The 131,885-nt window shown below is 38.6% G+C and overlaps 2 protein-coding genes and 3 long non-coding RNA genes across 8 annotated transcripts in view; 1 reads left to right on the top strand and 4 right to left on the bottom strand.

Moving 5' to 3' along the window:
* Positions 1-13,699: 13,699 nt before the first annotated feature.
* On the bottom strand, positions 13,700-19,321 carry LOC134316443 (uncharacterized). 2 transcript variants are annotated; one of them, XR_010013099.1, is made up of 6 exons: positions 19,271-19,321; positions 18,620-18,664; positions 17,728-17,888; positions 15,247-15,404; positions 14,590-14,721; positions 13,700-14,026 (listed from the first exon to the last, which is right to left on the bottom strand). It is a non-coding gene; the product is annotated as an uncharacterized LOC134316443 (long non-coding RNA). The 2 variants fall into 2 exon arrangements; XR_010013100.1 differs by having other exon boundaries at positions 17,728-17,863.
* On the top strand, positions 18,865-21,709 carry LOC134316444 (uncharacterized). The gene is made up of 4 exons (XR_010013101.1): positions 18,865-18,926; positions 19,253-19,361; positions 19,619-19,695; positions 21,104-21,709. It is a non-coding gene; the product is annotated as an uncharacterized LOC134316444 (long non-coding RNA).
* Positions 21,710-23,797: 2,088 nt separating this feature from the next.
* Positions 23,798-25,212, bottom strand: LOC134316442 (uncharacterized). The gene is made up of 3 exons (XR_010013098.1): positions 24,977-25,212; positions 24,239-24,372; positions 23,798-24,083 (listed from the first exon to the last, which is right to left on the bottom strand). It is a non-coding gene; the product is annotated as an uncharacterized LOC134316442 (long non-coding RNA).
* Positions 25,213-33,035: 7,823 nt separating this feature from the next.
* Positions 33,036-111,564, bottom strand: lrrfip1b (leucine rich repeat (in FLII) interacting protein 1b). Of its 3 annotated transcripts, XM_062997659.1 has the most exons (16): positions 111,183-111,564; positions 75,898-75,984; positions 69,553-69,597; positions 68,046-68,096; positions 61,827-61,856; positions 61,591-61,716; positions 59,558-59,728; positions 57,641-57,733; positions 51,696-51,788; positions 49,001-49,093; positions 48,789-48,912; positions 38,530-38,579; positions 38,342-38,459; positions 35,815-35,894; positions 35,610-35,714; positions 33,036-33,746 (listed from the first exon to the last, which is right to left on the bottom strand). In XM_062997659.1, exons 1-16 carry the CDS (start codon positions 111,270-111,272, stop codon positions 33,636-33,638), a joined length of 1,467 nt encoding a protein of 488 aa, XP_062853729.1. In that variant the 5' UTR covers positions 111,273-111,564; the 3' UTR covers positions 33,036-33,635. The 3 variants fall into 3 exon arrangements, with proteins under 3 accessions (XP_062853729.1, XP_062853730.1, XP_062853731.1); XM_062997660.1 differs by lacking the exon at positions 49,001-49,093; XM_062997661.1 differs by lacking the exons at positions 75,898-75,984; positions 111,183-111,564 and adding an exon at positions 70,088-70,130.
* Positions 111,565-117,424: 5,860 nt separating this feature from the next.
* mlpha (melanophilin a) overlaps positions 117,425-131,885 on the bottom strand; it is a 22,816-nt gene continuing 8,355 nt past the window's right edge. The window contains exons 8-13 of the mRNA XM_062996805.1: positions 125,744-125,934; positions 123,630-123,713; positions 122,143-122,367; positions 120,017-120,181; positions 117,648-117,719; positions 117,425-117,534 (exon numbers count right to left, since the gene is read on the bottom strand). Coding sequence (XP_062852875.1) covers positions 117,466-117,534; positions 117,648-117,719; positions 120,017-120,181; positions 122,143-122,367; positions 123,630-123,713; positions 125,744-125,934 — 806 coding nt within the window. The 3' untranslated portion in view covers positions 117,425-117,465. The remainder of the gene's footprint in view (positions 117,535-117,647; positions 117,720-120,016; positions 120,182-122,142; positions 122,368-123,629; positions 123,714-125,743; positions 125,935-131,885) is intronic.

Here is a 131,885-nt window from a genome sequence, read left to right as displayed (position 1 = left end):
TTTAGTTAGCTTTGTGTATATTATGTATGTATTTTAACGACTCTAGCAGTTGCTAGTTTGGGTTCGGTCTTCGTGGCGGGTTTTCCTTTTTTGGTCCTCCCCCAAAACCCCCCTTATTGGCTGAAAGCCAATATGTGTATATATACATGTACACGCACATTTTTTAACTCCGCCATTGCCGGTCCCAAGCCCGGATGAGAAAGGAGGAGGGTTGGGCGCAGGGATAGCAATCCGCCCTGTAAAACCAAACTGCTACATGAATTACACATCGTTGATTGGAAATCAAAATGGGGAAGCGGATATATATTCATTATAGTTTGTATGTAATTAATTTTATATCCATCCATCCATATATTTTATGTACGTATATCTATACATTGGTGTATATATGTACGTATTTTATTAGATAATATTCATATTTGTATGTTATGTATTATGACCCTAGAGGTCGTTGGTTTGGGTTCGTTTTTGTGTTCTTCCTCCCCACCTTCTCTCTAGGTTTAGGTTTTCATGAAGAAGATTTGGAAGTCGTCACCGGCTGCTAAACCTTGCAGCAGAAGATGGAGGCTCAAAGTTATCATGAGTGCATCATGATGGACAAGCTGATGAGTAAGCGAGGTTGTGAGTAAATGCAGTATTCGGTGTGCGAAGATTTTATTTTTGTCTATTTTAGTTTGTATTTATTTTTATATCCATCCATCCATATATTTTATGTATGTATATATATACATTGGTGTATATATGTACGTATTTCATTAGATAATATTCATATTTGTATGTTATGTATTATGACCCTAGAGGTCGTTGGTTTGGGTTCGTTTTTGTGTTCTTCCTCCCCACCTTCTCTCTAGGTTTAGGTTTTCATGAAGAAGATTTGGAAGACGTCACCGGCTGCTAAACCTTGCAGCAGAAGATGGAGGCTCAAAGTTATCATGAGTGCATCATGATGGACAAGCTGATGAGTAAGCGAGGTTGTGAGTAAATGCAGTATTCGGTATGTGAAGATTTATTTTTTGTCTATTTTAGTTTGTATTTATTTTTATATCCATCCATCCATATATTTTATGTACGTATATCTTTACATTGGTGTATATATGTACGTATTTAATTAGATAATATTCATATTTGTATGTTATGTATTATGACCCTAGAGGTCGTTGGTTTGGGTTCGTTTTTGTGTTCTTCCTCCCCACCTTCTCTCTAGGTTTAGGTTTTCATGAAGAAGATTTGGAAGTCGTCACCGGCTGCTAAACCTTGCAGCAGAAGAGGAAGCCTCAAAGTTATGAGTGCATCATGATGCACAAGCTGATGAGTAAGCGAGGTTGTGAGTAAATGCAGTATTCGGTATGTGAAGATTTATTTTTTGTCTTTTTTAGATTGTATTAATTTTTATATCCATCCATCCATATATTATATGTACGTATATCTATACGTTTTTGTATATATGTACGTATTTTATTAGATAATATTCATATTTGTATGTTATGTATTATGACCCTAGAGGTCGTTGGTTTGGGTTCGTTTTTGTGTTCTTCCTCCCCACCTTCTCTCTAGGTTTAGGTTTTCATGAAGAAGATTTGGAAGTCGTCACCGGCTGCTAAACCTTGCAGCAGAAGAGGAAGCCTCAAAGTTATGAGTGCATCATGATGCACAAGCTGATTGAATTTGTGAGTAAATGCAGTATTCGGTATGTGAAGATTTATTTTCGTCTATATATTTTAGTTTGTATTTATTTTCATATCCATCCATCCATATATTTTATGTATGTATATATATATACATTGGTGTATATATGTACGTATTTCATTAGATAATATTCATATTTGTATGTTATGTATTATGACCCTAGAGGTCGTTGGTTTGGGTTCGTTTTTGTGTTCTTCCTCCCCACCTTCTCTCTAGGTTTAGGTTTTCATGAAGAAGATTTGGAAGACGTCACCGGCTGCTAAACCTTGCAGCAGAAGATGGAGGCTCAAAGTTATCATGAGTGCATCATGATGGACAAGCTGATGAGTAAGCGAGGTTGTGAGTAAATGCAGTATTCGGTATGTGAAGATTTATTTTTTGTCTTTTTTAGATTGTATTAATTTTTATATCCATCCATCCATATATTATATGTACGTATATCTATACGTTTTTGTATATATGTACGTATTTTATTAGATAATATTCATATTTGTATGTTATGTATTATGACCCTAGAGGTCGTTGGTTTGGGTTCGTTTTTGTGTTCTTCCTCCCCACCTTCTCTCTAGGTTTAGGTTTTCATGAAGAACATTTGCAAGACGTCACCGGCTGCTAAACCTTGCAGCAGAGAAGGAAGCCTCAAAGTTATGAGTGTATCATGATGTACAAGCTGATTGAGTTTGTGAGTAAATGCAGTATTCGGTATGTTAATTTTTTTTTAATATAAATATATATATATATATATATATATATATATATATTTACATACATGGATGGATGGATTTATTTAGTTAGTTTTGCATATTATGTATTAACGACTAGCGGTTGTTAGTTTGGGTTTGGTCGTGTTTTCCTTTGCTTCCCTCTCTTAGGTTTAGGTTTTCATGAAGATTTGGAAGACTACGCTGACTTCTACGCTGACTACTCTGGTTCCCATTTAATATGCATGGTATTATTTTATGTATTTTTTCATATAATTTTATATATATATATATGGATGGATGGATTTATTTAGTTAGTTTTGCATATTATGTATTAACGACTCTAGCGGTCGTTAGTTTGGGTTTGGTCGTGTTTTCCTTTGCTTCCCTCTCTTAGGTTTAGGTTTTCATGAAGATTTGGAAGACTACGCTGACTTCTACGCTGACTACTCTGGTTCCCATTTAATATGCATGGTATTATTTTATGTATTTTTTCATATAATTATATATATTTATGGATGGATGGATTTATTTAGTTAGCTTTGTGTATATTATGTATGTATTTTAACGACTCTAGCAGTTGCTAGTTTGGGTTCGGTCTTCGTGGCGGGTGTTCCTTTTTTGGTCCTCCCCCAAAACCCCCCTTATTGGCTGAAAGCCAATATGTGTATATATACATGTACACGCACATTTTTTAACTCCGCCATTGCCGGTCCCAAGCCCGGATGAGAAAGGAGGAGGGTTGGGCGCAGGGATAGCAATCCGCCCTGTAAAACCAAACTGCTACATGAATTACACATCGTTGATTGGAAATCAAAATGGATATATATTCATTATAGTTTGTATGTAATTAATTTTATATCCATCCATCCATATATTTTATGTATGTATATCTATACATTGGTGTATATATGTACGTATTTTATTAGATAATATTCATATTTGTATGTTATGTATTATGACCCTAGAGGTCGTTGGTTTGGGTTCGTTTTTGTGTTCTTCCTCCCCACCTTCTCTCTAGGTTTAGGTTTTCATGAAGAAGATTTGGAAGAAGTCACCGGCTGCTAAACCTTGCAGCAGAAGATGGAGGCTCAAAGTTATCATGAGTGCATCATGATGGACAAGCTGATGAGTAAGCGAGGTTGTGAGTAAATGCAGTATTCGGTATGTGAAGATTTTATTTTTGTCTATTTTAGTTTGTATTTATTTTTATATCCATCCATCCATATATTTTATGTACATATATCTATACGTTTTTGTATATATGTACGTATTTCATTAGATAATATTCATATTTGTATGTTATGTATTATGACCCTAGAGGTCGTTGGTTTGGGTTCGTTTTTGTGTTCTTCCTCCCCACCTTCTCTCTAGGTTTAGGTTTTCATGAAGAAGATTTGGAAGAAGTCACCGGCTGCTAAACCTTGCAGCAGAAGAGGAAGCCTCAAAGTTATGAGTGCATCATGATGCACAAGCTGATTGAATTTGTGAGTAAATGCAGTATTCGGTATGTGAAGATTTATTTTTGTCTATTTTAGTTTGTATTTATTTTTCCATCCATCCATATATTTTATGTACGTATATCTATACATTGGTGTATATATGTACGTATTTCATTAGATAATATTCATATTTGTATGTTATGTATTATGACCCTAGAGGTCGTTGGTTTGGGTTCGTTTTTGTGTTCTTCCTCCCCACCTCCTCTCTAGGTTTAGGTTTTCATGAAGAAGATTTGGAAGTCGTCACCGGCTGCTAAACTTTGCAGCAGAAGATGGAGGCTCAAAGTTATCATGAGTGCATCATGATGGACAAGCTGATGAGTAAGCGAGGTTGTGAGTAATGCAGTATTCGGTATGTGAAGATTTTATTTTTGTCTATTTTAGTTTGTATTTATTTTTATATCCATCCATCCATATATTTTATGTACGTATATCTATACATTGGTGTATATATGTACGTATTTCATTAGATAATATTCATATTTGTATGTTATGTATTATGACCCTAGAGGTCGTTGGTTTGGGTTAGTTTTTGTGTTCTTCCTCCCCACCTTCTCTCTAGGTTTAGGTTTTCATGAAGAAGATTTGGAAGACGTCACCGGCTGCTAAACCTTGCAGCAGAAGAGGAAGCCTCAAAGTTATGAGTGCATCATGATGCACAAGCTGATTGAATTTGTGAGTAAATGCAGTATTCGGTATGTGAAGATTTATTTCCGTCTATATATTTTAGTTTGTATTTATTTTCATATCCATCCATCCATATATTTTATGTATGTATATATATACATTGGTGTATATATGTACGTATTTTATTAGATAATATTCATATTTGTATGTTATGTATTATGACCCTAGAGGTCGTTGGTTTGGGTTCGTTTTTGTGTTCTTCCTCCCCACCTTCTCTCTAGGTTTAGGTTTTCATGAAGAAGATTTGGAAGACGTCACCGGCTGCTAAACCTTGCAGCAGAGAAGGAAGCCTCAAAGTTATGAGTGTATCATCATGTACAAGCTGATTAAGTTTGTGAGTAAATGCAGTATTCGGTATGTTAATTTTTTTTAAATATAAATATATATATATATATATATATTTACATACATGGATGGATGGATTTATTTAGTTAGTTTTGCATATTATGTATTAACGACTAGCGGTTGTTAGTTTGGGTTTGGTCGTGTTTTCCTTTGCTTCCCTCTCTTAGGTTTAGGTTTTCATGAAGATTTGGAAGACTACGCTGACTTCTACGCTGACTACTCTGGTTCCCATTTAATATGCATGGTATTATTTTATGTATTTTTTCATATAATTTTATATTTATATATATGGATGGATGGATTTATTTAGTTAGTTTTGCATATTATGTATTAACGACTCTAGCGGTCGTTAGTTTGGGTTTGGTCGTGTTTTCCTTTGCTTCCCTCTCTTAGGTTTAGGTTTTCATGAAGATTTGGAAGACTACGCTGACTTCTACGCTGACTACTCTGGTTCCCATTTAATATGCATGGTATTATTTTATGTATTTTTTCATATAATTTTATATTTATATATATGGATGGATGGATTTATTTAGTTAGTTTTGCATATTATGTATTAACGACTCTAGCGGTCGTTAGTTTGGGTTTGGTCGTGTTTTCCTTTGCTTCCCTCTCTTAGGTTTAGGTTTTCATGAAGATTTGGAAGACTACGCTGACTTCTACGCTGACTACTCTGGTTCCCATTTAATATGCATGGTATTATTTTATGTATTTTTTCATATAATTATATATATTTATGGATGGATGGATTTATTTAGTTAGCTTTGTGTATATTATGTATGTATTTTAACGACTCTAGCAGTTGCTAGTTTGGGTTCGGTCTTCGTGGCGGGTGTTCCTTTTTTGGTCCTCCCCCAAAACCCCCCTTATTGGCTGGAAGCCAATATGTGTATATATACATGTACACGCACATTTTTTAACTCCGCCATTGCCGGTCCCAAGCCCGGATGAGAAAGGAGGAGGGTTGGGCGCAGGGATAGCAATCCGCCCTGTAAAACCAAACTGCTACATGAATTACACATCGTTGATTGGAAATCAAAATGGATATATATTCATTATAGTTTGTATGTAATTAATTTTATATCCATCCATCCATATATTTTATGTATGTATATCTATACATTGGTGTATATATGTACGTATTTTATTAGATAATATTCATATTTGTATGTTATGTATTATGACCCTAGAGGTCGTTGGTTTGGGTTCGTTTTTGTGTTCTTCCTCCCCACCTTCTCTCTAGGTTTAGGTTTTCATGAAGAAGATTTGGAAGTCGTCACCGGCTGCTAAACCTTGCAGCAGAAGATGGAGGCTCAAAGTTATCATGAGTGCATCATGATGGACAAGCTGATGAGTAAGCGAGGTTGTGAGTAATGCAGTATTCGGTGTGCGAAGATTTTATTTTTGTCTATTTTAGTTTGTATTTATTTTTATATCCATCCATCCATATATTTTATGTACGTATATCTATAAGTTTTTGTATATATGTACGTATTTCATTAGATAATATTCATATTTGTATGTTATGTATTATGACCCTAGAGGTCGTTGGTTTGGGTTCGTTTTTGTGTTCTTCCTCCCCACCTTCTCTCTAGGTTTAGGTTTTCATGAAGAAGATTTGGAAGTCGTCACCGGCTGCTAAACCTTGCAGCAGAAGATGGAGGCTCAAAGTTATGAGTGCATCATGATGCACAAGCTGATTGAATTTGTGAGTAAATGCAGTATTCGGTATGTGAAGATTTATTTTTGTCTATTTTAGTTTGTATTTATTTTTCCATCCATCCATATATTTTATGTTCGTATATCTATACATTGGTGTATATATGTACGTATTTCATTAGATAATATTCATATTTGTATGTTATGTATTATGACCCTAGAGGTCGTTGGTTTGGGTTCGTTTTTGTGTTCTTCCTCCCCACCTTCTCTCTAGGTTTAGGTTTTCATGAAGAAGATTTGGAAGACGTCACCGGCTGCTAAACCTTGCAGCAGAAGATGGAGGCTCAAAGTTATCATGAGTGCATCATGATGGACAAGCTGATGAGTAAGCGAGGTTGTGAGTAAATGCAGTATTCGGTATGTGAAGATTTATTTTTGTCTATTTTAGTTTGTATTTATTTTTATATCCATCCATCCATATATTTTATGTACGTATATCTATAAGTTTTTGTATATATGTACGTATTTCATTAGATAATATTCATATTTGTATGTTATGTATTATGACCCTAGAGGTCGTTGGTTTGGGTTCGTTTTTGTGTTCTTCCTCCCCACCTTCTCTCTAGGTTTAGGTTTTCATGAAGAAGATTTGGAAGTCGTCACCGGCTGCTAAACCTTGCAGCAGAAGAGGAAGCCTCAAAGTTATGAGTGCATCATGATGCACAAGCTGATTGAATTTGTGAGTAAATGCAGTATTCGGTATGTGAAGATTTATTTTTGTCTATTTTAGTTTGTATTTATTTTTCCATCCATCCATATATTTTATGTTCGTATATCTATACATTGGTGTATATATGTACGTATTTCATTAGATAATATTCATATTTGTATGTTATGTATTATGATCCTAGAGGTCGTTGGTTTGGGTTCGTTTTTGTGTTCTTCCTCCCCACCTTCTCTCTAGGTTTAGGTTTTCATGAAGAAGATTTGGAAGAAGTCACCGGCTGCTAAACTTTGCAGCAGAAGAGGAAGCCTCAAAGTTATGAGTGCATCATGATGCACAAGCTGATTGAATTTGTGAGTAAATGCAGTATTCGGTATGTGAAGATTTATTTTTGTCTATTTTAGTTTGTATTTATTTTTCCATCCATCCATATATTTTATGTTCGTATATCTATACATTGGTGTATATATGTACGTATTTCATTAGATAATATTCATATTTGTATGTTATGTATTATGACCCTAGAGGTCGTTGGTTTGGGTTCGTTTTTGTGTTCTTCCTCCCCACCTTCTCTCTAGGTTTAGGTTTTCATGAAGAAGATTTGGAAGACGTCACCGGCTGCTAAACTTTGCAGCAGAAGATGGAGGCTCAAAGTTATCATGAGTGCATCATGATGGACAAGCTGATGAGTAAGCGAGGTTGTGAGTAAATGCAGTATTCGGTATGTGAAGATTTATTTTTTGTCTTTTTTAGATTGTATTCATTTTTATATCCATCCATCCATATATTTTATGTACGTATATCTATATGTTTTTGTATATATGTACCTATTTTATTAGATAATATTCATATTTGTATGTTATGTATTATGACCCTAGAGGTCGTTGGTTTGGGTTCGTTTTTGTGTTCTTCCTCCCCACCTTCTCTCTAGGTTTAGGTTTTCATGAAGAAGATGTCACCGGCTGCTAAACCTTGCAGCAGAAGATGGAGGCTCAAAGTTATCATGAGTGCATCATGATGGACAAGCTGATTGAATTTGTGAGTAAATGCAGTATTCGGTATGTTAATTTTTTTTTTATATAAATATATATATATATATTTATTTACATATATGGATGGATGGATTTATTTTGTTAGTTTAGCATATGTATTAACGACTAGCGGTTGTTAGTTTGGGTTTGGTCATGTTTTCCTTTGCTTCCCTCTCTTAGGTTTAGGTTTTCATGAAGATTTGGAAGACTACGCTGACTACTCTGGTTCCCATTTAATATGCATGGTATTATTTTATGTATTTTTTCATATAATTATATATATTTATGGATGGATGGATTTATTTAGTTAGCTTTGTGTATATTATGTATGTATTTTAACGACTAGCAGTTGTTGTTAGCTTGGGTTCGGTCTTCGTGGCGGGTGTTCCTTTTTTGGTCCTCCCCCAAAACCCCCCTTATTGGCTGGAAGCCAATATGTGTATATATTAGGGCTGTCGAAGTTAACGCGATAATAACGCATTAATGCGACCTCAATTTAACGCGATTAAAAAAATTAGTGCCATTAACGCAAATTCTAGTTCATGTTGACACTTGACTGGTAGAACAAACATTTTAATGTCGGACTTGCCACCGTTTTTCATTTGCGGTTTGTTAACATAATGTAACCGATCGTGGTAGTGATGCACTTGCATAATAAAGAAATAAATACACGCTATATTCACAAGTTGTCGGGAGCAGAACACTTTATTACACTTAATTAACTTCTTCTTCTGTACTGAATACCGGAAAGCTGAGTCGAGCACGTTAGTTCATGAACTATGGAAGCCCCAAAGGGTCAAAACACACTCACTTCGTGTAGAAACGTCCATCAAACCATCGTCACGATACAACCACAGACAAGTCTGATACAATAACTACGCCTTATCCCACCTAAAGCACCGCTGATCTACAATGTTTGCTGATGGAGAAATTCTAACCTACAATCTGACATTTACTGCCTAGTATGTGAGTGAATAAACTCCCTTACAGTTTTCTCTTGTCCCAGCAGTTTTTAACATCAGTACATTTAGCATAAAATGTGTTCACCATTTTAATTGTAACATTTCACTTAAAAATCCTTGTTTTCTATAACATTTACACAGATTTTTTTTAATGCGATTAATCGCGATTAACTATATGAAATTCTGAGATTAATCGCGATTAAAAATTTTAATCGTTTGACAGCCCTAGTATATATACATGTACACGCACATTTTTTTAACTCCGCCATTGCCGGTCCCAAGCCCGGATGAGAAAGGAGGAGGGCTTCATTAGAAGTGTTTAAATGTGTCTTGTTAGTTTGGTCTTCAATCAAAATATGCACTACTAAGAAGCTGTTAAGCTTTTAAATGACACTGAGAAGCCATTATGTGCTCCGTGTTCAATAAACAATTGCAGATAAACCCCTGTCTGTTGTGAATTCTTTTTCCAGTCTATTTAGCATTGACAAGATGCATGTAACATGCAGTACTTTTTTTTTTTTTTTTTTTGTGTTGGTCAGTGGATGAAAGTACTGTACATTTGTCAAATAAATTACTAGGGTAAATGGGTAAGATGGATCATAGTCTTTTTTGCATTATCATACAGAAAAACGAGGCCCTTAGTGATGCATTTCAAGTTATCTTTGATTCCTACTCTGCACTTAGACTTGTGTACACAAAGTTTTAGATCTGAGGTAAGTATACTGAACAAAAATATAAACACAACACTTTTTTTGTTTTTGCTCCCATTTTTCGTCGTCCTCATCGGGGTCTCCACCTGACTGCAGTTTGTCGTCGTAACCGACTTGAGTGGGCAAATGCTCACATTCGATGGCGTCTGGCACGTTGCAGAGTGACCTGCCTGAGACCCATCACTGCATCCAAAGTAAGCTAAAAAAAAATGTGTTCACAGCAACAGTTTTATTTATTATACAAAACAGGATCTGTCTATTTCTAAAGCTTATCTCCACTTTTCTCTCAGATTACAGACGGCTGGTGGCATCGGACCCAGTTCCTTTTCCAGACGGACGATCCTAACCTGCTTCCAATAGTGGATGTTGTGAACCGGGATTCTCTTCACGGATGAATCCCGGTTTTCACTGTACAGGGCAGATGGCAGACTGCGTGTATGGCGTCGTGTGGGTGAGCGGTTCACTGATGTCGGCGTTGTAAATCGAGTGGCCCATGGTGGTGGTGGGGTTATGGTATGGGCAGGCGTATGTTATGGACAACGAACACAGGTGCATTTTATTGATGGCATTTTGAATGCACAGACATACCGTGACGAGATCCTGAGGCCCATTGTTGTGCCATTCATCCACGACCATCACCTCACGTTGCAGCGTGATAACGCACGGCCCCATGTCGCAAGGATCTGTACACAATTCCTGGAAGCTGAAAACATCCCAGTTCTTGCATGGCCAGCATACTCACCGGACATGTCACCCACTGAGCATGTTTGGGATGCTCCGGATCGGCGTGTACGACAGCGTGTTCCAGTTCCTGCCAATATCCAGCAATAGTTTTTTTTTTCCCCATTCTTGACCAACAATGGAAAAGAACATGCAGCCCGAGTAATATTATATTAATCTGATTGTTAACATTTTACAAATTAGTTTTTTGTGTGTATCCATATACTTTTAATAATAAACTCAAAAGCATCTTTGTGCTGACTGTTTAGTTATTATTATTGTTAGAAGTAGTAGTAATAGTAGCAGTATTATTAATTTCATATTAGTATTGGAGTCAACAACCCAACATTCATGGTGAAATTAACCCAGCGTTGTGGAAACGACCCAGCACAGTGGTTCAATTGCATAACCCAGCAAGTTGGGTTAAAATAACTCAGTGTGTGTTCTGTCCAATATTTACCCAGGGCTGGGTTACCAAATAACCCAAGTTGGGGTTTTTTCAGCCCAGCATTTTTCAGTGTACCACCAAACCATCTCATCCCCAGTTCTTGCTTGATATAACATTTTAGCTGCTCCACAGTTGGGCCTCTCTGTTGATGTAGATTTTTGCAGGCAGAATACTCTCAAACTTGGAAGCCACGCAGAAAGTGTCTTGCCAAAGCTGGGATGCTCACTAGATGGCAGCATTTGTTACTTAAAATGTGTTTCACACAGACGCAAGCTGGACCTGGATGTAACTGCTGCATTACATTGTGCTACTGCATTATAGTGTATTATAATCTCTTGTCTTGTTCTTTGAGTGACGACCAAATTAGTACTGCATTCAGGTGTCTTTGGCGTACTGAAAATGTGTCTAATACAAGAAGTATGCTATTTTAAACGGTCACTTTGCCGCCCTGCATATGTATAAAGTAAATTACAAATATTTAACATCTTTTTGATGTATTTCTTGTATGTAGTCGTACACGGACACGGACCTTCCAATGCTGGACCAGGGAACCGACATCTTTAAGACCCTTCACTACCTCAGTAATCTGATCTACAGCATGAAGAACCCTCTGGGCACACAGGAGAACCCAGCTAGAATGTGCAGGGACCTGCTGGACTGTGAGCACAGGTTAAACCATGGTGAGAAATTACAGCATAAATGGTATTAATGGAAGAATGTAACACTGTAAACTCCAGTCAATGTAATCAATCAGGATTTGTAGAGCTGCATAGTAATTTCATCAATTTTCAGCTAATGGTAGTTTAAAGGCTGTTAATGTAAAAAAAAAAATAATAATAATAATTAACTGTCCCTTAATCTTTTTTTTAATGTAACTTAAAAGGCTCGTGTTGGATTGACCTGCACTTCTGGAATTGAGGTCACCTGCAACTTTACCGGAGGAGGACAGATCTGCCTGAGACCCATCACTGCATCCAAAGTAAGCTCAATTTAATTCAACTTTATTGTCATTATACAATACAGGGTTGTACAGTATAACGAAACATCTACATCTACGTCTCCAGCGCAGACAACAAAAGACAATAGTGCAAAGACGATGGGGGAGGTTACCAAGAATGTCCATACATAAGGTGCATAGACAGATTTGATGTAGCAGCTAGGTTTAGGTAAACAAAGTCCAGTAAAGTGAGTGCAATGAAAGTACAGTCTTATGAGTTATTGTGCAGGGTTGGGTAGTGACAGTCAGAAAGGTATGTTATGTCCTGGTAGATGTTGACCAGCTTAACCGCTCATGGGTAGAAACTGTTAAGTCTGGTGGTTCTGGCTCGAATGTTCCGGTACCTCTTTCCAGGTGGCAGTGGCTGGAACAGGAAGTGGCTGGGGTGTGTGGGGTCAGAGGAAATGTTCCTGGCTTTCCTCAGACAGCTTTTACTTGTAGATGTCCAGTATGGGTGGGAGTGCGGTTGCAGTAATGTGCTGGGCAGTTTTCACCACCCTCTGAAGAACCTCGCGTTCAGCAGCAGTGGCACTGCCGTACCAGACGCTGTTGAGCTTTTTTGACGACATGTGATGTGTTGAGTGACCAGGTGAGATCCTCAGCTATGTGGACGTCGAGGAACTTGAAGTTGCTCACTCTTTCCACAGTTGTCCCCTCGATGCTCAGTGGTGTGTGCACTCTGCTTCCCCGTCTGAAGTCGATCTCCTTGGTCTTGCTAACATTGAGGGACAGGTTGTTAGCAGTGCTCTACTCTGTGAGCATCCTCACTTCCTCGTTGTACAGTCTCTCGTCATCATTGGCGATTCTGCGATTATTGTGATGTCGTCGGCAAACTTGATGATGGTGTTGGAGCTGTGTTTTGTGATGCAGTCGTGTGTGTACAGCACGGGTGAGAGGACGCAACCTTGTGGGCATCCTGTGCTGAGTGTGAGGACAGGGGAGGTTGTGTGACTAATCCCAAGTGTGCTCAGTTTGGAGACCAGTCTGGATGGAATGATGGTATTAAAGGCTGAACTGAAGTCAACAAACAACATCCTGACGTATGTGTTAACTCCATCCAGGTGTCTGAGTGCGGTGTGCATTGCCAGGGAAACTGCGTCATCACCAGATCTATTGGTGCGGTAGGCAAACTGATGAGTGTCCAGGGTGCTAGGAAGACTGCTCTTTATATGAGCTATGATCAGTCTCTCAAAGCACTTCATCACTATGGGTGTGAGAGCGATGGGGCGCTAGTCATTCATACATGTGATGCTGGACTTCTTTGGGACTGGTATGCTGGTGGTGGTGGTCTTGAAACAGACAGGGACAGTAGACTGTGCCAGGGAAAGCTTGAAGATGTCTGTAAAAGTGGCAGCCAGCTGGTTGGCACATGTCCACCTCAACAGTTTTATATATATATAATATACATATACGTATATACAGTGGTGTTCAAAAAAATAGCAGTGATTTTTAAAAAAGCGAATAAAGCACAAAATCATTATAATAACTTTTATTTCCATAAATGCAAATGCACTGAAAATACTACACTTAATTCTAAATCAAAACATTAACAAAATGTAGCCAGTTTGTGTTCATCCTTTACAGAAAGTTAAGAAAAATGAATATTAGGCTGTTCAAAAAAATAGCAGTGCCAGCATTTTTCTATAAAAACTCAAAAAAATTGTCTATAAACTGAAAAAAATGTTTGAGGTTTCACTTCACTTTAAATTACTGAACTAATATTTAGTGGCATAACAATTGTTTCCGAGATCTGTGTTGCATGGAGTCGACCAACTTCTGGCACCTCTGAACAGGTATTCCAGTCCAGGATGATTAGACTACATTCCACAGTTCTTCTGCAATTTTGGGTTTTGCCTTAAAAAAAAAAAAAAAAAAAACATGTTTCAGATGTCAGAACACAAGTTCTCTATGGGATTGAGGTCAGGGGATTGTGCTGGCCACTCTATTACCTCAATCTTGTTGGTCTGTAACCAAGATGTTTTGGGTCATTGTCATGTTCAAACACCCATTTTAAGGACATTTCTTCTTCGACATAGGGCAACATGATCTAAAGTATTCTGATACATTTAAACTGATCCATGATCCCTCGTATGTGATAAATAGACGTAACACCACGGTATGAAAAATATCCCCATATCATAATTTTGTACCACCATGCTTTACTGTCTTCACAGTGAACTTTGGCTTGAATTCAGTGCTCGGGGGTCGTCTGACATACTGTCTACGGCCACTAGACCCAAAAAGAACAATTTTGCTTTCATCAGTCCACAAAATGTTGAGCCATTTCTCTTTGGACCAGTCAATGTGTTCCTTGGCAAATTTTAACCCATTCAGGACGTGTATTTTTCATAACAACGGGACTTTGCAAGGAGTTCTTGCTGGTAAATTGGCTTCACTTAATCATCTTCTGTACTCACTGGTAACTGCAGATGTTCCTTGATCTTTCTGGAGGTGATCACTGGCTGAACCTTTGCCATTCTGGCTATTCTTCGATCCTTTCGAACAGTAGTTCCACGCTTCCTTCTGCGTCTTTCAGGTTTTGGTCGTCACTGCAAGGCATTTGAGATCATTTTAGCTGAGCAGCCAATAATTCGCTGCACTTCTCTGTATGTTTTTCCCTCTACAATCAACTTTTTAATCAAAGTACGCTGTTCATCAGAACAATGTCTGGAACAACCCATTTTACCCAGTATTTCAGAAGGAAATGCACTATGACCAACCTGTGCAACATTTGCCCCCTTCCTACCTTAAATAAGAACCAAAATTGACACCCGTTCTTCTGCAGAATGAATGACTTCACCAATTGAACTCCTCACTGAAAGGGGCTTGTTCAAAATAACAGCAATCAATGCTTCGATTACTCAGAATGAGCGGCATGCATGTCCTAATGGTTGGGTTTGTTTTGTTTTTAATACTCTACTACACTTTAAAGTAAATTTTTTGCTATGTAGAATTAGCATTTCTACTAAAAACAGTGATTTATCAGGTTAATGGTGTTGGACTGCTATTTTTTTTAACACCACTGTATATATACAGTATATATGAAACAAAATCTGTCTATTTCTAAAGCTTACCTCCACTTTTTTCTCAGATTACAGACGGCTGGTGGCATCAGACCCAGTTCCTTTTCCAGATGGACGATCCTAACCTGCTTCCAATAGTGGATGTTGTGAACCTCCCAAGCAAGAATCCTGGCTCTAATCATCACCTAGAGGTTGGACCTGTGTGTTTTCTATAAAGAAATGGAGATGAGAACTACAGCTTATTGTCTCAGAATGTTTCATCTCGTACTGCTCAGACTTGGACTGCAGATTCTTCATGAAGGAACCCCACAGCATTTTTGGAGAAAAACAAAACACAAGAGTCTTAATGCTAGAAGCTCCGGTGACGAACAGCTCGTGTTAAAGGGCTTTTTCTCATTTGACTTTGATGAGGATTGGGTGACACTTCAAACTGAATTTATTTTCATATTGGTGCTTTCTGCACATGATTTTCTGTTTTAGCGTGAGAGGAAATGGAAGTTGAATATGTATAACAAAACAAGTACTGTAAATGCAAATACATTTTGTATTTATATGTATTTTTGTAAAGTGCAATGTGAGATCTCGTATAAAGATAAATAGTATATTTGATTTTTTGTAAGAAATTAAGGTTTACTGTCACTTGTATGGGTGTTTTCAGGTTTGATGCGTGTGTCATCGCACTGTGTGTGTGTGTGTGATATGATCTGTAGTTCTTGTTCAGAACAAACTTGGTGGATTTTAAATTGTATAAATACACACACTCAAAAGTGTAACATCAGGTTTAGTTCACATTGATGGAGGTGGATTTATTCAGACTTGAAAGTGTCATTCAGTGTCTACCTCCAATCTCATGATTTATGGTGCTTTTGGGAGCTTCTAAAATATACAATAATGTGTCTCCTGTGGTTAAGCTGTCATTCAATGCCAGTTACTTACTTTTAACAAATGTCTATACATGAAGTTTGTTGTACTAAAGGAAATATTTTGTATGAACTGAAAAATAAAAAATTCTAGAATATTTGTTGTTGTTTTTTTTTATACATAATTTAGTTTGAATGCCACCATCCTTTAGGTGGTGGATCATTCTCAGCACTGCAGTGACACTGACATGGTGGTGGTGTGTGGCTGATGGAGTTTTTAAATACCATGTCCCCTCACTGTCCACTCTTAGACACTCCTACCTAGTTGGTCCACCTTGTAGATGTAAAGTCAGAGACGATTGCTTATCTATTGCTGAGTAGGTCATCTTCTAGACCATCAGTGGTCACAGGATGCTGCCCACGGGGTGCTGTTGGCTGGATATTTTTGGTTGGTGGACTATTCTCAGTCCAGCAGTGACGGTGAGGTGTTTAAAAACTCCATTAGCGCTGCTGTGTCTGATCCACTCTTACCAGCACAACACACACGAACACACCACCATCATGTCAGCGTCACTGCAGTGCTGAGTGATTACAGGCAGTATTCAAACGATTATTATTTGGGTGATTAGTGTTTGAACTGAATAAAAATACATTTTTGTATTTTAAGTACCTGTACTTTCAACCTTGTAAATACAGTATGATGGTTAAATACAAATATAGTTATATTTTTACATCAACATTCAGCATAATGGAACACTGACTAGAGTCTCTAGTTCATGTGCAGCTTATTGATTTCTGCTAATAGCCCTGATTAAATATTGCTTACTGTGAAAATCTATATTTGCAAAGATCATACAAATATGGCAGAAATGGGAAGTACAGTATATTTTTTATGGGCAGCAGACACATTGATCCATGCTAAAAAGATTTACCCTGTGTTATAAAAACCTAGCGTTTTTAACACACTCTCTATTTACCATATCTGTTACATACTGGTCATTTTTACAAGCAATTTTTGCCATGGAGATGGCTCATTTAAGATTGCTCATTTAAAAAGTTTGAAAAAGGCTAAAGGTTATGGATGAACAAATTTCAGCCCCACGAACAGCCTTGGAATGAACCGGAACATCAATTGAGGCTCAAATCAGTGCCACATCCTCCAGTGCCACATCCTTTAGACATTTACCGTGCGCCATCCGAGTGCCCCGATGCAAATGTTTTTGGTGGTGCGTTTGCAGTGAAACTGTTTCTCCTGACAGCAGCTAAAACATATTGGAAAACATACATAGTATACAAAAAGAACACAGTGTATCAGGTATATCTACACTGTGGCTACATTGTATTAAAACAACACCATCATTGACCATTTTGTCAGGTACACAGAAGGTGGATGAGTGAACTAGACTCAGGAGTGATAAACAATTATAGTCTAAAGCTCATTTGTTCCTGCACAATTTATCAGCCCCTCACATTCTGCTGTAACGTTTATAACATCTATGGTAGGGGTATATGATAAAATGAAATGAAAAATATAAATATTCTTTTAGTGCTCATTTTGTACTGTATATGTTCCAGTATGTATAAATATGTAAAATATTCTGTCTTTTACCCTGCCAAAACAAAGTCTTTTAAAACTTTTAAATTATGAATATTAATTAAAAAAAAAACCTACCCAAGATTATATCTTTCAGTTTGGTCGATTTAAATGGAATTTTTTCATTTGCTCCTGTCCAGTTGATTTTTTTTTGCCAGGTCATTTGTTACTGTTTTTTGCATAATTCTCCAAACAGTTTCCTTCACAGTCATACCTCCAGAAAAACCAAAACACTCAATCTGTAAAAGAAAAAAAAAACATTATTTTTTTATTTCAATAAACTGAAATTAAGAATGCGTAAATTTGACAAGTTTCTAAGATCGCCAAATATAATCCAAATTATCCCTAATTAACCCAAATGTAATCCATACTGCACATTCACTGAGCTAAACTGCACACAGAAATGGGTGATTGTCTGTTACTGCACCACAGTCAGTATACAGTATACATACATACATACACCACACACTACACACACACACACACACACACACACTTTGACAAACACCCAGGACACAAAAGCAACAGTCTAATGGCACTTTAGCAACCATTTTAACATTATTAGCTGCATATTATAATTATTTCTTATAATGCAAAACATTTTACAGCTTTTATAGAAATATAAACAAATGCAATGTTTTACATTTTCTAATGTTGTGCTCACTAATAAAAGTCAAGAAGTTTTAAGTAAAAACAAAGTTATCTGCTCTTAAACATAGTAGAGGGTCACTTAAGAACACACCATGGTTAAGTAAATTGTCAAATTGTATCTTTTAAAGGTACTATAACAAAGTACATACATAACACGTAAAATTTAACATAGAAAGCACTTACTAGTCTCTTCTGAAGATCAGAGTCTGCCTTGAGGTTAATGTCAAATTGGGTGCAATATTTTTATGGTGATGGGTGTTATTTCTAAGTAGAAAACTTATTTTAGAAATAATAATGTATGTTTTTGTAAACATCTTACCAAGGTCAGTGTTGGTCAAATGACTCCGGAGTGCACAAAGAGTAACTGCAAAAATGTAAACACTTAATTAGTTCAATCACTCAGTCAAGGAAATCCATAAAGACGTGTACATATAGGCTTTAGACATGATACTGTGCTTTGTCTTATGCCAGCCAATGACTGTAAAAAGTTTTTGTAATATTGTCTACTGCCAAAAAGAGGGCGCTAAATCCAGCCTTTTAAATACATCACACCCCTTACTCAAAAGAGAAGGATCACCAGCTCCATACAGCTGTAGCTGTGACGTCTTCCCTTAACGCCGGCACAGGTAACTAATGTAATCGTTGTGAAATCGTGTGTTTGTAATTTAACTTAGCTATGTTGTTAGATGGTTTATATCGTATTCATAATAATAATGTTACCTTTAGATGTATGTTTTAAGTTATTTCTGATAGCCTTTTGCTAAGTATTGCTGGCTATACAGTTAGCTTAACGTACCTACCAAGTTAGCCTTTTTGGCTAACGTTAAAACATAACTATAATTAAATTGTTAATGATAAAAAACACAAAATAATTTGATTATATCTATTGTTCTGTTACTACAATATATCAGTATTATTAATATAATGTTTTGGTATGTTTTTTGTCCTAAAGAGCAGCTGTTAACGTTACCTTGAAATCTTCAGTGAATAACTGAAAAAGATAACGGTTTTTTATTTAAACTCTACTACATGCGCGAGGAGCTCCTCACACTTGCCTTCAGGTACCTTTTATATTGAAGAAGTGAAGTGATTTTGTGTGACACCACCATGTATTAACGTTAGAGAAAAAGTTCAAAATCACTTGCCAGTACGTACACCTGGTTCAAGTCAAACAAGCTTATCAATCGACTGTAAAATACTTTTACACATACATTAACAACTATTAAATTGTATTTAAAAATTGAGAATACTGACTTTTGTTTGTCTAATAGTTTACATGTTTATGTATTTTGTAATAGTGAATATGAATTTATTACAGTTCACATCTGCGCTGAGGTTGCATGGTCCAGGTTTTCAAGAATGAGTTCACTACGGATGAGCTGCACACGTCTCCAGGTAATCTATAAAGAGCTTTTTTGGTGATTTTTGTGGAACAGTTTAATTAAGCATCGATAAAATAAGAAAAAGCCAACTTTTAACTGAAGTAAATTTTTTCTGAGGTGTGAAAGGCCCTTATCATGAGAAATAAACAACATTTGAAGTGATGAAAAGTAACTTCAAAAATTCACACACAGCGAGTTGACATGATTAGTACATGACATGGCTTTTAATGCACTTAAAGGGTCAGGTATGTGGATGATCCATGAGTAAAGATTAAAAGCAGTGAATGAGTTCTATGTAAGTGTTAAGGAGGCTCTGGGACATCACCCGTTCCCAGCTGGGTTAAAACTGTTCCTTGGTGCTTGATGGAAAAAGCAGTGTGGTGGAACTCTTCCTGTCAGAAAGCAAACTCAGACAATTATTTTTCAATCACAAACATCAGTGATAAAGTTTTACAATAATCTCAGGGATAGTTTATATAATGCTCAAAACATGTTACTTTGGCTTGTTCTTTTACTGCGTCTGTGCAGATATCCACATCAAGGGGTCTTTTTCTTAGCATGTTGACCCTTCTCCACTTGCGGCGTAAACAGCAAACTGATTGGTTGTTTATGCTAAAGGGCGGACACATGTATACATGCACACAATTCTGAGCTACAGTTTGTAAACTATAGTTTGTTACGATCCCACCTTGTATCTAGGGGTATGTGGGACCAATAACGTGGCAATTTGCTAAAACCAAAAGTCAGAGAAAATAATAAAAGTTTTTTATTTACAAAAGAGCCATTAAAAACAGTCACAAATGCTAAAATTGTTGTTCTCTAGTACCAAACTGGACGGCACCAAATAAATCAACAGAACATAACACTGTTCTACTCTAAGTAACAAGACAGATAGCTACAAAATAAATGAAAGAAACAAACAAACCCTAAGCTTCCCTGTAGATGCAGGTAAAATACCCAAACTGAAGTATTTCCTAGCAGAAGAGATTAAAACAGCTACAACTAAAAACACAGTGCATGGGTTGACACCAATCCCCCCCCCCTCTCTCTCTCTCTCTCCATCTATCAGCCATCTTGATTTCCTGCTTTTAAATGGTTGCCTCCCCAATTACTCCAACCAGGACTCTCAGTGGGCAGCTGATTCCACCTGATTTGGCTGGGGTAAAGAAAAAAAAAACAGAACAGTTGTACATACAAACATATAGATGCATTTAAAATAACACTCAAGTTTGAAAATCAAAAACTGAACTGTTGGGCCTCTGAACAGTACTGATCATGTTCCTTTTGTAGTGTGTGTGCTTAGTTCTTAACCTGCTGTAATTTCAAGATCTGTGTCTTTTGCCTCAGATGTGACAAGTTGATTTGGGGTACTGTTTAACATTGCTTTTTTGTCTAATGTTTTATGTTTGTTTTTTTTTCAGTGAATTTTGAATTTTACATGGTGATCAGCTGCATCCTATTATCATCAGCTTTCCTGCTACTGCCATGGGGATTACTCTTAAAGTTTCAAACTAAGTATGATATAGTTGTGTTCATTGAACTAAGAGTTTATAGCAAACAATTATATTGTGCCCATATCAATATATAAATACATATGTGTACTTTGTAGCTGTACACTTTTAAAGATTATGGCTTACAAATTAAACTGTCCATCATTATCAATTACCAGATATTATTTTCCAACAAGAGAGCCACTGTTGGCTGAACCTTTTTTTTTTGATAGACTAGTATTCTGAACCTATATACCTATATAATATTCTCTCTCCTTCCACCATGTCAAAAACTGTATATAAACAGTAAATTCCGATGTCGACAGTGTGTATGTATGTAGTGTGTGTTGGGGCAACAAATATGTGAAAATGCCCAGCAGTGCGTCCTCAGAAGCAAGATAAGTAAGCATGTTAATTAAATTTAATTGAGTTGGGTTTATTTATTCATAATACATAAACAATTTTGTTTTTGCACACATTAAACTTATGGTGTCAAAATATATAATGCATGTCCTATAATAAAATAATTTATCCATATTTCTTAAATGTTTTGTGGTCTTTTGCATAGTTCAGCTTGCCAAAATGTGCACAACTGCTGTGTGTTTAATCATTTTATGTTTACATGGTTTTAATATGGATCATAAGAAAGGAACATGGATTGAAGGAAAAACTTCAAATTCATGAAAAAAGTTCTGGAAAAACTGAAACTCATAAAGTGCATGTAAAAGCTTTTTTAGTTTATCAAAACAAAAAAAAGCTATCAATGCCATTTTCATACCTCATTTCCTAAATGACTATGTGCATCGAATAGCCAAGACCAATGCAAGAGGTTCCCGTAAGCCATTTATTTATTAAAATTGTATTTAGTTATATAAACATATATGGTTTGTTAAGCACCTAGAAACTTTGTCAGTGTGAGCCATGATGATTGCAAAAGACAGCGAGTAAAAGGTTCTTTTACATTTATTCCAGTGTTAAAGGGAAGTTGCAAGCTTGCTAAATAACTTATTCTTCAATTTAAAAACAATCTCTGATCAGTGCATGGTGCTAAAACTTGGCAATAGCATCGCCTCAGTCAGCCGACTATGCCGACATGCAGCCGTAATCGGGCCAGATGCGGAGTGCCGCAATGTAGCCGAGTATCAGTCAGCCGACAGTTATGAGAGGCCGTGTAGGCCATAATTCTAAGTTGAATTCTCTCACACACACCATCATACTCTCTCACACACACTATCATACTCTCTCACACACACCATCATACTCTCTCACACACACCATCATACTCTCTCACACACACCATCATACTCTCTCACACACTATCATACTCTCACACACACCATCATACTCTCTCACACACACCATCATACTCTCTCACACACACCATCATACTCTCTCACACACACCATCATACTCTCTCACACACACTATCATACTCTCTCACACACACCATCATACTCTCTCACACACACTATCATACTCTCTCACACACACTATCATACTCTCTCACACACACCATCATACTCTCTCTCACACACACCATCATACTCTCTCACACACACCATCATACTCTCTCACACACCATCAAGGTGTTAAAAGGAGGCCAGGAAGGAGGACAGGAAGTCAGATTGGCTTACAGCTGTAAGAACAGAGCCTGCACATAAATTGGTCTACAAAAAACATTTAAATCTGGCAGCAGACCTTTTAACAATGACTACACTTTTGTTGAGCTTTGTTGAACTAGCCATGATATTTCTACTTTCTACCTTTTTTACAAGGTCACTTTGGTTTGTGGAAATAAATGGTAATGAGGAGGACATGTTTTACTATTTTTGTCCATCACAATGAGATGCATTTAGAACATTGAAAGGAAAACTGACAGCATGGGACATACCAGCATGATTCTGGAAATATTATTTTGTGAGCTTAATGGATAAACACGGACAACTTTTTACTTTCTTTTAATTAGCCCGCAGTTAGAAGGAGGTGACAGTCAATGAAGTTTGGGTGCACTGGAGGCACATTATGCATGTTTTTGTTCCCTAAAAAATTTATAGGAAAACTCAAGATCAGTAGAAATTAGACATAGGGATATATTTTCTCCAAGATTACCTCCAACAATCAGAACTGGTCATCCTACATAAACAAATTACCTTCGGTTTGTCTCTTGAAATTCGTTGCTAAAGAATAGCTGTATGCTTTGGAATCATCAGGAGGAAATTATACAGGCACAAATAGCAACTTCAAATTGGTTAACTGACGTGTGTGTGTGTGTGAGAGAGAGAGCATACAGCAATGTCTGCGACTTTGGCTGACATTGTTAATAAGATTCTTCAAATCACCCCAAATGCAGATGAAAGGTACGTGCTAGGAGGACAACAGTCTTGCAACATCAGAAAACAGCGCTGGCATGCGCTGCAGGTGCTGGACCCAAATGGACATGCCTTCCATCACGGGTGTGCAACTGGCCAAAGAATTTACAATGTTCAAATTCCAAATTAGTTATGGTTATTAGAGTTATTTGTGATAGTAATTAAAACGTCATAATGTATTTCTGATAAATGAAACAATGCAGTAATGTTAAAAAAAAAAAAAAAAAAAAAAAAAAAAAAACGAGGACACCCCATATAATATTTAGATATTTATTATCAAGTTATGGACAGGTCAGGAAATCACTATTATACTGGTTAACAAAGATCTTGTCCCAAGCAAACAAATGTTTCTTATTTATTGTTGCATGCAGAAACCAAATATTTCAGAACAGTCTCAACAGCAAATAATCTGTCACTCAGGTGGATTAAGGTATCCTTAGTCCTTGTAGTCATACAATGACTGGTGTGGTACTTCTGTGGTCACTAGATGCTGTTGTCGTGTCAACCTCCACACCACCGTCCTCTAAATCTGTGGTGACAAACTAAAAACAAACAAAACAAACACACACAATGCATTTAGAAAATGTTGGGGGTTAGCCTATTGCCAAACCATGAAATCTAAATGCTACAAATGACTTATTATTATTAATAATATGCAATATAAACATACTGCTTACATTATTTTTAAATAACTTACCGTAAATGTGTCATTGTCTAATGTACACTGCCTTTGATGTAAATGTATTGTCAATCATGAAGCCATTTAGTTTCTGGCCCTCGTGCAACTTTGGTGAAACCAGTTTGTTTCCTCATGCCATCAAAAGTTCAATACTGAAATCACAAAAATTGAATTTAGTTTCAAAACCAGTCTATAGCAATTCACCCAATACAATCAAATATTTAGAGAACAGTTACTCAAGAGAGCTTGGTCTCAATCTATAATGAATTACATTTTCTGTAATAAAAGAAAGATAACAAACTTTAATAGTACAAGTGACTAAGTTAGAATGAGCACTGAGACAGATTTTGAAATGTTAGACTGTAAGTCTGTAGCTTTCCATGTGCAGCAGCTTGTTTATGATTGTGTATACAAAATGAATCTATATTTTATTTTACTTATTAAGACCTACATAGGGAAGAGTCCAAAAGTTCCATGTAATTCGACTCGAATGTAGTGACACATTAATGTGGAGCAACTATAGCCATTAAAACGATAAAGTAAATTTATTTATTGTTCTTTAAGAAAGCTTCCAAAACAAAGTTTCTTATAAATTTGCTATATGAGAACTCACTTACTTAGTTTGGCATTACTAGAACGTTTAAAACGTGTAATTTGCAGACGGTCCCTTACAAAGACGAATATTTATAAAATATCCCAATCTAAACCCGACTCTATCAGAAGCTAAATGAGTTTAATCATGTTTAGTGAACTCACCTGTCCCTGACTCTGGAGCCTCTGCTCTCTGTGGTTGAGGCTGATATGGAGCTCGCAGCACTCGGCTGATGGTTCGGATATAAAGCTTCACCGCATCTCTTCCTCCGTGGCCGCGTTTAGACTCCTGTCGGGCTGTCGGGTTTAAATCCACATTTCTGACATGGATGTGGCAGCGGTGGAAAAGTTTAAAATGTTAACAGGCCGATGCTCCATTGATTCTCTCTCGGTCCACTATCCTCTCCTATCAGTAATAATGAGGAAGGCGGGACATGTCTGTGAAATCCCGCGTCTTCCACCAATCAGGTACTGAGAATGTAATATTACTTCCGTTTCAATCAAACTCGTTTCCGTATCAATCAAACTCTCTCACACACTATCATACTCTCACACACACACCATCAAACTCTCTCACACATACAACTATTCTTATTCACATGCACTATCATTCTGTCTTACATTCACTATCATTCTGTTCCATAAACATGATTATTTGCATTCACATACACTATTTATTACGCTTACATATAATAATATTCTCTTACACATACAGTAGATCTTTGTTTTACATAGCTATAGTTATATGTGCACGAGAGAATAGTGCTGTGTGTATGAGAGTATAATAGTAAATAAAAGAAAGTGTGATTATAGTTGTAAGTGGGTATTGTAGTATATGTGAAAGAGTATAGTAAACCATGTATGAGAGTATGATGGTGTGTGTGTGAGAGTATGATGGTGTGTGTGAGAGAGTATGATGGTGTGTGTGTGAGAGTATGATGGTGTGTGTGAGAGAGTATGATGGTGTGTGTGTGAGAGTATGATGGTGTGTGTGTGTGAGAGTATGATGGTGTGTGTGTGAGAGTATGATGGTGTGTGTGTGAGAGTATGATGGTGTGTGTGTGAGAGTATGATGGTGTGTGTGAGAGAGTATGATGGTGTGTGTGAGAGAGTATGATGGTGTGTGTGTGAGAGTATGATGGTGTGTGTGTGAGAGTATGATGGTGTGTGTGAGAGAATTCAACTTAGAATTATGGCCTACACGGCCTCTCATAGGAAACTGCTGCTACCATGGGAATTAGAAAGCGTTAGGTTATTATATTAAGTAGTGTTCGCTTTTATTCTTAGTAACGCGGTGTTTATCAGGTTTATCAGCATAACAATCTGTTTAATACACCGCTGTATGAGTAGCGCAGTGGGCAGAGTGTGTTGTTTTGCCTAAAATATTATAAAGAATGAAAATAATAAACACCCTAAATAAAACATTTTGATAATGTTCTCATGACGGTGTAAGACATGTTATATTTTTTATAGGTGCAACCCTAACCACCCCCCTCCTCCCCCGCTCAGGTATTTTCAGCACAATCAGGAAAAAGCTTCAAAGCCTTTAATGTGGCTTCATCTGCACATCACTATTGTTTAGCGTTACCACCACAAACTCCGTTCACTTCTCCCCTGAGAAACAGTTTGATTGACAGCAGGTAAGCAACAAGCACTTCCTGTGTATTGTACCTACCCTTTCCGTCAGATCGGCCGTTTGTAAATTTGTTTCGGCATTGGTAAAAGTGTTTCAGCTCTTGAAAAGTTGTTTCGGCGTTGGTAAAAGTGTTTCAGCTCTTGAAAAGTTGTTTCAGCATTGGTAAAAGTGTTTCAGCTCTTGTAAATTTGTTTTTGTTGTAAAATTTTTTTTTTTTATTTTTTTTATTTTGTTTTCTAAAATGTTAATTTGTTTTGCACTTCTCGGCCACCGTATCTGGCCCTTTAAGAGTGTTAAGTGCACTATAGGGCGCAGGGAGCAAATGTGTAGGGAAGATATTAGAAATGTTTCTGGCTGTGTTTTTGTTCTTCTGTTGTTTTGCACTGAGCTTGTGTGATATTAAAAGTAGCGTTCTCGTTAAACCCCCACTCACATGTTTGGACTTTACATTTTTTTACCGTATAGAACTATTACGACATTTAATGCATTTTAATCAGCGTTCTGCTTCATGCACTTTATTGTTATTTAACAGCTTTATTTGTTGTTTAATTGCTGTTTGCTCCGTGTTTACTGCAGTTAGTTCATGCAATTTTAAAAATTTTTGGATGTTTATTGGTCGACAACAAGAAATACTATAATACAAGATAAATAAATAAATGACGTGTCAGACGTCGGGAGATCATCCAGTATAAACTAACATGACTACGTACAACATCCAGTACAGAAATCACTTCCCATAATGTTTGTTTTTTTATAGCAAATATATGCACATCACATACAAACACACAAGTCAGAACAACAGGAGACGCACCGTTACGTTATTATTACTTTCTCAACACTTGCTTAATTTACACTCTCTATATATGAAGTAAATACGTGCATGTCAGCGCGTGCATGCGCTTGTATGTTTATTTCCGTTTTCCAATATTGGTTTTTGAAACGAATAACGACTCGTTTTCTTGTTTTTAAACTTTGGGATTTGAAGTGAAAAACGAATGAGCAAAGGTACACGGAGCTGGAACCTTTTGTCTGGACTTGTTTTCGGCATTCTCTACAGAATACATTATTCTGCTGCTCATCTGACACTTCTCCATCATTGAATCCGAACCATCTCCAAATAACTGAGCCATTATTATTCTTTTTACTAACCAGCTCCTCAAACCTCTCCATGCTATCATGGGAGTTTTACTTACAGAAATGTGTTCTGAGGGCAGAAAGAATTGGCGGTGGAGAGGGCGAGTTGTGTTCAGTGAGGGAGAGAGGCGGGGCAGGTGAACATGTGCAGAGACAAACTGGGAGAAGAGAAAGACGAACTGTCGGATCTAATTGGAACGCAACATCTGTATCGATATAAACGATATTGTCTTATCTTATATCGTGTATGAAAATATATTGATATTTTATAAAATCTTGATATATCGCCCAGCCCTAGTTCAAATCAGCAAAGTTACCAGCAGATCAGACTGATTCTGTAGTTGCTACAATAGAAAAGCATTTTAGTATTATTAACATTAATATTCTTGAACACAGATCACAGAACTGAACACATATGGTCTTATGTGATCTTCGGCTGAACGCAGTATTTCAAAGGCTAAACACTGTTTTTATTAAACAATTAAAATATTTTCACAAACATACATTATGAATGTACTGTAAACCTTTTTCCTGTCATGTGCAGTCACTGTAGAGAAGATATTCTATATTGCCTACATTCTTATTTATATGTTTAAAATGATAATTCCTTTCTTAACCATTAAGCGACTGTATTGAATTAGGTATACTGACTAAATTAGCAACAGGCTACACACTGGGTAATGACAGGGTAATAGATACTGTAATGTGGTTAAGAATAAAAAATTGGTCTCATAACTTACTGTATTTGTATGACTTTGTAAATGTACTTTTCTGCCTACACCACCAGTACTAAGCATATACAATCACTCACTCACTTTCTTAAATGCTTATCCAATTAGGGTCACATGTGGGGGGGTGGGGGTGGGGGTTTCAATGGGCGTAAGGCACACAGTAACACCCTGGACGGGGCGCCAGTCCATCGCAGGGCAGACACACATACACACACATACACACACCTATTCAACTATAGGGCAATTCAGTGTCTCCACTTATGCATGTTTTTGGACTGTTGGAGGAAACCAGAACTCTCGGAGGAAACCCATGCAGACACAGGGAGAACATGCAAACTCCGCACAGAAAGGACCCGGACCACACCGCCTGGGGATCGCACCCAGGACCTTCTTGCTGTGAGGTTGTTGGTAAAACAACACTACTGCATCTACAAATGCAAGTTAAGGCTTTACTATGTAGAAAACATATATAAAACAAGTGGAAAACAAATATCAACGACAACACGATTTATAAATGCATGTTTATTATTCTCTGGGTTCAAGATTGACTGACGCAAAGTGAAAATGTATGCTGTGGTCTGACAAGTCCACCATTATTTTTTGGAAATAATGGATTTTGTGCTTCCAAGCCGGAAAGAAGTAAACTGTTACCAGCACAAAGTTCCAAAGCCAGCTTCTGTCATGGAGACAATGACGAAAATGTAGAATGTAGAGTGACTGTTGAGCAGCTGGATATCAGAATGTTAAGCAGTCAGTGTTATATCAAGCAGAATTCTGAACAGGTGTCACAACCACCACAACTGACGTCCTTCCACATAGATCTCAACATATTCCAGGAGGAAACCACAACAAAATAAGGTAACACAGAAGTAAACACAAAATTATAAAATAGCACAGAAGTAAAAATATGCCATCGTCCCACCTTTTAAAAAAAATGTTGCAGCCATCAAAGTTAAAATGAGAATATATACACTATATGGACAAAAATATCAAGACACCTCTTTTAATTATTAAACTTGTGCATTTCAGCCACAACAAATTCTAACAGATGTAACAGAGCTGGGCGGTATGACAGTTCATTTGGTATGCTGACTTTGATACCGTACCACAGTTAATACAACACCTGTAAGCTTCAATAGGATGCAAATCATATAATATTGTTCACCACTAAAAGCGCTATGGAGCATTGTGCAGATTACAGCTCACTAGTTAGCCAGTTAGTGGTAGCATAACAGTGGTAATGGATGAGAAAGGTTTTCTCAATATGGTGAAAAAAATAAACAAAAACAGCAAAGAAATGAGCTGTGTCAGCAGTTTAGAAGTTTTATTTTGTTCCGACACAGATTAAAATACTATATACTGTACAGTTTGTCGGGGCACGGTTGTTGCAAAAAAGCAAATGGGTAAGCAACGTTACTACTAGGTAGGAGTGTCTAATAGAGTAGACAGTGAGTGGACACAGTATTTAAGTCCAGCAGTGCTGCTGTGTCTGATCCACTCATACCAGCACAACACACACTAACACATCACCACCATGTCATTGTCACTGCAGTGCTGAGAATGATCCATCACCTAAATAATACCTGCTCTGTGGTGGTCTTGTGGGGGTTCTGACCATTGAAGAACAGGGTGAAAGCAGGATAAAAATGTATGTAGAAAAACCGATGGACTACAGACAGTAATTGTAAAACTACAAAGTGCTTCTATATGATACAGTGTATCACAAAAGTGAGTACACCCCTCACATTTCTGCAAATATTTCATTATATCTTTTCATGGGACAACACTATAGACATGAAACTTGGATATAATTTAGAGTAGTCAGTGTACAGCTTGTATAGCAGTGTAGATTTACTGTCTTCTGAAAATAACTCAACACACAGCCATTAATGTCTAAATAGCTGGCAACATAAGTGAGTACACCCCACAGTGAACATGTCCAAATTGTGCCCAAATGTGTCGTTGTCCCTCCCTGGTGTCATGTGTCAAAATCCCAGGTGTAAATGGGGAGCAGGGCTGTTAAATTTGGTGTTTTGGGTACAATTCTCTCATACTGGCCACTGGATATTCAACATGGCACCTCATGGCTAAGAACTCTCTGAGGATGTGAGAAATAGAATTGTTGCTCTCCACAAAGATGGCCTGGGCTTTAAGAAGATTGCTAACACCCTGAAACTGAGCTACAGCATGGTGGCCAAGGTCATACAGCAGTTTTCCAGGACAGGTTCCATTCAGAACAGGCTTCGCCAGGGTCGACCAAAGAAGTTGAGTCCACGTGTTTGGCGTCATATCCAGAGGTTGGCTTTAAAAAATAGACACATGAGTGCTGCCAGCATTGCTGCAGAGGTTGAAGACGTGGGAGGTCAGCCTGTCAGTGCTCAGACCATACGCCGCACACTGCATCAACTTGGTCTGCATGGTCGTCATCCCAGAAGGAAGCTGACGCACAAGAAAGCCAGCAAACAGTTTGCTGAAGACAAGCAGTCCAAGAACATGGATTACTGGAATGCCCTGTGGTCTGACGAGACCAAGATAAACTTGTTTGGCTCAGATGGTGTCCAGCATGTGTGGCGGCGCCCTGGTGAGAAGTACCAAGACAACTGTATCTTGCCTACAGTCAAGCATGGTGGTGGTAGCATCATGGTCTTGGGCTGCATGAGTGTTGCTGGCCCTGGGGAGCTGCGGTTCATTGAGGGAAACATGAATTCCAACATGTACTGTGACATTCTGAAACAGAGCATGATCCCCTCCCTTCGAAAACTGGGCCTCATGGCAGTTTTCCAACAGGATAACGACCCCAAACACAACCTCCAAGATGACAACTGCCTTGCTGAGGAAGCTGAAGGTAAAGGTGATGGACTAAACCCAATTGAGCACCTGTGGCGCATCCTCAAGTGGAAGGTGGAGGAGTTCAAGGTGTCTAACATCCACCAGCTCCGTGATGTCATCATGGAGGAGTGGAAGAGGATTCCAGTAGCAACCTGTGCAGCTCTGGTGAATTCCATGCCCAGGAGGGTTAAGGCAGTGATAATAATGGTGGTCACACAAAATATTGACACTTTGGGCACAATTTGGACATGTTCACTGTGGGGTGTACTCACTTATGTTGCCAGCCATTTAGACATTAATGGCTGTGTGTTGAGTTATTTTCAGAAGACAGTAAATATACACTGCTATACAAGTTGTACACTAACTACTCTAAATTATATCCAAGTTTCATGTCTATAGTGTCGTCCCATGAAAAGATATAATAAAATATTTGCAGAAATGTGAGGGGTGTACTCACTTTTGTGATACACTGTAGGTGGAGCTGATAAAATGGACAGTGAGTGTATACATATATATATATATATATATATATATATATATATATATATATATATACACTGCCTGGCCAAAAAAAAGGTCACCACCTGGATTTAACTAAGCAAATAGGTAAGAGCCTCCCATTGGATAATTACTGCATAGGTGATTATGTTTCAGCTGGCAACAAGTTATTTAACCCTAACTGATGCAGTAAGTAGCTTCTCATTTGTTAAACAACCATGTCGAATGACACATCCTGTGGTCGTGGAAAAGATCTCTTTTAGAAGGGTCAAATTGTTGGCATGCATCAAACAGAGAAAACATCTAAGGACATTGCTGAAACTACTAAAATCGGGTTAAGAACTGTCCAACGCATTATTTATTAAAAAGTGGAAGGACAGTGGGGAAACATCATCTTCGAGGAAGGAATGTGGTCGGAAAACAAACTTCAATGATCGATCACTTAAACGTTTGGTGAAATCAAATGGTACAAAAACTCCAGTAGAACTCAGGGAAATGTTTAATAGTGAAAGTAAGAGCATTTCCACACGCACAATGCGAAGGGAACTCAAGGGATTGGGACTGAACAGCTGTGTAGCCTTAAGAAAACCACTCGTCAGTGAGGCTAACTGGCAAAAACGGCTTCAATTTGCTAGGGAGCATAAAGATTGGACTCTGGAGCAATGGAAGAAGGTCATGTGGTCTGATGAGTCCAGATTTACCCTGTTCCAGAGTGATGGGCGCATCAGGGTAAGAAGAGAGGCGGCTGAAGTGATGCACCCATCATGCCTAGTGCCTACTGTACAATACAATCATCAATACAAGATCTTGGGGAAAAGTTAATGCAACTCTGGACAGAAATAAATGTTGTGACATTGCAGAAGCTCGTGGAGACTATGCCACAGCAAATGCGTGCTGTAATCAAAGCTAAAGGCGCTCCAACAAAATATTAGAGTGTGTGGCCTTTTTTTGGCCAGGCAGTGTTTATATTGCACCTGTTTCACACGTACTGATTCATCATATATTGTGTCATTTTGTGGGGCCAAGCAAATCCTATAGTACTTAAAACCTTCATTATATACATGGTGAAATGAAAATGTTTTGTATTCTATGTACTTATGACAATAAAATCAGCCACAGACATGTACAAATCCCAGTCATACAAAAAAAAAGAAACCATACTGTGATATACTGTGAAAACATCACAATCTTAGAAAAATACTGTGCTACAAATTTTTGGTCATACCGCCCAGCCCTAAGGTGTAATTATACAAAGGAAAAAATATGCTTCAAATAGTTTAGGGAAGACCCTATCCAGTTCCAACATGACTGTGCACCACATTATTGTCATTTTTAGAAATGTTGATATTGCTAAGAGATGTTATTATTATTATTATTTTATTACTTAACTCTTGCTTTAAAATGAAACCAAGTTATGCCAAGCAGTAAACAGAACATTAGGGTTTAACCAGATACTATATTTACTTCAATAAAAACCTGTACATGTGTGGTCAAATCTGCAGATACTCTACATTTCTCTCTCCCAGCCTCACAGTTGACTCTTCTCACCACCAGAGGGTTTCTTCTGTAATAAAGTGCATGATCCAGTAGGTGGCACCGAAGGCTGCATACATAATGCTTCAATGCCACACTAGTCATTGTGCTCAATAGTCAGTCCAGGCATTTCTGTACATTTACGTGAACACTGTGGAAGCTACAGCATAGCCGATAGTAAAAAGCCATTAAGATTGTCCAGTTTGTCCAGTGCTTATTTAGAGTGCGCTTAAAAAGTCCTGCTACTTCATCACATGGAACATCAATAGTCTTTATTGGGGTACTGTACTGGATTCACTGAGTGTGCTCCCACTTGACTTCACAAATCTGCAGGACATTATTATTGTTAAAATGGAATGCGTCGCATGTTACAGACTCCGGGATAAATGGGCTGATATGTGCAGATGCTACAGAGATGTCAAGGAAAGCGGCTTTCAGGTTGGCAGCGCAGCTTGGTCGGGTATCACTGCTGGGCAAGCATGGCACTGCGATTGGCCTTCATCTTTTCCAGTCTCTTGGAAAGGTGGCTGTTGCTGTTTTGTAATTCATCAATACGATCCAGAGCTGATCTTAGCTGAAAACAGAAGTAAAATAGACATTTGTACTATATATAGTAGTTGTATTTTTAAGAGGCGTAAAGGACTGCAAAAATGTCTTCAAATATATAGCACGATTTGTTTAATAAACTGGTACAACACAGTATATGGTCAAATGTATGTGGACACCTAATCATAAGTTTGCTGGACATTTCATTCCAAAAAGTTGCTTACCACCCACAGCCATTTTTAGGGAAGACTTTTCACAAGACTGTCTGTGCCCATTTGTGACCATTTACTTAAAAGCCCACATGTGAGGTCAGGCACTGATGCTGGATAAAAAACCCTTCCTCGTAAATCAGCATTCCAATTCCTCCCAAGGTGTTTAATGAGGTTGTTGAGTCAGCGCTCTGTGCAGGCCACTGGAGCTCTTCTAAACAAACTGGTCAAACCATATCTTTATAGACCTTGCTTTATGTATGGGGAACCATCATGGCCTTCACACACTGTTTCCACAATTTTGGAAGCATATCACTTTTATATGTAATTTAAGTGTGTGAAACATCTAAACTCATAAGAGTACAGTGGTGTCCACACACTTTGTGCCATTCAGGTGAAGAGATTTGAGGAGGATGTTGATTAAGTAGAGAGAGTGGACCTCTGTAAAGGCTATAGCTTTCTATAAACACTAAGTAGATGTATCATTAGGAGCTAATACTAATAATACTTGGTAGGACCCCCTGTGCTCCCAGAACAGCCTGAATTATTGTAGAATAAAAAGTTAGAACACATCTTTTAAAGATATGGTATATATAAATAAAACCGCATCATATAATCATTAAAACATTGCTGCAGGTCTCTTGTTCTACCACATCATAAAAATGCTATAGAATTCAGATCCATTGACTGGGAAGGTCATTGAAGTATACTGAATACATCTTCATGTTTATGGAACATAAGATTATTTGTTCTTTGTGAAATGGTACACCACCATGCTGGAATAACTATGGAATAAGACAACTAAATTTGGACACACAGGGATCTTCCAGTGTCCTGGTTCAATAAACCTGTTTCCTTGGTAGATTCAGATTACTGTTGGCAGATAGGAACAATGTGGTCTTCTACTCCTGTAGCCCATCTGACTCAAGGTACATTCTTATAGGCTCTTGTGCTAATCACAGTAAGCTTGAATCAGTTAGCTTGTCAGCTTGATCCAGTTTGTTGATCCAGTTCATCAACAGCCATTCCTATCCACAGAACGGCCACTCATTGGATGTTTTTTTCCTCTATTCTGTGTAAAATCTACAGACTTTTCTGATTTGTTACCATACTAATTCAGACTCTTGAGTCATTACACAGAGTATATTTAGTTTACTGTACATAGTCTGTGACAGTTTAGTCTTGTTGTCGGGTAGCACGGTGGCTAAGTGGGTAGCACTGTCGCCTCACAGCAAGAAGGTCCTGGGTTCGATGCCCAGGTGTGGTGGTCCGGGTCCTTTCTGTGTGGAGTTTGCATGTTCTCTCCGTGTCCGCGTGGGTTTCCTCCGGGTGCTCCGGGTTTCTTCCCACAGTCCAAAGACATGCAAGTGAGGTGAATTGGAGATACTAAATTGTCCATGACTGTGTTCGACATAACCTTGTGAACTGATGAACCTTGTGTAATGAGTAACTACCGTTCCTGTCATGAATGTAACCAAAAGTGTAAAACATGACGTTAAAATCATAATTAACAAACAAACAATAGCCTTGTTGTCACTTCAAGTGTCCACTAGATGGGGATTGATTTTCACTAAGCAACATATACATGTTTGTCGGTGTGGCAGAGATATCCATCCATCCATCCATCCATCCATCCATCCATCCATCCACCCACCCACCCATCCATCCATCTGACTCCGTACCTCTCTTTGCAGTTTACGTTTCTCCGCTTTCAGCTCATCCTCCACCTTTTCAGCTGCTTCAGAGGCTGTTTTGTAGCGAGTCACCTGACTCTCTAGACGAATAATCTAAAAAACAGTTAAAAAAGAGCCAATAAATCACATTTACATTCTAATAGTAATGTTAAGATGTCTTTAACAATTAATAAAAAAAAAATTTAATACTCACATTTTGCTCAAGTGCTGTAACCTCTTGGTCTGACTTTACCAGTTTAAATTTCAGGTCACTGATTTGCCTGTTAGCATCTCCTGCAATGATGAAAGAGGAAAATATGGATTTAGACTAGAACCTGTCATAAAACACAGAACATTACAGACTAGTGCCGTTCCCTGATTAAATGAGAACAAACCTGAGCTTGTTTACAGTCCTGTGATTCTTTTGCCATTATTTTCTAGATTTCAGCATTTTTGTGTGTGGATGAGTGTACGACTGTGAAATAGTAACCAAGCTGCATTAAAAATCAAGAACACTGCTTGTGCTGGTCAGGATGCAGTGATGAGGCAACATTTTGTCTGAACAAGGAGAGTGGTAACACCAAAACCCCATTTCCAGACATTGCAGTAAAAACAAGGATCTCTGGTGCCAAGGTGGTGCAGCAGGATATTCTGCTAGCTCACCAGCGCCGAGATTCTGAACTCCTCAGTTCTAAACTTGGTTCTAAGCTAGGGCGGGACGACTGGACTATGTGCTGGTGGAATCTTTATACACTGTGTAAGGACCCTGATTGGCAGAAGAGATGCCTGTGCATAGTGCAGGGGCGAGAAGAGAGCTGTGCACGTGTCGGAAGAGGCGTGAGCAGCAATATGCTCTCCTCGGATGCAGTTGGGTATCCCTCAGCAGCGAAAAACAAAATTGACTGCACTAAATCGGGGTGTGCAGACTTTCCATCTTGACTGTATATGGTAGGTGAAGCTGATAAAATGGACAGTGAGTGTAGAAACAAGGAGGTGGTTTTAATGTTATGGCTGATCAGTGTATATGACAATATATGAAAAACTGTCATATTGCTGTGGTAAAAATAGTAACATTGACTCTGGAGTACTTTGGAAAACAGTTGTCACTTAACACAGTTTACCGCTGCAACAAGAAATTCAACTTTATGATACAAAGAGAAAGCCATACATCGATTCTATAGAGAAAAGTTCTTTGGGTCAGATCTCATCTTAGATGGATCCAAAGACACAGTGCTATGGTTGGATGAGGTCCATGTTTTAGCTTGATTTTAAGAAAAAAAGAATGCGTTCTTTGTGCCAAAGATGAAAAAGATCATTAAGACTAACATCAGCAAAAGGTGCAAAAGCAAACATCTGTCACGGTATGTGGTGCATTAGTGCCCACAGCTTGGGTAACTTGCTTGGGTATATCTGTGAAGGTACCATTGTCAAAGGAAGCATATATTTTGGAATTTTAGATAGACTCTATATTCTGCCATCTAGGTCATTCTTTGGTGGTTATTACATTAAGACAGTGCCATGCCTCATTCTGCACACAGTACAACAGTGTTGCTTTGTATACACAGAGTGCATGTGCTTGACTAGCCTCTGCCTGTGGTTCAGATCTGTTTCCTATTGAAAATGTATGGCACCCCATAAAGAGAAGAATCAGACAATAGTGTCCATGGACTGTTGAGCAGCTAAAGTCTTGTTTTAAACAAAAATGGGAAAAAAGTCGGCTTGCAAAACTGCAACAATTGTCCTTAGTCAAATAATTAAAAAGTCTAACTCATAGAAAATTTGATGTAACACAGTGGTAAACGTGCTTCTGTCATCTTTTGTGTGTTGCAGGCATCAAATTCTACATATTGTTTATATTTACAAAATACAATTAAGTTGCTAAATAAAAACATCGGAAATCATTTCTTGTACTTTTGTCTGTTAAACTATAACATTAGAAGTGCCCAATATGTCAGTTGCGATCGACAGCGCACGCTGGTAGATCGTGCCTCATTTAACCAGGTCAACGTGATTGAAAACCTTCTAGATTTGCAGTGTTTTAGGTGGTCTGAGGTGTAGCTATGGTAACAAACAGCAAATTATAAAAACAGTGGCCACATTTCATGTCAATCACCAGTAGCCAGAATGTGATAGCAGACTTTAAACAGCGATTTTAGTTTGCTTGATCCGACTGCAACATTCATGTGCTTTCCATTCGGTGGTACAGCTAAAGCTGATGTGCTGGCTTCAAAACTGTGTTGTTGTTCCACGTGGACCCATCCACTTATGAAGATGAAATTTTAACCCTACAATTTGACGTTCATATCAAGTTAACGGCCTCTGCTGGACAATTTTGGAACTTGCTGGCTGAGGAACAATATCCAAACATAAAAATGTGCCACATATTTGACAGCATTTTTGGATCAACCTGCTTATGTGAATCAGCCCTATCGGTCTAAATATCGGTCCACTCTTACTAATGAACACTTAGAAGCCTGCTTGAGAATTGGCATTAGCAGTTATTGACTACACAAATCTGGCTGACACCATTCAGTGCAAATCATCAGATTAAGTCCAGTGTGATTTTTCAGTTGCTTGCCCTGTAATGCTGAATATCAAAATAGGCACCTGAAGTGCATTTAAATGAGCTTCAAAGCTTTTTAAAAAGCAGATTGTGATAACAGGTCTACTGAAAATAGTAGACAAATTTAACGTGCACACAAATTTGATTAAATAGTTGTTTTTGGATATATGTGTCTTACTCTGTAAGTCGAGAATATGAGGGTCTTTATTGCTTTGAAGGTCATCGTCACCTGGGCTTACATCTTCATGTGTGCCATTCCTCTGCTTCTGGTCAGCGACTAATTTAAGCTTTCTGACCTGCACACATAGAGACACAGAAACTTACGGGTATAAACTATGCACATTTGAATACAGTGATGCGACATACCTGCTCAAGCAAACTGTCTCTTTCATCAACCAGCTTTCTCATACGGATCTCTAAAAGAAAACAGAAACAAATAGCTATTTGTGAATCTTGATAAAGTTTCACATTTTGTCTACAATGTAAGTTGATGTTTAATTAAAACATGATACATATTGATACAATTGGTGAAAACTAATATTTAACTATTTTTATATATTTTTTAGGGCTGTCAAACGATTAAAAATTTTAATCGCGATTAATCTCAGAATTTCATATAGTTAATCGCGATTAATCACATTAAATAAAATCTGTGTAAATGTTATAGAAAACAAGGTTTTTTAAGTGAAATGTGAAAAGTGGACGTTTCTACACGAAGTGAGTGTGTTTTGACCCTTTTGGGGCTTCCATAGTTCATGGATCAGCGTGCTTGACTCCGGTATTCAGTGCCGTAACAGATTAAGTTAATAAAGTGTTTTGCTCCCGACAACTTGTGAATATACCGTGTATTTATTTCTTTATTATGCAAGTGCATCCCTACGACGCTCAGTTATATTATTTTAACAAACCGCAAATGAACAACGGTGGCAAGTCCGACATTAAAATGTTTGTTCTACCAGTCAAGTCTCAACATGAACTAGAATCTGCGTTAACGGCACTATTTTTTTAAATCGCGTTAAATTGAGATTGCGTTAATGCGTTATTATCGCGTTAACTTCGACAGCCCTAATTTTTTTATATACTTCCATCATTTATCTACTTCAAATGTACACCCACAATGTTCAACACCCACACCATTACCATCACTTTGTGTATCAGGATAGGCTACTGGAACAAGATGTGAAACCCTGCAGCTGTAAGAAATGAAAATAAAACTAGCTACTAACAAAAAAGGGATAAAAGCAAATAAAAGTGGTGGCCAAAATAACACAAACAAAAAGTACCTGTTAAAAAGGGATAACACAGAACTGAGAACTGGTTGTCACAATATAACAGGCTGCTCTGGCTGTCTGCAACAACCCAGTTCTTGGAAAAAAAGTAAAGGCAGGGAACCCTTGGAATAAGCCGGGAACAGCAACCAACCACAATCCCAATAACTATCAGAGCCCAAGCATGAATTTATGTAGATGTGGTGCCATCTTTTGGGCAATTCGATCTCCCAGGGTGGTTCCACGGTAAGGGCAAAAAACGCTGCAACAACGGCCAGAATAATTGTTTTAGAGAAAAGACAGGTTGCCCGACAGAGGAGCTTGCAAATCTGTAAGGGAAAAAACCATGATATATAGAAACACCTCCACTTGGAATGAATTAACAAGGTGCAAGGGATTGTCAGTTGAACGGACCTCATCATCTTTGCCTCCTTGCCCCATCTCGGAGCCAAATTTGGAAAGGCAGAAGAACATGATTCCATAACTGAGGCAAACACCGATCTTCAAGGCAGGTGGGCTTATTACTGAGATTGCTTTTTGTCAGAAAGGTTTAAGGATCATACAGCTGCTTTTTTTTGTCAGACAAGCAATGATATTTACGTTTTGCACTGGTTTTCTTCTTGATTTCTCTCTATGAATTCACTTTTCGTCTAGTTTCTCTTGTATAATAAAGTCATAAACAATAATATTAAATACATTCATGTCTTATCATCTTTGTTCAATCTAAAATTCTGACAAAAGTTAGACATATCGGCAGAGGGGAATTATTTTTCACACCACATGTTTTATATGAAACGATTAAACTAATTTTTAAAAAGCTGGGACAGTATGCAAACTGCTAATAGAACAGAAAGTAGTGATTTGTTGATGTTAATTGTTTGAGCCTGTATTAAATTGAAAGCAGTACATAATCTTATTTTGTAAACCCATTTTTAATAGCAAATGCTTATTTTAAATGCAACACATTTTCAAAAAGCTGGAAAAGCATCATGCCTACCACTGTTACATCATATTTTTTTAAGCAATGATTGAGAGAAAATTTGAGGACCAAGGGAATATTGCTTATTGCTTAAGTCTTCAGATGTTGCAGTTGTATTTTGTGCTTCAGAAAGCAAAACATTTGTTACATTAGACAATTTAATAGGATACAGGTCTGGAGTACAAGCTGTCTGTCGGTATAGCCTGTGGATTCCTGGACTATGCAGCCTTGTTGTTGTAACACATACAGAATATGGCTGAATTGTCATGACAAACAGAGTTGTGTCGCTCCAAAATGTGAGGATATCTTTTAATTTTTATGATGCCATCAATGATGTGCAAGCTATCCAGGTCAAGGGCATTTGTGCCCCTCCACACTATGACAGACCCTGGCCTTCGAACTTAAGTATGGGCCAAAAGTCTAAGACCATTAGTAAAAATGTTTCTATATAGAATTTATCTTAAATATCTGTTCTTACAAATAATCAGTGTCATTACAAATTGTCATCAGGATAAGATTTTGAGTAAAAGATTCAATCAAAAGTCACAAATATTGGGACCCCCATCTCATTACTGAGCTCACAAATTTAAACATGCCTATTTCTATCAGATGTATAAAATCAACTATGTAAAATACACTGTAAGCCTCCAAATATGTAGCAACAGTTTGGGAAATTTCCAAAGGCACACTCCAAAATATTGTGGATATTGCCTTAGGAAAAAGGGTGGTGATGCCACCATATAAATGCCAATGATTTTGGAATGGGGTTCCCAACAAGCTCATTGTAAAATGTCTTTATACTTTTAGCCATATAGTGTATTTGGCAGGAGGCATGGTGGGAATGATTAATTATCTTCCTTTCTGTGTAATGTTTGCATCGTTTGGTCATTTTCAACTTTGGCACTGATAAATTAATTTTTTCTCTGAATAAATTTATTTCACTTACATATAAAAATCTGTTATATAAAATTAAATATTTATGAGCTTTGTGATAGATTACCCTGTCTAGATTATTCTTGTCTTGAGTGTTCCTAGTGTTTGCCAATGGAGCCTGACCTGCTGTGACCCTGATCATGATAAAGTATAAATAAGCTGACGTATTCTGGCCTAAATGTACAACAGTTAGGGCACATTTCATATTTTATTTTAGAAATATGTGAAATTCAGCAAATAAAAAAAAAATCTGGCACTAAAATGGCATATTTAGATTTGTTTACTACAGAAGTGCTTTTTTTCCATGCAAAAAATCAACAAAATCTTGACCTTTTGAATAATACCTTTGCATAGCACCAAATATGATCAGGTGATTAAGCAACCTGGTATTTTCAGATAAGGATGCAAAATGTCTAAAAATGTATTGCTTTAAAATGTTTATATAAAGGATGTTGCCAACACCAGCATTCATGTCTCAACTTTAATTGGTTACTTGTTTCTCCAACAGTGTTTCCCAATATTTTATACCATTCCACCTCCTTTTTTGCTTTACTTTAATCCATTAGGCTGGCATAGTGGTTCAGTGTCGCCTCACAGAAAGAAGATCCTGGGTTTGATTCCCAGGTAGAGCAGTCCGGGTTCTTTTTGTGTGGAGTTAGCATGTTCTCCCTGTGTGTGTGTGTGGGTTTCCTACAGGAGCTTCAGTTTCCTCCCACAGTCCAAACACATGTAGGCAAGTTAATTTAAGATACCAGACATTGCCCTAGATGTGTGTGTGTCCTGAAATGGACTGGCAACTTGTCCAAGGTGTTTCCTCAATTTCCTCAAAACCTAATAAAATATTACACTGATAAGAACATGCCTCACATCTGGGGCTAAACATTTACATTTTCAGCATTTAGCAGATGCTCTTATCCAGAGCGACTTACAAAAGTGCTTCCATAGCAAACATTTCCCTTCTCTAGTCTTTTGAAGACAGCAAGAGACTCAGATGTTCGGACACAGAGGAAGTTTGTTCCACCACTTGGGTGCAAGTACAGAGAAGAGCCTTGATGCTTGTCTTCCTCGAGTCCTGGGTGGAGGATCAAGTCAAGCGAGACTAGTGGCTCTGAGGCTGCGTGGTACAGAGCGGGGTTTGATTAGACCTCGAAGGTAGCTTGGGGCTGGTCCATTTTTGGCTTTGTAGGCGAGCATCAGTGTTTTAAAGTGAATGCGTGCAGCTACAGGAAGCCAGTGAAGATAACGCAGCAGTGGGGTGATGTGGCAGTGTTTAGGTTGGTCAAAAACCAGGCGAGCAGCTGCATATTGAATGAGTTGCAAGGGTTTAATAGTGGACATAGGAGCACCTGCTAATAGTGCCATATACTCAAAGCATCAAGCCTAGTGTCTTAGAGCAATACATAAAACATTATGTATTAAAGTATATATATACTGATTAAAGTATATGTCCAGTAAGTTTACATTTACAGGCAAGTAAAAAGTATGGTGTCTATTCACCTTGTAATAGGTTACTGTTTGCTTAGTATATAATATGATAATATACTAATTATATACTATAACACCTAAAAACAACTGGTCACTCAGCTAATTGTATCTGTGAGTATCTGTCTACCTTAGTATTGTTCAGCAACATAAAAAAAAATAGGTTTAGAAATAGGTTTTAGAAATTGGACGATTATATAATGGACAGTGTATTACTTCCTACATTTTCCAGACTGCCTTTGTACTGATGAACAATGCAACTCCCAGGTAATGCTGCAACAATAGTTCTTGTGAGTTTGTCTCTCTCCCAGCCTTACATCTGGTTCGGTTTTCTCTCTTTCTTTTAATAATTTGGTTCCCCTTTAAGATTACAGCCGTAATGCCAGTGAACAGGAATCTTTTCTTGTTAATTATTTGTAAATCTACTGCTGTTTATTCTGCTCAGATGATCAGAAATGTAATGATCTTTATTTTTAAAAGTACATTTTTGGTATTTTCCATTTAACATTCCAGTGTTTTAGCTGGTATTACATAATTTAGTAAAACAGATATGATTTAGTGGATGAATATATAACAAAAAATCAAGCTCGCTTTCAAAATGTTTCTAACAATTCTGTCATTTTCTTTACACTGACATTCTAACAAGTAAAATGAGCCAAACTTAACATTACAACAACAACAAGACTTTGTCTATTTAAACAAGAACACCCAATGTGCAGGTAAAATATTTATATATATATAGTGCAGCAAAAACTATTCAATCTGATTTATTCATAACAACCTCAGTTAACAAAACTGCTTGATTATCTAGCTTGATTATTACCAGATATTTTAAATGTAACCAAATTTCCTATGTATGCAACAAAAGAATGGAGGCTGTTCAGAAAGCAAAGACACCATATCCAGTATTATTACAGTGTTTCTTATAAGGTGTTCAGTGAATGTACATACAGTCAAGCTGGAAAGTCTGCACACCCATTTCACCTTCTCCACTTCTTATTACATTACAGACTCATTCTATAATAGATTGAGTTCATTTTTTCGTCACATTTTTTTGTGCATATCAGAGCAAACTCCAAGCCATGGGGTCAAAGGAATTATATGCAGACCTCAGAAACAGGATTGTGTCAAGGCATAGATCTGGAGAAAGGTACAGAAAATTGCTGCAGCTTTACAGGTCCCAAAGAGCACAGTGGCCACCATCATTCATTAATGAAAGAAGTTTGGAACCACCAAAAATCTTCCTAAACCTGGCTGCCCGGCCAAACCGAGCGATCGGGGAAGACGGGCCTCGGCCAGGAAGGTGAGCAGGAACCCGAGGGTCACTCTGACAGAGCTCCAGCTTATCCTTGTGGAGGTGGGAGAACTTATCAGAAGATCAACCGAACAGCCAGCACTCCACAAATCACCCCTTTATAGTAGAGTGGCCAGACGAAAGCCACTCCTTAGTAAAAGGCACATGACAGCCCACTTGGAGTTTGCCAAAAGAATCAGAATCAGAATCAGAGGACTCTCAAACCATGAGAAACAAGATTCTCTGGTCTGATGAAACCAAAATTGAACTTTTTGGCCTGAATACCAAGCGTCACGTCTGGAGGAAACCAGGCACCGCTTATCACCTGGCTAATGCCAACACTACAGTGAAGCATGGCAGTGGCAGCATCATGATGTAGGGATGTTTCTCAGCAGCAGGACCGGGGCGACTAGTCGTGATAGAGGGAAAGATGAATGCAGCTAAGAACACCGAGATCCTTGAAGAAAACCTGCTACAGAGCGCTCTGGACCTCAGACTGGGGCGAAGGTTTACCTTCCAAGATGACAATGACCCGAAACACACAGCCAAGAGAACAAAGGAGTGGTCTCAGTGAAAGTCTGTGAATGTCCTTGAGTGACCCAGCCAGAGCACAGACCTGAATCCAATCAAACATCTGTGGAAGGTGAAAGGGGTGTGCAGACTTTCTGGCTTGACTAGTAACAAATGGGCTACAGTTAGTACTTTCACTCAGGTGTATCTGACAAAATGGCCAATAAGTTTAGGTACAATGTAGATAAACACTATAAAGTGGCAACTTGAACTGTGCCAATACTGTAAAATCATGACACACTACAAGCATGTTCTTTTTTGGTCCCGTGCTTTGGTTTGGTGGATTTTGTTTGATGCTCAACACTGGCATCAAGCCACAAAGCCTGAAGGTCCAGCACAAAAGCTTCTTGGCAACTATCTAAAAATAAAGCAATGCCTTTTTCTTCTGGTGGTATGGCAATCATGTAGCGTAGAACATCCTTAGATTTAAGATCCAGCTCAGTTTCAGACTCATCATTACTCAAAGGGTTATCTTTGTTTTTGATACTTGACACTTCAAAATCCTTAGAAAAATGACCTTGGCAGGCTTTACTGGTGCCTGGAATTTCAGTTGCGTCTGCATTTGTTTGGTTTTCCTGATGAGTGGCTGCAAGGTTTAGCTCATCTTCTGTATTACTAATCTGGGGTGAGGTAAGTGCTTTATTAATATCTTTACTTAAAGGTCTTAATGGCCTCTGCATTTGGCTTCTGTTGGCATCTTTAGTGACACTGAAAGCCCCTCTCTCCTTATAAAATATTGTTTCCAAATTCTTCTCTTGTTTGTGTACATTCTTTAATGCTGTTTTGACTCCATTCTCTTGACTTGTAAATGTTTCTTGAACAGTTCCTGGCAGACCACAGTCTTTAGTCTGGTCCAACCTTTGAGAAAATGCTTCTGCTATATTTTCAGCTCTAACGGACTCCCTGTCCGCTTTATTTGGGGTAGAAAATTGGGTACACTCCTGAATCCTTGCCACAATGCATGGTGCTTCAGGAATTAAAATGATATCTTCATGTGCTGGAGGTCTGTTTTCTTCTCGGATGGTTGCACCGATTATCCTGTTGGGTGCCACTATGTGGTATTTCCGCTCCATTCTTGATGTGCAGTCCAGTTCAGATGTTTGATCTTTTGGAGGTCTTTCTGGAACATTATTGGGAAGATATGAAGACTATCATCTTAAACAAAGTTGTTCTTTAGACTGGAAAGATTGGAATTAGACCTTGATTGGTGAAGATTAAGATTATAGACAAAGAGGTCAAGGAAATCAGGAAAAAACAGAATCACACCCCAGATTTCTTCATGTACATGATTCAGGTTGGAGGAATTTCCAGAATATTGTAGATTAAATGAATTAAGAAACGCTGATCTGGATGATTAATTATTACCACAGTATAGGTATGTAGGAGTTAAATACTTCTAAACAGGTTATGAACATGTTTACATAAAATCAGTTGATAAAAAATGATAAAATCACAGTACAATTTACAACACATTAAATAATAGACGTTTCCAACATAAAAGCATTGAGTAAAGATCTGAATTCCAAAATATTCACACATATTATGTTTCCAGAGGATATAAAGAAAAATCCTTTCAATAACTTAATAGATTTTCCATATAATTAAATCAATGTAAAATAAAACATTACACTGGACAACAATTTTTTGTCAAAGTTCTGTTTCCTTGAATTTTTTTGGTGATTGTGACAGACCCATTCGAGCTGAACACAAATGTAGTTTCTGATTGTCTGTATCACATAGAAATTTTGAGAAACATGAGATTAAGTCTTACTGATTATAACACATTCAAATCTTATACCTGTCATTAGTTCAACTGAGCTAAAAGTGTTTTGCTGCTGATTTTTGTTTCTACTCAACATCTGGTGCATCTCGTATTAGTATCCAGCAATTGACAGCATTGACGGATTCCTGTGGCCTTGGTAACATTTTTCCATTGTGGCAATGTCTTAGTGAAAGCATTCGCCATGCTCATCACTTACTGCACCAAGATTAGGGAAGAAATCCAAGTGTCAGTGCAGGGAATGAATTTTCAGTGACGCTGCACTTCATCACTTTGTAAGCTTGAAGAAGGTTGTCAACCAGTTTGATGAAGTTTGGCAGTCGAAAATTTTCAGCAACATCCTGAAATTATTTCCAAGTGATTTTCTCAGGTCTCACCACCAGCTCTTTGAACTGATCATTCATAATGTGTCGCATTTGTGGACCAACAGAAATGCCTTCACTAATCTAAGTATCAGTTATTCTTGGGAACTCTTCCTGCTTTTTGTTCATTGCTTTCATAAAATTTTTCATCAGCCCGAGTTTTATGTGAAGTGAACATCTTTTTTTGGGTCCACAAGTGGTTTATGTGCCAAATTGGGTCAAATTCTGATGATTTGGCCAGTTCTTTTTAGTGTAATATGATTCTTCTTATGGCTGTCCCAATTGCAAATGAAGCAGCAATACTTGGTATATCTGAGCTGCAATCCAAGAAGCAGTGCCACTCTAAATCTCTAAATCTCCAGATGTTTCAGTTGTAGTTGCTGTACTTGATGTGTGTCAACAACAGTTCCACGTCTGGTATGTTTCCTTCATGTGTGCAGCATACCAATAGGTACTGAAGGATAGACATTGTCACTGTATAACAAGACAGCCTTGAGGCATGAATAAAAAAAATGGTACGTGATAGGAAAATTCTGAGGTGATTTTTGTTATCAGCAGCTCAAAACACCTAAGACACACCCAAAAGTGTTCAAGAAACAAAATCTCTGTTGACCAGTGTTATTATTATGTTAAAAATCAAGAAATTAATAATAATAAAAAATACTTTAAAAGAAATCCAAAGGATATGTGTATGCACATCAAATTACATTTATGTTTTTGAATAATTTTATTTAAATTTGTTAAAATGCAAGATCTGTACTTGGAAAGTACATTTAACTTCACCTGTCCTTAGCAAGAGGTCAAGATGTCAAACTGGCAAAAAAAAATGCTTTTTCACTTCTTGCTCTCGGTGGATAAAATTCCCTTTATTTGTCATGTACAAATATGTACATGTACACTGATCAGCCATAACATTAAAACCACCTCCTTGTTTCTACACACTGTCCATTTTATCAGCTCCACTTACCATATAGAAGCTCTTTGTAGTTCTAAAATTATTGACTGTAGTCCATCTGTTTCTCTACATACTTTTTTTTAGCCTGCTTTCACCCTGTTCTTCAATGGTCAGGAGTAGGTATTATTTAGGTGGTGGATCATTCTCAGCACTGCAGTGACTGACATGGTGGTGGTGTGTTAGTGTGTGTTGTGCTGGTATGAGTGGATCAGACACAGCAGTGCTGCTGGAGTTTTTAAATATCATGTCCACTCACTGTCCACTCTATTAGACACTCTTACCTAGTTGGTCCACCTTGTAGATGCAAAGTCAGAGACGATCGCTCATCTATTGCTGCTGTTTGAGTTGGTCATCTTCTAGACCTTCATTAGTGGTCACTGGACGCTGCCCATGGGGCTCTGTTGGCTGGATCTTTTTGGTTGGTGAACTATTCTCAGTCCAGCAGTGACAGTGAGGTGTTTAAAAACTCCAGCAGCGCTGCTGTGTCTTATCCACTCATACCAGCACAACACACACTAACACACCACCACCATGTCAGTGTCACTGCAGTGCTGAGAATGATCCACCACCTACATAATACCTACTCTGTGGTGGTCCTGTGGGAAATAGATGTAGAGAAATAGATGGACTACAGTCAGTAATTGTAGAACTACAAAAGGCTTCTATATGGTAAGTGAGTGTAGAAACAAGGAGGAGGAGGAGGGTTAAGGGCCTTGCTCAAGGGCCCAAAAATGACTAAATGGCATAATCTTTTAATTGATAGCCCAAAGTTCTACCCAACTGTCGGTTAAAAAAGAAGACCTAAATTATATTTTTCCCTTATCTCAAGAATACATGCATTATTATTATTATTATTATTATTATTATTATTATTATTATTATCATTGGTGTCTTATGTACAGCGTAAATACGTATGACCTGAACCAACAAATCTACGCAAACCATTTAAAAATAATGAATTGAAGGTTTAGGGGTATTTTAACTAAAATACTATAGTCTTACCCAACTTGCTGTCCCCACACCTAGTAGGTGTCTCTTGAGCTGATTTAGAGTGTTCAGGTCCATTAATCACGTTGCTTGTTTCACCATTCGTTGTTACATCTGATTCAAGAGCAATGCCATGTTTCTTTTAAAGAAAAACAGAAAGGTTTGAATTACTCAGCCATAATAAACTATTGCCTGACAGACGCTCCCTTAAGTCTAAATTGCTCTACCTTTAGAGCATTCCTGAGCCGGAAAACCTCATCCCTTAGTTCATCACGTTCATCTTGCACAATATCTGAATACTCCTTCTGTCTCTCTAAGGCCTACACCAATACAGCAGCAGCAGAGCATAAACAGAAAGAGAAGAGGAGAAAGAAATAAGGTGAAACAGAAAGTTAATAAATAGAGGACAGTGTGACAGTACTGACAAATAGTGCAGAAATAAGTTGTTGCATGAAAGAAAAAGTTAAAGCAGCCAAGATAAGAAAGTTTACTGGGGTGCGTTTTCCAAAACGTTCGTAACGCTAAGTACTTCATAACCTCGTACTTAAGAACATTCTTAAATTTAAAGTGTTTCATAACTTCGTAACTAACGCATTATTTAAAATCATTCATAAATTATGAGTAGTCTGACCCATTCGTCACTTACTAAATCCTTCTTAACCTGAAGTTTGCCTGCACAAAAATAAATTCAGCTAATTTGCCTTAAAATAAAACCTCACAGACACACTGGTTCTATACACGGCAACATCACCGTTATAAATAAAATCTGAATTGAATTATACTTGAATTATGCATATCTAATAATATATAAATACAGTATATACATAATGCAAGTCATTCATTCAGTTTTGACTATAAAATATGCAATGTTGTATTTCAATGCTTAAATCATTTTATTCTCTTGAAAAATAATTTAATTGTATTGAAGAACGTGAGATCATTTGTTGATGTACACATCTAAAGGAAATAGATTAAATGCTTGTTCAGAGGGCAGTATAACTGGCAAAGACATAGATGGCATTGGTTAGCTATAACTCTGCCATTGAAAGCTGCTTGGCCATGAAGTCTTGTTGATCAGGTGAAGCTATTTGATTGGACTGTGCAGAGGAAGGCCCAGGAGATGACCCAGGACTGCTGCAAAGTGAAGATTGCACAAGGAATGTAGGCTGAGGTGGGGCAGATGGGTAAATGGGACCTTTAAACATACATCTACTCCCCCAGATATTCCTTCAGTGGCTGTTGGGCCTAGTATTCTCAGTGTTGCTTCCTCTTCCACAGTAAGACCTGTTGCAGATAACTGACCTCCACCTGTCTTAGCCCTCTCTTTCCTAAATTGTTCCCCAGTTTGCGCTGTAGTCTCGCTATGCTTCCGGATTGATGCATGAAAGGTTAATTGTGTGCCAATTTATATGCTTGATATGCAATAGAAAGCAATTGCAAATGTAATGTTTTTATACCACTAATTTATACCACTAAATAAACTGAATGGTAATCTGTGATTCAGTTTTGGACTGGCAGTGCCTTTTCAGAGGCGGAGTCAACAAAGAACTACTTAAACCTCATTCATAGTTTCAGAGACTTAAGAGGGCTTTTGGGAAACACTCGCAAAACAGGCGTTTTTAAAGTTACGTCGTTCTTAAAGTTGTTCATAAGATCGCTAATCGCAATCGTTATCAGGAAACGCACCCCTGATCACTAATTATTAGGACTTCATTACCACCACAAAGCACTGTGCCAAAACCAGAACTAGCCAATTAAAAAAAAATATGTAAAAAGATTAAAAACTTCAATGATATGGTTAAAGAAGTCATTGGTTTACTGATCTAGTATGTTTAGATGTGTATCTACCAGCTTTGCACATCTAGATTCTTCCATCCTGATTTTTTTTTTTAAGTTTAGTTACATTTCTTGGTAAGCAGAAACAAAGTGCTCCATCCACAGATTTTGTATCAAATTTGAGTCTGGTTTTTTTTTAGCTGTCTAACCAATTGTCCAATTGACCAATATCCTCATTGAATTTGTACTGATGACCCAATCTAGGCAAGGTGTTGATGGTGCCTATATGTTACTCAGAGATATAAAGCCTCCAAAATAAATGTGCATCCATTTTCTTTATCCTGCAGCCGTTATCAAATTACCATTCCAACAACAGTGAATTTGTCGCGTTACTGTGCACTTCTACTGGTGGAATCCTTAAGCGACATCTGGTAAATAAAACCAATACTGATCTGGAAGGTTATTGTACCTGAGGAGGTTTTTAAAGACTAAAAGTCTTTAAAGGGCTGATCACTTTTCCAGACCTGGTCTGTTTTCTAGATGTCCTATTTCAGATGGTAAAAATTACATATTGTTTATACTTTCAAGGTTGTAGTTTTCCTTTTTTTCAGAGTATTGTGGATTATAATTGTAATAATAATTATTATATTAAGAACTGAAAGCTCATGGTCATATCAAGTATGTAGCTTACTATCTACGGCTAACCCAACTTTTCAACTGTTTTAATAAAAACACATTATAGCAGGAATGAAGTCCTGTTGGTACATAAATATAAATATGGTACATAATTCCATGCTATGCCTTTTGTTAATACTTTCATTAATACTTGTTTCAGTGCCTTAACTAGAATTACTAACGTTTCTTCACTCAGACATGACAAATTTCATATGCAGAGTGCCCAAACAGGCAGCCGGCACCAACAAGACTAATACAACTCACACTGGTGGTGGGACTGTGCATTAAATTAGTGCCGTTGTTCTTTGATTTTCTGAATGATCTGTGTTGTTATGCAACACAATACCAGTCACAATTTTAGAAGTTTAAAGTTCTAAATGTAACCATCTACACATGAACAAAATATCTGCTGGGTAGCGTTAATGTAAAAAAACCCACAGAATTAAAGCCCTACAGGTGGAGTGAGAGTACCCCAATTTTTTTCTCCTTCCATTCCAGTGTTTCCTTCAGATCAGCGATCTCTTTAACGTAGCTCTCCTGCTTCATGTGCAACTGGTGTGCATCCTGAAGGGTCAGCAGAAAGGCAAGCAGACAAAAAAGAGAAAAGGCAAAAGTCAATAAAGGACATAAAAATACAAATCTCTAAGAATAGAAACAACTACACAACAGCTGAATGCATGTGAACACCTGACCATGAGCTTGATTGACATCTTTATCAAAAACCCGTTGGCTTTAATTTAAAGTTGGTCGCCCTTTGTGGCTATAACAGCCTCCATCCTTCTGAGAAGGCTTTCCATAAGATTAGAAGGGTGTGAATTTCTGCCCATTCAGTCAAAGGAGCATTTTTGATTTGCTCAGGCACTAATGTGGCTTAAAATCGATGTTTTAAATAGGGTGGAGTTCAGGGCTCTGTACAGGCCACTGGAGTTTCTCCACACCAAACTGGTCAGTTAAGGTCTACCTGGAACTGGGCCCTAATCTGTTTGTCACAGGGTACGATGTGGATCCTTTATTTTTCAGAATTGGTTTATAGTTGTGACAAACACAGGAATGTAATCATTAGAATAGGTATCCAATTACTTTTACCCATATAGTCTATTAATACATACAATGTATTGTATTCCGGGGGCCAGGGCGCCGGACATCAGAGCAAACCTGAAAGTGCTGGCTAATGCTAATCGTAGATTTTCGAAGATTGTTATCCACGTCGGCACTAATGATGTTCGTTTACGGCAGTCTGAGGTTACTAAGAGTAATGTTAAAGAGGTGTGTGAGTTAGCTAGGTCGATGTCTGAGGCAGTAGTGTGCTCTGGCCCCTTACCGATTCGACCCAGTGGCGAAACCTACAGCAGGTTGTTGTCGCTGAACCGCTGGATGTCTAAATGGTGCTCAGAAAACTGCATTGATTTTGTAGATAATTGGTCCACCTTTGAGGGAAGGCCTGGTCTTTTGAAGCAGGATGGTGTCCACCCCACGTGGGAGGGTGCTGCTCGCATTTCTTGCAGCATAGGTGACAGGCTTTACCACCGCGTTAGTGTAGCGGCAGATAGTGTTAAATGACTATCCAGAGCCAAGACCAGGCAGCAGACTAACAGGCCTAACCAACTGTCTGCGAGTCGCCATCGGACGTCACCCGGAATCCTTAGGTCACAAACCATTGAGACTGTGTCTGTTTACCGTGGCAGGTGTAAGCCAAAGCAAAATCAAAAAGTATGTCATAATAACTTAATTAAAATTAATCTAAATGAGCATCATGAAAACCATAGTAAAGCTAAACTAAAGTTAGGACTTCTAAATATCAGGTCACTTGCATGCAAAACAGTAATTGTAAATGAAATAATTACAGATAATAGTCTTAGTGCACTTTGTTTAACTGAGACCTGGGCTAGACCTGATGAGTATCTAGGTTTAAATGAAGCATCTCCTCCGGGTTACAGTTATGAACATAAGCCACGTCTTAGTGGTCGTGGTGGAGGAATAGCCGCAATTTATGACAAGGACATAGGTCTCACTGTAAAATCAACTCCCATAACAAACTCGTTTGAAGTTCTTATCTCTGACATAACCAATAAATGTTCATCTGATAAAACTAGTATGTTTAAGCTGGTTACTGTTTATCGACCTCCTGGTCCTTACTCAGAATTTCTTAACGAATTTGCCGATTTTCTTTCTAAATTAGTTTTATCAACTAAGAAAGCTTTAATTGTTGGTGACTTTAATATCCATTATGAGGATAAATGTAATCCACTCAAAACTGCGTTTGACTCTATTTTAGAATCTTTAGGCATCACCCAAAATGTAACAGGACCCACTCACCGCTGTAAACATACCTTAGATTTAATACTTACTTATGGTATAAACATAGACAACCTGGAAATTGTACCACAGAATGACTTAATCTCTGATCACTCTCTACTAATTTATGAAGTGTCCCTGTCCAATAAGGTACAGCAACCAAATCGTTTTAAATATAAGCGCACTATTACATCTGCAACTGCAGCAGCGTTCATAAACTGCCTACCAGAATTACCAAATATATCAGCATCGGAACCTAAAGAACTAGATCAGGCAACTCAAAACCTAGAGACTGTATTGCGCACAACCTTAGATAACGTAGCCCCACTCAAAACTAAACTGATTAGGGAGAAAAAACTTGCTCCTTGGTACAATGACCACACATGCGCACTTAAACAAGCAGCACGGAAATTAGAACGCAAGTGGCGTCACACTACACTGGAAGTGTATAAGATTGCTTGGAAAGATGCTCTAACTGAGTATAAACATGCACTTATAAAAGCTAAATCTTTATATTATTCGTCCCTAATAGAGAAAAATAAAAACAATCCCAGATTCCTTTTTGAGACAGTGTCCAAATTAACTAAAAACGTCAATGAAACTGAATCTAATATACCGCCTGACTGTACCAGCGATGATTTTTTAAAATTCTTTAATGACAAGATAGAAAAAATACGACTTCAGAGTCAAAGTGTGTCACCTGCCAATGTTAAGTATGGACTCACTCTGAGCAGCATTGGTGAGAACAGTGATGATAACAGTAACGAGTTAATCCAACTAAATTCCTTTAATCCAATCTCCCAAAATGAACTAACTGTGTTGATTAAATCATCGAAGTCATCATCGTGTATACTCGATCCTGTTCCAACTCGTCTACTTAAAGATTTACTCCCAGCTATTGTAGAGCCCCTTCTTACATTAATCAATGCATCCCTTAGCCTTGGATATGTACCTAAATTGTTTAAAAGTGCTGTTATTAAACCCCTGATTAAAAAACCTAATCTTGATCCACATGTACTAGCTAATTATAGGCCAATTTCAAACCTTCCTTTTGTCTCAAAGATATTAGAAAAAGTCGTTTCCAAACAGCTATGTTCTTATTTGAATGAAAATTGTATTCATGAAAAATTTCAATCAGGATTTAGACCCAACCATAGTACCGAAACCGCATTAATTAGAGTAGTTAACGAGTTGTTAATGTCTTCTGATAATGGATGTGTCTCTTTTCTTGTTCTATTAGATCTTAGCGCAGCGTTTGATACGGTCGATCATAACATTTTACTGGAGAGGCTAGAAAATACAGTAGGTGTTAAAGGACTCGCTCTCTCTTGGTTTAAATCATATCTGACTGACCGCTCTCAATTCGTTTATGTAAATAATAAATGCTCGGAAACTACAAAAGTAAAGTATGGTGTTCCACAGGGGTCGGTACTAGGACCGCTATTATTTACACTCTATATGCTTCCACTAGGTGAAATTATTCATAAACATGGCATAAACTTTCACTGCTATGCAGATGACACACAGCTGTATATATCAGCCAAACCAAATGATACTGACACAATCAGTAAGATAGAAGATTGTGTAAACGACATAAAAAACTGGATGTCGTGTAATTTTCTTTTACTTAATTCAGATAAAACTGAGGTTTTACTTGTTGGCTCTAAAGCTGCAAGAGACAAGTTGTCTAACCTGGTGCTAAACTTAAACACGTTCTCTGTTACTCCCACACGTTAATAATATTACTAGAGTTGCTTTCTATCATTTGCGTAACATTTCTAAAATAAGAAATATACTATCTGTTAATGACGCCGAAAAACTGATCCATGCGTTTATAACTTCTCGGTTAGATTATTGTAATGCTCTTCTAACTGGAAGATCTGGTAGATCCTTAAACAAACTCCAATTAGTTCAAAATGCAGCAGCTCGAGTGCTAACTAGAACTAAAAAATTTGACCATATTACTCCTGTTCTATCATCTCTACACTGGCTGCCAGTTAAATTTCGCATTGATTACAAAATACTTTTACTAACTTATAAAGCGCTACATGGTCTGGCTCCACAGTATCTGAGTGAACTTATTAATCACTACAGCCCAGCGCGTCCACTTCGTTCACAAGATGCAGGGTTACTTATAGTTCCTAGAATTAAAAAGATCACGGCTGGTGGAAGAGCGTTTTCTTACAAAGCTCCACAACTCTGGAATAATCTTCCTGCCTCTATTCGGGATTCGGACACAGTCTCAATGTTTAAGTCTAGACTGAAAACATATTTATTTTCTCAGGCTTTTGATTAGTATAGACAAAGGCGCAGAGCTTGGGGGTTCTTGGTCATAGAAACTTGTGGTGATCAGGGATGTTGGGTTGCTGTCGTTCTGCCTCTCTTGTCCGATCACTCTGGTTTGGGTAGGAGAGGTGGGCGCTGATGTCCTATGAAAGCCTTCATGACCTTGTTACCTGCTCGCTCTCCCTTTTAGTTATGCTGTAATAATTAGGGCTGCCGGAGTCTAAAACTCTCTGTAAAACTGTTTGTCAACTAGCATTGTACATTATTAACTACATTCTCTGTTGTTTTACCCCGAGGGCATTCTGATGGAAACCTGTTTACCCGCCGAGGTTAAGGATTAAAGTCGAGACTGCCGTGACAACGATGCTGCTCCTGTCAGATGTGACTGGTCTGGAGTAATTGCAACGACAAGAAATCACTACAGACTTTATTGAAGACTAGAGCGGATAACAACTCTATTATTATTTAATTATTTATTTATCTATTTATTACCAGTTATGACTTTTAGATCATTTAATTCTGTGTTTGTATGATTTGTGTAAATCGTGTATTTATTTAAAGTATCCTCCAGGCCACCCAAGAAGGATGGGCCCTGCTGAGTCTGGTTCCTCTCAAGGTTTCTTCCTGTAATTTTCAGGGAGTTTTTCCTTGCCACAGTCGCCCTCGGCTTGCTCAACAGGGGTTTTTGTATCTGTTGGTCCTGGATTTTGTAAAGTTGCTTTGAGACAATGTCTATTGTAAAAAGCGCTATATAAATAAAGTTGACTTGACTTGACTTGACAATACAGAGTTTTTAAGACATATCAGATCATTTTCATTTTGACAGATTACTTTGATGAGTGCTTTTAAAGTTTAAGGTGCATGTATTGCTTTTATTTCGCATAATCTTAAACACCAAACACCAGAAACACCAAACAAATTCATAAATATGACTCCTTAATTGTGTGACTATTTCACAAACACACAAACTACTGTGCTCCTATTTCCATCCTGTGGAGAAACTTGTTTGTGTATTTGTTTGTTTATTTGGATTTTAACGTCATGTTTTACACTTTGGTTACATTCATGACAGGAAACAGTAGTTACTCTTCACACAAGATTCATCAGTTCACAAGTTTATATCAAACACAGTCATGGACAATTTAGTGTCTCCAATTCACCTCACTTATTTTTGGACTGTGGGAGGAAACCTGGGAATCGAACCCAGGATCTTCTTGCTGTGAGGCGACAGTGCTACCCACTTAGCCACCGTGCCACCCCTTGTTTGTGTATGTGAGTGACTGACTTTAATGTCAGGTGCTTAACATGAAGAAATTATATTATTTTCTTTAGATATTAATTTTAGAATTTGACAATCACTTTCACAACCCTTATTAATTATAATCCCTTTGAATTGTATAGTTATAAAAGTTTAGCTTAGTCTATCTATACATTCATTTTTAATGTACTTAGTTTAATTAAAAAAAATATATATATATATTTTTCCTGCCATTGTTACATTTCTGCATGGTCATAAAAATAAATAGAACAGAATCATTTAAACTGTTATAAAAATGCTTAAAATGCTTAATTGTTCATGAAATGTATGTTGTTGTACTCCAACTGGTCTTTTAGACATTATCAAATGATGGCGATGATGACATAAAAACATAGTATACTGATTTTAAAACAATAAAAACAAATTAACTGTTCTTTAAAAGCTTCTCTTTAGTATTTTATACATGCATCAACTAACATCTATCATCCTGTATCAACTAACAACTATTTACCTGTGGTTTCTAGCTTTAATGCATAGGTGTAGAATGTAGAAGTTTTTGATCTTTTCTAAAACGTACCTTTAGTACCACCTCACTCTGCATTAATGTTTCCTTCACCTCAGTAAACTGAAAGCTCAAGACACTGTGAGCATGTCGCTCTCGCTCCAACTCCTAATAAAGAGAAAAAAAGTGATTAAGTCCCAAACATAAGATGGCCATATCTGCATTCAGGTTTACTTTAAATGAGCCTTGTTCTGTTCATTTCATAATCAGTCACTTTGAAGTAAATCATGAATACTTACATGACTGAATTTACTATAGTGGTAATTTCAGGTTTAGCGTGATTTTATCTAACCTGAAACCGGATTAGGTATCAGTATTATAATAATAATAATATGCTGTAATGAAGCTACAAGTAAGTATGAGTGGGTAAACATATATCAAGACCTGACCAGGTTGTTGTAACATATAATCCAAAACAATGGACACTGATTGCAAGTTCAGGTACCAATTCTGAATAAAAAGTCATGGTTAGCAATTAACTTTCCAACTTATTCCAAATAAGCTCAGTGGGTCAGAGATCTGTGCAGGCTACTTCCCAATCTCCTCAATTTGTAAATCTCCCCAGTCTTTTGCCATGAACTTTAAAAGAATATAATTTATTTTATATAATTAATTCTATCTGTTAGCAATGGATGTAGGGGCGGCATGGTGGCTCAATGGGTATCAAGAAGGTCCTGGGTTCAAATCCCAGGCGGGCGGTCCGGGTCCTTTCTGTGCGGAGTTTGCATGTTCTCTCCGTGTCTGTGTGGGTTTCCTCCGGGAGCTACAGTTTCCTCCCACAGTCCAAAAACATGCAGTCAGGTTAATTGGAGACACTGAATTGCCCTATAGGTGAATGGGTGTGTATGTTTGTCAAGTCAAATTTATTTGTATAGCGCTTTTTACAATGAACATTGTCTCAAAGCAGCTTTACAGAATCCAGGACCAACAGACCAAAAACCCCTGTTGAGCAAGCCGAGGGCAACAGTGGCAAGGAAAAACTCCCTTAATAATACACGAAGAAACCTTGAGAGGAACCAGGTCTGCCCTGCAATAGACTGGCGCCCCTTCCAGGGTGTTACTGTGTGCCTTGCGCCCATTGAAAAGCTGAGATAGGCTCCAGCACCGTGGCCCCTATTGGATAAGCAGTTAAGAAAGTGAGTGAGAGCAATGGATGTAGCTAAAACACATGAACCTAATAAGAAGGGTGTCCAAAAACAAGCAACAAAGCAACAGGCAACAACTGATTTTCTTTATAACACTGCAACACAGAGCCACAATTCATAACATAACATTAACAAATTACATAACATAACAAATTACATTTTTTTTAATGTTATGCAAATTAGAGATGATACGGTTTAAAAAAATTGCAGTGATTAGCTCCAGTGGATCCAAAGGACCAATATACTGTATGTCTGTGTCTGATTCTCTTCTCAAACCTTGTGTCTTGCTGAATTACCTTGGTGTGCATAATTAAAGGGAAATGTATGGTCTATAACTGTAGTTATACAGTAATACAGCAGTGTGTGAATATTGATCAGTAATGCCTAGTTCACGCTACACGATTTTTGCCATGATTTTCTCTCGCCGACAGGTCGCCTCTAGATGTGGCAGCTCGGAGGCAAATCAGTGTTCATTCTGAGCTCGAAAATTGGCTCTCGATCGCTGTTTTTGAAATTCTCACACACAAGCTTTACAGTATTTGTGACTTCCACTCCAAACCATAACGTTGCATTGCAAAAAATATTTATTTGACTTCCAAATCTCTCTCTGCAGAACAGACAATTCCTGCTGGCTACGTAGCCAAACTCAGAGGCTGGAACATACCATGGCCATGGTGTCATCCAAGGCTTAATGCATATAATCTGGTGTAACATAATGTACCGTATATTATAATGGGTAATATTGATTTATTTATTGACTGCTTGATGCAAGGCTTTTCTTGCTCACCTTGTTTTTCTCATCACACTCCCTGCGTGTTTCATACAGCACTTCCTCCAGCTCCATCAGTGTGTCTTTTAGTGTGTCCGCCTGGTACATCAGGTTAGCCTTCTCGTTGTCCAGCTGAGCGTTGGACACCATAGCCCTCCGATATCTGTCCTCAGCCTCAGTCAAAGAGTCCTAAAAGTACAACATTGGTTAGTCATTTTACAAAATTACTCTGCGCTATTTGGCTTGAGGTAGTCCTTTCCTGTTGAACAAGGGTATTTAAATTGTGGCGTTATGTTGGCTGGTCACTTTAGTGGCGCCAATGCTGTTGCTAAATCAAAGCACCATTCAATATTCATCCTTGTCATTTGTATTGTGAGTGATTGTGTTACCATGTCTATGAGGCCATATTTATAGTGAAAAGCATACAAATGATGTTGAGTTCTGAGGGAGCAAAAGTGAGAGTGCAGTAGAAAACCAGTGCACACAATGCCATGCCAATGAGATAAAGCTTCACAACGCTTCACAATTTGCAAACTGACATTTAAAAGAAAGGAGCTAGCTAGTGTGTTAAAACCGGCTATGATGAAAATTGTGAAAATACTATGAACATGAATTAATATTTAAAAAAATGCTAAACAATATGGCCAAATTTGTATTTTTTTGCATTTTCCTCAAATTTTTCTCCCAATCTAGTCGTATCTTATTACCAGATTGCATTACGCTTCCTTTCTACTGATGTTAACCCCCACTCTGACTCAGGAGAGCCGTGACTATCACATGCCCCCTCCGACACGTGTGCAGTAGTGACTGCATCTATTCACCTGCACGAGGTGAGTTCATATGTGGATCAGCTTTGTGTATAGAGACTCCGTGCAGGCAACATCAATCATCTAGCAAAGGTCGTAATTGCATCAGTTATGCTGAATCCCCTCCGGCACCCCCCTTGAACAACAGCCAATCATTGTTCGTGTAGGTGCCCAGTCAACCTGATGGCAGAGCCGAGATTCAAACCGACAAGTTTGAGATGTCAGCTCTGGTGTGCTAGCGTGTTTCACCACCACCTGAGTGCTTATGCCAAATGTTTTTGGACATTTTGGATTGTTGGACATCCCATTTCAAAAGGAAATCTTTTCAGCTTTTTCAACAGCCACTTTTCTGAGAAGGCTTCTCACAAGACTTTGAAGTAGGTCTGTGGAAATATGTGCCCAAAAGTAGCATTTGTATGGCTGAGCACTGATGTTGGTCAGGAAAACCTCAACTGATGTTCCAGTTCATTCTAAAGCTTTTCAGTGGGGCTGAGGTCAGGGCTCTGTGCACAATCAGTTTGGAAAAAGAGAGAGACTTCCCTAAACTGTTTTTGCAAGTTGGAAGCATGTAGGTTTTTACACCTGTTAGCAGTTGTTGTGCCTGAAACACGTTAATTCAATACTTACAAGGGATTTCGCAATATTTTTGTCAATGTAGCATATGTGCATACACATACGCTGTAACAATATTTTGGGTACCAACTTATTTATTCATTTATTCATTGTCTGTTTTACCACCGCTTTATCCTATTCAGGGTCACAGTGGGTCCAACTCACTGTGCTAAATCTAGAAAACCTCACAGCAGAGAGCAAACACACTCTCACACACAAACACCCAGATTCACACACAGACACAAACACCTAGGGCAATTTTTAGCATCTCCAATTAACCTGACTGCATGTCTTTGGAGGAAGCCGGAGCACCCGGAGTAAACCCCCGCAAACATGAGAGAACATGCAAACTCTGCACAAAAAGGACCCAGACCAATCTGCTCGGGAATCAAACTCAGGACCTTCTTGCTGTGAGTCGACAATGCTGTACCAACTTATCAGTAAGGCAAATAACTAGCATGAAATCTTTAGAGCATCATGCTCAAATTTGAATTCCAATTTATCAATTAATACATTTATGTCATTGTGAATTCCAAAATGCTCTCATAATGTTAAGAAACAAGAGGAACACACATAAACTGCAAAAAAAAAATACAGTCTGGTAATGATTAGAGCAGCAGGCATAAGAAATACCTTCATGTCTCGTATAGAGGCTTCTGTGTCAGCGGATATTGAGGTATCACAGCTACCCCTCCGAGAGAATCCCCTTCCTAATGAGGCCAAAGTGGCAGCAGAGAGAGTGGATGCTGTTCTTGACCCCTATAAAACATATGAACAAACATTATAAAATAAAAAAAGTCATAATATAATTTGTAAAAATCAGTTATAAATACAAAAGTTTCGATGTTTAATGTATGAAAGGAACTGACCTTCTCCAGGAAATCTGCCCTTTCTTCAACCTAAAAAAGGAAAATCGGATCATCAGTAAGAATATATATTAATTTATTCATTATTTGTTTTAACATCACTATCCAATTCAAGATCGTGGCCCGTACAATTCACCTGGCAATAGGTACAAGTAGTCAATCATCGCAAGGCAAACACACACACACACACATTCACACCTAGGGCATGTCTTTGGACTGTGGGAGGAAACCCACCCAGACACTGGAAGAGCAAGCAAACTCCACACAGAAAGGATCTTACCGCTTAACCTGGGAATCAAACCCAGGACCCAGGTTGAGGTCTGACTCCATTTTCTCAAATATTTAATTTAGTTTTAGTTCTAGTTTAAACAAGGTTTAGGTTAATTGCCTGTGAGGCTCAGTCACTCTCTCACTTTTTAAGCCATTTCTCCTAATGAAGGTCAGTTCTCAATGGACGCAAGGCACTCAGAAACACATTCACACTCTAACACACACACCCACACACATTTGGGGCAATTTTTTTATCTCCAATAAACCTGACTGCATGTCTTTGGACTGTATGAGGAAAGTCGAGCTCCCAAAGGAAATCCATGTGGACACAGGGAGAACATGCAAACTCCAGACAAAAAGGACCCAGACCACTTCACCTTGGAGTTTAATCCAGGACCTTATTGCTGTGAGGCAACAGTGCTATCCACCAAGACGCCCTGCCTGTGCAGCTCTTAAAAGTATTTTGACAGGTACTTTTTCCCATCTCCCAAAAACATGCTCAAGGTAGACTGTCTACTATAAAATGCCCATAGATTTTGTTAAGAATGTAAATGTGTATGTTAATAAAGTCTTTCAACAGATTCATAGTTTTTAAGAGTAGTAGGTCACAGTTCTGTGTGTCTCTCTATGTTTTCCAAACATCATATATTTTTATTCTGCGCAACCACAGTCAGTTACTTTTAATCTAGGCAATGAAGTGGGGGTGAAAACCATAAAGCATAGCTCACCACTGGGCTGGCACGAGCTGAACTGGCCCTTGATGAGGCTCTGGAGCTAGACCCCAAAAAAGCACCATAGTCTGAAGGCTGGACAGCCAGAAAAGAAAAAGAGAGATAGACAGCAAAGTATATGTTAGTGGAAAGAAAATGTTAGAAAAGTCATAGTTAGAAAGATTAGATTTCACATGTACTTCTTGGCCAAAAGTATGTGGGAATTCCACCTTTTTGAGTCTAGGTGTTTTAGACACACCTATTGCTAACGTGTATACAATCACTTTTGTAAAATAAATATGTCTTACACTTTGTGGCAACAGTCTAGGAATGGCTTGTTTCTAATTCCAGCATAATCTTGCCTCCATTAAAGCATTGTGTGCGTGTACATCAATATTAATGAGCCAAAGCATTAGGACCACCCACCTCATACAATGTCAAAAAAGCTACAAAGACATTACCACTGGGTACTTTGCAAGGTGGATTGACCTACAGTGCATCCTGGTGCCAACTCTTCAGCAAGTAAATGATGCATACGTGCCCACTGCCCACACAATCTGGGATTCATCAAACCGGTCATCATTTTTTTTGGTCTTTGATATCCAGTTTGATTCCTGCATGTCTGTAGTAGGTGTTTTTGACAGTGCACAGGTGTTAGCATGGGCCTGTTAACTGGCCAAAAACTACACAGCCTAATACACAGAACGGTTTGATGCAATGCATTGTGACACATTAACCTTATCACCAGTAATCGGCTATTTGAGCTACCATAACAAACACCAAGCCTTTAACTGCTGCATTTAAACACCTATCCTACAATGAACTACTATCAGCCCAACATCTAATGTCATTCATATCATAAATGTATGTAATATATGTATGTATGTATGAAATAAAACTAATATATATGGAATAAAATCAGTTTTCATTCCATATATATCAGTGTTTGCTATATATTTCCTGTTTGGTTTGCCATAGTATATATACAGTATACAGTGGGGGAAATAAGTATTTGATCCCGTGCTGATTTTGTAAGTTTACCCCCTTACAAAGACTTGAACAGTCTATAATTTTTATGGAAGGTTTATTTTAACAGAGAGAGACAGAATATCAACAAAAAATCCAGAAAAAAAACATTAAATAAAAGTTATAAATTAATTTGTATTTAATTAAGGGAAATAAGTATTTGATCCCCTACCAACCAGCAAGAATTCTGACCCCCACAGACCGGTTATGTGCACAAAAGGCACACAAATTAGTCCTGTCCCTGCTTGCTCCATGCAAGATCTCACCTGGTGGGGTAAGAATGATTCTGAGAAAGGTGAGGTCAGTCCAGAATTACACGGGAGGAGCTTGTCAATGATCTCAAGGGAGCTGGGAGCAGAGAAATGCTGGATATGACCCCAAGAACACCACCCCCACTGGGCATTTCTTTGCCTCCAAACACGGCGAGTGGATTTGATGCCAAAGAGCTAAATTTTGGTCTCATCTGACCATATCACATTCTCCCAAGCTTTCTCTGAATCATTCAGGTGTTCATTGGCAAACTTCAGACGGGCCTGTACATGAGCCTTCTTGAGCAAAGGGACTTCGCGGGCACTGCAGGATCTCAATCCATTACGGCGAAGTGTGTTACTAATGGTTTTCTTGGTGACTGTGCTCCCAGCTCCCTTGAGATCATTGACAAGCTCCTCCCGTGTAATTCTGGACTGACCTCACCTTTCTCAGAATCATTCTTACCCCACCAGGTGAGATCTTGCATGGAGCTCAAGAGTGAGGGTGATTGACTGTGATCTTGTATTGCTTCCATTTTCGAATTATCGCACCAACAGTGGTCTCTTTCTCACCAAGCTTCTTACTGATGGTCTTGTAGCCCATTCCAGCCTTGTGCAGGTCTACAATCTTGTCCCTGATGTCCTTTGATAGCTCTTTGGTCTTGCCCATGGTGGTCGAGAGATTTGAACGGAAGAAACTGATTCTGTGACAGGAGTCTTTTATACAGGGACAGGACTAATTTGTGTGCCTCATGGGAACATAACCGGTCTGTGGGGGTCAGAATTCTTGCTGGTTGGTAGGGGATCAAATACTTATTTCCCTTAATTAAATACAAATTAATTTATAACTTTTATTTAATGTTTTATTACTGGATTTTTTGTTGATATTCTGTCTCTCTCTGTTAAAATAAACCTTCCATAAAAATTATAGACTGTTCAAGTCTTTGTAAGCGGGTAAACGTACAAAATCAGCAGGGGATCAAATAGTTATTTCCCCCACTGTATATATATATATATATATATATATATATATATATATATATATATATATATATATATATATATATACACACACACACGTATATATACTGTATATATACAGTATATATACTGTATATATATATATACATTATATATATACAATATAATATACATATATATATATTATATATATATATATATATATATATATACAGTATATACGTATATATATATATACCGTATATCAATGAGTATATATATTATAAACACTGATCAGCCATAACATTAAAACCACCTCCTTGTTTCTACATTCATTGTCCATTGTATCAGCTTCACTTACCATATAGGAGCACTTTCACCCTGTTCTTCAATGGTCAGGACCACCACAGAGCAGGTATTATTTGGGTGGTGGATCATTCTCAGCACTGCAGTGACAATGACATGGTGGTGGTGTGTTAGTGTGTGTTGTGCTGGTATGAGTGGATCAGACACAGCAGCGTTACTGGAGTTTTTAAATACCGTGTCTACTCACTGTCCACTCTATTAGACACTCCTACCAGTGTTGGAGACGATCGCTCATCTATTGCTGCTGATTGAGTTGGTCACCTTCTATACCTTCATCAGTGGTCACAGGACGCTGTTGGCTGGATATTTTTGGTTGGTGTACAATTCTTAATCCTCCAGTGACAGTGAGGTGTTTAAAAACTCTGATTCACTCATACCAGCACAACACACACTAATACACCACCACCATCATGTCATTGTCACTGCAGTGCTCAGAATGATCCACCACCCAAATAATACCTGCTCTGTGGTGGTCCTGTGGGGGTCCTGACCATTGAAGAAAAACATGAAAGGGGGCTATCAAAGCATGCAGAGAAACAGATGGACTGCAGTCAGTAATTGTAAAACTACAAAGTGCTTCTATATGGTAAGTGGAGCTGATAAAATGGACAGTGAGTGTAGAAACAATGTTATGGCTGATCAATGTATATGTTATACATAAAGCACAAATGACTGAGGCAGACAAGCAGACAACAGACCCGGCCGTTTTGAAGTCTGGATGAAGGCAGGCTGCTGGTGCTGCCACAAAGGTCAGAATAGTTACCCTATGGTGAGTAAAAAGGCAAATATTAATATTACAGAGATGAAACTGCAAGGACAAAAGTGCTTAGTATTCTGCATAGCTATAAACATGCATAATATTTTGAAAAGGTGAGAAGGAATATGAAGGTGTAGTACGGTTCAAAGAAGATACAAAATGGAAAGGGTTATGTAAAACCAACTGAAAAAAATTCACACTCAAATGTACAAAGCAGATCAACACACATCATTTATGTGCAAAGTATGTGGACACCCCTTGTAATTAGAACATTTAGGTGTTTTAGCCATACTTATTGGTAATAGCTTTATAAAATCAATTATATAAAATAAATGATATGCTTAAAACTTGGTGGCAACAGTATTGGGAAGGCCTTTTCATGTTCCAGCATGACATGTCATCCCTGAGCACAAAGCAAGTCTAAAAATACATGGTCAGAGGAGAAACATATTGGCCTACGTGTACACTGTTTATCAGTTGTGGATTTGTACTTCTTTCCAAGCCAGATGGCAACACCATAAATAGTAAAAAGCCAGTGTAACATAGTTAAAAATCTTTATATGTTTATCTTATAATTACACACAATTCACTTTTTACATATAGCCTGTATTGGTGCTGGATAAGTTCACATTGGGACGTCCCGTCCCCTTCCCGCCTCTCTTAAAGTCTCCTCCCCTCCCCCTACCTCCTCCCTTTTGAATTTTGTACTGTATGAAGAGGTAGGTATCACAATATGCTCCATATTAAATCTATATTAATCATACATGTTTAGTTAATATAAATATCTCACCAGGTTTATATATATGTTTCTGGGTTCATTATTATTACTATTATATTATATTATTATATTTTGTTAATAGTCAGTTTTAAAGTGAATTATGCTTCTGCATATATTGCTGATATTGCACAGCATGGTCCACGCAATGTATCAGTCAGTTAAGTCTGTTCTTTATATTCTTTTTATATGAGCATGTGAGGAGTGTAGAGAAGAAGCAGGGGATCGCTACCAGTATTGAGGGCTATATCGTTTTTGTTAACAGGTATGCTTAATTATATGTATAAATTTGATAAAATCTGAGTTATGCCAGTTGGCTATGCTAATGCAGCGGAGCGTAATAGAGTGATGTCTAGACTGTAAATGAAAAGCAATTGTTATTGTTAATAAGCTGTTGTTCTGGTAATTTTCTTGAATTATATTGTAATCTTTACTATAAGCCCTGCTTCTGTCCGCTCCTGGCCCTTTTGAATTTTGTACTGTATGAGGAGGATGTGAGGAGTGTAGAGAAAAAGCAGGGGATCGCAACCAGTATTAAGGGCTATATTGTTTTTGTTAACAGAATAAAATCCTCATCGAAAACACAACGCAGAGTCCATTTGTCTATTGTGGTAGCAGTGTCGACATCCACCGGTTACACTAGCATGCTGTTCAACAACAAAAAAATCTTGCAAAATTTTTTGTACGTTACAGTGGAACTTGTTATTACTGCAGAAAATCTTTTATGATTAGCACTTCTGTTTTGCAACATGATGCAATCCGTTTTGATAGGTTAGCACAGCAAAGTAGCTCTACTATTGGTAAATAATGCAGATCATTATGTTTATTTAAAGAACATCAAAATATTATGCTAACAACATACCAAGAACTTCCAATTTAATAAAAAATCTTAATTTAGCAGTTAAACTTGTAGTGTACCAGTGGTAGCTCAGCAGTTAAAAAACTAGAATGTAAGTCCCTTTGCAAAAAAGTGTCTACTAAAGGCTGCAACAGTAAATGTGTGAATGCAGTCATTGTGGGCCAAACTTTCTATGCATCCTTATGGATTGCTTGAAGAAACTTCCTTTGGTCTGTACTTATTAACTTATTCAGGCATGCAGGCACACTAACCCTCAAACTTCCACGACTTCCAACAGACATCCTCTCCTCATCATCTGAGATCTGGAAGAGACAAAACCACAATGCAGTAATAAGCCATTAATACAGCAGTTAAAACACTTCATGCAAACATATCTAAATATGCATCTGGTTATTGTTCGTGCCATTGACTAGTGTGCAAACTTTCTAAAGACACATAAAGGGCTAGATACCACATGAAAAACAAAGTAAAGGGAGATGAAGGGAAAGTTAGTGAACTGGAAGATTGAGGGGAGGAATTACAATTTTGTGTTATAATGCGTTGTAGATTCCTAAGTAGAATTTTATTAGGTAAACTAAACTAAACATCCAAACTAAAAAATATGTACATGCTTATATGTTTACTTAAAGCAAAAACAGCAAAAATATTAATTTATGTTATTATCACAGATTTCTATTTTGAGTTATATGAAACCTTTTGTTTGTAATTAAGTCTAAAACCATTACGACTGGCACAAAACATGTTCCCTATACTTGAACATTTTAAAAGCACAATTCAAGAACTCCAAAGCTCTATTCAGTTCTTAATACCTTGAATTATGAAGGAATTATTTTCTTTATTTAATTATAGTTATCTTTATATAAATATAGGAATTATATTCAGCAATAACTGCTAGAAAAAGGGATGACAATTTAAATTTGACCCACCTTAAAGATTTCTATTGTTTCTATTTTATATGGTGTAATTTCAGAGTATGCACTGAACATTTTTTTTGTGTTTATTTTGTTTATGCATTTTCTCATTTTAGCGTGTCCAATTGCCCGATTGCGTCATGCTTCCTATCCACCAATGCCAATCCCCACTCTGATTGAGGAGAACAAAGCTAACCCATGCCCCCTTTCGACATGTGGGCAGCATGCCGTATGCATCTTGTCACCTACACTTTGACGAGTGCAGATCAGCACTGTGTACGGAGAGACACACCCTGACAGCACTCTGTTCCCGTCTCTGTGCAGGCGCCATCAATCAGCATGTGTTTTTACCACCTGAGCGCATTGAACATTTTGTGAGCAGAAAAGTTTGATTTTGATTTTTCAAAATGTAGCCAGTAGATAAAGAACAGTACCTACATAAATCAAAAGATTGTAATCATTGCAAGTACTTGAACATTAATATTTTCCACCTCTGATTTCTCCACCATATTTTTCCCTGACATAACACAATTGCATTTGGGATGGCACGGTGGCACAGCTGGTAGAGAGGTTTCCACACAGCATTAGGGTTTTTGAGGTCTTGGGTTTAATCTTCAGTTAATTTTAATCTTCAGTTTTCACCCATCTTACAGAAATATGTAGAACACGGATGAAATTGCACTAAAGTAAGTGTAAGTGTGAATCTGTGTCGTCCTGCAATAGATTGAATCCCTGTCCATAGTGTGTTACCCCCTCACACCAGGAGACCAGAATAAAGTGGTTAGTGAATGAATACAGAATGGTTTAATAAGAAAAATGACAAATGTCAGAGGGAGTAAATACTAACCGAGGTATGTCTCCGTGAGTGGCGTGAGTACCGTTCACTGTCCTCCTATACAGTGCAGCAAGAACAGAACAAAGATGACAGGAAGTCGTAAGTCAAAAGTCCAATGTGAAATACTATTCATGTCAAAAAGCATCACAGCACTGGGAGCAGACAGCACTAAGCATGCTTGTCAGATCCTTGTTTTATTAAATATTCAGATCTGAGAGAGTTTAAATGGAGACTGACAGTCTGGGAGGCTATAACAGCTATAAGCTGGGATAATGGGTCATGCGATAGCTTCATAATCCTAGTATGAAGCTAGTAATAACAGCTCAGATTTATGTGACATGTCAGATGGCTTCTATATAGGCACTGCTTTACAGAAACCAAGACAATGAAATCAATGCTAAACACATGCAACATCAGCACACTATGCCAATATATAATGCAACATTTATCACATTTATTACTAAATCTACTGAGAGCCGATGCAGTTATTATCTGTTTCATGACAAAACTAATCATGAGACTGCATGACACTTTTTACATGCCATACCATCCACTGCTCAATATGGCCCCATTTGCTGTCCAGCCCATAATATCTCTGAGAGCACAGAGGAAAGAGGAAGAATCAAGAATTATAAAGAAGAAAGGTAAGATTACAGATAGTAAGAAAAATGATCAAACATAGATGTATTTCAGTGTTTATTTGAAGTAAAATCAAGAAGTCTATATACTTTTTTGTTAGAAATATCATAAACCTGTGTATTCTAAATGTTAATGTGTTTAAATTAATATTACACAAAGGGCTAGCATTAATCTGATGCACATTTCACACTTTGGTTTGCAGTTGTTTTGAAGCTACTACCACAAAAAGGGGGAAACAAATACAGAGACAAAAATTAAAAGAAAATAAGTAAGAATCTATCAATTAGATTTTCTTTATTATACAGGCCAGCACAAGAAACTTATTTAATTCTAATGTCCAATCAGTAGGGACTTTTAATGCATTTTAATGGCTTTAAGTTGATTTATTGTCCACATACGTATATGGTTGGCTGGTTTTATATTTTAACATCAGAGGAAAAATATACAGTTCAAGTGAAAAGTTTACATACACTTATACAGAATATGTCAGAGTAGTCCAGAGATTTGAAATATAGTTCTTTTTCTGTAACTAAATACACTGATCAACCATAACATTAAAACCACCTCCTTGTTTCTACACTTACTGTCTATTTGATCAGCTCCACTTACCATATAAAAGCACTTTGTAGTTCTACAATTACTGACAGTAGTCCATCTGTTAGCCCCCTTTCATGCTGTTCTTCAATGGTCAGGACTCTGTTAGGACCACTACAGAGTAGGTATTATTTAGGTGGTGGATCATTCTTAGCACTGCAGTGACAATGACATGGTGGTGTGTTAGTGTGTGTTGTGCTGGTATGAGTGGATCAGACACAGCAATGCTGATGGAGTTTTTAAACACCTCACTGTCACTGCTGGACTGAGAATAGTCCACCAACCACAAATATCCATCTCTGACTTTACATCTACAAGGTGGACCAACTAGGTAGGAGTGTCTAATAGAGTGGACAGTGAGTGGACACAATATTTAAAAACTCCAGCAGCACTGCTGTGTCTGATCTACTCATACCAGCACAACACACACTAACACACCACCACCATGTCAGTGTCACTGCAGTGCTGAGAATGATCCACCACCTAAATAATACCTGCTCTGTGGTGGTCCTGTGGGGGTCCTGACCATTAAAGAACAGGGTGAAAGCAGGCTAAAAAGTATGTAGAGAAACAGATGGACTACAGTCAGTAATTCTAGAACTACAAAGTGCTTCTACATGGTAAGTGGAGCTGATCAAATGGACAGTGAGTGTAGAAACAAGGAGGTGGTTTTAATGTTATTAGTGTATCTGTATTTTTGACAATAAATTGTGTTCTGATTATTCAGTCACAGAGAAAAATTGTAGAAATTGTTAAAACCCCAATAATATTATGAATTTTCTGACTTTAACTGTAAGCCAAGTATAACTGAGGAGAGTTTTACTTGCACACATATTTCAGTTTAAATTATTTAACACAATCTTAATGACTAAACATGGTTTTGACTAATAAAAAATACATGCTAGTTTAGTCCTTTTTATATTTTTATATTTTCCAAAGAACATGCCTTCGCCAGATAGACTATAATTGCCAAGATATTTAAAACTTGTATAAAGACACTAAAAAATGAGAACCATATGACACAGGTAAGAAATAAAATAGCCCTGTCGAACAGATCTTACCTTCTGAGCCTGATAAATCTAAAGAAGCAGCAGAGAACCCAGGAGGCAGAAAGCAAGAAAAGAAATAATGTCACAGGGGAAGAATGAGCATACGCATTAGGACAAGGCTAAAGACAGCATAAAGCAGGATTTATCCGCGGGAAATGAAGTTATAGAAAAAATTTATGAACATTTATTTTTGTAAAATAAAAAAGAAAAAACAATTGCCTCCAAAGAATATATAACTTTGCCGAATGTAAATTTAAATTAAGTGTACATATAAATATACATAAATCAGCTGCAAAAGCATTCCCCCAAGCAAATATGTCCAACATATCAACAAAGTTACATCTCAAATCTAATAATTTACATTCTACAGACTTACAGAAGTAACCTACAGTCAATCTCTTACCAACCTCACCTTCCAATCACATCGGGTGTAGAACACATACTGCTGAATCAAATCCCATTACAATCCCGTTAAATAAATTTCTCTTTCCTCAGTAAGATGAACCCGAAAAATTACTTTGCATACACACAACCCCCTATTCATAAATTAGAAATGCTACCCGGGGAAAGTTCACACTAACTCTCCCCAGCACACCGACCCACTAATCCACTTTGGGACCTTTTAATAAGCTTTAAAACCAGACACGACTGTACAGGGATCCGTTCTGAGAATGGTTCCTTAATCCTGAGGTTGTTTGTGAGAATACATAATGGTTACGCATATGTACAACCTGTACAGCTTGCTTAAAAAGTCATTAAGATCAGTGTTCAAACTGATTGTTTGCTTGATTGAACAATTTAACACTCTTAGCTTAGCACTCCAGGGTCTCTGTTATCATATATAGCACTTCATAATGCACCACATACACTGATCTGCCATAACATTACACCACCTTCTTGTTTCTACACTCACTGTGCATTTTATCAGCTCTACTTACCATATAGAAGCGCTTTGTAGTTCTACAATTACTGACTGTAGTCCATCTGTCATGAAGCCCCCTTTCATGCTGTTGTTCAATGGTCAGGACCCCCACAGGATCACTACAGAGCAGGTATTATTTAGGTGGTGGGTCATTCTCAGCACTGCAGTGACACTAACATGGTGGTGGTGTGTTAGTGTGTGTTGTGCTGGTATGACTGGATAAGGCACAGCAATGCTGATGGAGTTTTTAAACACCTCACTGTCACTGCTGGATTGAGAACAGTCCACCAACCAAAAATATCCAGCCAACAGTGCGCCGTGGGCAATGTCCTGTGACCACTGATGAAGGTCTAGAAAATGACCAACTCAAACAGTAGCAATAGATGAGTGACCGTCTCTGACTTTACAAGGTGAACCATCTAGGTAGGAGTGTCTAGGTAGGAGTGTCTATTAGAATGGACAGTGAGTAGACACGGTATTTAAGAACTCGAGCAGCGCTGCTGTGTCTGATCCACTCATACCAGCACAACACACACTAACACACCACCACCATGTCAGTGTCACTGCAGTGCTGAGAATGATCCACCACCTAAATAATACCTACTCTGTGGTGGTCCTCTCCACTGAAGAACAGGGTGAAAGGGGCTAACAAAGCATGCAGAGAAACAGATGGACTACAGTCAGTAATTGTAGAACTTCAAAGTGCTCCTGTATGGTAAGTGGAGCTGATAAAATGGACAGTGAGTGTAGAAACAAGGAGGTGGTTTTAATGTTATGGCTGATCATGTTCAACAGGAGTTACATCTGGACTGCAGCCAGGCCAGTCTAGTACCTGCAGTCTTTAATGCAAAGTCATATTGTTGTTACAAGTACAGAATGTGGCTTGGCATATCCTTGCTAAAACAAACAACACGGCAGCATATATTGCTCCAAAATGCATATGTATCCCTCAGCATTAATGGTGCCTTCACAGATGTGCAATTTACCCAGATCAGTGGCACTTACTCAGCTCTTACATTTTGTGTTGGCAGTTTGATTTTCCTATTCAGCTTGGAGAAGACATCCAAAATCTTCAAGGACAATGTAAAAAATTGACTCAACAGATCACAGCACATGTTTCCACTTTGCATCAATCTAATGTGCTTGAGCTCAGATAAGTCTGTCAAATTTCTAGACATTGTTTTTAAATGTCTTTTGCTTTGCATAATTAGTAAAGCCCTATCTAATTCACGGCTGTGTTGTTCTTTTGGGGATTCTATAATCAATGTAAAAGTGTGCTTCTCCACACACATGATCATCTCTGTTCTGTGCCTCAAAAGAACAAGCCAGTACAGTATTCTGCTCCCAATAGTTTGTCTATGTACAGTTTATTTCTTTGTTTATAAACTCAGCAAACTCTAAAGCTCGGTTACGTTAGCAATCGGTTACAAAATGTCAGAGACATCTAAAGCAGCTAAAACACTACTCAGTTTAGAAAACTCCCAACCAATTCTGTGGATGCAGAGGGGGTGTGTCAAAACATGGACTAGAATTTTCGTCTCTCAGCTATTAAGGTAGGCTGTGCTGTGTATTGTAGCTTCTATTTATTCTATCATTTATGAGTGTAATTTAATGACTGACGTGAATTGTGGCACTTTTCTTTAAAAATCCGTAAAATCGCCGCTCAGGTGGCACAGCAGTAAAAACACACGCTATCGCACCAGAGCTGGGATTTCGAATACATCGTATCAAATCACAGCTCTGCCATCCGGCTGGGCTGAGTGGCCACACGAACAACGATTGGCCTGTTGTTCATATAGGGGTGGGGTATTAAGCCGGATAGGGACTCCTCATAACTGATGCACTACGGCCTCTGCTGGCTGATTGATGGCGCCTGCACAAAGGCGGGGAAGGAGTGCGGATCAGTCTCTCCGTACACAAGGCCGATTTGCATATATGCACTCGCCTATAGTGTGGGTGACAAAATGCATACGGCTGCTGCCCACGTGTCGGAGGGGGTGTGGGTTAGCTTCGTTCTCCTCAAATCAGAGCGGGGGTCGGCATTAGTGGAGAGGAAGCATGACACAATCGGGCAATTGGAGGCGCTAAAAAAGTCGGGAGAAAAAAGGGGAGAAAACGCATAAACAAAATATAAATATAAAACAAATTCGTAAAATCTGTATTTTTTGAAAAACAAGGTCCGTGAAATTAAGTACATTCCCCGTGAATTTAGTAGAGCCTTAATAATTAGGTATTAGCTTGCATTTGTACCGGTGCTTTTAATCATCCACAAACCTCTCAGTCTTACGCTGCTGCTGTCCCAGGTTTTTGGAATGTTTTGCAGGCATCAAATTAGTCAGATTGATTTAAATAGTTTATTTTTACAAAAATCTATAAAGTTGATATGTTCAAAAAGTACCATTGCTGTAATTAAAAACTCTTTTAAAGCTGAATAAATAATACCTGTAAAATATATATTTTACTAAATGTAAAATGCAGTAGAACCAAATACAATCTGTCCTGTACTTGTATCATAAATGCATCACTATACACCATGTTGACACTGTTTCTGTCTGAGTTTTACCTTTGTGAGAATTATGTACCGTCATTAATTATGAACACTCACAAAATTGTAAGGTAAGATAGTTTTCTAGTTGACAATTAAAACATTATGCATTTATATTATTTAAATAATGACTGGCAGAGCTATTACACATTAAAATGTCAAACTATGAAGCCTGTTAGTGTCAGTATACTGTAGATTAAGACTGAATGCTCTGGCAGATCTGTGTGTAACTTCAGGTTTAAGCAGCTAATAATGGAACATTCATTTAAACAAAAATATGTACAGTAGAATGTTGCCCTTTCTGTAAAAAATTTACCTGTAGTATTTCCAACAGTATTTCAAAGTATAAACTGTTAGTCCCAACATCAGTCTATTAGAAAGACTAAAAAATAAATACATTGTCACTGTAAATTAGTTACTATATTAATTATAAATAAATACATAAATAAATCAATTAATTAATGATTAGAAGTCAATTATTATTCAGTTGTAATGTATCAATTAGCCAGCACACCTCTTTTAGCAATCCATTTAACAGGGAATTTAACAGCATTCATTGTCACCACCATCACTATACTTATCATTACCAATCATCTTACAAGTCTTACCTCTTTCTGCTGTCTCTCCAGTTCCTTTAAGCGAATCTCCCGAGCTTCTGCCCGAGCAGCCCGCTTGGCTGCCAATCTTGCCTCCGCCTAGCAAAAATTAAAAGCAAGAGCAGATCAACTCAGGACATCTTTCCAAATAAAATCCAACCTAGTATGCACCATATGAACAATAAGAATAATAGTAGATTGGCTAAGTCGGTTTTTTTAGGATAGGATTGTACCACTCACATTAACAGACATTATAACAAGTAAATATTAAGCAGTGATAAATAAATAAATAAATAAATAGTATACACAGATTGACCACTGTAATCAGCTATGTATATGCTAACTGCACACTGTCAGTATAAGACCCATGTACACATACATACATACATACATACATACATACATACATCTAAAAGACTCGAAAATTGATTTTTCCGTTATTTACTGTAATCAAATATATATTTACCATTTTAGATGAAAATACCAAGGCTACAAAACAGATGCAGGCTGGTACCTAGCATGTCTAAAAGTGTGTTTTCATTGAAAAGTTGCCTTTATACTTTAACCCAATCAGAACACTCACAGATCTGCAGTGATCAACTATCATGTTTCCTTAATCTCATCATGGGACTGATTGCTTTGTATAAATGCCAGTTTAATAGATAAACTATTGGGTAATTTATTGTAGGACAATTAATCACAGCCAGAAATCTAAGCAAACACTAAAGCATTTACAGGATACTCTATATCTATATTGTCTTTTATCTTTTTTTATCTATATTGAGTAAATACTTAGTAATAAACCCACTGTTCTAAAATATTACATTTTAAATAAAAATATATATAATATATAAAATGATATATAATATATAAAATGATATATAATATATAAAATGATATATAATATATAAATAATAATAATATATAAAATATGTAATATTATTTAAAACATTAAATAAAATATATAGCTAAATATATGCCCATAAGCTTGTTGGACATCCCATACCTGAACTATCCCATCTATCTATCTATGTTTCAGTTTATCTCAAAGGTATTTAGTGTTTAGTGAGGTAGAGATCTGAGTTCTGTGTTTCCACAAACTTATAAGCATAAAATTATTTTATACAATTGATTTTACCTAGCTGTTAGTGATGGGTGTGGCGGAAATACCACGTTAATAATTAGGAAAAGTGTCTACACACATATTCATTTTTACATGATGAAAAAAAAGAAACATAATTGCGCGACGGGATATTCCACTAGCATACCAGCGCCGAGATTCTGAACTCCTCAATTTAAAACTTGGCGTTGCCATGGGTCGGCTGGGCACCATCTAGCGAGCATAACTGGAAGTGCCTGCAGGGAGGGATGCCGGAACGCTGTGTAAGAAGATCCCCCAGCAGCGGAAGACAAATTTACTACACTAAATTAGGAAAAAGAAGGGGGGAAATGCATAATATATATATATACAGGGGTTGGACAATGAAACTGAAACACCTGTCAATTTAGTGTGGGAGGTTTCATGGCTAAATTGGACCAGTCTGGTGGCCAATCTTCATTAATTGCACATTGCACCAGTAAGAGCAGAGTGTGAAGGTTCAATTAGCAGGGTAAGAGCACAGTTTTGCTCAAAATACTGCAATGCACACAACATTATGGGTGACATACCAGAGTTCAAAAGAGGACAAATTGTTGGTGCACGTCTTGCTGGCGCATCTGTGACCAAGACAGCAAGTCTTTGTGATGTATCAAGAGCCACGGTATCCAGGGTAATGTCAGCATACCACCAAGAAGGACAAACCACATCCAACAGGATTAACTGTGGACGCAAGAGGAAGCTGTCTGAAAGGGATGTTCGGGTGCTAACCCGGATTGTATCCAAAAAAACATAAAACCACGGCTGCCCAAATCACGGCAGAATTAAATGTGCACCTCAACTCTCCTGTTTCCACCAGAACTGTCCGTCGGGAGCTCCACAGGGTCAATATACACGGCCAGGCTGCTATAGCCAAACCTTTGGTCACTCGTGCCAATGCCAAACGTCGGTTTCAATGGTGCAAGGACCGCAAATCTTGGGCTGTGGACAATGTGAAACATGTATTGTTCTCTGATGAGTCCACCTTTACTGTTTTCCCCACATCCGGGAGAGTTACGGTGTGGAGAAGCCCCAAAGAAGCGTACCACCCAGACTGTTGCATGCCCAGAGTGAAGCATGGGGTGGATCAGTGATGGTTTGGGCTGCCATATCATGGCATTCCCTTGGCCCAATACTTGTGCTAGATGGGCGCGTCACTGCCAAGGACTACCGAACCATTCTGGAGGACCATGTGCATCCAATGGTTCAAACATTGTATCCTGAAGGCGGTGCCGTGTATCAGGATGACAATGCACCAATACACACAGCAAGACTGGTGAAAGATTGGTTTGATGAACATGAAAGTGAAGTTGAACATCTCCCATGGCCTGCACAGTCACCAGATCTAAATATAAATTGAGCCACTTTGGGGTGTTTTGGAGAAGCGAGTCAGGAAACGTTTTCCTCCACCAGCATCACGTAGTGACCTGGCCACTATCCAGCAAGAAGAATGGCTTAAAATCCCTCTGACCACTGTGCAGGACTTGTATATGTCATTTCCAAGACGAATTGACGCTGTATTGGCCGCAAAAGGAGGCCCTACACCATACTAATAAATTATTGTGGTCTAAAACCAGGTGTTTCAGTTTCATTGTCCAACCCCTGTATATATATATATATTTTGTATTTCTTCCATTTTCGCACCAACAGTGGTCTCTTTCTCACCAAGCTTCTTGCTAATGGTCTTGTAGCCCATTCCAGCCTTGTGCAGGTCTACAATCTTGTCCCTGACGTCCTTTGATAGCTCTTTGGTCTTGCCCATGGTGGTCGAGTGATTTGAACGGAAGAAACTGATTCTGTGACAGGAGTCTTTTATACAGGGACAGGACTAATTTGTGTGCCTCATGGGAACATAACCGGTCTGTGGGGGTCAGAATTATTGCTGGTTGGTAGGGGATCAAATACTTATTTCCCTTAATTAAATACAAATTAATTTATAACTTTTATTTAATCTTTTAGTCTCTCTCTGTTAAAATAAACCTTCCATAAAAATTATAGACTGTTCAAGTCTTTGTAAGGGGGTAAACTTACAAAATCAGAAGGGGATCAAATAGTTATTTCCCCCACTGTATATATATATATATATATATATATATATATATATATATATCTTTTTCCCTTCATCCTTAACAGGATTTTATCACTGTTATTCCTAATAACACAGATCAAAAAGACAGTAGTAAAAAGCTTGCATATCTGATGTCACAACTCAAAAAAAAATATATCCAGTTGCTTTTTTAATTTCTTTGGATGCAAACGCATTTCATTTCTAGACTTTACATTTATGAACGTGTTAAAAAGCCTAATTCTGATCACTAGTCTAAACAGTTTTACATGGTTTCAGTCACACTAACTGTAGACGATTACAACATCAACACCAGATGTATAAAATGAATAAAATAAAAACATTGTGGCAAAAGTTTGTGGTAGACCCTTTCCTGTTTTAGTATGACTGTACCCCTGTGCACATGCAAAGGTCATAAGAATATGCTTTAATTTGGTTGGAGTGGAGGAACTCCTGCATAGAGTCCAGACTTGTGCAGTAAGTCACAAATCAATTGCAAACCAAGCTTTCTTGTCAAACATCAGTGCCTGACTCTACTAATGCTTTTTTAACAGAATGGTCACAGATTCCCACAGGTACACTCCAAAATTTGGTAAAACGTTTGCCATAAGGAATGTAGTCCAACTATATATCAACATCCTTGGCATTGAGGGGGGGGGGGGGGGGGGTGTGAGTCTATCCCAGCTTTTCAATGGGCGCAAGGCACACAGTAACACCCTGGAAGGGGCGCCAGTCCATCGCAAGGCAGACACACACACCCATTCACCTATAGGGCAATTCAGTGTCTCCAATTAACCTGACTATATGTTTTTGGACTGTGAGAGGAAACTACACACAGAAAGGATCTGGACCGCCCCACCTGGGGATCGAACCCAGAAATTACACATCAGAAACTCACATATCGCAATGGGTAAGTAAACAAAACACCACCTGAGTGCCCTTAATGCTTAACTAATTTGTACGAAGGTTCTTCAAAAGGTTTCCACACTTTTTTAAAACTCTATTTATTAAGAATTTCAAAACCAAATGACATCACCTTTCTACATAGTCACCTTCCAATGAATTTTTCCTAGCGTCATACCAACTTTTTAATGCCATCAGCAAAAAATGCCAGCAGAAAATCTTCTTCCCCTTAAAGCTTCTTTGAACGGTTCAAAAAGGTGGACCTCAGATGGCAATAAGCTCTCTCTTATTCTCTCAGACACGACCAATTACTACACCTCCCACCTTCACCATTTCCAACCAAAATATAAAAGTGCTTTTTGAAGATCCCTCGTATTAAAGTTTCTATTCTATTTGTTTACATTCATTTATTTTGAGACTTAACTTGCATAAATTGCATGAGAATGTGATGCTTCTAAACACATGACTTCCATCCATCTGGCAGTCTATGGTTGAACTTATAGCCTTCACGTGAACAAACACAGTAATGAAACGACCTTTAAGATGATATATACTGTCCCATACTGGGAATGGTAAAGTCAGTAGATATGTCTTAAAGCAACATTGGCAAGAAGGACGAGTTTCTATCCAGCAGTCACATCTGCTGATTGACCTGTCAACAGCCTGGCAGCCAAGAGATCCTGCTGTGCTTTTAGCAGGCTGTGCTGTAGCAATGGCAGCTTTCCATCCAACAGCATCCAAGTTTGTGCTTGTGTAAAGTAAGACAGCCACAAACTACAAGACAAAAGCCCAAAGACACGGAAATATCGGCATTTCAGAACCTCCCTGTCCAACACACTGATGTAAGTTAAAAATGATTAACAAAGTAAAGCCACAGCATCGTTTATTATTATTATTATTATTATTATTATTATTATTAGCATTATTATTAGCATTAACATTGTTCAGATTTCTAGCTACCGATTACATTCCAACCACAAATATTGCGTTTCACTAAATTTGTTTGGAATTAATTCAGTGCAGACATCAAGTCGTGTCCATCATTTTTAAAAACTTACCTACGAACAAATATTTTCTCAGATAAATTCTGTAACGACAGAGAAAAGATTCATGGTGCTGAGGAAAATGCACATCTTTAACCCTTTAATGCTCTCAACAAGAACTCAACTTATCCAACTTTTTATGGATGAGTTTTCAGCAGCTGACTTCAAGTTGACATATAAGTAAGAAATGGTGTTTACTTAAAGTAAGAATGCCAATATTTTTTGAGTTTAACACATGCCAATCAGGGAGTAGATACAGCCCAAAATTATTATTTAAATACAGCTTATTTTACCCAAATATTTAGATTTGAACTAATGGTTGAGCAGATCATTAAAGGGCTAAAAGTGCCACACGTTTTGTTTTGCTTTAAATGAATTCTGCCAAAATTCAGTTGTTTTTGGTTATTGGGATATATCCAGTATGGACTTGAATGTACTACCCAAATCAAAAAAATAGAACAGTATAGAAAATGCAAATAAAATAGATGCAGTGTTTCTTACATTTACATCGACTCTTTTTTCATCTTATATGGACCTAAAATATTTCATGTTTTGTCTGTTCAACTTCATTATAATTCTTAACATACACATACATGCATTTTAATTCTATAACACATTCTAAAAAAGTTGGAACAGGGCAATTTAGGGCCAGTAATAAGGAAAAAAAAAAAAAAACTAAATAATGACGTGATTTCAAATAGGTGATGTAAACAGCTGATTATAATCATGAATTGGCACAAATCATGTTCAGCTGGAAGGAAGAAAAAAGGTTGTTAAGGTGTTTTACAAGCTTAAAAGAACAATCTTCATATTTTTCAAAATGACCTCTTCAGTTTATCAGAATTTACTTTTACTTCTATTTTTATTACTTAAGTACATTTAAAATCAAATTACTTTTAGACTTTTACTCATGTAATATTCTAAAAGGTGACTTTTACTTCTATCAAAGTACATTTCTGGTAAGATACTTGTACTTTTACTCAAGTATGGCCTTCAGGTACTTTATACACCACTGAATTATAGATAGATAGAAAGACAGACAGGCATACAGACAGACAGAAAGACAGGTAGGTAGGTAGGTAGATAGATAGATAGATAGATAGATAGATAGATAGATAGATAGATAGATAGATAGATAGATAGATAGATAAATAGTGCAGATGATGAATAAGATCAATAAGATGATAAATGTACTGAGCCAGAGACGCCCGACAGAAACGAGGCTAAAGAAAAGAAAAAAGGAAAGAGAAAGTGGAAGAACATCTTCAGCGGGAAGCGTAAGCCTAAAGATGCAGGAAAGCTGCTGGAAGAGGCTGTGGAGGACAATGTTCTCCAGCAGCCAGAAAGTGATGAGGGTCTAGAGCTACACTCCAGCTCGGAGGACATTTCACCTGGTGTACTGGAGATCCACGCTGACACCGAGGCTGGAGCTCTGAAACACACCAGCCTGGATGAGACCAGGGACGATGCTGAGAAGCTCCTGCCTGTCAGAGAGCTCGAAGCTGAAGCCCTGAAATACACCAGCCTGGATGAGACCAGGGATGATGCTGAGAATCTGCTGCCTATGGAGGAGCTTGAACCTGTGGCTGAAGCCTTGAAATACACCAGACTGGATGAGACCAGGGACAATGCTGAGAAGCTCCTGCCTGTCAGAGAGCTCAAAGCTAAAGCCCTGAAATACACCAGCCTGAATGAGACCAGGGACAATGCTGAGAAGCTCCTGCCTGTGGGAGAGCTCGAAGATGAGGCTGAAGCCCTGAAGGACCTGATGAAGACCATCCTGGTAGAGTCTGAGGAGACCAAGCTTCAGAACGGAAGAGACACTGAAGCTGACCAGGATAACCAGGATGAGCCTGAGGAAACCACCGAGGAGCTACAGAACCGAGCTCACAGTAAGAAAAGACTTTCATGAGCACGTAGAGCAAAATGACCCTGACGTCAATAAATATTTTAGCTTAAGTCGCTAATTCATAAAATCCTGATTGTAGATGATGGAGAGAATTTGTTTGGCAAAGGTGATGATGGTGGCATCACTGGAGAACACGGCCGGAAAAAGAAAACCAGGAGAGGAACCCGGGGACACGACCTGGAAAATAAACTACAAAAAGAACGATAATGAAGGTGAAAAGTAAAAAGATCAACATGCGTCCACATACTGGAACCACTGTGGGATCTTATCTATCACTCTGATCAGATCTGATCTTCTTCATTCTGCGCTTTTGTTTTAGGATCTAAGATAATAAACGAGATGAAGGTTGAAGATGAAGCAGAAGCTGAGGTCGCTGAGATCAAGAACGTCCACCCTGATGAGAAGGGCGACCAGCTGAATCCTGACCAACCTCTGGGTGAGAAAATAAATCAGTGGATACTATTTTGATCAGAAGGTCTTAATTATTAATAATCAGTATTAATTTAATGTTTTCATTTTACATCCCAGTTGAAGAATTCATGATGAAAGTGTTGGCTAGCACGGCTGAGACCAAAGCCCTTGAGGGATGCTCAAGCCAGTGCTCACACTTTAAACCGGCAGGTGAAGAAGAAACCAAGGATGGAGAAGATAATGGAGCTGCTTCTGGGTATGTTATGAAAATGAAACATCGCTTATAAAACAGTAACATCGATGAGACTCTGAATTACTGATGTCTTTCCAAATAGAAGCAGATATCGAGACAGGAGCTGAAGCTGCTGCTCAGGTGAAAGCCGACAAGGAGCAGAAGACAGGATGCTCAGAGGCTTCAGAAACGACTGACCTCATACCTCCAGGTAAAAACGGTACCGAAACTTTTTACAGCACAAAGAAACATCAACATTCGAGGTTTTCTTACTAAATAATTGATTTATTTTAAAGTAAAAAAGAACAAAATAAGGAAGGATGATGCCAATAACGCAGTGAAACAGCAGAAGAAGACCAGACGAGGCACTCAAGGCCGTGGAAATCAACTACAAAAAAGACGCCAACAACAAAGAAGGTAAATATGAGAAAGTATTAAAAGCAACATGAGATACAAGCAACCACAAAGATCTAACACACCAAACGTTTATCATTTATATTTCTGTGTCTAAAGCAGAAGCGAGTGCTGCAGTGAAGGTTCACGTCGACCTCAGCGACTACGTGTTCAGTAATAAAACTAATAAAGCATAACAGCAAACGTTGGTCTCGTGGTGTCTGGTTCTTTTTAAGATCAAACCCAAGTTTTTAAGTTTAAGATTTAGACAGATAGATTGATGGATAAACAAACAGATAGACAGACAGGCAAACAGACGTACAGGTAGGTAGGTAGGTAGGTAGATAACACACCCTTAGCCTAATACTTGGTTGATGCACCTTTGGCAGCAATTACAGCTTCAAGGCGTCTTGGAAAAGAAGCTACAAGCTTTGCACACTTGTTTCTGGACATTTTTGTTCCATCCTTTTGTCATATCCTTGCAAGCTCCATCAGGTTGGATGGGCAGTGTTGGTACACAGCCATTTTCAGCTCTTCCACAGATGTTCGATTGGATTCAGGTCTGGGCTCTGGCTGGGCCACTCAAGGACATTCACAGACTTTCTCCGAAGCCACTCCTTTGTTCTCTTGGATGTGTGCTTTGGGTGGTTGTCATGTTGGAAAATAAACTTTTTCCCCAGTCTGAGGTCCAGAGCGCTCTGGAGCAGGTTTTCTTCAAGGATCTCGGTGTACTTCATCTGCTGCATTCATCTTTTCCTTTATCAGGACTAGTTAGGACTAGCCACCCCAGTCCTCTAGATGCCACTTTACCATAAAGGCGTGATTTGTGGAGTGCTGCCTGGATGGTTGTTTTTCTGATAGGTTCTACCATCTTCACAAGAATACGCTGGAGCTCTGTCAAAGTGACCCTTGGGTTCCTACTCACCTCCCTGGCCAAAGCCCGTCTTCCCCGATCGCTCAGTTTGGCCAGGTGGTCAGCTCTAGGAAGATTTTTGGTGGTTCCAAACTTCTACTTACAAATGATGGTGGCCACTGTGCTATTTGGGACCTGTAAAGCTGCAGCAATTTTTCTGTACCCTTCTCCAAATCTATGCCTTGACACAATCCTGTTTCTGAGGTCTGCAAATAATTATTTTGACCCCATGGCTTGGAGTTTGCTCTGATATGCACTGTCAGCTGTGGGACCTTATATAGGCAGGTGTTGGCAATCACCAATCATGTCAAATCAATTGAATTTACCACAGGTGGACTCCAATTAAATTGTAGAAACATCTTAAGCAGTGTCAGTGAAAACAAAATGCACCTCAGCTCACTTTTGGGTGTCATATCAAAGGGTGTGCACACTTGTGTACATATGATATTTTACATTTTGAGTTTTAATAAATTAGCACAAATGTTGTGTGATCTATTATAGAATAAGTCTGTAATGTAATAAAATGTGGAGAAGGTGAAAGGGGTGTGTCATTATTTTAACTAAAGCGTGACGTTAAAATCCTAACAAATAAATAAATTAGGGTCAAATTAGTCCAAAGAGCAACTGTTCTTACTGTACATAATTAGAATCAGATCCAAAAGTAGTTAATCATTTAAAGTACCATTTTAAGAGTGCTTACTGATGGAATAACCGAAGGGGTAACTGAGGTCAGAGCATAAAAACAGGGTAAGAAGAATGTGATAATTGCAGGAGTCAGTAAACTTGGATTACAGCATAAACGCAACCACATGAGTGTGCAGTGCTTTATCCTGGGGAAAAACTACAACCTACAAGAAATTGCACTGGAGCTTGTACTGGAGCTACTGTTGTGTCTCACCACTTCAAAAATGTAGCAAACACCAACTAAGGTTCTGGAAGAGTTATTAATAGTACTGCTTTTCATTGAAATACAGCATATGGCCAAAAACGTGAAACATTAGGTCTTTCAGCCACACCTATTACAAAGACGTGTTGGGGGAAGGGGGGCAAACTCCATATTAATGCCCATGGTTTTAGAATAGTATGTCCAACAAGTCTATGGTCATGTGAACTCTTCTTTGTATCATAATATTTCCAACAATTTTTAAAAGTTTGGACAAAAGTTATGTGCTGTATTAATGTTTTTCTATTATATTTTATGCGTTTTCTCCCATTTTAGCATCGTCAATTTGTCTTCCGCTGCTGGGGAATCCCTGATTGCAGTCGAGGAGGGTATATTGCTGCTCACGCCTCCTCCTATCCGCACGCAGCCCTTAACGGAACACTTTTTCACCCATGCATCCTGCACAGGCGCCTCTCTATCTGCTTTGAAGACCCCACCCACATAGGCCGGTTATCCGCCCTGCAGGCACTGCCAGTTATGTCCGCTAGATGGCGCCCAACCGACCGGTGGCAACGCCGAGTTTCGAACCGAGGAGTTCAGAATCTCGGCGCTGATGTGCTAGGCGCCATGCTATATTCATTAAAATTTCATTTTTGTTCTCTTAGCTTCTCTTACCTTCTACAGGATTTAGATTAAAACCAGCATGTAATTTTCCCTTTTTTGTTCTTCTCATGCACTTGCTGCAGCTTAAAATACAATTTAACAGTAAACACACATTTTTGGCTACAAATACAATATACTGTATGGCTAAAAGCATGTGGATACCTGACCAAGAGCTTGCTGAACATCTTATCCCAAAACCATGGCTATTCAGAGAAGTGTGTCTGTGTTGGACAAGTTGAAGAAGGGCCTGTCTCAAAACTAACCTTTAAATTTATATAACAGGTCTTGGATGAGTACAGAATAAAGCCTTCACAGAACTACTGCCACAATGCTGAATGCATATCATTTGTTTTCTATAATTGGTTACCATGTTAGCAATAGGCAATAATTTTGTCTATATAGTGTTAATTATACAGACTTTGGCTTTAGAACAGCATGTGAATTGATTTCCCCATCTCTTTGTTCTTCTCAAGCCCTCGACAAGGTCTAAAATACACTTCACAATTAGGAAATTCAACAACAAGGTCAGAGTTTTGCTGCAAATAGCTTTGATATTAATTGAGTGAGGAACATTCTACCATGGTTATTATTTGTAAGCACCGAACTTGCTTGTCCACTTGCTTGTAATTAGTACATTTAGGTGTTTCAGCATACCTAAATCATACCTATTGCAGACATGTGTTCTCTGAGTCCAAGTTCATTTTAGATAGACAAAAACAGTGTAATTATATGATGTGAACAGATAAGTCCTCTTTTTAGCTTGAATTCTCTGTGCCAAAGTCTAAAAGTACATGCTCAGCCACCAATCGCTTCTTTTGACCTGTCAAGGTTGAGGTCACACAGAGCGCAGTATTACATGCAGAGAGCCACACACTGCCATCCATGATAAGCTGCCCCTTGTGCAGGCACCACGACAAGTCAGCAGAGGAGCCCTGTCTCAGCCATTGTTCCTCCCCTTACAGACACACAGCCAACTGTGTGTCTGTGTAGGCATCCATCTGGCTGACAGCAGAGCTGAGATTTGGACTCGAGAGCTCAAAATCTCAGCCCTGGTGTGCTAGCGTGTTTTACCGCTACACCACCCAATTACCAAAATCCCAGATTCCATTTTTGATTGCATTTTTAAAAAGTGTCCTAACTGAAATGAAGTTTGTACGTTTTCATGCTCCTTATAGATTTATTTATTGGGGTCTGCTTTCTGAATTTATCTGGGTAAATAGAATGAACAAAAGTACTCTGGATTAGAAAGGCTGCCAAATGTACAACCCCAAATCAGAAAAAGTTGGGACAGCATGGAAAATGCAAATAATATAAAAACACAGAATTTCTTACATTTACTTTGACTTTTATTTCATTGTAGACAGGATGAACCTGAAATATTTAATGTTTTGTCTGGTCAACTTTATTTCATTTATTAATAAACATCCATTCCTGCATTTCAGGCCTGCAACACATTCCAAAAAAAGTTAGGACTGTAAAGCATTTACCACATCTGTAATGTTGCCATTCCTTTTCACCACACTTAAAAGACGTTTTGGCACCGATGATACCAAGTGATTTAGTGTTTCAGCTTTTATTTTGTCCCATTCTTCCTGCAAACACGTCTTACGATGTGCAACAGTACGGGGTCGTCGTTGTTGCATTTTTTGTTTTAAAATCCTCAAAACATTCTTTATTGGGGCCAGTCCAGTACTCGTACCCTCTTCTTCAGCAGCCATGCCTTTGTAATGTGTGCAGCATGTGGATTTGCATTGTCTTGTTGAAAAATGCATGAACGTCCCTAGAAAAGATGACATCTTGAAAGCAGCATATGTTGCTCTAAGATCTCAATGCACTTTTTTGCATTAATGCTGCCATCACAGAAGTGTAAATGACCTTTGCCAAGGGCACTGACACAGCCCCATACCATGAAACACCCTGTCTTTTGGACTTGTTGCTGATAACAGTCTGGATGGCCCTTTTCGTCTTTGGTCCGGAGCACACCGCGTCTATTGTTTTCCAAAAAAGACCTGGAATGCTGGTTCATCTGACCACAATACACGTTTCCACTGTGTAATGGTCCACCTAGATGCCTCTGAGCCCAGAGAAGTCATAATCATATAGACATGTTTAACATAAGACTTTGCACTGTAAAGTTTTAAGTGGCATTTGTGCATGTAAGGTTTGCCAAAGTAATCCCTCACCCATGTGGTTATATCAGATATTGTTGAGTGGTGGTTCTTGATGCAGTGCCATCTGAGGGATTGAAGATCACTGGCATTCAGCTTAGGCTTGTGCCCTTGGCCTTTACGCACTGAATCTCCTCCCAATTCCTTTAATGTGTCTTTCCACAACATTTTAGGGTGTTAGTCAAAAAAGCATTCAAAAGGTCAGGTACTGATCTTGGAAAATATGCCTGTCTTGCAATTCATCTTTCAGTTTATCTCAAAAGTTTTTAATGAGTTGGGGTTACAGCTCTGCAGCTCTGGTGTTTCTTCACAACAAACTCTTTAAACTGTCGTTATGGACATTGCTTATGCATAGGGAAACAGTCAGAACAGGAAAAGGCCTAGCCAAACTTCTCGCACAAAGTTAAAAGCATTTCATTTATTTTCTGCATATGTTGTCAATAGGCAATACATTTGGCCAAACAGTGTACATTATACTGGCTTTTGCTAGCATGTGAATTATTTTCCCTCTCTCTCTGATCTTCATTAGCCTTCAACACAGCTTAAAATACACCTCACAATCAGGGAATTCAACAATGAGGTCACATTTTGGCTGCAAATAGATTTGATATTAACTGAGTGAGAAAATTCCTACCACTGAAAGTCTGTGAAAGCCTCACACTTGTTTGTCCATGGGGTAAAATTGAAATAGGAAACACAGAGTCAGCCTAGCAAGAGCTTATTTTAGTGGCCCTCTGTGCTTGGGTTGTTCTTTGGAAACTCTAAACTCAAATTAAAAGCACTGTGAGGTTCCAAAGCAAACAGGACTGCCGTCCAAAGTCATGGTTAGACTAAAAATGCTTAGTTTACGTCTCTGCACTGTGGGCAATATGAACTAAGCCTCTGCTTCCATTTGCAGGCCAAATTAAGATGCATTCTGAAAATATATAAATGCAGTAAAATTAAGATTCTGTGAGATTTTCTTGAATCTTTACTTAACTGACAAATGTACAAAGAAATGATTTATAATGATTGTACTGATCATTGTATTTTGTAAACTCATTCAAAATTTGATACCTGCAACACACTGCAAAAAAAGAAGGGGCAGAGGTAAATACGTGTCAAAAGTTAAAAGCTACAGCATTTGGTAACAGGTAAAAGGAGTAATGACTGGGTATAAAACAGGCATCCACCAAAAACTCAGACTTTACAAGCAATGATGGGTTGTGGTTCATCACTTTGTACCAAACTAAGAATGAGAGAATTTTAGAGAGAGAATCAGTTTAAAATGAACAATTCTTAGTGCAAAACTGCAAGTAATTATTTTTTTCACCATTTACCTTACATAATATTGTGAAAACATTCAGGGAATCCAGAAAAATCTTTGCGTAGACAGAAAAAAACTGTACTAAATGTAGCCATATGGGCTTTGGGAGTACTTTGGAAAACCACTGTTATGTAACACAGTCCACCTCTGCCTCAAGAAATGCAACCTGAAACTCTAGTGCACAAAGAGAAAGCCAGCCGTAATGATATGGCAGTGTATCAGTGCCCATGGCACGAGCGACTTGCATATGTGTTAAGGTATTGTTCTTCTGCTCCCTTGCTGCAGCTTAAAATACTATCAATAAACACACATTTTGGCTGCAAATACACTGTAAGGCTAAAAGCGTACGGATAGCTGACCAGTAGCTTTCTGGACATCACATCCCAGAACCATGGCTATTCTGAGATGTGTGTCTGTGTTGGACAAGTTGTCCTGTCTCAAAACAAACTTTTTAATTTATATAACAGGTCTTGGATGAGTACGGAATTATGCCATCCCTGAACTACTGCCACAATTCTGAATGCATATCATTTGTTTTCTATTATTGATTTTTACCATGTTATGATATTGAATGAGAAATCATCATGTTACTGTGCTAAATACAGCCATATAGGCTTGGGAGTGCTTTGGAAACCCATTGTTACGTAACACACTCCACCACTGCATCAAGAAATGCAAACTGAAACTCTAGTACACAAAGAGAAAGCCAGCCGTAATGGTATGGGAGTGCATCAGTGCCCATGGCATGAGTGACTTGTGTATGTGTTAAGATACTATTGACATGGAAGTATATTAGAATTTTTAAGAGGTGACTTGTTTTACTTGAAAGTCTATAGTTATTTCAGCAGGACAATGCCAGGCCTCATTCTGCACATACTACAATGATGAGCTTTGTAGACACAGAGTGTGTGTGTGTGTGCTTGACTGTCCTGCCTGCAGTCCAGATTTGTCTATGATTGAAAATGTATGGAACATTATGAAGAGAAGATTCAGACAACTGTGACCATGAACTGTTAACCAGCTTATATTAAGCAAGAATGAAGAAGAACTTCCAATTACTTTTTTACAATTAGTGTCCTTAGTTCCCAAACCATTAAAAAGTCTCATAGGAAAGATGATGGAACACAGTGCTAATCATGCCTCAGTCACAACTTTTTGAGTGTGTTACAGGCATCATATTATAAATGTGTATATATTGTTGTGGGAATTCAAAATAACCCTTAAAGATTGACACAGACAACCAGACTAATAGTACAAGAAAAAGATCAATTTATTACTCAGCTGAGGACCCATCTCAAAATGCAAACACACACAGGCCTTTACAGGAGAGAAGGGTGGATACCATCCGCCCTATCGCATTATTTATACCCCTCTTTACTGCTCCCCAGGCTAACTCAAGGCAACCCATCTCAAGGCCAACTTCCCACACCAAACTTGTTTATCGTTAAATGTTTTACAACAGTGGTCAGCTTGTTAGGAAAATGGTGTACATGCATATGAATATGTGTTTAATAAACTGTGTGCATGTGTGTATGTGCCAAGGTCAATATGTCTTTGGAATTCTGAAACCTTTAAACAGTCACTTCTATCCCTGTTAATTCTACTAAAAGAGCAGAAACTTGTGAGTTTAATGCAAATAACTACAACCCCAGTTCCAATGAAGTTGGGACGTTGTGTAAAACATAAATAAAAACAGAATACGATGATTTGCAAATCCTTTTCAACCCATATTCAATTGAATACACTACAAAGACAAGATATTTAATGTTCAAACGGATAAACTTTATTGTTTTTTGCAAATATTCACTCATTTTGAATTTGATGCCTGCAACACGTTCCAAAAAAGTTGGGACAGGGGCAACAAAAGACTGGGAAAGTTGAGGAATGCTCAAAAAAACACCTGTTTGGAACATTCCACAGGTGAACAGGTTAATTGGAAACAGGTGAGTGTCATGATTGGGTATAAAGGGAGCATCCCCGAAAGGCTAAGTCGTTCACAAGCAAGGATGGGGCGAGGTTCACCACTTTGTGAACAACTGCGTGAGCAAATAGTCCACAACAGTTTAAGAACAACGTTTCTCAATGTGCAATTGCAAGGAATTTAGGGATTTCATCATCTACAGTCCATAATATCATCAAAAGATTCAGAGAATCTGGAGAAATCTGTGCAAGTAAGCGGCAAGGCCGAAAACCAACATTGAATGCCGGTGACCTTCGATTCCTCAGGCGGCACTGCATTAAAAACCGACATCATTCTGTAACGGATATTACCACATGGGCTCAGGAACACTTCAGAAAACCATTGTCAGTGAACACAGTTCGTCGCTCCATCTACAAGTGCAAGTTAAAACTCTACCATGCAAAGCGAAAGCCATATATCAACAACACCCAGAAACGCCGCCGGCTTCTCTGGGCCCGAGCTCATCTGAGATGGACTGACGCAAAGTGGAAAAGTGTCCTGTGGTCTGACGAGTCCACATTTCAAATTGTTTTTGGAAATCATGGACGTCGTGTCCTCCGGGCCAAAGAGGAAAAGGACTGTCCGGATTGTTATCAGCGCTAAGTTCAAAAGCCAGCATCTCTGATGGTATGGGGGTGTGTTAGTGCCCATGGCATGGGTAACTTGCACATCTGTGAAGGCACCATTAATGCTGAAGGGTACATACATGTTTTGGAGCAACATATGCTGCCATCCAAGCAACGTCTTTTTCTGGGACGTCTCTGCTTATTTCAGCAAGACAATGCCAAGCCACCTTCTGCACGTGTTACAACAGAGTGGCTTCGTAGTAAAAGAGTGCAGGTACTAGACTGGCCTGCCTGCAGTCCAGACCTGTCTCCCATTGAAAATGTGTGGCACATTATGAAGTGCAAAATACGACAACGGAGACCCCAGACTGTTGAGCAACTGAAGTTGTACATCAAGCAAGAATGGGAAAGAATTCCACCTACAAAGCTTCAACAATTAGTGTCCTCAGTTCCCAAACGCTTACTGAGTATTGTTAAAAGGAAAGGTGATGTAACACAGTGGTAAACATGCCCCTGTCCCAACTTCTTTGGAACGTGTTGCAGGCATCAAATTCAAAATGAGTGAATATTTGCAAAAAACAATAAAGTTTATCCATTTGAACATTAAATACCTTGTCTTTGTAGTGTATTCAATTGAATATGGGTTGAAAAGGATTTGCAAATCATTGTATTCTGTTTTTATTTATGTTTTACACAATGTCCCAACTTCATTGGAATTGGGGTTGTAATAAAATATAAAACTTCCAGTCACAATATTTACAAAATACAATGAAGTTGATCAGTGAAAACAACAGTAAAATATTTTCTTTCTATACAAGGGATCTTCAAAAAGTTTCAGCACTTTTATACTTGAGAGACTGAGAGAGTCTGGATTTAGCTCCATCTGACTTCCACCTATTTGGACCGCTCAAAGAAGCTTTAAAGGGAAGATTTTCATGTGATGATGATGTGAAAGCTGTGGTGCATCAGTGGCAATACACAATCAAAAAAATTATTTTGATGATGGCATTAAAATGGTACGATGCTGGAAAAAATGCATCGGTAAGAAAGGTGACTATGCAGAAAAGTGATGTAATTTCTTTTTGCAATTCTTAATAAATAGAGTTACCCTTGTACTTTTGTCAGTTAAATAACAATTTAAGAAAATTAACAAATCATAGATCCTTCTTTTTAGTGCATTGTTGGTTATTTACTGTCCCATTGTCTTAGGTTTTAAGTAAACTGGCTGTAACTACGGCTATACAATCCTTTCACATTAGTATAAAACGATTCTTGTTCTTCCATGGAATCATTGACAGTAATGCCTACAAGTCAAGTGTGAATAGACTTTCAAATTCAGACTCTTTCCATGTTGTGGAAGTAGCACTTACATGACATATTCAGTGTCAAGAACATAAGATAATTACTTGGCTATTAGTGATTGGTTGTTCTGCAGTGATTACATGTGGATAACTGTACAAAATAAAAATGCATTAAATAACAAAGCCACACCTGATCTCAAAGAACAGCATCTTGAAAAGGTCAGTGACCAAGACTTAAACTAATAGCATTTTCAAACTTATAGTTTGTTTGCTCTGGTCCGAATCAGTTGATAAGTGACCAGTGTAGTGCATATTTTAATGCAATTAAACATGGAGCAACGGTAGAGATGCCATTTAACTAGAGCTGTGATAATTATCTGGGCGTTATACTAGGCTGAACTACATCAGCGCAATGCCAAATTCACTTGAGGGCACATCATAAAACTGCTGCATTTCTTTAGACTTTGCGAAGAAGAAGTACTGCCTTCAGAGAGCAGAGTAAGGGACCTAATATTGAGAAGGTACAATAGGGCAGTTAAAGCCTAGCGATTAAGGTACTGGACTAGTAATCAAAAGGTCACTGGTTCAAGCCCCACCAATTGCTTAGACAATATACTGTCACAACTGTAAGTTGCTTTGGATAAAAGCGTCTGCTAAATGCAGAAAATGTAAATGTAAATGCAATGTACAATGTCAAATGTACTACAGTGCTAGTTGAGTCGGATCAAGGTCAGACCACGTTCTCATTAAAAACAGATCGCTCCAGAGTTTGTTCAGGAGCAGACTACATCCTCTCAAGGGTGTTGGTGTGATTGTTTTGGTCCACATCCAAGTGCAAATACTGTGTTCACACCTACCCAAACAGATCGCACCAAGGGGGAAAACAAACCTAAATCCGATTTAAACCAGACTAAACACCCTTAGACATACCAGAATAAAACACCAAGTTATACAGTGTTAATCAGCATAACAGTCAGATCAAATGTAGCATACACTAACAAAACAACTTGCTAGGTGCTGGAGTGGGAAGGATTAGGAGTTCTCACACACCCCCTCACTGACCTGACTGCCACATGACAGCGTCAGTCTAATCTGCTCTTAGCATGCAGCAAAGCTTCATATAGCATTACTTCCTCCCTGTTGAACACAGCTACAGGGCAGCTTAAGCTGAGGCTTAGTACAAACCAGCCAACCCCCAGATGCATGAAAACAATCCCACATACACACTGGTCCACAAAAACAAACTCGTTAATTACACATAAAAGCTGACCCTGATACGTCTAACAAGAAAACAATGTTAAATACGTTTCCACAGATACTTTATTCAACTGTGACTGCTTAACAAGAATTATTTGAGGTGCTCAGGTGGCACAGCGGTAAAACACGCTACCCCCAACTCCAGTTTGAATCAAAGGTCTGTTACCAGCAGGCTGGGCGGCTACACGGACAATGATTGACTTGTCTGTTGAGGTAGATGCTGTAGGGGATTCATGTGTTAGTCACAGCTCTCCTCAGTCAGCAGGGGAGAGAAAGCAAAATGCAGTTGGGTAATTGGATACAACTAGCTTGAGAGGAAAATTGAGAAAAAATGCAAACAGAAAATGTGTTCCTTAATAGATGGCAGATGAACACAGTACTGTGTTACAGTAATATAGTACAACCCCAAATCAAAAAAAGTTGGGACAGCATGAAAAATGCAAACAATAAATAAACACAGACTTTCTTACATTTACTTTGACTTTTATTTTATTGCAGACAGGATGAACCTGAAATATTTCATGTTTTGTCTGCTCAACTTCATTTCATTTATTAATAAACATCCATTTTTGCATTTCAGGCCTGAAACACATTTAAAAAAAAAGTTGGGATGGTAAAGCATTTACCACTTTGTAATGTTTCCATTCCTTTTCACCACACTTAAAAGATGTTTTGGCAGCAAGGATACCAAGTGATTTAGTGTTTCAGCTTTTATTTTGTCCCATTCTTCCTGCAAACAGTCTTAAGATGTGCAACAGTATGGAGTCGTTGTTGTCCACACATTCTCTATTGGGGAGAGGCCAGGACTACAGGCAGGCCAGTCCAGTACTCGTACCCTCTTCTTCCGCAGTCAATTCTTTGTAATGTGTGCAGCATGTGGTTTTGCATTGTCTTGTCGAAAAATGCATGGACGTCCCTGGAAAAGATGACATCTTGAAGGCAGCACATGTTGCTCTAAGATCTCAATGTACTTTTCTGCATTAATGCTGCCATCACAGAAGTGTAAATTACCTTTGCCAAGGGCACTGACACAGCCCCATACCATGACAGACCCTGGCTTTTGGACTGGATGGTCCTTTTCGTCTTTGGTCCGGAGCACATGGCCTCCATTTAAAAAAAAAAAGACCTGGAATGCTGTTTCATCTGACCACAATATACATTTCCACTGTGTGATGGTCCATCCTAGATGCCTCAGAGCCCAGAGAAGTCGACGCCGCTTATGGACATGGTTAACATAAGGCTTCTTTTCTGCACAGTAAAGTTTTAAGTGGCATTTGTGCATGTAACTCTGTATTGTTGTGCCTGACAAAGGTTTGCCAAAGTAATCCCTCACCCATGTGGTTATATCAGCTATTGTTGAGTGGTGGTTCTTGCTGCAGTGCCATCTGAGGGATCGAGGATCACTGGCATTCAGCTTAAGCTTGCGCCCTTGGCCTTTACGCACTGAAATTCCTTAAATTGTTTAATGATATTATGAACTGTAGAGGGAGAAATATGCAAATCCCTTCCAATCTTTCTTTGAGGTTCATTGTTTTTAAACATTTCAATCATTTTTGCATTTGTTGACAAACTGGAGATCCTCTGATCATCTTTACTCATCAGAGACTCAACCTTTCCTGGATGCTGCTTTTGTACCAAACCATGATTACAGTCACCTGTTGACATCACCTTTTTGAAATCACATCATTATTTAGTTTTTTCACCTTATTACTAGCCCTAAAATGCCACCGTCCCAACTTTTTTTGGAATGTGTTGCAGGCCTGAAATGCAGGAATGGAGGTATATTAACAAATGAAATGAAGTTGAGCAGACAAAACATGAAATATTGTGGATTTAAAATGTCTGCAATCAAATAAAAGTCAAAGTAAATGTAAGGAACACTGCATTTTATTAGCATGTTCCATGCTGTACTATGGCAAATATCCCCCTGTGGGATAATAAAAGGCTATTCTGTCTTATAGGCATTTCTCAATAGCTGTTGGGTTTGATTCTGCCACACATGAAAAATGGACAACGGCCAGACACACTGTGGAAAGGTGCAAGATTTATTACAGTACTGGGCTTAGTGTTAATTATGTATCTCTTAAAATTAAACTATAATAACTAGTCTCAGTACTACAATAATAAAAAAAATATTAAAAAAATTATGGCAGTAAAGTTTGGTGCTCGTAGCTTCTTACAAAAACGGCATTTAAGGCCGGTACACTAAAGCCCTGGCTTAAGTAAAGAAGTATAAAGAATACAAGTGGACATTACAAGTGAACGCTAGATGTTTACTGGACAACTCTGTGGAGTTTCATCGTTCTCTGTGTTGACACACTTGTGGTTTCCTCCCACAAGTTCAAAAACATGAAGTAAGGCCAATTAAAGCTACTAAAACTGCCCAGTGTGTGTGTGTGTGTGTGTGTGTGTTAGACTGGCAGTGCCCTGTTGGGTGTATTTCCTGCCTTTGCCCAATGAATAAGACCCAATGCGACCCTGACCAGGATAAACCAGTAGTAAAACAGACAATAAATGAATGAATAAATGGAGAATTAGCTCAGAATGTTAATGCCGTCTAGAGGCTTAAGAGATACAGGTCAGTGGGTACTGGGCAATCCTTTTCAGCTAAGAAGGGCTAGAGTGCATTCTCTCTCTCTCTCTCTCTCTCTCTCTCTCTCCATCTGCCTGATCTAATCCTATTCGCCAGCCAAAATGTTTTTCCTCACAAAGCCTCGTGCTCTCTCCACTTCTGGCTGTCTACTTTTTTTGCATGCAAGCCTCAAGTCGGAAAATCAAAGTGCCAAAAGCAGGACCAGGAGATGAATGTGAATGTGAATTTGGTCAAATGTTCCACTGAGCTCCACAGGTTGTGACGAAGGCAAATGCTAAATTTAGAACATTACACATCTGCCACTTCGATGTGGTCAAAATGATCTCACAATTGCACTTTTGTAAGAGTGCGCTTACCCATTTGTTTGAAAGCAATGAATGGTTAAGATTTAATCATCTGTTTTCAATTATATCACAAGTATAAACTGTGATGTATATTAGTACGGTACAGCCTGTTTAGTCAAGAAATCAGGACAGTATAAAATTACAGCAAACCCTCTGAAACATACTCAATAAACTAGTAGAATTAGAAGTAGAATTGGTTAGTACTAACATAGCACTAAACTGTTCCTTTTACTGATTTGCAAACATCAGTGGTTTTATCTGAAACAATATTCATTAACTATTCAAGCACTATCATATAGAAAACACCATTCCCACTGTAAACATTTGCTTTCAGAGATGCCAAGTTTGTCAATTTCTCCTAAACAATAACCGACCATCATTAGTAATCAGTTAACCAACAAGCATAAAGCGACACTTCCACTTCTTTATACTTTATTTTTACTGAAAAAAGCATAACATAGAAAACATATCAGTAATGTAGAACAGTCAAAAAAACATAACCAATATGGGCAACACTAGTTCAGAATTTTGGATTTAAATTTTAAACAGTCAATAACAGAACGTTTAGAGCTAACAAAAATGCTAATGCTAAAAGAGGGGCAGACAGAGAGTGAAAAGTGCTCGGCAACTTGGTCAGGACAGAGGTCTGCATAACTGAATACCACTAGATTGGGAAAAATGATCCGCCAAGAGCCGACCCCGCAACCGAACGATATATATCTGCTCCTTCCTCAGCCTTTGTCTCATTCAGTTGCGGGGTTAGCTCTCGGCGGATCATGATCCGCATTGATTTGGCACAATTTTTATGTCGGATGCCCTTCCTGACACAACCCTCCCTATTTTATCCGGGCTTGGGACCGGCACTACAATGCGCTGGTTTGTGCATCTAGCGGCTAGGTATCTATGGGACAATTCAGTGTTTCCAATTAGCCTGGTGGCATGTTTTTGAACTGTGGGAGGAAACCGGAGCACCCGGAGGAAACCCACGCGGACACGGGGAGAACATGCAAACTCTGCACAGAAAGGACCTGGACCGTTCCACCTGGGGATCGAACCCAGGACCTTCTTGCTGTGAGGCGACAGTGCTACCCACTAAGCCACATTCATTCACATTCATCCCCCTCTTAAACAAGGCTGACCCTGTGTCTTGGCCCCAGCTTTAAAAAACGCGTGAATAATTTCGTTGTACTGTACACCTGTATATGTTTAAATGACAAATAAAGGTATTCATTCATTTATATTATTAGATGATAAGCTGAGTTCTACATTTATACTGTGGCATGATGCAAATGTTCACTTTAGTTTTGTAAATAAAAACAAAATAACGCACAGCTCCACGTGTTCCAATGCAGTGTTTAACATGCAGGCAGACCCCATGTTGATGCAAAACGAGTTTCAGTTTGTGATTTCATTGCATAATAGTTCCAATCATTATTATTTAATTGTTTAAAATGCAAAAACACACTGAGGGTGGGTAGGAGCCACTTACTGTAACGAATGAGCTAATATCAAGTTTACACTACATGACTTTCCAAGTCGTCAGGTCGCTGTACAGTTCACACTACACAACTGGATCTCTTGTAATTGGGAGTCTTTCAAGTCGGTGTGGCTTTCACATTACACGACTGATCGGCGATAGGGGGTTTCACACTACACAATCTATCACCAACTGGAATCGCAGGTGAGCTTCTCTGGTCTTCCAAAATACATTTTGTCACGAAAACAAACGCGAGAAGTGAAGAGGAGTTTAATGATACCACGTCCAAAAATGCACGTCAACAAGTAGCAAGCGATCAAATTTGTTTGTGCACTGATGTGCAGCAGAAAATCAAAGACAAAAATAAATAAATCCGAGTGGATTTGGCAACACAACCAGCAGGGATTGTTTTGTTCTGTAGTGAGTTGTAGGTCAAAAATATTTTTTTTGTAATGCAGTGTTGGTATTATAGTTTGGAGTAGACGATAAGTTCACAAATATTGTAAAGCTTGTGTGTGTGCCGATGTATTCTGACAGAAACTATATTATCCCCCTCACCACACTCATTGCCAGTCGCAAACGATATTTAACATGCTAGATATCTCTCCTCAGTCGCCGAGCGCTTGGCGAGTGCTCGGATCGAGTTGTTGAGTAGTTTACACATAGCGATTGAGAGCCGAGTTTAGATCGCAGAGCAAACGCCGAGTTGCTCCCGAGCTGCCACAAAATCAGGGCAAAAATCGTGTAGTGTGAACTACGCATAACAGGACAAGAGAGGGGCGGACACACACGCAGAGATGTTTCACAAAGTATTTAATAATAACAAAAAACAAGACAAGGGTACACAAGACAAGACCAGACGTAAACACACAACCTAAGCTAAATGCTAATGCTAACACTAATCTAAACACATAAACAATGCTAAAGCTAAACTATGCTACACTAACAGCTAACGCTAATCTAAACACACAAGAAACCTGACTAAACTATACTAGACCCTAAGCTAAGGCAAAACATGATCTTAGACTAACACTTAGACAAAAAGGCTAACACTAAGCATGAACAAGAGCATGGACTAGACAAGAGCATGACAAAACCAAACCAAAATCATGTCAAGTCAAAATAGTCTCTGCCGAAGGCTCCACAGCTGCTCTCTTAAATGCCCTGAGCATTACCTGCAACAAGGAGCAGCTGTGGATCCTTAGCGTCATTGACCAATCATAAGGAGGAGTTGTTGGCCTGACATCCTAAACAAAGCCTCCTCCACCATGTGCTCACAAAAACATGGGCGTGGCAACTTATTAACAGTCCTGTAAAAATCTCTTTTGACCCCACGTATACCCCAAGTTAAAGATTGATGCATTAGGTCCTTACAATTCATACAGAGTTCATCAGCTCATCTGTTCTTTAGTTTTCCTAAATAATTCCTTGTCAGTCTATATCTGTGTCAACCCTGCTGGCTTTCTGATGCTGGCTGCATTGCTTGCCAACAAAGGCAAAACCTGACCAGATCCATCATGGTCAAATGCTGTACAGTATATCAAGCCCATAAAGCAATGAGGACACACAAACACCCCTGAAGACACAAGGACAAAGATCATCACGAGCACTTTCTACTTTACTACAGGTTTTAAATGAGCATGTCATATCTTATTGCACTGCACAGTAACACACTAAAGTAAAGTAAAGTAAATAACTAAAGTATTTGTTAATTACTTGTGTATTTTCTTACAATATAGAGTATATTAGAAGTCCCTGTAGCCTAAGCACTTCCTAAAATTTTACTCAAATATAAGCCCAAGATAGAGAGTAAATAGAGTAAATAAGGTAAATAAAAATAAATTTTTTAGCCTAGTTTTTAAGCTGGCAAATGTAAGGAATGTCCTGATTTAAGAATGCAGGCCTTGTTCCAGTGCAAACTGTATAAGCCTGTATATACTGAGCACATTCCTTAAATGATCTCGCAGAATTTTTCATGCATTTTCACACCTTAAAGTGTGTATCTTTGCCAACCCCAAAGCTCTTAATAACAGGGTCTTAAATCTTAAGCTCAAGTATATAGAAATTTCAATTGGGAGTTAAGTAGTAGTTACAGTGTATCACAAAAGTGAGTACACCCCTCACATTTCTGCAAATATTTCATTATATCTTTTCATGGGACAACACTATAGACATGAAACTTGGATATAACTTAGAGTAGTCAGTGTACAGCTTGTATAGCAGTGTAGATTTACTGTCTTCTGAAAATAACTCAACACACAGCCATTAATGTCTAAATAGCTGGCAACATAAGTGAGTACACCCCACAGTGAACATGTCCAAATTGTGCCCAAATGTGTCGTTGTCCCTCCCTGGTGTCATGTGTCAAGGTCCCAGGTGCGAATGGGGAGCAGGGCTGTTAAATTTGGTGTTTTGGGTACAATTCTCTCATACTGGCCACTGGATATTCAACATGGCACCTCATGGCAAAGAACTCTCTGAGGATGTGAGAAATAGAATTGTTGCTCTCCACAAAGATGGCCTGGGCTATAAGAAGATTGCTAACACCCTGAAACTGAGCTACAGCATGGTGGCCAAGGTCATACAGCGGTTTTCCAGGACAGGTTCCACTCGGAACAGGCTTCGCCAGGGTCGACCAAAGAAGTTGAGTCCACGTGTTCGGCGTCATATCCAGAGGTTGGCTTTAAAAAATAGACACATGAGTGCTGCCAGCATTGCTGCAGAGGTTGAAGACGTGGGAGGTCAGCCTGTCAGTGCTCAGACCATACGCCGCACACTGCATCAACTCGGTCTGCATGGTCGTCATCCCAGAAGGAAGCTGACGCACAAGAAAGCCCGCAAACAGTTTGCTGAAGACAAGCAGTCCAAGAACATGGATTACTGGAATGCCCTGTGGTCTGACGAGACCAAGATAAACTTGTTTGGCTCAGATGGTGTCCAGCATGTGTGGCGGCGCCCTGGTGAGAAGTACCAAGACAACTGTATCTTGCCTACAGTCAAGCATGGTGGTGGTAGCATCATGGTCTTGGGCTGCGTGAGTGTTGCTGGCACTGGGGAGCTGCAGTTCATTGAGGGAAACATGAATTCCAACATGTACTGTGACATTCTGAAACAGAGCATGATCCCCTCCCTTCGAAAACTGGGCCTCATGGCAGTTTTCCAACAGGATAACGACCCCAAACACAACCTCCAAGATGACAACTGCCTTGCTGAGGAAGCTGAAGGTAAAGGTGATGGACTAAACCCAATTGAGCACCTGTGGCGCATCCTCAAGTGGAAGGTGGAGGAGTTCAAGGTGTCTAACATCCACCAGCTCCGTGATGTCATCATGGAGGAGTGGAAGAGGATTCCAGTAGCAACCTGTGCAGCTCTGGTGAATTCCATGCCCAGGAGGGTTAAGGCAGTGCTGGATAATAATGGTGGTCACACAAAATATTGACACTTTGGGCACAATTTGGACATGTTCACTGTGGGGTGTACTCACTTATGTTGCCAGCTATTTAGACATTAATGGCTGTGTGTTGAGTTATTTTCAGAAGACAGTAAATCTACACTGCTGCAATGTACACTGACTACTCTAAGTTATATCCAAGTTTCATGTCTATAGTGTTGTCCCATGAAAAGATATAATAAAATATTTGCAGAAATGTGAGGGGTGTACTCACTTTTGTGATACACTGTAGATGAGTTATTAAAGAAAATAGAACCCTTATTTTAATCTGGCTCTGTATTTGGATGTGGCTCATTGATACAATTCTTTTCCCCAAATTCACACTGGACTTGTATGTTTGGAACAATTACCTCAACAATTAGGTCATTTCCAATTACCTATTGTAGCACCTCTTCCACTTGCACCACCCCAGATATGACAGGATAAAACCACAGACTTGCATATGTCCCCTCTGACATATCATGTATTTGCCAGGTGCCTCTTTATGGCAACAAGCGTTGGGTTCCGAGTTTACGGGAGTCACGCCAGGCACTATGAGAATAATCCATCAGCCGTTTCAGCGCCTTGACCACCAGCAGCAAGAGAAAACATCAGACATTCCCTTGGTTAGACACAGCCAGTTGTGTCTGTTGGACGCCCAGCCATTATGGTAGCACTGCTGAGATTTAAACTCTCTGATCTGGTTGGCAAGTGCATTAGACAGCTGTATCAACCAAGCACAACCGCAATGCTTTTATAAAGACTAAATTCTGATATGGAGGATTAAAACAGTTGTAATTACAAATAGTTCACCCAAAACCTAAACCTTAGACAATGGGATCCTGTGTAAAACCAAATCTTATAATTAATATTATATTATTGTTTTATTTTATTTTATGTGGTATCTGGCACCAAGATGTTAGCAGCGGATCCTTTAACTCCTGTAAGTTGTGAGGTGGGGCCTCCATGGATTGGACATGTTTGTCCAGCACATCCCACAGATGCTCGATTTGATTGAGATCTGGGGAATTTGGAGGCCAAGGTAACACCTCAAACTCGTTGTTGTGCTCCTCAAACCATTCCTGAACCATTTTTGCTTTGTGGCAGGGCACATTATCCTGCTGAAAGAGGCCACAGCCATCAGGAAATACCGTTTCCATGAAAGGGTGTACATGGTCTGCAACATGCTTAGGTAGGTTGTACATGTCAAAGTAACATCCACATGGATGACAGGACCCAAGGTTTCCCACGCACATGCACGTGATGTAAAAGAAAACATGATTCATCAGACCAGGCCACATCCTTCCATTGCTCCGTGGTCCAGTTCCATTGTTCACATGCCCAGTGTTGGCAGCCTGCATGGGCACTCTGAGAAGGCTTTTCATTAGTCCTAATAAACCAAAGACTTTTGTTCTGGGGGTCTGTGGTCTGGTGCTCTCATGCTGTCCCACGTTTAATGTTGTGTTGGCCCAAATTTAATGTCATATTTTGAGTCATCTGACTGTGATGAGTTTGATGCTCTGGGATCAGGATTGCTACACTTGCCTAGGACAAAGGCACAAGAAGGATTTATGGAATTAGAGATTTTCAGTTATCAGGGGTGTTGGGTTGCTGTTGTTCTGCCTCTCACATATGATCACTCAGGTCTGTTGACAATGTGAGAGTTTTTGAAAATCCCAGTTCCAGTTCACCCCAAAGGGTATCAACACAGCTGAGGCCAGCCAACTGTAGTTCCTCCACACCAAACCAAATCTTATGGACACCGCTTTGGACACATGGGGCACATTAATGCTAGAAAAAAGAAAGTGCCTTTCCCAAATCGTTGCCATAAAGTTCTACATGTACCCTCTTCTATTTACACCAAGGTAAAATATTTAGATAAAAACCTGAGCTCATTGGTTTGCAATGCAGTAAACACGACTGAAGGAGGTAATAAACTATCGAAGGGCTGCTAAACTAACTTCAGCTACTCTGCTTTTTTAGCTTCGCAGCATAAGCCAAGCAGCCGAATCAAGTACAAACACAGAACAGAAACAGTCTCTCTGTTTAAACAGATTATTTTTGAACAACCAGACTGCGGCACAAAGGCTATGACAACACCACAGGGTTTTAGTAAGAAATATTATTACTGAGCATAAAGGTGCAAGCACAGCAAAGGTGATGATGATTTTCTAAATGTTGCAAGATCCTGACCATAAAAAAAGAAGAAGAAATGTCCAGGGATCCTTTCATTTTAAACAAAACTTGACTAGTTTTATACAGCTGCAGTAATGGATTCATGATGAGAGAAAATATCCAGATGTAACCAAGTGACTTCTTCCAGACTTATTGCAGACTTTAGAGTCTTTTGAATGAATTAGGTGTCTATTTCATCTTGATGTGAATAGGAAAATTACAGTTGACCACATTTATGTCTGGTACTGAAATGTATTGAAGGCAGGACAGAAAGAAAGTCCTGGGTGTGATTCCAGAATAGAGTGGCCCAAGTCCTTTCTGTGTGGAATTTACATGTTCTCCCCGTGTCTGTGTGGGTTTACTTTGGGTGTTCTGGTTTCCTACCACAGTCCAAAGACATGCAGTCAGGTTAACTGGTGATACAAAATTGTGTGTAAGTGTGTGTTGCACTGTGATGGACTGGCAACCTGTCCAGGATGTTTCTTGCCTTTTGCCCAGTGATTGGACCCACCGCAACAATGAATAGACTAAAGTGGTGGTAAAACACTCACTCACTCTCACTCACTTTCTTAGTGAAAAAAAAAATATATATTTAGGGGTTACATATCTGTACACACTTAGCCTAATACTTGGTTGATGCACCTGTGACAGCAATTACAGCCTCAAGGCGTCTTGTGAAAGAAGCTACAAGCTTGGCACACTTGTTTCTGGACATTTTTGCCCATTCCTCTGGACTTTAGAGAAGTGTGGTGTAGTATTTTTCCAGCATTAATAAGACCATGAGTATTTTTTGAGGGAGCTTAGTTTTTAAACAACCAAACAAACAACCAAACAAACACAAATCTCCTTATAAAACAAATTTGAACACAATGTCTAAATTCTTGTTTGTTTTGGCTTATTGTCCTGTTCAAACACCCAAATGTGTTCAAGCTTTAATCCAATTGCAAATGATTTAGTGTTTTACTCAATATTTTTTAAATAATAATTCACCTTTGACCAAGTTCATTATTTTGCCCACTTTCTGAGAGGCACCAGTTTTACTGGTACCATATTTATTTATCGAACCCAGGACCTTCTTGCTGTGAGGCGACAGTGCTACCCAGCAAGCCAGTGCCACCCTTACTGGTAGCAAAAAAGCACCAGAGCATAATACTACTACTACCATAATTGACATGGAGATATAGTGTTGTTGGGTTGGGTCTGAATGCATTATTCTTCTTCCTCTAAACCTACCTCTAAAACTCTCCTCCACTATGATTTTTCTTTGTCCATGCAAGTAGCAGTAAACTTTATTGTGCTCAATTAAGAGCAGGTGCCTACATAAAGTTTGCTTGGCTGTCTTTCAGTGACACTATCAGTTTTGTGACACTATCAAAAACAAAACAATGTTGTAATGTAATACCCAATGTAGTGGCTCAGTCTAAAGCCTTATTTATATGGCCACCAGGAAGTCACAAGCTACAATGATCAGCCACAACATTAAAACCACCTCCTCTGGTCTACACTCACTGTCCATTTTATCAGCTCCACTTACCATATAGAAGCACTTTGTAGTTCTACAATTACTGGCTGTAGTCCATCTGTTTCTCTGAATGCTTTGTTAGACCCCGTTCATGCTGTTCTTCAATGGTCAGGACTCTCCCAGGACCACTACAGAACAGGTATTATTTGGGTGGTGGATCATTCTCAGCACTGCAGTGACACTGACATGGTGGTGGTGTGTTGTGCTGGTATGAGTGGAGTTTTTAAACACCTGGACTGAGAATAGTCCAACAACCAAAAATATATCCAGCCAACAGCACCCTGTGGGCAGCCACTTATGAAGGTCTAGAAAATGACCAACTCAAACAGCAGCAATAGATGAACGATCATCTGTGATTTTACATCTACAAGGTGGACCAACTAGGTAGGAGTGTCTAACAGAGTGGACAGTGAGTGGACATGGTATTTAAAAACTCCATCAGCACTGCTGTGTCTGATCCACTCATACCAGCACAACACACACTAACACACCACCACCATGTCAGTGTCACTGCAGTGCTGAGAATCATCCACCACCTAAATAATACCTGCTCTGTGGTGATCCTGTGGTGATCCTGTGGGGGTCCTGACCATTGAAAAATAAGGTGAAAGCAGGCTAAAAAAGTATGTAGAGAAACAGATGGACTACAGTCAGTAATTGTAGAACTACAAAGTGCTTCTATATGGTAAGTGGAGCTGATAAAATGGACAGTGAGTGTAGAAACAAGGAGGTGGTTTTAATGCTATGGTTGATCGGTGTATAGTCAATCTAAGCCACCACCAAGTTAAATCGCATTATAGAATTTGTAATAAATATATTTTAAAACACCAGATTTGGCATATATTTTTAAAAAAACCTTCAATACATTTATGAAAGAAAGGCAATATGTGTTCCAACTATACAGTCACAGAAAAAAACTGTTGCAAAAATAACTGAAGTCACAATACATACTCCATATGTCCTTTACAAGTGTATGTAAACTTATGACCTCTATGTGTATGCAAATAAGTCCTTTCTCTCTTATGCTCTTAGGCTTTCTGTCATTGAAACAGACCCAAACCTCTATTTTTTTCTGACTTAAGTGTACAGTGTGTTGTGGTTAACCAGAAAGCCACATTTGACAGATTGCCTTTTCCTTGGCTTATACTTGTGTTGAAACGATAAGAACTGTATAATGTCTCAACACCTGTTTTAGTAGTCATATTTACACATACAGTATTAAATTTATTCATGCCAACCCTTTTCCCACCTTTAATAGCATTATTGTACTTCCATCAAACGTTCTGAAATATACAGAATACAATACTATGGAATCTATAAAGAGAAACCTCTGTGTGGGTTTGGCACTAAGAAAATGCTTTCCAGATGTAGTCCACTGACCTTGAAGGTCAAGGCATGTCAGGGGAGTTATGGGCAAAATAAGCATGTCCACATGTAAGAGCATGCTAAATGGAACAGAAACAGTATTTCGGATTAGACCAAATATGATATATATGCCCAAAAGTGTGAGGCCACAAGTATATGGACACCTGACCATGAGCTTGTTGAGCATTCCAATCAACATCTATGGGAGTATGGCATTAAGTGTTACAACTCCCACTATACACTACATAAAGTTTGCTTGGCTGTCTTTCAGTGACACTATCAGTTGTGTGACACTATCAAAAAACAAAAAAAACAATGTTGTAATGTAAGACCAAATGTAGTGGCTCAGTCTAAAGCCTTATTTATATGGCCACCAAGAAGTCACAAGCTACACTGATCAGCCACAACATTAAAACCATCTCCTTGTTTCTACACTAACTGTCCATTTTATCAGCTCCACTTACCATATAGAAGCACTTTGTAGTTCTACAATTACTGACTGTAGTCCATGTGTTTCTCTGCATGCTTTGTTAGCCTCCTTTTATGCTGTTCTTCAATGGTCAGGACTCTCCCAGGACCACTACAAAGCAGGTATAATTTGGGTAGTGGATCATTCTCAGCACTGCAGTGACAGTGGTGTGTTAGTGTGTGTTGTGCTGGTATAAGTGGATAAGACACAGCAGCACTTCTGGTGTTATAAAACACCTCACTGTCACTGCTGGACTGAGAATAGTCCACCTACCAAAAACATCCAGCCAACAACACCCCGTGGGCAGCGTTTTGTGACCACTGATGAAGGTCTAGAAGATGACCAACTCAAACAGCAGCAATAGATGAGTGATCGTCTCTGACTTTACATCTACAAGGTGAACCAACTATGTAGGAGTGTCTAATAGAGTGGACAGTGAGTGGACACAGTATTTAAAAACTCAGCAGCACTGCTGTGTCTGACTCATACCAGCACAACACGCACTAACACACCACCACCATGTCATTGTCACTGCAGTGTTGAGAATGATCCACCACCCAAATAAAACCTGCTCTGTGGTGGTCCTGACCATTGAAGAACAGCAGGAAAGGAGGGTAACAAAGCATGCAGAGAAATAGATGGACTACAGTCAGTAATTGTAGAACTACAAAATGCTCCTACATGGTAAGTGGAGCTACTAAAATGGACAGTGAGTGTAGAAACAAGGAGGTGGTTTTAATGTTATGGCTGATTGCTGTATAGCTATGATGGCCTTTACTCTTCCAGGATGACTTTCCACAAGATTTTGGGGTGTCTGTGAGAATGCGTGCCCATTCTGTAAAAAGAGCATTTGTAAGGTAAGGCATTAATGTTGGACAACTGACCTGGGACCTTGATCCTTCACATCATACTTGTAATACCATGTCTTTCTGGAAACCGCTTTGAGTACAGGAGCACAGACATGCTGGAACAGGACAAGGTCTTTCCCAAAGTTTAATATAAAGCTGAAAGCATATAAATTGTTGTATACAACTGATTTTATAGACTTCTAAGCAATGGGTGTCACTGAGACAATAATTGTGAGGATTGCAGACATACTTTCAGTTAATTCTAGAATTAACTTTTCGTGTGACTCCAACTCTGTGACAGTTGTTTTGGAAAAATAACACCCTTTCTTATATCAAGACAGCAAGACAATGCCCTGTACACAGAACAAATAAAGAGATTAGGTTTGTAAGTTTGGAATGAAACAACATGGCTGGCTTGCACAGAGCCTTGACATTGACAATAACTAAAATACTTACAGGGTGAATTAAACTGCCAAGTGCTTACATGTTTTAAATGTTGTAAAAAGACTTTCTAGAGGAGTGGAGACTATTATAGTTGTAATGGGGTGGCAGAGCAAGTAAATGTTAATGCCCATGCTTTTACAATGTTAGTTCAAAACAAAATCATGTTCAGGTATTCACATACTTTTAAGCATACAATGTATATCCAAGTAATAAACAGTTGTGTTAATAAAGTGCCTAATTTTTCTCTCTTCATCACAGCACCTGTTGGTGGAATATTTGTCGGCAGCAAGTGAACATTTTATCCTCAAAGTTACATTAACTTTGAAGCAGGAAAAATAGGCAAGCGTGAGGATTTGAGCGAGTTTGATAAGGGCCAAATTGTGATGGCTAGACGACTGGGTCAGAGCATCTCCAAAACTGCAGCTCTTGTGTGGTGTTCCCGGTCTGTAGTGGTCAGTATCTATTAAAAGTGGTCCAAGGAAGGAACAGTGGTAAACCGGTGACAGGGTTATGGGCGGCCAAGGCTCAGAAATGCACGTGGGGAGCGAAGGCTGGCCCGTGTGGTTCGATCCAACAGACGAGGTACTGTAGCTCGACTTGCTGAAAAAGTTAATGCTGGTTCTGATAGAAAGGTGTCAGAATACACAGTGCATCACAGTTGCAGGGCTGTTTTGGCAGCAAAAGGGGGACCAACACAATATTAGGAAAATTTCAGTTGCAATAGGGCACAGTATTTCTGTAAAATGCCTTACAGAGGTTAGTACTTAAAGGTTTTCTCTGTGATGGTACTAGGTCTAAAAAGTTGTACAACCATTGCATGTTTGTGTGCTATTATGTGTCTTCTTAATGTGCTTATTTTACTGTGCAGAACATTTCTGTGGTGACGGGGCAACTTGTATGACGTAAAGAGTGTCACTGTTTTTCTTAAATTATGTCTTGATTTTCAAGGAGCCTTGAAAGACTGGCAGCTTTGTGGGCACTTTGAGGCATGGTTCTACTGTAGTACATCTTGCGTTGCCTAGGTCAGTATTAGTAATAATAAAATTTATACAGCAAACACCAGTGCGCATGCGTCATTTATAATCAAACAGCTTCCCATATTCAATCAAACAGTGTTAAAGACGTAATGGCGCCTACGTCACGATTTCGACACAGGTTTTATAGAGGCCAGGGGGCAAATGTGCAGCATAATAGAAATGGCAGTCTCTTATCGGTGTGTTAGTGTGTGTTGTGCTGGTATGAGTGGATCAGACACAGCAGTGCTGCAGGCGTCATTTATAATCCAACAGCTTCCCATATTCATTATGAGTGTTAAAGAGATAACGGCGCCTACGTCACGATTTCGTCATAGGTTTTATAGAGGCCAGGGGCAAATGTGCAGCATAATAGAAATGACATTCTCTTATTGGCAATGTGTTTAGCACTTTATATAGTGTGCTAGACTGAATTTGCTTTTGCGCAGTATGACGCTATGGTACATACATTACCAAGCTAGGTGTAATATCTATAGATCAGCACTTACCTCCCGAGCTATTTGGCTCAAAGCATCATCCTCTGCTGATACCTTCTCCCGATTGGGAATCCTCTTCCTTCCAGTGACCTGAGTTCCCATTGTATTATTTATAATAATATTAACGATTTATAGAATGAGAAAATCTAAACCGAATAGTCCAGCAATTATAAAGATGTGCTAAAAGTGGGTGCGAATTTCTACTGTGTTCGTTAAGACAGAAGTGTCCTGATGTATCGGGTTAATCTATGTTTCCATTCACTGAACACACAGCAGTGAAACGTGTCACCTATTTGATTACACATAGCGCGCGTGAATCACCACCAAAGCCTGTTGATCAGTCAACATCTGCATCCAGAAGTCAAACCCACCACACCAAAAATCCTGGATAATAATGACAAGACGTTTCTAATGACCGGCTGGCGACATTGCGCAAAATATAACGTCCATTTAAATATCTCCCAGCTGCACCCTTCTCTGCTCCAGATCCAGCATTGAGGCATCAATAAGTGCACGAATAAGATCAAAGCATCCACGATAAAAAGTTGAATAACAATTTTAGTAAACAGGCAACCCAGAAGGATGAGAGATCCGATGCTGAAGAGAGATTCCGAGATTCAAGGCGCAAAAGGATTAAGCCAATCACAAACAAAGTAAGACTAAATGGGCGGGGCTAAACCAGCCTGCTTTCTGTAGTGTTTTGTGATAGGATCTATTTGGTGAGTCATATCAATGTGCTCCGCTCACCAACAAGAGTCAAATCCTTCAAACCCTTTACCATGATATATCACTAATTTTTCATTCATTCAAATCAATTTAAAGAAGTCAATCCATGTTTTTCATGTTTTCAGGAAGAACATGCAAAATACACTGATCAGCCATAACATTAAAACTACCTCCTTGTTTCTACACTCACTGTCTATTTTATCAGCTCCACTTACCATATAAAAGCACTTTGTAGTTCTACAATTACTGACTGTAGTCCATCTGTTACTCTGCATGCTTTGTTAGCCCCCTTTCATGCTGTTCTTTAATGGTCAGGACCATTTAATGGTTAGGTGGTGGATCATTCTCAGAACTGCAGTGATAATGACATGGTGGTGGTGTGTTAGTGTTGTGCTGGTATGAGTGGATCAGACACAGCAATGCTGCTGGAGTTTTTTTAATACCGTGTCCACTCACTTTCCACTCTTTAGACACTCCTACCTAGTTGGTCCCACTTGTAGATGTAAAGTCAGAGACGATCGCTCATCTATTGCTGCTGTTTGAGTTGGTCATCTTCTAGACCTTCATCAGTGGTCACAGGACGCTGCCCACGGGGCGCTGTTGGCTGGATTTATTTGGTTGTTGGATTATTCTCAGTCCAGCAGGGACAGTGAGGTGTTTAAAAACCCCATCATCACCCCACACTAACACACCACCACCATGTCAGCGTCACCGCAGTGCTGAGAATGATCCACCACCCAAGTAATACCTGCTCTGTAGTGGTCCTGTGGGGGACCATTAAAGAACAGCATAAAAGGGGGCTAACAAAGCATGCAGAGTAACAGATGGACTACAGTCAGTAATTGTTAAACTACAAAGTGCTTCTATATGGTAATAAAATGGACAGTGAGTGTAGAAACAAAGGGGGTGGTTTTAATGTTATGGTTGATCGGTGTATATTGCAGACTAGGCCCCTTGTACTCATGTAGCTGTGAGTCACTTACTATGCCAACTGCACTACCATGCCTAAACAGTTATTTAACTCAAGTTTTAAACTAATAAGTAAAAGTTTTAAACTAGTTTTAAACTAATAAGTAAAAACAGTTTTCCCCTTTCTAGAGATAAAACAAGACAACGATTACAATGGTACTTTTTTAGTCTCATAAATCCATTACAGTGGTATGTATTAGTCTTACAAATTCATTAGTTTATACTGCTAAAGAGAAAATGAATATTCAATATAGGGTGGTATTGTCACCTAACAGCAAGAAGGGCCTGGGTTTGATTCCCTGGCTTCCCAGGATCCTTAATGTGTTCTCCCTGTGACCATGTGTGTTTCTTCGGGTGCTCCAGTTTCCTCCCACAAGTTCAAAGACATATAGTCAGGCCAGTTGGAGCTACTAAAAATACTAAAAAGTGTGAGTGTGTGTGTTTGTGTTTCTTCCCCAGTGATGGACTGGCAACCTGCCCTGGATGTTTGCTGCCTTTCACATTAAGCAAAGGTAAAACAGGCAATGAATGGAAAAATACACGAAGAAAAACATTTACACTGAAGGTATGTGTGGTCCACGTCCTTTCTGTGTGGAGTTTACATGTTCTCCCCGTGTCTGAGTGGGTTTCCTCTGGGTCTTCTGGTTTCCTCCCACAGTCCAAAGACATGCAGTCAGGTTAACTGGAGATACAAAATTGCTATAAGTATGAGTGTATGTGTGAATGTGTGTGTAAGTGTATGTTGACCTCTGATGGACTGGCAGCCTGACCAGGATGTTTCCTTCTTGAATTGGACCCACTGCAACCATGAGTAGGATAAAGTGGTGGTAAAACAGACAATAAATGAATGAATGTATTAAAAACAAAATTTGTCTACACTTTTACTTCTCAGAAAGATGTATTATGGGCAGTTGTAGCCTAGTGGTTAAGGTACTGGAGTAGTAATCAAAAGGTTGCTGGTTCAAGCCCCACCACTGCCAGGTTTTCACTGTTGGGCCCTTGAGCAAGGCCCTTAACCCTCAATTGCTTAGACTATACACTGTCACAGTACTGTAAGTCGCTTTGGATAAAATGCCGAAAATGTAAATGTACCCTGAAGCCACATTGACTGTGACTGTATTGCAGTATACTACATTGCAGTACATTGTGGATGGCTTGGCTCTTTTATTGTAAATAGTTGTGACTGTGTAGTTCACATATTAACTAGGAGTTTTTGATGTGTTTGGGTTGGAGAATGTGTGTTACTGTGTAAACGTCAGTCAGTCTCTGGTTGGGCTATTATGTGCTGTATGCTTGCACATTTTCTACCTCTCTAGTCTCTAGTCATCTAGTCTCAGTATAATGCTAAGTAGTGTTTGCAGAAGCCATTAAAATTCCAAGACTCCCAAAAAATTTTAAGCTCAACCAAATAAGTGTATTATTGTTTAAGAAGGTTTGTAAATACTAGTCACATGAAAAATTCAATTTTGTGTAAAACTAATGACGAAAAAAATTGATATTTTAATAGAATACTTTTTTTATACTGAGCTGCTGAACATATGTCTAAATCACATTTTGGTAGGTACTAAAGAATTAAAAAACTAATTAAGTATTTGCATTGAATTTACAAGTGCAAAGTGTATCAATAATATAGAATCATATATTTAATTAAATTTTAATCTGGGTGCAAATATGTAGTTTTTTTTGCAAGTTGCTGGCCAAAATACAAAATACAAAGTGGTACTTTGGCTCCCCCAAGTGTGTTTTCCTAACAATTACAACACATCAATTGGTCATTGACCTTCTCTGGTATGGCGTATTTTTAAAGTTGGATGGATGCAAAAATGGTAGATGGGATGAACATATGGGTAGCTAGATAAAAGGATGGATTGATGACTGGATGGTAATAACTGAATGGGTACATACATGGAAGAAGGGATTAATGGTAGAGATGGATAAATGAATTATAAAAGACAGGATGTATGCAATTATGCATAGATAATTGAATGGAAAAGATGTGATGAATGGTTGAGAGGTTGGTTGGATTGATGAATGGATGGATGGATGGCTATTATAAATAAATATTGTGTTGTATACAGAGACTGCAACAGCTAATCAACTGATATTATATTAAACTAACCTACTAGCCTTGTTGGAACTACATTAGATGTTCTTTATAACTCATTAAATTAATTTGAGTTTGGAACCCAAAGAAGCCTTCCACAACTTTCGATCAGACATGAAATAAAAAATGAAATATTTTAGAATTAAATGTTACATTCAGTTTTAAAGTTGAATATTGTCTAGATACATTTGCATGCACTCACTCACTTTCTTAACCGCTTATCCAGTTAGGGTCGCTGGAGCCTATCCCAGCTTTTCAATAAGCGCAAGGCACAAAGTAACACCCTGGACGGGGCGCCAGTCCATCACAGGGCAGACACACATACATACACATACCCACACACACATTCACCTATAGGGCAATTCAGTGTCTCCAATGAACCTGACTGCATGTTTTTGGACTGTGGAAGGAAACCGGAGCTCCCGGAGGAAACCCACGCAGACACAGGGAGAACATGCAAACTCTGCACAGAAAGGACCCGGACCGCCCCGCCTGGGGATCGAACCCAGGACCTTCTTGCTGTGAGGCGACAGTGCTACAATTACTTTTATGTTAATAAATAGCAGCATGTGCTTTGAAGTGTTCCATGTGATTCATTATAGCATGCATGATACAAACTGGTGTTCAAAAGCTTCTATTGTTTACCAGGTCATTCTACAGTTGTGGTGCTGCCATTAGGCATAATAACTGTTAAGCATTTTTAACCCACCATTGCATAACATATTTGCTAAAATAAATATATAAATGCTTTCACACTAAATATAAAAAATATTTAAAAAATATTTAAAAAATATATATTTTTTAATCAGTAGGATAAGCAGAAGTCTGCAACATACTGCATAGATTATTGTAAAAGTTCAAGAAGTTTAAGAAATTTGCAATGAAATTGAATTTAAAGCCAAATAACTTTATTGCAGAAACAGATTTTTCCAACAGTACTAATGTAGTCACCCACTACTAACTAGCACATTATTTTTAATTCACTATGATTCTATAAGGAACTAAATCACTGATTGGGTAGCTCTACTTTTGGCTTTGTCATATACATAACATATACATTATTGCTGCAAAAGAGAGGGAAGAGCAGAAAAGGTAAACTGGGCAATGATAAAAGATATCCCACACATCATTTTTTTTAAAGGCACACATATTAGGATAATATTCTCAGTTGCATCCAGCCACAGTAAACGCTTAGATGGCACTAAACCACACATTGTGATAACTGTCTGGGAAAGACGCTTTCCAGTTCCAGCATGCTTGTGCACTGTTGCACAAAGTAAAAATGTTTTGCTGTACACACAGTGAAATCTATTAAGAGATAGTTTAACAAGCTTAGTTTAACATCCTCAATAAACAATTAATAATTAATTGGAACATACATAAACCAGAACTTCTTGTTTAAATTGGTGCCCAACTCTTTTGCTCTTTTGACTAAAGGGCCAATATTCTCACATACACACTCCAAAATTTTGTAAAAAGCTTTCCCAGAGCAAAACCTGTCATAGTAGTATTGGTGGGACCAACTGCATATTAAATTCTGTGGGTTTGGAATAGGATGTCCATCAAACTCATGGTCATGGTTCACATGTTTTTGGCGTTTTCTACAGTAGAGTTGTTACTTTCTCTTTGTTTCTTCATGGATTTTCTCTAGGTATGCTGGATTCCTTCCATCTCATCAAAACATGTAGCAGGTGGGGCAGTGGTAGCATGATAGTTGTTGTACTAGACTAGTAAGAAGTCAGAAGTTTGCTGGTTCAATCTCCATCTTTGCCAGGTTGCCACTGTTGGGCCCTTGTGCAAGGCTCTTGATGCTCAATTGCTTGGACTATATACAGTCACAATTGTAAGTCGCTTAGGAAAAGAGTGTCAGCTAAATTCTGTAAATGTACTAGGAGGATTAGCAGCTCTAAATTGCTCTCAGGTGTAAATGACTAAATGTGCTGGTATGGGTGATGAATTAGTGCTCTGTTCAAGGTATATTCCTGCCTTGTGGCAAAAGAGCATTTGTAAAATCAGGCACTCATGCTGGAGGAAAAAACCTGGTTGTAATTAATCCCAAATGTGTTCAGTTGAGTTGGGGTCAGGGCCACTGGAGTACAGGCATGTTGTAACAGGAAAGGACCTTACACAAATCATTGCCCTTAACTGACAGCATCTAATTTATTTCATATAATTGTTTTTATTTACACCTGTTAGCAATGGGTCTGGCTTAAAAACATAAAATCCATAGTTAGGATGGTTGTTCATAATTTCAGTTAAATAGTGTATACAGTGCCATTATAGGTTCTGTCACATGCTAAGTAGCTGTCATAACATATGTTTCAGTACCTGACTATGTTGACTACTCATGACAGCATAGGACATACATTTACAGATTCAAGATTTTAATATATCATTGAGGTTTACTGTAAAGTGTTACTAAGCAACATACAGTGTTAAAGCAATTAGATGTTGAAACTCATTATTGGTAAACTGAAAAAAACATACTTCTCATGTTTAGAAATGTTTTCTATTTGCAGGGATGTCTTGGGACATTTTTCTTCTTTGCTGTTGTATGATTGCTGCCTATAAATCCAGAAAATACATTTTAGAATAGACAAAAAGCAGGAAAAACGAATCTTAATTTTAAATTTTATATTAACAGAAGTTACAATGTAATTTTATTTTGTATGATTCACCTTTTTCTTTGCCTTATCTATTGACAGTCCAGAAGCAGTGAGAGCAGCAATCTTGTTTTCTATATCTGACACCTAAGAAAAATGTTTTGATTATAGTATGTAGTAAAATTGTTAAGATGTCAAGAAATTAATTCATGCATATTTGAAGGGATTTTAGCACAATAATACAAAATACTACAGCATGACGTAACAGAGAAATTACCTTTTTTCTTTCTGATTATGTAAAAATAAAAATGGGTAGTAAGTTTGAATAAGTTTCAACATAGAGCTTGACGATTCTAGGAAACCAAATGCTTAATATAAAGCTTTGGTGAGATATTTAATGGTGCTTTCTATATATGATTTTCATGTAAGCAATAACTCTAAAACTGCATTTTATAGTATGAAAACATAGTAAAACAAAACATATACTGCTTAATGCTGAGAAGGGCGGCACGGTGGCTAAGTGGGTAGCACTGTCACCTCACAGCAAGAAGGTGCTGGGTTCGATCCCCAGGCCTGGGCGGTCCCGGTCCTTTCTGTGTGGAGTTTGCATGTTCTCCCCGTGTCCATGTTCACACTACATGATTTTTGCTCTGATTTTTGCTCGCCGACTGGTCGGAGCTAGATTTGCCGGCTTGGGAGCAACTCGGCGATTGAAACTCGGCTCTAAATCACTATGTGTGAACTACTCAACAACTCGATCCGAGCGGCTCCAAAGAGAGATACAGTGTATCACAAAAGTGAGTACACCGCTCACATTTGGATATAACTTAGAGTAGTCAGTGTACAGCCTGTATAGCAGTGTAGATTTACTGTCTTCTGAAAATAACTCAACACACAGCCATTAATGTCTAAATAGCTGGCAACATAAGTGAGTACACCCCACAGTGAACATGTCCAAATTGTGCCCAAATGTGTCGTTGTCCCTCCCTGGTGTCATGTGTCAAGGTCCCAGGTGTAAATGGGGAGCAGGGCTGTTAAATTTGGTGTTTTGGGTACAATTCTCTCATACTGGCCACTGGATATTTAACATGGCACCTCAAGGCAAAGAACTCTCTGAGGTTGTGAGAAATAGAATTGTTGCTCTCCACAAAGATGGCCTGGGCTATAAAAAGATTGCTAACACCCTGAAACTGAGCTACAGCATGGTGGCCAAGGTCATACAGCGGTTTTCCAGGACAGGTTCCACTCGGAACAGGCTTCGCCTGGGTCGACCAAAGAAGTTGAGTCCACGTGTTCGGCGTCATATCCGTGGTATTTGTAGGTGCAGGATCTCTGGTCCCTCTATGACATATTCCCAGTACATGCGACACTGGATTAAAGAATGTTAAATGTCCCACCCGTCTGGTACCCACAATCTTGCCTCACTCAAACTCTATTAATTCGCATTGCCTTGCCATGAGCACACTGGCCAGTGGTCAGCCTTACTCACAAGATAATACCTCACAACTTATACAGATATGGGCATTCCCAAGCCATCCCCAGGTTTGTTTGTTTGTTTATTAGGATTTTAACGTCATGTTTTACACTTTTGGTTACATTCATGACAGGAAATGGTAGTTTATCTTCACACAAGGTTAATCAGTTCACAAAGTTATATCGAACACAGTCATGGACAATTTGGCATCTCCAATTCACCTCACTTGCATGTCTTTGGACTGTGGGAGGAAACCGAAGCACCCGGAGTAAACCCACGCAGACACGGGGAGAACATGCAAAATCCACACAGAAAGGACCCTGACCGCCCCACCTGGGGATCGAACCCAGGACCTTCTTGCTGTGAGGCGACAGTGCTACCCACTTAGCCACCGTGCCACGTCCCCAGGTAACGACACTTTATGATCAATTTACTGCTATCCCTTGACCTTTAGCATGTCCATGTATAGTGTTTATATATCGTTGGTAGACATGCGCAGTTGAGTTTGTCTGCTCTTTTTCTTTTTGGGGTACGAATAGCTGTACTGTGTGGGGAATGCTATGTGTACCCGGGTGCAAATAGACACTCTGTTGTTTTATATTCAATCAGCCAACAAAGGTCATACTTGCATCAGTTATAAGGTCCCTGGCTCCCCACCCTGTATGAACAACAGCCAAATTGTTCATGTATTGCCCAGCCCAGCCGGATGGCAGAGCTCACTTTCGACTGACAAGTTTGAAATGTCAGCTCTGGTGTGCTAGAGTGTTTTACCGCTGTGCCACCTAAGCGGGCTAAGGACTACAAGTTGAAGATGCTTGAAATTCCTGTGATATGTCATAAATTGTGCTCAGAAACTAAAGTTTCTATTTGTTGTACTGTGTGGTAGTTAAAACAGACAATGCCTGTAGTTACCTAAAAATAATTAGCCACGGCATTCACTGTATATGTCTGATGTATTAAAACGTCTTACCTCACTTTCTGTGCTCTGAACTTTGGCAGCAGCCACTGCAAGCTGGTCCTCCAGTTCAGAAATGTCAGAATCAGTGAAATGACTGACGTAATGGTTCTTAGCACGTTGTTCAATTTGCATCAACTTCTGTTCCATGTTAAAAGACTTCCCTGCTGTCAGATACACCTAAAAAAAAGCAGAAAGTATTCTGAAAATACCCAACCTAAACTAATGTAACACAATGAAGATTGTACCATTGATTTTGCTTTCAAAGAGTATTATAACATCATTCACCAAAGAACTGTGACTCATACTAAACCCAACTGAGATGATATAGTGGCATTGCTGTATGTAGGTAAAAACATCTGCAGGCTTACATTTTCCTCAAGTTCTTTGTAAGCAGCATCAGCTTGCTTTACGTCTGCGCCCTCTAAGTAAGGTCTGTCATTAGGGTTTTGGGGGGCCAACTCACTCATAGCATTTTCTGTGGCATTTATAGTTCTTAGAATCTCTGTTGTGATGTCACATAGAGCCACCGCAGTAGATCTCTGAAAGCCATGTAGAGGGAACAGCAATTAGCTGAGGTAAGCCTTGCTGACACAGCAGTGCTTTTAGAGCCGTACATCTTGGTGGGGGGCTGCATTTACCATCCTATTAGTCTAGACACATAACAGCTAATTGATGCTGCCTACCAAAATAACAGGGATTGGTACTCATAAAATGGCCATTAAGAGGATAAACCTCTTTCCCTAAAGGCAACAGTAATATACAGTAAAGGGATACGTTTCACAAACCATTTTTTTTTAAATATACTTTCTGTGCATATATTTACTTTAAATAAGCAATATCATTTTATTTCAACTTTGTACCTGTAAACATACTTTTTGCTCATATATCTACAACCCCCAAATCAGAAAAAAGTCAATGTTTCTTACATTTACTTTGACTTTTATTTGATAGCAGACAGTTTGAATCCAATATATTTCATGTTTTGTCTGGTCAACTTCATTTCATTTGTTAATATACCTCCATTCCTGCATTTCAGGCCTGCAACACATTCCAAAAAAAGTTGGGACAGGGACAATTTAGGGCTAGTAATGAGGTAATAAAAAAACTAAATAATGATGTGATTCCAAACAGGTGATGTCAACAGGTGACTATAATCATGGTTTGGTACAAAAGTAGCATCCAGAAAATGAATGAGCAAAGATGAACAGAGGATCTCCAGTTTGTCAACAAATGTGTGAGATAAGTATTGAAATGTTTAAAAACAATGTACCTCAAAGACAGATGGGAAGGGATTTGCATATTTCTCCATCTACAGTGCATAATATCATTGAACAATTCAAGGAATCAAGAGGAATTTTAGTGTCTAAAGGCCAAGGGCGCAAGCTTAAGCTGAACGCCAGTGATCTTCGATCCCTCAGATGGCACTGCATCAAGAACCGCCACTCAACAATAGCTGATATAACCACATGGGTGAGGAATTCCTTTGGCAAACCTTTGTCAAGCACTACAATACAGAGTTACATGCACAAATGCCACTTCAAACTTTACTGTGCAAAAAGAAGCCTTATGTTAACCATGTCCAGAAGCGGCATCGACTTCTCTGGGCTCTGAGCCATCTAGGATGGACCATCACCAGGGTCTGTCATGGTATGGGGCTGTGTCAGTGCCCCTGGCAAAGGTCATTTACACTTCTGTGATGGCAGCATTAATGCAGAAAAGTACATTGAGATCTTAGAGCAACATATGCTGCCTTCAAGACGTCATCTTTTCCAGGGATGTCCATGCATTTTTCAACAAGACAATGCAAAACCACATGCTGCACACATTACAAAGGCATGGTTGCGGAAGAAGAGGGTACGGGTACTAGACTGGCCTGCCTGCAGTCCTGACCTGTCCCCAATAGAGAATGTGTGGAGAATTCTGAACTTTTTTTGGAATGTGTTGCAGGCCTGAAGTGCAGGAATGGATGTTTATTAATAAATGAAATGAAGTTGAGCAGATAAAACATGAAATATCTCAGGTTCATCCTGTCTGTAATCAATTAAAAGTCAAAGTAAATGTAAGAAACTCTGTGTTTTTTTATTATTTGCATTTTCCATGCTGTCCCAACTTTTTCTGATTTGGGGTTGTATCATTACCTTTTGTGCATCAGTGGTCATCTCGTCACTAGAGGAGCTTAGTGCTGCTTCCTGTACTGCTAATACTGATTCACTTCGCTGAGTGCCCTTTACACCTGAACCCTTGGTCTGGAACAGTTTCTTGGACTCATCTTCATCTGAAGAAAGTGCTCTGTCACTCATCAGCTCATCTAGCTTTTTCTTCAGCTTTTCCTCCTCCAGTAGGCTTGCTGAAGGTTGGGCTGGCTACAATGACACATGAACTGTTTACTTCTATTGCACCTGATATTACTTAGTTAAACAGCACAAAAATATACGTACTATATTACCAATGGGATAAATAAAGTATCTATCTATCTATCTATCTATCTATCTATCTATCTATCTATCTATCTATCTATCTATCTATCTATCTATCTATCTATCTATCTATCTATCTATCTATCTATCTATCTATCTATCTATCTATCTATCTATCTGTCTCTGTCTGTCTGTCTGTCTGTTCCAATTTATCCCAAAGGTGTTTTGGATTTATGGTCAGGGCTCTGGGCAGGCCGGTAAAGTTAATTTACACCAAAAAATTCAAACCATGTCTTTATGCACAGTCATACTGGCAAAGAAAATTGCCTTTACTGCGATGACTCATTTTCCCATCATGTTACACTGTCCCCTAGGTTCCTAGGCCCTTGGCTATGCACCATTAATTCTACTAGCAGTGCCACCATGCCTGCTTTACTCACTCACTCACTTTCTTAACCGCTTATCCAATTGGGGTCCTTGGGCGGGGGGGTTTGCTGGAGCCTATCCCAGCTTTTTAATGGGCACAAGGTACACAGTAACACCCTGGACGGGGTGCCAGTCAATCGCAGGGCAGACACACAGACACACACACACACATACACACACACCCATTCACGTATAGGGCAATTCAGTGTCTCCAGTTAACCTGGTTGCATGTTTTCGGACTGTGGGAGGAAACCGGAGATCCCAGAGAAAACCCACGTAGACACAGGGAGAACATGAAAACTCCGCACAGAAAGGACCCGGACCACCCTTCCTGGGGATTGAACCCCGGACCTTCTTGCTGTGAGGCGACAGTGCTACCCACCGAGCCACCGTGATGCCTGCTTTATCTTTACTTTAAATATTATTAATATATTGTCATAAGTCTTTGAATTGGCATCTTATTTTAGCATGGCTAAACTCTACCAGGAACTGTAAGCAGTCTTAGTTACAATGAATTTGGTCAGACGAAACATTCCAAGTCACTTCTTTGTACTTTTGTCAGTTAAATAAAGGTTCATAAGGATTAACATATAATATTCTTGTGTTTTACTGCATTTTAAATGTTAAAATTTTTCAGAAAAAGTGGTTTGTAAAAATAGCTTATATTTAACTATTTTTTAGTAACAGAGTGCCATGTAGAGGATTGGAACTAACTGTTGTTTTGCCTTTGGTCTTGAAAAGTAGGAGACCTGATTAAACTTGCAAATAAAACACATTTTCACCTGATCAGTAGGTGTAGTCATCTTCTCCTCCAGTCGACTCAGGAGACTCTCAATGGCAGACATTTTCTTACTCAGTTCATTCATCTGCATTGAAGCATCAGTGGTTGAGGCAAACAAAGAAAGAAATGAGTGTTTTACATCACCAGCATTAGTCAATCATAATTACTAACAGAAAACAAGCTAGGCATGCTACAAAGTTAAATAACATTAAATAACTTTCTACGCAAGTGAACTGTTAATCTGAATAGATGTATGAGTATTTTTCCGGACCAAAGATGAAAAGGACCATCCATACTGTTATCAGCAACAAGTCCAAAAGCCAGGGTCTGTCATGGTATGGGGTTGTGTCAGTGCCCTTGATAATCGTTTCCAGGGACGTCCATGCATTTTTCAACAAGACAATGCGAAACCACATGCTGCACACATTACAAAGGCATGGCTGCGGAGGAAGTGGGTACGGGTACTGGACTGGCCTGCCTGCAGTCCTGACCTGTCCCCAATAGAGAATTTTGAAAGGAAAAATGCTACAACGACGACCCCGTACTGTTGCACATCTTAAGACGTGTTTGCAGGAAGAATGAGACAAAATAAAACCTGAAACACTAAATCACTTGGTATCCTCGGTGCCAAAACGTCTTTAAGTGTGGTGAAAAGGAATGGCAACATTACAAAGTGGTAAATGCTTTACTGTCCCAACTTTTCTTGGAATGTGTTGCAGGCCTGAAATGCAGGAATGGGTGTTTATTAATAAATGAAATGAAGTTGAGCAGACAAAACATGAAATATCTCAGGTTCATCCTGTCTGCAATAAAATAGTCAAAGTAAATGTTAGAAACTCTGTTTTTTTATTATTTGACTTTTTCATACTGTCCCAACTGTTTCTTATTTGGGGTTGTAATATGACTTTTTTTTTTTTTAAGTAAATGTGTTCAATGTTCCCTACAAGTGCATGAAAATTGGGTTATCACAGATTAACATTAAAATGTGCAGAATACACCTTTGATCCATTTATTGTGGGTCACTATACACCTAGTTAAACAATGTTTAAAACCTTTAAAATCATAGACATTGTTTGGATTAATGTGCCACTAAGCTTTTACCATGGAACTAAACATTGGAAAAACTTATTCCAGTTTCCAAAAAAGTTTAAAAATCAGCCGACCATAGTATTCATTTACCCCTCCTCCCTAATTAAGTGGGTTAAAAATCTACAATGAATGTAATAAAACTTTTATTTATGTTAAACTAAAATAGAAATTTGAATCAACAAAACCAGCTGACAGCACTGATACTAAATGATCATTTATTTATATTTCTTTATTATTATACATCTATGTATATAATTACCATTGTTATATTTTATTATTATTTTATTATTATTATTATTTTATTATTATTATTAATATTTATTGTTATTATTATTGTTGCTATTATTATTATATCTTTATTATTTATCTATATTTTGCACTTTATCTTGATTAGTGTTCAATTTAAAACCTTATTGCAAACATTAGTTGAGGGGTAAGAACATTTACATTTTCAGCATTTAGCAGACGCTTTTATCCAAAGCGACTTACACGATGAGCAATTGAGGGTTAAGGGCCTTGCTCAGAGACCCAACAGTGGCAACTTGGTGGTGGTGGGGCTTGAACCGGCAACCTTCTGTTTACTAGTCCAGTACCTTAACCACTGAGCTATCACTGGCCCTGGCACTGGCAGAACATCATATGGAAAGTGATTTAATCCATTGTAAAGCATTACATTTATCCATTTACTCACTCACTTACATGTAGAAACAATTAACAGCAGCCAATCCACTTACAGTCATGTTCTTTACAGAACTACTTGGAAAAAATCCATGCAGACATGGTGAGTCTGTGACCTGGATCAAAGGATCAAACCCAGGTCCTCGCTGACTCTAAGCTTAGAGTTACCCACACTACCTGTTGTATAACTGAACTGCCTGAAACTGAATGTATATGTTTTATAGAATTTCTGTCACAATACCACACACCCTGAGAGTCTGTTTTGCTTATTAACCATTTCAAGTTTTAGCCACAGAAAAACACTGCACTTGATCAAAACGTCTATTAAACATTTATACACATGCATACCGGCAGAGAGCTCTGTTGGATGTTCTCCTGGGAGGAGGCGCGGCTGCGGCGACGTGTTGGCAGCTGATAAACAGGGGCATGATATGCCTCCTCCTCCTCTGAGGTGTCCAGATAGTGGGCTCGTGGAGGTAAGGAGATTTTTGAAAGAGAGCGAGTGTGCCTCATCCTGTGCTCAGGGTACATGCCATCATCTAAAGAGAAACAAAACAAGATTTATTTGATGATTATGTTATATAATATTTAAATATTTAATAATATTTAATAATTTGAACAAATTTAAAATATAGCTATGATTGAAACAAGACTGAAATTAATATTATCATAATACTGTATTATAAGTTTAGGTGTTTAAGCCACACACATTGCTAACAGGTGTATAAAACCTTTGCCATAATTTATATGCTTCCAGCTTTTGGGCAACAGTTTTAAAAAAGCGCTTTTTGTTCCACCACTCTAAAGTGGGTGGCACGGTGGCTCGGTGGGTAGCACTGTCGCCTCACAGCAAGAAGGTCCTGACCTCAACCTTTTTTACGATGAAGTGGAATGTCCATTGCAAGCTAGGACCTTGTTTAACATTGGGGCTGGTTGACACTCCATTATTTTTAGTTTTCAAAAAAGTGGAACGTTACAGCCAAAGACTGGCAACTTTATATAATGCTAGTAAATTTATATAATGATAGAGGATTATAATTTAGCAGTTGGTTGAGCGTTGCTCACTGATCTAACAGTAACCTCATTTACATGCAGGCACGTGCACAGATATTTTTGGGGGCAGGTGCTCAAGCCAAAAAAAAGGGCACCCATCGCCCCCAATAAAATAAAAAAAAACTTATATTTTTATTTTGTTAACACAATCAATACACATCTAATCAAATAACTCAAATGATCAAATTGCATAAATAAATAAAAAACAGGCAAAAACAAGGCCAAATTGTGCGCGCTTTTTAATAACCAAATAACTAATACTGATACATCTCCCTCATTTGCTTTACTGGTAGATGACCTATCCAGGATCAAAGAGAGCTGCTACCCTGAGCTGCTTGCTGTAGTTCCTTTTCTTTCTGCTTTTGTAACCTTTCTTTTCTTGGCATTATGCTGCAAAATTTGTAAATGAGATAAATCAATGTTGTGCATAATAATCAAGAGTGACTTACGGAATCTCCATAAAGGGGAGAACACAGTATACATCATTTTACTGTTTTTGAAGCATTACACTAATAATATACCATTACTAGTATCAATTTACCTCACCAGACTGTCATGTAACTCAACTTAAGACCTACCTTTGATTTCAAATCAGAAACCCACTTTGGGTAGTTAATGTTAACAATGGGCCTGTTATTATGCCAATAAAATCAAATAAACAGCTAAATAACATTTTCCTATTTATTCATCATTTTTTGTATGCTGTTCTATATCATAGAGCATTATATTTAGCCTTCTACATATATTAGTTTGTAATGTCAATTACCTAGCAAAATTATTCCTTATTTGTTAACCTCAACTGTTGAAGTATAAATGCTTGCATGAAAATAACTCCTTGACTAAAGGTGACTTTTCCTACACAGCGTTTTGGCCAGGATGCTGTAATTATAAAATATTGTATGTTTGTATCTATTTTCAACACTTTACTGTGAGAGCTACTTGACATTCTCCTGCAAAATGTTTGTGCTCATGCTTTTTTTTTCTTCAGGTTTTCACATCAAAATAAGTAAGATTTTAAATGAAACAAAACTAGTGAACTTGTCTAATTTGTAAAACAGTAAAATTGTCTTTAAATTCTCTGTCTGTCTGTCTGTCTGTCTGTCTGTCTGTCTGTCTGCTGCAGTTTGTCCCCCTCCCCCTTCATTAAACATGACAAACGTCAGTAAACAGCTGGACAAGGCTTTGAAATCACGTATTTCATGACTCATGAGTACAAAACAAGCCCGGAGTGGCTAATCGGGAGATTTGGGAGGATTCCCGATGGGCCGGCTCATGTCAATCTCGAGTTTGGGCCGGATGGATGGGAAAAATTATTTTGACACTTATCTGTCACTTATCTAATCTTCTTCTTGCATTCATTTTCCATTCATCTGACAGCGCAGCCCCTACATTGCAGTAGATTAGATGGGTTCTACCATCTGAAGGAATTCTCCCCTCCCAGATGTTTAAGTTGGTTTGGCCCACGAGGCGTCTTTTCTAGAGCGCCGGTAAAAGTAAATATAGCAACAGAATAGCGCAAACCAACCATCAGTCTGTGGTGATGGAGGGCAGGAAGAGGCCAGGTGGAGCCGAAATGGCCAGGTGAAGGCTATTGCGCAACATTTGCAACGTCAACTTAGCATAGTTTATTTTGTAGAACCCAATACACACCATTAATCACAAATATCCAGTTTCAAGCTGAAAATAATAACCATAATTTGAAGTGTAATATATTAAATAGCCTAACTCATTATTGGAATGTTTTTGTTCCGACGCTATGGTACTGATTATCCCGAGGAGGCCATGAGTTATTTAAAATATTATTTAAAATAACATAGCTATTTGTAATGTAAAATATAACGTAGAGAATATACATGATATATGTTAAATTGTTCAGACATTCAGAAAGATGTCTAACGATAGCCTAATTTATTTTAACAAATGGAGACAAATAGCCTAAATCACTATCAATTCTACACCATCATAATATAGGCTAAATTGTGTAAAAATTAAAAAAACTGCAAGCATGTTATGTTATTCAGCAAAATAGGCTAACCCTTAATGAAATTTTTTTTAGCCTCAGAGCAGCAGATAAGCCATGTCTTATGTCTATAGACAATGACACCGTTATTAATAAAGTGCACTGCTTAGGAGGCTTTTGATGCTGTAGGTAGCCTACTAAATATGCGTGTAGTGAAGCTACTTAAGTTTAGTGTAGTGTAAACCTAACAATAGAGCACCTCTCTGTTGGGAAGACAAATGCAATTTTAATTTCAAATTATTTTTATTTCAACTTATTGCTCCTGTACAAATGTAAATACGTTTTCATCTTTATCACATTTTTTTTACCTTTTAAATCTTTATCTGATTTAAATTTGAATTAAACATGTTTAAGTGAAGTGTTTTCTGTTAACTTACCAACATATACCTGAACTTATACCCAATAAAAAGGCATTGTAAGAGCTAGCTGCCGTTTCATTTATTCAGATTGCTCCTCCATGGAAAAAGTGGGCCGGGTTTGGGCATGAAACTCCCAGGCTGAAAAAGGGGCCCACTCCGGCCCTGGTACAAAACGTGTAGGCTATGTGTTATGCATTTGTATGAAACACTGTCGTTACCTGTCTGTCTGATGCTGCGGGTCAGAGGAGAAGTGTGTAGCAGCGGTTTGGCCTGGCGCTCAGCAATGCATGAGTGCTAACCAGAGGAGGGGGAGGGAGGGGCAAGGCGGGGATCAGATCGGGGCAGAATTCTCACAAGAACTCAAATAAATGCCCGTCAGATATCTAAACACTTTTGGGGGGAACTGATGACAGAGAGGGTAATTTTTATTTTTAAATATTAATGAATGTAGAAAAAAATTGGGCTCCAGCAGAAAGGGCACTTTTCTCATCCAGGGCAAAAGGGAAGGTGCTTGATTTACGTGCCTGTTTACATGCATCTATCACAACAAAGCAGAACAATTTTATATTAAATGATGTTAATGTAATGATGATGATGATAATGATAATAATAATAATAATAATTATTATTATTATTAGTAGTAGTAGTAGTAGTATTAGTAGTAGTAGTATGGTTATTGTTGGTATTATTGTTATTAACATTATTAATATTATTACTAGTATTATTATTATTATTAATATTATTATTAATTATCTTAAATAAAAGCTAACTATCCTATAAAGCCTGTTACTGAAATTAAGTTTAGGTCTATAATCGGACAAAATGTATTTCAATGAAGAAACAATGGCAAAACTATTGATCCATGCTTCAGTGTTGCATTTCTGTGTCTTGTGTAAAACAGGAGTTATATGAGCTTGGGGATCCCCAACTATGTATGATTATAAATGTACTTTTAACATATTAGTGGCAATTATGTGCCCATTTAAATAGGGTTAGGGTCTTACTACACTCCAACTAATGCTGTAGGCAGTTGTAGCCTAGTGGTTAAGGTACTGGTCTAGTATCTAGAAGGTTGCTTGTTCAAGCCCCACTACTTCCAGGTTGCTGCTGTTTGGCTCTTGAGCAAGGCCCTTAACCCTCAATTGCTCAGACTGTTTACTGTCACCGTACTGTAAGTTGCTTTGGATAAAGGCATCTGCTAAATGCCGAAAATGTAAATGTCTTTTTTTAGAGCAGTTGTAGCCAAGCTGGTTCAAGCCCCACCACTGCTGGGCCCTTGAGCAAGGCCCTTAACCGCCAATTGCTTAGATAATATACTGTCACAGTACTGTAAATTGCTTTGGATAAAAGCGTCTGCTAAATGCTGAAAATGTAAATGCTGTAATAGGGTCTCATGCTGAAAGTGAATCATAGACTTTTACAGGTAATATACAGTGTATCACAAAAGTGAGTACACCTCTCACATTTCTGCAAATATTTCATTATATCTTTTCATGGGACAACACTATAGAAATAAAACTTGGATATAACTTAGAGTAGTCAGTGTACAACTTGTATAGCAGTGTAGATTTACTGTCTTCTAAAAATAACTCAACACACAGCCATTAATATCTAAATGGCTGGCAACATAAGTGAGTACACCCCACAGTGAACATGTCCAAATTGTGCCCAAAGTGTCAATATTTTGTGTGACCACCATTATTATCCAGCACTGCCTTAACCCTCCTGGGCATGGAATTCACCAGAGCTGCACAGGTTGCTACTGGAATCCTCTTCCACTCCTCCATGATGACATCACAGAGCTGGTGGATGTTAGACACCTTGAACTCCTCCACCTTCCACTTGAGGATGCGCCACAGGTGCTCAATTGGGTTTAGTCCATCACCTTTACCTTCAGCTTCCTCAGCAAGGCAGTTGTCATCTTGGAGGTTGTGTTTGGGGTCGTTATCCTGTTGGAAAACTGCCATGAGGCATGCCATGCCAGTTTTCGAAGGGAGGGGATCATGCTCTGTTTCAGAATGTCACAGTACATGTTGGAATTCATGTTTCCCTCAATGAACTGCAGCTCCCCAGTGCCAGCAACACTCATGCAGCCCAAGACCATGATGCTACCACCACCATGCTTGACTGTAGGCAAGATACAGTTGTCTTGGTACTTCTCACCAGGGCGCCGCCACACATGCTGGACACCATCTGAGCCAAACAAGTTCATCTTGGTCTCGTCAGACCACAGGGCATTCCAGTAATCCATGTTCTTGGTCCTGGAAAACCGCTGTATGACCTTGGCCACCATGCTGTAGCTCAGTTTCAGTGTGTTAGCAATCTTCTTATAGCCCAGGCCATCTTTGTGGAGAGCAACAATTCTATTTCTCACATCCTCAGAGAGTTCTTTGCCATGAGTTGCCATGTTGAATATCCAGTGGCCAGTATGAGAGAATTGTACCCAAAACACCAAATTTAACAGCCCTGCTCCCCATTCACACCTGGGACCTTGACACATGACACCAGGGAGGGATAACGACACATTTGGGCACAATTTGGACATGTTCACTGTGGGGTGTACTCACTTACGTTGCCAGCTATTTAGACATTAATGGCTGTGTGTTGAGTTATTTTCAGAAGACAGTAAATCTACACTGCTATACAAGTTGTACACTGACTACTCTAAGTTATATCCAAGTTTCATGTCTATAGTGTTGTCCCATGAAAAGATATAATGAAATATTTGCAGAAATGTGAGGGGTGTACTCACTTTTGTGATACACTGTATATAGTTTACGCATTTTTCCCCTTTTTCTCCCTTTTAGCGCGTCCAATTGCCAGATTGCGTCACGCCCCCTCCGACACATGGGCAGCAACCGTATGTATTTTGTCACCTACACTTTGACGAGTGCAGTGCGGATCAGCACTGTGTACTGAGAGACACACCCTGGCAGCACTCTTTTTCCGTCTCGGTGCAGGCGCAATCAATCAGCCAACAGAGGTCATAATTGCATTAGTTATGAGAGAGTCCCTATCTGGCTTTTAATATCCCACCCCTATCTGAACAACAGGCCAA

This window comes from Trichomycterus rosablanca, chromosome 6, assembly GCF_030014385.1.
Source record: "Trichomycterus rosablanca isolate fTriRos1 chromosome 6, fTriRos1.hap1, whole genome shotgun sequence".
In the NCBI taxonomy this organism is placed as follows: Eukaryota; Metazoa; Chordata; class Actinopteri; order Siluriformes; family Trichomycteridae; genus Trichomycterus; species Trichomycterus rosablanca.
Note: the sequence above shows the minus strand (reverse complement) of the source record. Positions and strands in the feature narration are given on the sequence as shown.

What these genes read in the sequence shown, in the direction of transcription:
- lrrfip1b (XM_062997659.1), bottom strand. Translation starts at nt 111,272, where the DNA reads ATGGGAACTCAGGTCACTGGAAGGAAGAGGATTCCCAATCGGGAGAAG. An exon ending in GGAAGGAGAAAAAAATTGGG is followed by an intron (nt 49,094 to 51,695) that starts GTACTCTCACTC and finishes GTATTGGTGTAG; the next exon opens with GCCTTAGAGAGACAGAAGGA. An exon ending in TTACAGCACTTGAGCAAAAT is followed by an intron (nt 35,715 to 35,814) that starts GTGAGTATTAAA and finishes ACTGTTTTTTAG; the next exon opens with ATTATTCGTCTAGAGAGTCA.